Here is a 127,337-nt window from a genome sequence, read left to right on the forward strand (position 1 = left end):
GGCTGAATTTACGAAACACGATTGCCTGATAACCTGCTGATTGAGATGTGAAATCCTGACAAGTGATAACAGCGTTTGATACGTATTGCCAATATGTGTCGAAAAGCTGTATGACCACCGAAAGCTGCGCAATGTTTTATAACATAAAGCTTGAAAGTTACATTCTTAATCTCTTAGTAATGTTACAACTGAGAAACTTTGTGAAGAACACACACAGAGAAAACGCACACATGGTATTGGGTATACAGATATTTTGTACCTAGGTACTATGTTATTTTTATTGTGTGTGTTTGCATTGTTTTATCTATCTTTCTAGTCACGCCATAAGGGCTGAAATTTATTACCCACGACAGAACGGAGAAGGTATATGCGTTTAGGGTGAGAGGTTGTTTGTTTGTTTGTTTGTGCGCAAACGAATGTTCGCATTTATTAGAAGGAACTTGACGTATTATACATAGACAATTATTGAGGATACCTAATGCATTCCCGTTGGATCATTGAGTGATGATGCGAGCGGCGTGGGCTCTGGCGATATCAAGCATGAGCAAGAAATTTTCTTCAACAAATGCGGCAAATGGCAGCACTTCTTCCAGAACCTCTTTCACGTATTGGGCAGCATTCACACTGCCTCTTTCAAAAACGACGAGGGCGGCGCGAGCCTCATAAGAAATACCGCCCTAAATCATTATCAAACCATCTTGATAATCCACAATTTCGACTATGGTAGGCACAAGGAGCAAACTTATCATTTTAGCGTAGATAGACTCGGTGACCTCCATCTGGATCTCTCAAACCAATTCTGCTATACATCCGAGAGCAAAACATCCTTCCATTGGTCGTTAGTCCATGTAAGTGGTCGAAATTGTCATAGGTTTTCTTACGCCAATTTTCTTCTCACCGTTCTTATGGTTACACTAACGTTTCTCACTTCAAAGAGCCTTCAATAGCTATAGAGAAGCGATTTCTCTAAACATTTGTGACAATAAAACGATCTTCTCCAGCTGTAATATAGCGATGCCGGCCCTGACCTGGTCTCCGACTGTATGACCCAGTCTCCCTGAAGCGGTATTCCAAGCGTACGAGCAATAAGACGTTGGCTATACCCATCATCAGCAAAAGCCACGGCCCTAGCAGCTCCAACTGCATCCAGCGGCATTTTCTTTAAATTAATACGCTTTAAAATCAATAAATCCATGTTTAAAAACCTTATTACCCAATAAAAAAGCTTAAACACGCGAAAATCTCTATTTCAATATCAATTGCCACCAAAACTTTTTTGAAATAAACCGTAGAAAAGACCCTTTTTATTTAATCCAAAGAAGGATGATCGTGTTGGAATTATTGTCAAATTAGCTATAATTATAGTTAACAAAAGACATTAAATATTGCAAACATGTTTTCTTGTCGATAATAAACGAAATGAGACTTAAAGGGGTGGGCGGTTAATTGTGCCTCTTAAGTGTAGGTACTTATAAATAAAGAGCGCTGCCGTGGTGTACAAGAACGTTGAAGTACAGTCAAATGCAAAAATAAGTATCAATTCAAACCACTCAAAAATATGTTACTACGGCCTTATTGCGTCGGAATAAGAGGCTGTGGTACTTATTTTTGAAAGTTTGAATAAGTTCATATTTTTACACTTGACTGTACCTACCTCGGCTTTCAGGATGACGTGTTAACTTTGCCTTTAATCGATAGATGGCGTTGTTCGAACGAACATTATGCTTTAGAATTTTTACTGTACTATATGAGGTTTATTTACCTACTGAGTTGCCTGCGAGTTGTATTAATATTTCTGGCCACGGTTTAAAGCTACTATATCACACCAATCATGGGTTTACTTACTTTGATCAAGAATGGTAAGCAGTAAGGCAGGTTTATGATTTTCTTTACCATTAGATATAGCGTGTTTTAAATCATTTTTTCCGTCTATTCTATATTCTAAGTTTGTTCTGTGTTGACGACAGACACCTGGTTATTACCTTATCATTGGTATAATCTCCAAACAAAAATCTTTATTACCATAAACAAAACAATATCGTAAACAAACTTCTTTTATACAATTAAAACTGGCGCCAGAGCAACAAAAGTCCAGACAGGTTACGCTTAGTACAATTGTTCTTCATCATTTCATTCACAAGTTACCATTTCAGCCATTAGAGGTATTAGTACCAATAAACTTTCATTCATGGCTAGTCCTTTGCCGGCGACGTTGGTGGTAAAAAAGGATGGGACCTTTTGTAGAGCGCCGGCTTTCATAGTTCTGGAATGTGCTAGAATGTATATCATCAAAATAACTTCTTAAGTTGCTATTAAATAAGTGTTAGGTAGATTCTTATTTTAATTTTAATGATAGTTCGTTTCAAAGTTACCTTCGTAAATTTTCACGATATTTTGTCTATGAATAATAAATAAATTCATTTATTTCGTGCAACTTGGCTCATACAATAAATACCTTACAGACTAACATACATATTAATAAACAATAATATTATACTGAGCGGCAACAAAACTGGCCCTCAAAATGTATTCAGACATAGGTAATTTTGTATGTAGAGTGGACCAAATTTTGCGCTGCTGAGTATACTTAATTTGGTAAAATTAAAAGGGAGAGTCTGTACTCGCCATAATGTAGCATCTGATCTGACACAGCAAAACGTGCATAAATATTATATACACTAGCATAACAATTACATATTATTATGATTAACACTATGTCTAAGCTGTGGTGGCCTAGTGGTTTGACCTATCGCCTCTCAAACAGAGAGGGTCGTGGGTTCAAACCCCGGCTCGCACCTCTGAGTTTTTCGAAATTTATGTGCGGAATTACATTTGAAATTTACCACGGGCTTTGCGGTGAAGGAGAACAACGTGAGGAAGCCTGCACAAATCTGCGAAGCAAATCAATGGTGCGTGTGAAGTTCCCAATCCGCACTGGGCCCGCTTGGGAACTATGGCCCAAGCCCTCTTGTTCTGAGAGGAGGCCTTTGCCCAGCATTGGGACCTATATAGGCCGGGATGGGATGGAACTCTATTTCTAGGGCCAGTAGGACGTGACAGATATTTGTGCAAGTTCCGCTCGTGCAGATATTAATACAAGTGTCTGTACCTTCATTAAATATCAAATACCATATGTAAATAAGATGCGTGCAAAAGCTCTTTACTCAATTGTGCGACTCAAGGAGCGTAATGTGCTTATGCTTTTGGTGCCAAGATTTTAGATTCTAAATAATCGCGAAAAACTAGCTTCGTGAATGAACACTGAGTAATAAATACATCCTCATCATTTTGGATAGTTTATAATTAATTAACACCTTCTCCTTGCAGTTTTTTTATGTGGTTTAATTTAATGGTATCAACCCTACGTATGGTAGGTACTATTTATCTACCCTAGATAATTACACCGTCAAAGTTCATACTATGTCCAAAACCAACAAACATGTTTTTTTTAATGCGATTCATGCCGTAAGTGTGTAAATAATTTAATTTAATACCAGCGGAAACAGCATTCCATAAAATGTGTCAAGTCTCATTCTCCCGAGAAACATTAAAATAAATAACCTAGAAACCATAGAAATTCTGAATGGGGGCTCACGGGCCCTGCAGATGCATTATGAAACTCCACCCACAAATATATACCACCATGAAGCGTGAAATCGCGAAATCGCACTGAAAAACTGTCCAACAAATTCATTTATTTACATGTCAGGACAAGAATGCGCAAAACAAAAATAAATATGTAACCGACGCCCATTACGGGGCGATACGCCTTAGAACACCTTTTCGGATCTTCTGGGTGCCGGCGCTATCTCGCACAAAGGCAACAAAGGGGAAAAAATAACGAAAAAATGATGGGTGTGGCCGGCCCAAGTGATAAAATACAGCGATTAAGTCTAACATCTGGTAGCATGGTGGACGATTGTGTTGCTCTGAAGATGAGCTCAGGTTGTGGTGTGGTGTTGATGGTGATACATGGGTTTGTGTGATTTGTGTGTTCTTACGAGTATAGTGTGGAGGTGGAGGAACTGCATGAACACACATTTCTTATCAGAAGGTCGTGGGAGACCGTTGTAACTGTTTCAGTTCATTGATTTAATGGGTTTTCAACTTTTTGCAGTACGAATAAAGTCATCCGAGTAGCTTTCTACAGATTGCCTGCTACTAAACTAGTAACGAGTATGATGTGATGTTTTTTTCACTCAGACAACTGTACTCATAGAATAATGTAGGTACAATAATTATTATTATTTAAGAGCGTTTATACCTGCTGAGCTGGCAACGTTGCATTATTGTTTGTTTTTCTCGATTATTGCATAATAATTTAATGAAAATTAAAAATGTGGTCTGATAGACCTCTGCTTAATACATAAGTTAATGTGTCTACTCCAATAATTATTTGTGATAGACTTTTATATTCTTTAAAAACGAATTAATGTTTATTAAACCTTCTTAAGGCAACCTAAGTTGCGCCATTAATTTACCTTGATACTTATCACAAAATCATTTTATTGTATTTTAGTGGTTTGTTTTGCAGAATTCTTCATAAATATCATTCTGAAAACGGTAGAGGTCTTTGTCAGCAAAGTAAAATTTTTGAATTTAGTATTACCACTTTCAAGAATCCTTTACCCGACTCGATAGTTACCTACGAGGTCCGAATGACATTAGCAAACTAGGTTAAATGTAATTATAATTTTAGTGTTTCTAGATTCTAACTCGAATAAGTCAAATTCTAAGAATTTTACGATTTTGATATCACAAGAAAAGGCAAAAAAGGTAAATACTCTATACTAAGAGGGTAGAGTGGACTTATCCGAGTTTGAAGTAAAGCGACTCATTGTAAAAGTAGATAAGGAGAGACTCTTGTTGCTTAGACCACACCATTCCAGAGTGCAGTCGGGTCTTTTAAGAGCATGTCGGAGGCGCGGGTGCCGGTTTTTTACGCGTCGCGTGGGGGGCAGGCGTAATTGCCGAAATGCCTTATTTTTGACAATCAATGGACGGAATATTGCTATTATGAAAATGCCGCGTTTATGAAACGGTTTGATGAAGATGTTGCCTTTTTTGCTGCTTTAGGCTGGGAAACTTTTGAGAGTTTGGGATCGTGAGCATACAGGATGGGTCGAAAGACGTGAGCAGGGTCAACTCTACCGGATTCAGTTAGTTAAGTAAGGCTATTATATCGTACTAGTATTAGTGAGATTAACTTCTTTTTTTTTGACAAAATAAAATATATATTAAATAAACTAAGTGCATGATCACTCTGCAATTGAAGCTGTGTGTAGGGGTTTTACTTATACATGATTGGCAATGAGCCATTATCAATTACTGAGGGTGTAGAGTTGGTTCTGGTTGTATCTCCCAAATCACCCTGAATTTGCTTTGTGTAAAAAGATAAGCCTCGTTTACACGCGAGCGACCGGTGGATGCAAGTGGTGGTTTTTTGAATGTTAAAATACACTCTTTTTAGGGTTCCGTATAGTCAACTAGGAACCCTTATAGTTTTGCCATGTCTGTCCGTCTGTCTGTCTGTCCGCGGCTAAGCTCAGAGACCGTTAGTACTAGAAAGCTGTAATTTAACATGAAAATACATATCAGTCACGCTGGCAAAGTGATAGAATAATAAAAAGTAAAAACATTTTTTTTAGGGTACCTTCCAGGGACTTAATGTGGGGATGTTTTTTTTTTCTCCACTAATCCTATAGTGTGGGTATCGTTGGATAGGTATTTTAAAATCATTGGGGGGTTGCTAAGACGATTTTTCGATTCAGTGTTCTGTTTGCAAAATATTCAACTTCAAAGTACAATTTTTCATGAAAATCGAGCGTCGCCCCCCCGCCCCTCTAAAATCTAAACTGTTGATTGGAAAAATTTGAAAAAATTCAGAATGGTAGTAAATATATCAAATTTACAAGAAAAATTATAACGGCTAAGATTCCTTGAGAATTATTTAAGAGTAAATAGCAGCCTAAGGTATAAATTATACCTAAACTTAGAAGATTCCGTACACAATACGAAATCCTTAGAAAAATATTACTTGATTTTTTCGTAATAGCTACGTAACCCTATCATGGGCGTATCCGACACGCTCTTGCCCGTTTTATTTCACTTCAATTGCAAGTACCAATATTATAAATGCGAAAGTAACTCTGTCTATGTGTCTGTCTGTCTATCTGCTTGACTGTCTATAAGGTACAGTCGAATGCAAAAATATATATACAGCTATAGCGTCAAAATATGTATACATCGACCTTATGTTTAGTGGCATAAAGGTGTATAGATATTTTTGGCGTCTTGGTAACGTTTTTAAATTTATGCACTTGACTGTACTCGTGCAGTCGAACAAATAGAATTATGACCCAGGGTGGAACCTTTGCGCTACTAATGTCACATGCTCGTTTGCCATCCAGTCGAATAAAAAAAAATTGACAAGGAAACCATAGTGAAATTGATTATTAAAAGGTTCCATGATTCAGTTCGTTCGACTGTACAACGTCCACAGTTTAAGATACTTTAACGTAGGATTGCTCTGATTAAACCTCAAAGTTCTCACATACCTCATCTTTTTTACCGCCTTTCCCACACAATGCTTGTCCCTTTAACACCGCAATTAACTGAAATGTGGCGCATTTGTCGCCCAATTTGTAACCTTTTTCTATCCTCGCCAAAATGAGCAAGCGATTATGACACGGCTCCAAGATTAATTATTACTTATGAATCATTATTACCGAAGGCCGCGGGACGTCTCCATTATTAATAATTATATTGGTTTCTACCTGTGGGAGGTGTAATGTGAATGTTGTATTAGTTAACATATTTTTCATAAATTGGCCTGTTTGGTGGAGAGTAGGGTTGTAATGGAGGGTTTTTTGGCATAGGCAGAGGTGGACGCGGAGGTTAACAGCCTCGCCTCTGCAAAGATGGAGGATAACTGAGGCGGAGGCAGAGGAGAAAGCGGAAGTGAAACAAATAAAAAATCATGATAAATTAATGAATTTTATTATAGTAATAGAATGTCATAAATGCGTAATTGACGTGAATGACCGACACATAACAGGTACTCCTTTTTTACTCAATTAGTCACTACTATTCGAAATTAAAAAGGAGCAAATTATATTTCACAAACAACAGTTCTGCGGTTTAGTCACCCAGCGTCGCTCCTGGCGTGTTGTAAGTAGTAGCTTTACAACACAATTTCTCGCTGAAGTTCCGCAGTTTCGGAGGTGGAGAAAACTTCCGATACAACTCTAGTGAGAGATAATGATAGAAAATTTGGTGTTTAAGGAAGCTTTAGGTGGTTCTTTAGTTAAAAAAGCTTATTATTTAGTTAGCGAATACCTAAATGACAACTGTAATTTGTCGATAAGCATGTTAGTTGTAAGAAATATTTGTACACCCTGAGGCAGAATATTAGCTGAACTAATTTTATATATACACATCCACCATTCAGCATAATTATGTTATGTGTATAACTTTGGTTCACAAATAAATTGTTTGATTGATTTATTGTTTAGGTTTTGTTTGATTGGACATGTTTAGAAAGAAATGTTTGTAGCAAAATACCAATCTTAAATTGAAATTGGTTAGGACAAACAGGTAGACAAAATTTTGCATAGCCTCCAGAAATATTATTTATTTATTTTTTAATTTTTACGACCAAAAAATACATAGAAATTTCGGTAAACTCTAAAGTCAACTATAAGGTAAGTTAAGATAAGTTATACACACAGTAAAACGTATCTATAAAATAAGCTTTTTCACAGATGTTTTTGCGTATAGATGGCACTAGGCGACAAAAAATCGCAAAATAATCTTTTAAAATATTTTTTTAGACAACATAATGTATTATGGAATTTCGCCGTAGTATGCCTACTATCTCCTCGATTCAGGGTATTATGGTACACCACGGAATGATAAGGAACTCGGTAAGATTCCCAGCTTCAGTTTTACCTTTCTGATTGATTCTAGGTATTCTAGTTTTGGGGAGGCCTACGAGTATGTCCAGCCGTGGACGTCTTTCGGCTGTCATGATGATTCTAGTATTGATTTAATTTAGAAAAAAAAACTTTAGAAAATAAAGTTGTGTTAAATACTTGTGATGTAAAGATATCATTTAATAATATTGTAAATCTGTTTAAAAAAAATATACCTCGTTGAGTTTCTTGCTGGATTCTTCTCAACAGAGGTTTTTCCGAACCGGTGGTAGATTTTTTTTGACATTCATAAGTGCTTGTTATAGTCTAAATTGAATAAAAATATTTTGACTTTGACTTTGACTTTCTCATCAATAATATCAGAACAATCTTTCATTTAAAAGGCTGCAGTGCACAAAACTTTGCAGCTATCTGTTTTTTTATTATATAGGTTATATTTTAGGTTAGGTAACTAAAGTAGCCATATAGATTAATAAGTAAAAAACATTCGTTTAGTGTATATTCCTAAACTGAAAGTTGTAAATTCTCCTAAAGATTTCACTCTATACGTTTAATTTTAAAAAGCAAAGAACAAAGAATTAATCCTTTGTTTGCCCTACAAATACCATTATCTGTAACAAAACTAATTCCTTCTCCAAAATTAGAATTATCTGTTATAAGCAATTTCGGTCCCATTGTGTTATTATCCACAAAACAAGACAAGTGGTAACGCGTACTACCAAAACGATTGTTTGCCGCTTGTAAAATACCACCTGAATACCGGTAACACTAGGGTCATAAAGTTTTACAACCCTACCCTTACCACTTGGCACTAAGGGAACCAAAGCTTGGATTTGTTAAATGATAAAAACAACCTACGCAAAATGGAACTTTACTTTCGAACGGTATTGCTGAGAAGAGGCGAACAAAAGATTGCTCTGACTTTAATTTTAGGACCCAAAAGTGCCGTTATAGCTTAAAATCCTTTTAATTTTACTTATGCACGTGCTTTCACTGTGATGTTGTCAAGTTTTTACTACCTGGGTAAGTCTACAAAGCCAATTACGAAGCCTACTATGGAGACAGCCACCACATATCTCAGGGAAGTACCAAGGTATTTAATTAGTATTAATATGTGAACATAATTATTTATATTTGAAACGGGATGTTTTTTTTGGTTCAGTCGCTTTAAAAGCCGACGGTCCTTGCTTTTATTTACTTGATTTTGGTTTTAAAAAATTGCATGAGGTGCTTATATTATGGATTGGGAAAAGAGGGCTGAGAGAGCATACTTATTGAAAGTCCGAATGTAATGTTTGTCAGAATGATCGTTTGCCATAACTCTTTTTTCTCTGAATCCAATACTTGTTCAGAATTGTTATAAAACAAACCTAACCTAACCTATAGTTTTCTATAGGATGACCATTTAAAATTTCAGATAAATGTAAGGTATGTAGTGGGACAAAAAGTATGACTAAGGACGATTCGGACTAAAATTACGGTATGACTAGAGAAGAGTAGGTATGCGAACTATGGCGCTCCCCTGAGAGAGTGGTGGACTCTTACCGACTAAAAAGTAGCTACTCCCTCCTTGCAGGGTTACTACGAAATGCGAAAATCGAAGTTCGTGTCGTTCGGTCCCTCTCACACACTACTTAATACGGGAGCGACAGAAACGGTACGAATACGAACTTCGATTTTCGAACTTCGGAGTAGGCCCTATGAGCTTATTAAGGGGAGGAGAGGATTGGAGTGGCTTCTTGATACGGAATATAGACCGTGATTATCTTAAATAAGTTCCCCATATTTCGACCCAGTTGCATGCGTCATGATTGCGGGTAAACTAATGAATTTGAAGGTAGGTTAACCTATTAATTTGCTTGCAGTTGACGCACGCGAATTTATTTTTTATTTGGCGCGGGCAGACCAAAAGCGACTGACTGAGATCAGCCACAAATCTATCGATTATGTCGTGTTTATTTAGGGTAGGACAGATTTCGTACAATTGGAAGCTTAGAATGCAATACAAAATGTCATTCGTCACATACCCACCGACCGGGGTCGGCAAGAATGACCGTTCAGCAAGCAACCTACAATATTGCCGATCTGATCGGCCGGCTTGTGTGTGATGGTTTTTGTAAATTACTCCTGCTCCTGCTATTTATTAGGTTTTACCATTTCTAAACAAGTAAGACATAATAAAACTATTTTGTAAACACTGATAAGAGCGTCATTTGTTTTGCTTAAAACTAAAAGGATTTACTTAATTTCGTTTTGAAGGATTTGTTACACAAAAGTGCCGGTGTTACCATCGTAAAACTTATTAGATAACATACAAGTCATTTCTATTGTTTCTTTTGTCCGTTGCGGGAAATTGGAGGCGAAGGTAAAATGGTCTCAGGCTAGGACCACACCGGAGATAGTGTAGCACATTACTTGGTCTAACCTATTTTTTCTTCGTCTAACTAACCTATTTTCTACTGTTTGGCACTGGCTGCTGAAAAATTGGTCGGTCGCAGCGTCTGAAGAAGTAAGAATCAGCTTTTGTCTTTTTCTCTCGTTGTGTGCCATAAGGTAAAGTCAGATGAGCGCAATTTTTTGAATTGTACTTAAGTTGCGTATTTTCTTAAACTATTATATTATCAGGTCTGGAAGTTGAGTTGAAATCCCGAAATTATAATAAATTCATATGGTTATTCCCGAAAATTGCATCCTGGTCTTCATTTGATATGTATGAATAACACCGGTGCAAAATTTTATATGTTTAGTGTTTTGTCTCAGTCGTTTCGAGATTCTACGTACATAGGTACCTGTTATGTCGCCTAGATCCAGCATAAACACGAACTTTACGAGCATGAGAAGTGAAAAGGTAATTTTTAATTAGTGAAAATTATACAAACACCTAGCTCCAAATAAATTAAAGATTCGTAACAAGATTTATAACACGAAATACGACTTAGCTCTGCCAGGCAAACTTGGTAAAAAAAGTCTCTTCGAAACAACTATGAACCATTTACTTTTTTTTAGGTGCGATTTTGTTTTACCATAAACTAAAACGTTCTACTTAAGAATACCTGATTAAGTTCCCAGGAACTTAGAGCCATATAAACGGTGAACGTGTTAACAACTTGTCGGATATACTCGAAATTCGGGATTTTATTGCTTGCAACTGGCAACACTGTAGGTGAGGTACTAAACTATATCTGTGGCTCATAATTCGTTACCATCAAACGAAATACAACTTCATTAACCGACTAGTGCTTACCTGCGGTTTTACACGCGTAAGCCATTACATCCGGCAGTTGAATTGACGTACCAAATTCCCAAAAATTCAAAAAATTGTGATCTCCAATCCTAAGGTCGAAATTTTGAGATTTTATCCCAATTCCGTGGGAATGAATATCAGGATAAAAACCCTATGAGTCATTTCAGACGTCCAGCTATCTATTTACCAAATTTCATCCAAATCTGACCAGTTGTTAAAGCGTGAAACAAAAATTCCCGTGGGAATTCCTAAAAATAACATCGTGGTTTTCATTGATGTTCGTTCATTGAGATTTCGAGATTTTATCCCGAGCGCGTTAGAATAGGTATCGGGATAAAAAGTAGCCTATTTATTGATCCAGATCAATCAAAATCATCCAAATCCGTCCAGCCATTATAGCCTGAAAGAGTAACAAACATACACTTACACACACACTCACAAACTCACATTTATAATATTAAATAAGATTAAATAGGATGGCATAAGGTTTGAATTTGATCGCTAAACTTTGCTGAACTTTGTAAAGATTATGTGAATTTGTCTTGCATCCATCCCATAATACTCGTAACAAAGCAATAGTCATTCGAAATAAATGGTGGGATCATTACTTTCAATTTCTTATTACGACGGCTTAAGGTGTAAAATCAAATAAAAAATGAAATTACAAGTTTCAACCAGAAATGTTTGGACAAGCTCTGAAGTGAGATAATTATTAAACCGATATTGAAAAATAAGTAATTCAACGCAGACGTGTCAATTCTATTCCTTCATAATTTAAAAGTACAGTCGCGTTGAGAAATATTAGAAAGTAAAATATAATTTAGTGATTAACTTAAGTAGGTACTCTAGGTATTCTAAAAACCCGCTTAAAAACTTTTTAGACATGATTTTGATACTTTTTTTATTCAAACTTGCAAATAAATTTTGACCAACTTCCAGTCAGTCTGATTTAAAATTTGCTAGGTAGGTACGTGTACAGAGCAGAGAGAGAAAGACAGGGAGAGAGAAAGTGAAACATTTATTTATACATATCTCATACACAGAAAAATACATTAGAAAGGGAAAATAAAAATGAACATTGAATAGTATAAAGTGGGCCCTACTCAGCATAATGTTACAACAAGCCGCAACGCTCTTTTTCAGTGGCACCAATGATACCGCAATAATCACAGATTAAGAAAAAAACCTGTTAAATATTGTTTCACTTTTTACAACGTCGTTTTTAGGGTTCCGGAGCCAAAATGGCAAAAACGGAACCCTTATAGTTTCGCCATGTCTGTCTGTCTGTCCGTCCGTCCGCGGCTTTGCTCAGAGACTATCAATACTAGAAAGCTGTAATTTTGCACGGATATAAATGCAACTATGCCAACAAATTAGTACAATAAAAAGTTAAATAAAAATTTTTTTGGTGCTCCCATAGACGTAAAGTGGGGGTGATTTTTATTTCTCATCCAACCCTGTAGTGTGGGGTATCGTTGGATAGGTCTTTTAAAACCATTAAGGGGTTGCTAAGACGATTTTTCGATTTATTGTTTTTTTTTGCGAAATACTCAACTTTAAAGTGCAAATTTTCATTAAAATCGAGCGTCCCCCCCCCTCTAAAATCTAAACCGATGGGTGGAAAAATTGGAAATAATTCAGGATGGTAGTAAGTATACCAAACATTCAACGAAAACTATAACGGCTAAGTTTGCTTGAGAATTATTAGTTACTCTTAAATAGCAGCCTAAGGTATAAAATATACCTAAACTTGGAAGATTCCGTATAAAATACGAAATCCTTAGAAAATGTCAGGAGTGAAAACTACTCAAGTGATATGCTCTTATTGTTGCTTTGGTCAGTGTTCGTTTGTAAAAGCAAACATGGTGTAAAACCAGTAAATCATAACACGCTGTGACCGCGATAGTACACCATTACTTAAATACGGACTCATTATTATGACAAAGAGTGGCGCCCGCGCTCCCACACCGACAGTCCGACACATTTCGTCAATGGCCATCTTTAATTTTACTTTTTTCCGACAATATTCACACGGTCCAGAAGTGAGACGTTGTCGCTTTGTCAGGGATCTTTTAGTTAAATGTAGGTTGTAATCGTTTAGCCATTAGTTCCGATGGTCGGAGAATTCCTCGATTGATGGTTTCGATAACTTTATTCGGTTTGGGTTTATTGTCTATGGTATATTGGTTGGCGCCAAACGTATTGGTTTGTGGGCATAGACAAAATGTTTGTGGGCTAACTGGGCGTGTTGTTTTCGATAAGTACCTATTTGAAACTTTCCACAGAAAATCATGACCTCCGGCCTATTTTAAAAAACTAAATTAGAAGGCTTGGACTGTAATACCCACGCGGACCCAGTACGGATGGAAAACTTCACACTCTCCGTTGAAAATTGCTCCGCGGTTGGATCCACGTTTCATCGCAAAATTTAATTCATAATCATAATATCATTTGTAATTTTGCACTTGAATTCCAAAAAACTGAGACATGCGAGTCTTGCATCAACCCCTCGATCCTATGTTTACTTGGGAGGCCATGGATCAAAACACTAAGCTACCATGGCGTTTTTGCATAGCAAGTGACCCGTTGTAAAAATAGTTAAGCTTGCTATAGTAGTTAAAAAAATCTAGGTACTTCTGACTAAAGTAAATCAGACGATCGTGAAATTCGAACAAAGGCATGTTAAATATTGACATCACATTAACTATGTTGCAAAACATGACATTTTTAAACAGTCGTAAAATTATAATGACATAATTAAATGTCATTTAAGCTCACGAGTGAACAACCTATTTTTATAGAAAAACCGATAAAATCGAAATGTATGCTAATTTTTCAAGTTTTATGGGCCTCCGTTTAATGAATATTGGTAATCGGAAATACCTAAAATATCTGCCGTGCCGTTGGGTGGTATGTTTTAATCTTAAATTGTTGCTTCGTGAACTTTATGTGACATTTAGTCACTAATTGGTTGAAATCATGTTGAAATGGTGACGAATAAAATCCGCCAGTGCGTCACATATCGAATTTAAATAATAAATAATCCAAGAAAACTGAACCAATTTGTGTGAAAGTAAGTTCCCTGAACAACGTCTTATAAATAACGTCCACCAGGTTACATGTATTTTCAGTTTTTCACTTGTATCTCACAACTTGGTAATATGGCTATCGCTGTAGTTACTTTTACAAAAATTGTCTTTAGTAAATTTGGCATAAAATTTTTTGTTGTATGACATTTTTTTCTTTAGAAAGCAAATTTTAAACGCTGCAGAGGATCATCTTTATTATCATCATTATCAGTCGAAAAATGTTCACTGCTCCAAAGAACGCAATGTGCAATAGTCTTGCGCCGCCCGCATCCTTTGGATGCTTATGACCAGTTGTGAGAATCTAGCCACTCTGCTTGTTCCGGTACATGGCCACCAGTGTTACTCAAGAACACGTTGGTTGCAACTCAACATTCATCAGTTCTTCTAACGACGTGCCCCGTCCACTGCCACTCAAATTTGGCATTGTTTAGGCTATGTCACTTGCTTTAGTTTTTCTGCGGATCTCCTCAGTTTTGATTTGGTCTCACGGAACAAACCACCTCTTAATGGATTTTTTTAGCTCTTCTCGTATGTAAATACATATGTAGATAAGTGAGTAAGTGTATAAAAATAAGTAAGTCATGCTCTTCAAAATTTACAAACTATTTTCGACCACTTTTGATATTATTTTGAGCCAAAATTTGTTTTATTTATGTAGATGTAGAAAAAGAAAGAAAGAAAGAAATATATTTATTCACAATACAAGACACAACAATATTATTAAGTATCTACGATTGTAAAAATAAGATAGATAGATAGTTACGAGTATAATAATCTGGTACTTTAATTCTGGTAGTCCGGCCTGATCATCTTAGGACGGAGCTCTGCAACAATTAATGGCATGAACTTGAAACTTGGATACCTGTACTTGTAGTTTAGATGACAATTCAAGCAAGTCCAGTCAGCAAAATAAGCTTGAATATAAAAAAAAATAAAAAGTTTCTTCAAGACATTTTGCTTCCTTGCGATCACAGAGCAACAAGGAAGATCGTGGAACGTGTAAGGCTGTGTGGTCCGCCGCGGGCGCGCTTGACGGATCAATTACTTTATTGCTGCGTCCGCGCCGCCTGCGCTTGCACTGGTAAGGTTAGGTTAGATTAGACAGTTAGAGCAAGGAAAAGTTTAACCACTTATTTTGTGTTGTGAAGATGATGAATGATTGAAACCACTGATGTGACGACCACGACCACTCTGAAGAAGAGAATGAATGAAAGAATTAATGATTTATTTATTTTGATTACATTTATCAATACATTTAGCTTTGCTCTCGGCTCGTCGATAATTTTTTTCCCAGAGCTAAGACCAAGCTAGATCGATTTGTCATCCCCGATAACTTGGAGTTGAATCTATGGAGGAGTTAAGAAGCGAAAAGGGGCATTTAAAAGAATAATTCACGGTTTTCATAACCTCAAAACAATTGCCTTTAAATTTATTTATTTTTGCTTTCTGACACATCTTCACACGTGTTTTATTGATGTATAAGTATGACGGATCGATTATTTTTATAGTACTACGCATGCGGCGATCTGAAACTTCGCAATTAACGGTTTTATAGTTAAACCAGCTGGTCATATTACATCTGGCTATCTGTTGTATATCCCTTTCCAACATATGCAGAGGGAAAAAGAAAGTTGTCACACCCATCAATGATTAAGTGTTTGATTTATTTTAGTTTACGATTGTAGAAACTGAACGAGAGCTTTGCGAAAGTAAAGGCTGCTTATTGTTGTTGTATGAAATCACTTTCTATGATTAGTTGAGGACTTTATTTACTTTTGATACATTGTTTATACGGTATATCAATAGAAATTATAAAAAGTGTTAACAAACCGATTTCATAAAAAAGTCATGTATAAACCCACTGGTTCGAATCAATAACACATTTTTCTATAATTCGTGTCTTTTAACTACACGTCTAATCACTTTTTTCACCAAAATTCACTTGATTTCAATATTTAATATTCATTTGAAAAGTCTTCGTCAAAATCTGACGTTATTTCTTGAATGAAACATGTGTATAATCTGTAGTAGGATAGACTGGCGTAGAGATGATGGAAAAATTGACATTTAAAAAATCGATTAATGCTCGATTGGATAAGCGATTTTTATTTACTTACTTTAAAATTAAAAATAGTTACTGCTTTTGTAATTGAATAAAGAGTCTTTGAAATTAAATCAAGTATTGCAAATAATAACATAGACAAAAATACTTTGATCTATTCAATTAATAAATTAATCGATTTACTGAACATATTAATTATTTTGCAATACGTTCTAGGTTTTCACATCACTAAATATCTGTGGTCAGGTTAATGACGTCTTTGTTTACACTTTTCATAAATTGGATTGAAATACAATATATAAGTATAGGTATATTCTTTTATGTCAAAACATGTTACGGTTCTATTGGGTTTTTTTACTGACTTCAAAAAATGTTTTTTAAATGTATGAGATCACTTTGTTGAAGTAAGACCGTCATGTTTCGAACCAATCCGTGGTTCTTTTTCAAGGTGATCTCGGTGATCAGATCGCATTTATAATATTAGTAGGTAGGATTAAATGTAGATTTGTAATAACATTGACGCTGATGCCACGCCATCAATGCATACCAAAACTGACATGTGTTGATGAATGTTATAAAAATAATCATCTTATATCAAACCTCAAATTTGCAAACACTAAATTATAATGACGAATGATAGATTGGTCTGTCTGGCGTTGATAATTATAGGTTTACTTAAGACTGCTGAGGAATTCTAAATATGAAGTTTGATAACACTACTAATTCCTGCCTAAGGGTATACTCGTACAATATTATCTGGGTTACTAAAATGCCGTTGTACTCATCTCGGCCCATATACGTCCCCGCACTGACTCTTACGCCAAGTACCTACATTTTATTTCTGCCTTGTTGTTAACCCTTAAACTGACAAAACTGAAAAAGTTCATGATACAAACCTCGTCGTTAACTTACATACTCGTATAGTCCAAAAAAATGTTACATTAAAAAAATACAAAAAGTGTCTCTAATCATGTTCGTTGTGGTGCACACTTTCGATTTAATATTATAATAATAGTTCTGGCAAATCGATATTTTGGGATTTTCACTTTTTTCAAAAAAACTAACAGAAGAATTTGTTGAAATATTTCTGATCAGTTTTAAAACATAACGAAGATGAATAAGTAAAGTTAAAGACCGAATCCGCAAACGGCCAAGTCCATAATACGGTATCATAGTATTCGTAGTTATTTTATTTAATTTGTTTATTTGTATTGTTATTTTGTTTTGTGTTTGTGATTGATTGTGAATATGTGATTTTATTTACAGCGCATTGGTATGAACTGTAATGCTGTAAATTTCCATTGGTTTATAAACAAATAAATATATTTTTAAAGCCTGTTAAAAAAGGTACCACATTTTTATTGCATTTTGCGACATTTTAGTACACAAATAGTTTTCTTTAAGAAAAAAGGTCGACCTTGACCTTTTGATGGACTGGACGATGGACTAGTTTTTGCTGCGTGCAATGAAAACGAATTTGATTCCATTGCCTGCCTTTAGGCATGTTCGGACAGGTAAAATCATTAAACTTGTTTTGACTTAGGTTAAGGTAACAACCTAACCTAAAAAAAAATTCAACCAAGTTTTTTGCTGACTATAATATACTTTTCGTTGACTGTACTTGAGTTATACCTAAGTACAGTCACTATGTAAGTATACTTCGTTTTTTTAGCATTAGAAAGAAGGTAAGCGATCTTGACGTGTCTTTTTATTGAATAACACTTTTTAACCGACTTCAAAAAAAGTAGGTTTTTTTCTGTTTGTTACCTCAGAACTCCGTCATTTACGAACCGATTTGAAAAAATTTTTCAGTCGTCTAGGAATGCTTTCAATTAAGTCCCATAAGCACCAAATCAGAATTTGATGATTGAATCCTAAAGAAATCGAGGGAACTCTTCAAATATTGTGGGGACACCTATAGTAATTTTGATATATTTAGTAGTAACTCGTGCATTTGCTCTTGAAAGTCATCATTTGGTGAAGTGGAACTGATGATGAAGACCACATTTGGGCAACGGAGCGACTACTCAATATCATACTTCACGGGTTGAATTTCAATTACTTTAACACAGTTGCTAAGCAATTTAAGCTCATCGTAATGCATGGTGAAATGAAACGGGTGATGAAACACCAGGACTCCTTAACAATGAACGTCTCTGCATCGGAAAAAGAAATTTTTCGTAAAAGGAGACGAGCAGTTAACATTAAACTATTGTAGCTTAGATCTTTTACACCAAAAAGCGTGAAGAAAAATTTATAACAAAAAATAGAACCGACTACAAAAAAACCATGAAAATAATTTTCTACCAGTCTGAAGTCGGTGCCTCAGCACGAGCCAGCAGGAGTGGAACTATAATCGTCTACCTCACCTACAACTATACGAGTATATTGGGCTTCAATCACTCCTGCTGGCTCGTGCTGAGGCACCGACTTCAGACTGGTAGAAAATTATTTTCATATTTTTTTTGTAGTCGGTTCTATTTTTTGGGTAGGTATATATATATTTTTTTAAATAAGTTACAGCAAATATGTAACAATTAGCAAGGATATATTTTATAATTAATTAGCTGTTTTTTTTAAAATTAATAAAAAGACTCGTCAAGATTGTTTACCCTTTTTTTAATGCTAAAAAAACGAAAGTATACAACTGTTCCTCATACTGAGTTATTCGGGAGACGCGAGCACCCTCAATCATTTATAATGGATCGTCATAAAGAAATTTAAGTAAAACTCCCACACTTTTAATTTCAGACTGACCTGCGCTTAGTAAATAATTTAACACTTCTAGCTTCCAACAGTAAAAAAAAAACGTTAATCTCACTAATTCTAGTACGATATTAATAGCCTTACTTAGCTAACTGATTCCAGGTTAATAGGATTGGTCCTGCTCATGTCTCCCGATAACCCTAAGCTGTATCGTAACTGAAAACTACAATGAAAATTTTGGGAATTAAAAAAAAACCGGAATTCGAATTCAACAGCCAGCCTCTCCATGATACATTTGCTACGGTTCCTGTTATGGAGTCAATACTTGCACCTGTCCGTAGAAAATTTGCATGAAACAATAGACAGTAGGTAATTGAGCTGCAGAATCCTCCCTTTGTGCGACCTAACCAGGTATGGAAAACCTCGTTTGACGTTGATGTTGTTAGGGTACAAGGCTCCGTGTTAAGTGGGCTCCTGGTAAAATCAAAGGCTTAGAGGATGTCTTGATTCCGTCACGGTGGTGAGGTATGCAAGACCACCGATTGAGTGTTCATTTGTTTTTTATTTTTCACTAGCTTTTAAGCGTTTCGCTTCACGGTGGAAACTTTGGGCTTTGACTAAATAAGCATGTTTTTTTTTTAAATTGCGGGGTTTAATATTCGACATTCTATATGCGTATATAGCGCAGCGTGGCACGTCCACCAACGAGATGGATGGATGACCAAGTTAAGACTATAGGCTCTCGGTGGATTCAGGCCGCTTAAAACCGAGGCCTATGTCCAACAGTAGACGTCCTACAGCTGATATGATGATGATGATGATGATGAGGTAGCTACAACGCATAGAGTCGATAAAATCAGGGGTCTAAGAGCCAAAAAAACCATCCAAGAGCTACGATTGCAATGTATGCATGTAAAATACCGAAATCGCAGCCGCTAAATTTAGGGATATGAACATTCTTCTTAGCTTACTAGACCTGATGGTTTTCACAAAGCTAAAGGTAAAGTCTCAGTAATTAAATAATAGATCATTTATATCATAGTTACGTATTAATTTAATACTAATTTAAAAAAATCATCAACCATTACCATTAGAACCCACAAACCTTTTTTTGTCACGCAATCAAGGATTCGCAGGCGATCAGACTGCGACCGCACAAATTTAAAGTAGGTATTTTTTTATCGTACTTTTTGTCGACATCGATGACTAACCTGGCATATTAAAACGCTATTAGTCGACATGGGTAGCGATATATCACTTCAGGGCGGTGATTTTATCGCACCTAAATACGTACAATTTGGACGTCTCTATTTTTTAGGGGCCGCGATAATGTTGCTTCATTCATAGGCTTTGTGGTTTGAGAATAAATTCGAGTGTATAACGTTATGAATAACTGGCTAGCGCTTGTGGCTTCGTTCCCGTTGTCAACTGTCATATTTTGTGGGAAACTGTCATATTTTGGACCCAGACTTAATTTTGAACCCCATCGAAAGAAGAGGGGTGTTATAAGTATAAGGAAAATTTCATAGTTTTTGCGGGATAGCGATAAACGAATTCTTTGCAGACGGAGTTGCGTATAAACAGGGTTCTGTCTGTACAAAGGAGATTGACAAGTTTTCGACCAAAAGCTACCTAAAAATGAAAACGCCTCTAAAGAGTTCCTTTCGTTAAAGGTTTCTATTAGAAAAACATATTTTTTTATTATTATCGATGACATTGACGACGATTAGTACTCTACTGTTAGGTACTTTTAATAATAAATAAATGGTTTAATTCTCGTCAAACGCTTTTACAAGCTTTTTTAAGTTTCACCTGTCTGTCTGTGTACCTAATCAAATCTTGCAAAACTCGACCAACTTCCAGTAGTTGGATTGACTTGAAATTTGGTATACTTATGTGAATTGCGTGACAATACAAAAATCTGGTAGTGACAAGGATGTCACTCAGGATGTACTGGTAGTCCGGCCAGGATCGTCTCCACAGGACGGAACTCTTCAACGGTTAACATGGACTTGAAATTTGGTATGCAAATGTAGTTTGGATGACAATATAAGAACAGTCAACAAAAAGTATAGTCAGCAAAAAAAGCTTGTATGAAAAATGTTTTTTTTTTTACCAAAACTTATTTTTTGTCATGACTCCGGGGATAGATCTTTAAATACTTTAGTAGGTATACCTACAGTCTACTGTTAGCATGATGCACTGTGTGTTTAGTTAATTCGGTTATCGCGCGCTGTTCCCTCTGGAACTGTGCATATTTCCAGGGTAAAAAGTAGCCTATGTCACTCTCGAGCTCATAAACTATCTCTATGCCAAAAATCACGTCGATCAGTCGCTCCGTTTCGATGTGAAAGACGGACAAACATACAAACATGCAAAGATACAAACACACACACTTTCGTATTTATTTATTTAAAATGTTAACAGAGCCCTATATACTTCAAAGTGTAGTATGTAGTGTAGTTTGAGACGTTTAATTAACCGATTTCAAAAAAAGAGGAGGTAATCAATTCGGTTGTATTTTTTTTCAATTTCGTTTTTATTATTTTTTGTTGTAGCGGCGGTATGTATGTACAAATTTTAGTTGATAAATAACAACGTTTCCTGAAGTAAAGCTATCACACGACGGTTCAATTTGTTACTCTTTGAGTACGGAACCCTAAAAATGAAAGAGTAAACGGTTGCAGTTCTTTTAAATTGAAAAGTAGACTACATAAGCGCGGAACCCAGCTATTTTATTATTTTTCTGCGGTTGTTCTCAATCGAAAACAATGTTCGGCCTGTGCCTTACAACTCGGACATCTGTAGACTCGTCTCGATGCTTTATGTGCGAGCTTCGACTGTCTCACGGTGGAATCGACCTCCCCGAACGAATTTTTGCCGTTCGAAAATTTGGTAGGCTCGGAATGAAATATTATTTGTGGTTTGGGAAATAATTTGTTTTTTGGTCGATTTTGGCATCGGGTGCAAACACGGGTGGTAAAATGTTCTCACATTCTTAGGAGAGCTGCTGTCTGGCGTATTTTTTTACCTTTTTTTGTAATACAAGATATACCTACTTACTTAGCTATAATTCTGTACTTTGACTGACTGACTGATTGATTGACAAACAAATGCACTCACTGCACTAAAGTGATGATGGCTTGGGCCGGAGTTCCCACGCGGGCCCAGTGCGAATTAGGAACTTCACACACTCCATTGAATTTATTCTTATATTTTATGAGGCTAGTATTTAACTTGTTTGACACGTGAATACCTACTGCGAAGCAAGAGGAGCCCACTGAAATCAAAATTGAATAAAACTGTAATTAATAAAAAGCTTGTAAAATGTTTCGTTCAAAATTAACTCATAACATTCACTAAAAACCATAAAACATGATGGAAAAAATTCCAACCAGAATGCCTCTAATTTAAGGATAAAAATACCCTTAATAACTCCACATCACAATGTACCATGAAATAACTGAGCGGATTAAACGAAGATGACACCGTGTTTCCTTACAAAAAGCTATTACCATTCAAAATAGCATAGTCATAGATAAATAATATAAATCATCGGCTGCCGGTCAACAGAAGTGTTGAATTTGGCGTTCCCATCACAAATCTATGGAAAATGTTATGCTCGTTCAAAACGATGCATTATGTTTAAATTAAACTAACACATAAGCCTTTTTGACTCGCAGGGTGGAACTGTAATAAAGGAGGGGCGGATATTTCTTTTTTTAGCCCCGCTTTGGGAGGGCGACCACACTGGCTGGAAGGCCTGTCCGTAAACACAATAAAACTTAATATTTACGCTCTCCGAGTAATAAAGATACAATGAGCAAGTACTGTAAAAATTATATCGACTGCTCGTTTTCCTTTACCAGCTTTGTTTCACTTTTAAAGTATATATTTCTTCGACTTTATTTGACAGTGTAGGTGATTGTCGTTGTTAGTTTATAGAAATTAATTGTCAAGTTGTGCATTGTCTCATGCTTTCGCAAAGCCAGAAATTCCGAAAGTCTGCGTTTCCACCTGACATGTGTGTGCGAGCGAGCATGCGTTGCGGGGAATGTTTGTCATGAAATAGAAATGCTTCATTTAGGTATATCCATTACAAAGTCATTTCCACTAGAGCTGTGCTAATCAGGGATATTATGGAGCTCCGTAACCGTAACCGAAACTATCGGACATCCGAAATAAAAAACTATCCGTAACCGTAACCGAATCCGATATAAAAATTTCGGATAGTTTCGGATAGGGGCGGAGTCTAAATGCGACATGTTGTAAGTAACAGTTTTTGTTTTTGCCTGGCCGAGCCGACAGAACTGCTGCGCGCGTCTTCTGCATCTATTGTTTATTAGGTATTTCTATTGCTAAGTCGTAATTTACGACTCGTAACTATTACAATTAAAGTCAAGTCATTTATATTCCTATTTTTACTTAGGTCTGTTAGGTAGGTATTTACACTTCCTTAAAAATCCAATATCCGTAGCCGAAACTATCGGATACTCCGTAATAATTTAATATCCGTAACCGTAACCGAAACCGGTATTATGTTTGACATATATCCGTATCCATATCCAGATCCGAAATGTTATATCCATAACATCCCTGGTGCTGAGTGAGGACAGGTAAATGAAGCGTTTCTATTGATTCAGTCTTGACAAACAAATGAAGTTCGAAAATCGAAGTTCGTATCGTATCGTCCCTCTCGCTCTCGTATTAAATAGTATAAGTGTCAGAGGGACCGAACGACACGAACTTCGACTTTCGTAGTAGCCCTACAGATTCCTCGCAATACATCCTCACACAAATCGAATCGGTCGGTCGAAATGCAGCCTCATCCATGCTATCTGCGAGTAGCTTACACACTTTTGTCAATGTCTTGCATGAAGCTGGCACCTGTGCCAGCTACTTGCACAAAAGTAAGCAAGTACCTACTTTTAAATGATAACATAACGGATAACTCACATCTGAGACGTCAGTACGCGTGTTTCAGCAGCCGCCGAGTCGCGTTGCTCCCAGAAGAAGAGTTACGGATTAGCCCGAAACATGTCGAGCTAAGCTCGATTTCAGACGTGAGCTCTCCGTTATGTTATCATTTAAAATGAGTGAGTCTCTCGGTTGTTTCATGCAAGTACCTACTTGTCATAATGCGTTCGCGGCTGAAAAGAAAAGGATGGGATAGCGATGAGTCACTGGCGTTTAAATTACAACAACAACACAACACACACACACAACATTTTTTAGAGGTAATTTAGGTGCAGTTGTTTGTAAACCCTTACTTTGAATCATCGTTTATAGTTTCCTTGTTAGCTTTGTCCTTTGGGTAAGTAAGTACTTGAGTTTGGGTTTGCCCGTGACCAGAAGAAATTTAATTCAGTGACAATAATAATAACGGTTGAATAAACTTGCAAACTGAAAAGGGAGCAGGGCTACTACGAAATTCGAAAACCGAAGTTCTTGTCGTTCCGTCCCTCTGACCCTTATACTATTTACTACGAGAGCGAGAGGGACGGTACGATATGAACTTCGATTTTCGAATTTCGGAGTAGGCCCTCTGAATCGGTTTGGTAGTTGTAATTTTGTTCATCATCATCATCTCAGCCGTAGGACGTCCACTGTTGGACATAGGCCTCCCCCATAGACCTCCAGTCGCTTCGGTGGGCAGCGGCCAGCATCCACAGTGAACCAGCAGTCTTAACCAGGTCAGGTCATCCGTCCATCTCAAATCAAATTTCAAATTTCAGCTTTTGCCAGAGATGTGCCAGGATGCGTTGCGAGGAATGCCATCCCAGCCTATATACGTCCCACTGCTGGGCACAGGCCTCCTCTCAGAACAAGAGGGCTTGGGCCATAGTTCCCACGCGGGCCCAGTGCGGATTGGGAACTTCGCACACACCATTGAACCGCTTCGCAGGTTCGTGCAGTTTCCTCACGATGTTTTCCTTCACCGCAAAGCTCGTGGTAAATGTCAAATGTAATTCCGCACATGAATTTCGAAAAACTCAGAGGTGCGAGCCGGGGTTTGAACCCACGATCCTCTTGAGAGGCGATAGGTCATAACCACTAGGCCACCACGGCTTCCCTCTATCAACGTATAATGTGCTATATTTTGTTAGCTGCTTTTTTTTTATTCTTCACTTTGTATATTTTCTTCTGTTCACTTCAAATTGTGGAAGTCGATTTTGACCTAATTCCAGTGATCGAACCGTTTTCGAATCTGGTACACGTATAGATCTCCAATTCCAAGTAGTAGCAGTAGTACGAGGTAGCAGTAGTAGTGCGAGGATTTTTTTTGTCATAAAACAATAGAAACGCTTAATTTATCTATCCTCGCACCGCTGAGCTGTTTTTACTAGAGCTGCGCTGAGCTAGTATAGGTTTTCTATTGGTTCATGAGAAACACATTCCTCGCATCGCATACTCGCATGTCTCTGGTGGAAATGCAGCCTAAGTTTCAGAGTAAGTTAAAGTAATAGCGTCAGATGGAGTCAGCTATGTCAGATGTAAGTAATGTAATTTTTTTTAAACCTGATTTTCTTTTCATAAAATCAGAAATACACAGTATGAATATTCCATAAATAACATTTCACCCTAACTCGACTAAATGTCAACAACGTTGTTCAATTAAATGTGTCAATATTTGACATAATGCGCTTTTAACGCGTCAGGGGACCAGATGAATGACACATGTCATGTCAATTTTAGGGCACTTGAGTACAGGGACTTAAGTGTTGACGAATAAATCTTGCCATGCGCAGCTTTACGATCTCAAGCGATTTTCAAGTGGTTTCTGTTACAAAAAATGTAGGTCAATTGCTGTTACGTAGGTAGGTAGGTACTAATTTTGATATTGAGTGAATTTGCCACTTTTGTACATCGATATTAATACATTATTGTTTAAATATTCTATTTCTAAGTATTTAGTATAGCGAAGATACTTATGTACAAATGTGCCTATTAATAGAAAAATATTTTCATAACTGAAATAACAACGGCTTACTTATTAAATTAAAAAAAAACATATATTTTTTGTAATGTTACCATTGAAATAATTAAACATTATTCATTTCCCATGAAGAAAGACAAACAAAATCCAGCTTTTCAATTTGTTTTTGTGTGGTGTTTGTCAGAGCGTTGATGTCTTTTTCAAGGAGCGAGAGCATTGCTACGCGATCCGCGGTAGAATAGAAGTTTGGCTAATGAAAGCTGAACCCAGCTATTATTTGAGTAGCAATACTATTCAAATGTCATGGGCAAACAGACCAAAGAGTATAAGAAAACAGACATTTGAGCTTGTACATTATCTTTTCTGTGACTTGTTGAGTTTAGTACCTACGTGTTTAAAATAGAGTTTTATTGGAAATTTACTGCTGAAACATGGGTAAAACATTTAAAAGTGGTGTGCCGACAAATTATTTTTACCATGATAAGCAAATTCAAATAATTAAAACAAAAACAAGCATAGAGGGAAGCCTTGTTCAAACAGAAAAAAGAGTGTTTAGATGCGATGACCGAATTTGTAGGTTAGGTTAGGTTAGGCATGTAGGTAGTAGGCATGGCAAAATATTTTGATACTAATATCCCTTTCAGAACTGGTCAATACAATTGTGGTTCTTAAGATTCACTTTTTCTGAACAATATTCGTATTAACCTTTTTATGCTCAATATATACTTACCTAATACATTTGCAACAGGCATGCGATAGACAGAGAAGCATAAAGTAGGCACTATTCTTATGCCTAAACATCACTTTTGTACGGCAGAGAAGCTTCTGTACTTGTACTATTAAGATTAAGTAGGTTAAGTAGTAGTGTAGTTAGATCTTTCATTAGCCAGACATGAGCCAGACTCTATCCATAAGAATGCAATCTGCCAGTACCTATATCGTTAATAATGAAGAGGTTGCAATGTCATCTCTTTTGCGACTAAATTATCTGTCATTCACCTATTTATTGTGTAGCTCGATTGCGGGTATGGGTATACGTATCTTTTATTTTTCCGATTTCGAGTATGAAGTTCCAACTGTATTATTTTGATAAAATATATTTTATGTTGCAGCCTTATTATAAGCAATCACCTAATAAAGAACTGTTGGTGTCGCTTTTCTAGAAAGCAAGAAAAAAGACTGAAGTTTTATATCAGATTTATCCAAGTTTTTTTTGGCACTATTAAATATTATTTTGTTTTAAGAATATGTGAGTCCATTATATATAAGTATATAAAAAATGTTTTTTTTATGAAAAGTAAAAAAAACATCAGAAAGTACCTAACGAAAATAGGGAAGCTGACACTTGTTTACAGGAAATAACACTTGTCATGAGGGCTCTTATTAAAAAAAATACAGTGAACGTTTGGTGAAAGGACCGCTTTTCCATGCAAACACGACTACGCTCTTTTTTCAAAATAAGATATATATATATGTAGGTGCCATTTTTAGATTTAATTTAGTTTTAGGGACTAGTTTTTTTTAGTTATTTAATTTCTCCTTTTTTATTGAAAGCGATATTTTTATCAAAATTATTCATTGTGAATTCTTAGTTTGTGTTATGTGTGGTATAGATAGGTAGGTAGGTAGATGTTTTTTATACACATATATAAATGATCACGATTATGATCTTGTCATGTGTCTGTTTTTATCTCCTGTCTCCTTCTGTTTCGGCGTACATATTTCAACCACCCTTTCAACCTGTGGGTCGACCCCATGAGGTGTCGAAGATGCCCTTTAGGTGATCGTAGTAACTTCAAAATATTGTCATTTTTAGGTGTGTGATTATTAAATATTTGTATTAAATTATAAACGTAAGAACATACAAATTATTGAAGGTAGCGGAGAAAGTAAAAAGGATCGCAAAATATGTTTCAGATGGCATTAGGGTCGAATCATGAAAAAGATTGAAAATCACTAGGTATATTGCCATAACCCTTAAGCCGTCCACTATCCTCCAGCGCAGGCGCATTACTGAATGAGCACGTGTTGCCTCTCACGAACGCGAGCGTCGCTCGCTGATTGGTCGACGCCGCCCCTCCCACTGCGTGCTGACTCACGCGCAGGATCTAGGGCCGTTGAGAGCTTTTCAATATTAGTATTAGAGTATTTGGAAGGTTTTTTTTACAGAGATTCTATATGAAAAGGTAGATTATTAAGTAATTAGATATTTTTAGAGCTCATTTAACCATATTGTGCGGTACCTATCTATATGACCAAACTAACATGTTAAATATAGATGTTTATTAGATGTCCATTAAATGATTTTTCTATTGTGTAAGTTGTGTAATCAATTAAAGTTGGATAACCATGTAATGTTCTAAGATATGTTAGTGCTTAGTAGGTGCCTAATAGAAAGGGTTTATCTTGGTAATAACATATATGCAGTCATTTTTTTTATGTACCTACTCAACTCATATCTAAATCATAATGTTAATTGTGACTTCATAATCACATAATAATATTTGGCTTCTAACATTTTTTTTTTTGGCTTCTGAATGCCAAAGAATATTTGCATGTACTCAGTGTAGAAGTTTCACTCTATTATAAAAATGTACAGAACTTAGATACTTTTACAGTTTATTTATTACCTACCATCTAGGTATTAACGCTCCATCTGAACTGGCTGCCTACTTTAATAAAGTATATAGGTTCTACTTTTTATACCTAGCTTCTTACTTTGTACTCTTACTTGAACGCGTGCCATAAATTACGATGCGTCAATTACTTTTTCCAGCACCCATCGGTATTTATTGTACTCCACAGCAAAAACTAGTGGCGGCCATCTTCCCAAGAAATACCTAGGTTATAAGTAGCCTAGACTTCAGTTCATTTATGTGGATTGAGGAAACTTTAATTAGTTAAACCTTTTGAAAGGACAAGTTAACATAATCACATTATTAGTAGTTCCTTTTCGGTATTGACCATACGGTAGATAAGCTGTTTATTTATCTATAAGTTCACCATTGTTTCGGCGTAGCCGTGAACAGTATTAAGATCGCCCAATTCCATAATCCAATAACCAAAAAAATTGCATAACCAACCTAATGACCTAAACACGACAAAGATTACAATGTGTCGAAAAAAAACAGAAGCGCGATCCAATCGGACGGCGGGCAGGTGAGCCCTCCCTCCTAGTCGGTCCCGCCTCGTGTCTCGGCCCGGCGCTCGGCAGACGCGACCGTGCGACGACCGGCCGCGCTCATGCCTGCGGTCCCGCCCTTAAAATGAAGTGTTTGTGGTTATTTGTGCTCACTGTTCTGTGTATACGGTGCGACGCCGCTGGCAAGCCTCGGAGAGGACGCGGCAGCATGTGGTGGTGAGTACACTCTGTTTCATACGTTATCTTTGAAATTTTGGGTCTTTAGGTCACCTAGCCATTTGTTTTACTTCAGACTTTTAGGCTAGGTTATTATAACACTAATTAACACACAAATTGAGGTAGACAGAAACTTACTAATGCTTAAGTTAAGTCACTTTTGAATTGATCAATTTTCATTTATAAAATTGTCTAATGTCAATCTAGTCAAGTTATTTTTTTATCAATGAAACTACAACCTAATACGTACTTATGTCATATCATAACAATTACGGCATACCTTCAAACTTGTAGTCAAAGTGTAACTTGTAGTTTAAGTTAAGTGGAACAAAGTTAGGTCGTGAGGGTAATGTTATAGAACTCAGTTTGCGTTCAACGTTCAAACAACCAGATGTTTCCCACATATAAATCGAGTGAGATAATTAGCGAATCATTAACACGCGCGAGATCTGTTATTGCCCACTAAAACTTAATTATTGACTTTTAAGTCAACTTAAATCTTAGTTTTAAACAGTATTTTATTGATGGTTTGGTTTGTACGGTTTAATGATTGGGTAACTACCTACAAATTAGTAGCTTTTTGAGTATAGAATATTAGAGGTTATATTTACTTTACGAATATTTTATAGGTATTTATTAGATCGTATTAAATTGTATGAAAATTTTAACGATTGAATGATTGAAGTAGAAAAACTAGGCGCTTAAACTGGGGACTACTTGTCCATTGCAATTTCGTGCTGGAACACGACACAACCTTTAAGCTAGGTTATATAAAACGTATAACTAACCTAGCTATTGTTATATTACTTAAGAGTACATCAAAGTAGGTAGGTCCGTGAACAAGTAACGGATTTTATTTTCCACTCGAAGTTCTAAATCAAATAAAAACTGGCTAGGTGTGTTGCAGAGCACAGTTTTAATTTAATGTTTTTTTTTATTTAGTGTAAAATATTATTATACACATTTTATCATAAGAAATATTTCGCCAATTTGCAAAACCATTTGTTGGCGAACCAAACACTCATTTAAACAATATTGTGCACAATAGTTACATTATTTGTATTACATTAAGTATATAAAACTAATATTTACCTACTCTCTAAACTAACAATTTTAACATGTTTTTTTTACATTTTGATTTATCTATATGCATGTTAATAAATACATAGTTATGTTATTTTTGTTAGGTACAACTATTTTTTCCATAAAAGAAAAACTTTATATATTTCTTTCATATTATAGTAAGACCGATGAATGTGCCAAAAATAAACCATTTATTCTAATTAGCGGGGTACTAAAATAATAAAGTAATTTATAACATAGGTAATTCACAAAAAAAATATTTTTAATTAACTAAATTCTTAAATCGGCCTGAAACTTTTTTTAAAATATATATTAACCGACTCTAACTACGACTAACTGATTTAAACTTTAATTAAGTATTTCCGCGTCGGGAGTATGTAGGTATTTTCAAACGAAAAAGCACTTTGATCAGTAGAACTAAACAGGTATAACTGCTACACAAAACATACACAAGTTACAGACACAATCAGAACCTCGTACTTGTTTTTAATCGGTTAAATATTTTAAAACAAAGGTTACTTAGTGTTTCTCAGACATTCCCGTCTGGAGTTGACGACAGCTGATCCCTTTGACGGACAGGAGCATTTACATTGTATTTGCTTTACCTATCTCCCGGCTCCCGTCGCGCGTTGCCTAATCCCGCAGACCGAAAAACTTAAAAAATAAACGTTTGTAGAGAAGGATAAATATTTATTTTTGCATTTTTGGTTATAATTTTGAAATTAACTAAAATAAGTTTAGGTTAGATACTTATTCGAGTTTTTTTTTGGTTAAGTTTGCTAGTTTTTTTCCGTCGGAAAATTTCCGACGGTACGCTGCTATTAAAAAAAAGAGTTCTTACAAAATATAAGTTAATTCGCTTCTATGAATGTAAAGTAAATGTTATTAGAAAAATATGCAAATTGTACCTACAAAAAAATACTTGTCTTCATTTTATGAAGTTTCAACTGTTCTTCTTTGGTTTTAGCAATAATTAATTTTATGATTATACAGTGCTAATTTATTAATATTAATATAATAAAGCCGCTTCTATCACCACTGATAGCTACCACGTTCTTATCATTATCACAGCCGCATGCGCAACTGGTGTTTAATTGTTTACTCTTTTAATATTGTTGCTATAAATCAGTCAGCGGGTAAATATGAAGGTAAGTTAAAATCAATTCCATTAAAATGTGATTTTTCCTTAAAAATATATTTGTACGAGCTTTCAATTACAAATGATTGTCATTTACTTACCAAATTTTAAGTCAAACCGACTGTATGTATGCATTCATAAATTATATTATCCTTCATTCTTTATCATATCAAGCACCAGAGAAAAGTAGATAGGTAATTAATTAAAGTAGGTACAGAATCAACTGAACCAGTTAAGTATGTATTTAAAAATAAGTTACAAGGTAGTAGGTACGAAAACCTCAAATTGAATTGGTACTTAAGCTTTTACTGTTTGCTTTTATTGTAGACTGTACCACTACTATTGCCACTTATATACTGTACTGAACTGTACTATTAGCATTGTCACCCATTCCTAATACTGTATATTATATTCATAACTCTGCACAAGATGAATATTTGATAAAAAAGCTGCATTGTCCCATTCTTTAGTAGGTTATTATAGGTTATTATTCGAAGATTTCCAAGCCAACCTAAGAACCTATTATGTCGCCGACGGCAATGTCAAACCGAAGGCTAATTTTACATTTTACTAAGTAACACTGTACCCCATTTAAATAATTATAATAATATCCTATTCAGACGTGATAGGCAAGGTGATAGGCAAGTACCTATAATATTATTTATTTACGGATGATTTACATATATTTTCCGTCGGCTTCTGCATTTCACCCGGATGATTATGAGGATGATGATTAGTATGGGGCAACCCTATGTCCAACAGTGGAAGTCCTATATGATGATAGATTACGAGATGAAGCACCTATCACTACCTAAAAACTGACACAAAGTAATCTAATGGGTACAATGCCTGCGTGAAGAAATATTCCTCTGTTGTGGCATCCCACACGCCATACTAGGTTTGTCTTGAGTTATTCTAAACAAAACAATGAAGCATCACATTTGCTTTAAACTTTCGTGATTTTCACTCTTAACTACTTAACTGTGAGCGACTTAATCTTCATCATCATCATATCAGCCATAGGATGTCCTCTGTTGGACATAGGCCTCCCCCATAGACCTCCAGTTGCCTCGGTTGGAAACGGCTTGCATCCACCGTGAACCCGCGACTTTAACCAGGTCATCCGTCCATCTCGTTGACGGACGTCCTACGCTGCGCTTGACGATCCATCCACGGTCTCCACTAGAGAACTATACGGCCTCTTGAGATCTTATTTGTACTCAATAAAAAAATTGAATCTGAACTGGATGTTTATCTGTATGATAATACTGTACCCGGTTGAATGGATTTAGTGGATACGTCGATGTAATTATCTCGATCCACGGTCTCCACTCGAGAACCTTTCGGCCCCAACGATCATCTGTTCTCAGTGCTATATTATAATGGCCTTAGTGACTTAATGATGCAAATAAATAATGTTTAAATTGTTTCACTACAGCAGCTGTTTTCACAAGGATACTCGTAGTAGTCTATTAGTGGCCACAGTCGCTGTTGTCAATGCAATTCAAACAATATTTCGTCACTACTAAAAAAAAACTCGTTACTCAAAATAGATAATTTTTCGAAGTGAACTTTATGCACATTATTTCAAGGCTCAATTTTGTTGACATATTGATTTTAGATACGAGATTTTTTCAAAGTAGTGACGATTTACATTGCGTAAGTCTCCTGAATAGTAGTAAGAAATAAAAATTCTTTAATATATATTTTCTCAATATTCCTTCTGCCATTGAACTGGCTCTCTATAAAATAAGCGCATCTGCCGGAACTTCCACTTCAACATACTCTTAAACTTAATTAAACAACATATTAAGAACATGTTTAAACTATTAGCTTGAAGTTAAAAGACACCTGGTACACTGGTACAGTTTTAAAAGGAAGATACTCGTGTCGTACCTAACACTGTAATTTAAATAAAATAAAAATAAATATCACGGGACACATGACATTGACCTAGTCCCAAAGTAAGCAAAACTTGTGTTACGGGCTCTAGACAACAGATAAATAAACTTAAATAGATATTTAGATACCTACATAGATACATATTAAACATCCAATACTCGAGAATAGACATTCGTATTTTTCATACAAATATCTGCCCCGGCCGGGGATTGAACCCGGAATTTGTCGTACCTATTTCTGTCTGTAGGGTTTTGGCACTTTACTAATTTAAAATAGGCATATTTTATAGCAGAACTAGAACAATGAAAAGAATTATGCTCGGAGTTTCACTGCTAGATCGAATCAGAAACAAATGAGGACATAGGCAAGCTTACCTAAGTGGCGAGGATCATAGCTCGAAGAACTAATATCCATTCAGGCCACTTTGTTCTTGAGTGGTGACCACGTACCTACCGGAAGACGCAGCGCGGGTAGATCCACCATAAGATGGATTAATGACGGATGGATGGCCGTTTTATCTTACGTTTCTGATACTCGCAATCACAATCAAATGACAGTTTTTGTATCCGAAAACCGTCATTTGATTGCGATCGCGGGAGTCAGAAACGTTACGCATTAGACCAGCTGATAAAGGCCTCAGTGGTGTTCTTTGGTGGAGGCATATGGACAATAGCAGTGATCTTTCGACTTACAATGATGACTCGTGCGACATAGTCGTGCAACCGCAAGTTGGACAGCTGTTGAACGTGTGTTAAAAAAGTAATTTTAGGCGTGCACTACATGTGTTTAAGTTCTAAGGCCATGCCTACCTACAAGTGAAAGTTTTGATACTATTGTTTTATGTTAATGACTAAGTTTCCGTAAGTTTCCCAACACCGCTGTTTAAGTAACAAACATAGCGCAAAGCGCAACGAGCTAATCATAAAACGCAAGACTTTCTACTTCACTGTGTCGCCAATTTAACTTAGCAGTAGCTGTGCGACCGAGTTTCGCCCGGATAACTCAAAACATGCCTTTTCATAAATAGATATTTCCTACATTATACTATTTCATAAACATAAAAAAAATGCTTGTAGGTATTATTATACTATGTATATTATGTAACGTAAAACGGGGTTACTTTAAAATGCGTGGGCTACTTTGGAAAACAGTTTTTACGGCATTTCCTTATTTTTTTAGATTATCTTTGGCAGTGAAATACCTACCTACCTTTTTACTTCATTTGCTCAATCGAGCAATCGAGCTATTATATATATGCGTTTTTATAACTATTTTAAATCTATCAAAGTAGCCTTAAAATTTCCTAAAGTAACCCCTCCGGTTTACGGTAGTTATTAGATGAAAACTATGATATGTAACGTTACATTGTAGCGAAAGAGTTAATCGTTTTGTTGTAGCGGCAATAGAAATTACATTTCTTGAGATACGACCATCATAAAAAAGTAAAGGAAGTACCCAGTACAAAAATCACTAAATCCGAAATACAATACTACATAGACTTACCTATGTAATAAAATATAAATAGCTAGGATGTTAATATTATAAAGAACAATTACATTTTTGAGGTTTTTTTTTTCAAAAGCGAGTGAGTGAGTCAGACTCGCCCTTGCCCGGTTTTTTAAAGTATCAAACTCACACTCGACGATATAAGATAAAGCAAAATTGTTCGCCTAATTTGTATTCACAACATCTCTTCCATATAACAGTGTACGAATCGCGTGCGGTATCGAGATAACGCTGATAACACAGCCAGTTTATTAAGATTTAAACACCGCATACGTGATAAAAAATATCAATTGAGGTTGCTTAAAAATAAAGTTACGAAAGTTGTTAGGAACCAGCGGCGAAGAGTGATCATTTTCGATAGGCTATACCCAAGAGTGAGAGGATCCTCTATGTATGTTAGTTCGACTCTTAGTTAGAGTACAGACATACCTACACTATACTTTGCCATACTCCACTTCACACAACCTGGGCAACCTGGTGGGAATCGAGTTGTTACAACGCTATGGTGAGGACACACGGTACGAATTGTTCGTTCGCTCTGTATGAATAATACGAATGTTTGTTCTCGGGTCTTGGATGTTTAATATGTATTTAAGTATGTATTTATCTATATAAGTATGTTTAACATTTGCCTAGTATCCATAGTACAAGCTTTGCTTAGTTTGGGACTAGGTCAATTGGTGTCAGGTGTCTCATTATATAAAAAAAAATGTAGAACAGCGTTTATTATGCTGTATTATTTTTAACTATGAAAATCCTTCTATAGTCTCAAAATTAAAAGATAATACGGTAGTAAACACAAAGAACAGGAGCTAGGAGTGGATAAAATTGTAATTAAATTGTTTTTATTAAAATATGGACAGGCTACATACTAATAGAAAGAAAATATAAAACATTTATTTATGACGTTACGTGAATATAGAGAAAATACAAAAATACGTATCACGGACACGAAATGGTTCCCTGGAATTAGATTGCCAAATGGTCCCAAATCAGAGTCCCAAGCAGATGAATGCAGATTTAATTAAAAATTGCCTTCGTACACACTCGACCAGCCCACTACACCACAAAATTACAAGTGATTTAAACCAATTCTATAATTATAATTGTCACTATTATGTCTAAAAAACTTAACAATCATGTAGAATTGTAGCACTTGTTTGTGATATAGGGGGCAGGTGTTTTCCTATGCCCACAGGAAAGAGCGAAAGAGAATTACTCACTAAATTCACTTTATCGTGTAAAGGTCAGCTATATTTATAACATAGTTAGCAACAAATTGATATATTAATTTAGTCATGTTCACTCAATTATACGTAACATTATTCATTCATGTTACTCTCCCAATAGAATGCTTACATTACAATACACTTGAATGGCCTGCCTGACATTAATATTATTGGACCATTTCCAGTTTGAACTTGTCTGGTCCTATCATGGCAGGTTAACAAAATCATTTAGAGCTTAACTTAAAATGAATATTGTTCTCATTTTATACGAAGAAGCTTAAACTCGATAAAATTAATAGTGTCATAGGTAATTTTTGTTTCTTGTACAGTAAGCTAATACATTATATAGGTACTATATTAATAGGAGTTTTGCATCAACAATGATAAATCCAACGCAAATTCACTAACGAATGATGATGAATGACCAAGATGTGTGTAGCAATAAGGACTTTAAAACACTAAAATAAAAATACCCTAAGATTTTATGAAAAACGAAAACGGATACGCCGTACGAGATTCGAACTCGCATCTCCCGCCTATACGAGCCAAATATTCTACCACAACAACACGGGGCTCCCTAGTAACCCACCCGCTATACTAATTAAATTCTCCTTTTGTCATAAATTATTTCCGAACCGCGTTACATTTACCTCTAAAGTTTTAATCTACTCAACAATTCAACCAAGATTCACAGTTAAACTAAAGTACTTAGCATGTTTCATAAGCCGAAGGAAATGCTTAATTACCCGAATAAGAGCCTAGACCTTCCAAAGACAATATTTGTTATTTTGACACATTCACACAAGCCTTTATCTCTGTACAAACATTTCGTGTACCCGTGAAAGTCATTCACGATTTTTTCCCCACAAGACCTCGTGTTTTTTAGTTCCCTACTGATGTGACAAGTGCTAAGAACTATATATGGAGAGGCAAATATCCTTTGTTTTCTAAGCGGTTGTGGGTGTCGATTTTTTTTGTCTGTTGCACCCAATATCGGATTGTGACCGTTTTAAAACTGACGCTACCAGATTGGTAGGTCTGAATCATTATGATAAAGTTCACTAACTTTTTGATTATTTATCCTTATCTCGATGGTCGTTCTAAACTGCATAAATTATACGAAGTGGCAAATAAAACTGACCGTAATAAATGGTTATTTGGATCCAAATTACACCTCAATGCACTTGCAAATTAGTTTATTATGCGCGTATAAAAAAAGTTGCGAAACAACGAAAAGTTTTGGGTATAGGTAGTTCTAAATTAAACATAGAAGTTAAATAATTATGCAAATTCTTTAATTGTGCTTGATTATTTTAAATGCTACAAAAAACTGCATCAAATGTCTTGTTAATGAATTATTTAAACTTGGTGTAATAATGAGATAACGATCTTGAGATATCTGATTGCCACCGATGTCTGTCAGACTATTAGAATAATTTTATTAAACAAAGTGCTTGGGAAAAAGTAGACATAATTAAAAGCAAATAAAATGGCAATGCAAGAGATAAAAGTCTTAAACAGCTAAAGAAAATATTTTGGCTCGCTCAAGTGAGAAGAAACCCTAGAGTTAAAGTAAAGAGCGTCTTAAAATCTAAAAACAAAACCGTGTCACAGCGTCTCCGTAAATTCTAAGAGGAAATGAGAATTTCCGACGAACGCGTTCATATTTACGTAACACTCGACTACAAAGAAAGGCAAATAGAAAAGTAATACCATTTCCAACGTTTGGAGCGGCCGGGGCGAGTGCACCAGGTTTTTTTGTGGCCGAAGACGAAGTTTTCGAGCCGAGGACGAGTCAACAGGCCGTGATCTCGATCGCTCTCGTTGTTGACTCTGGCCCTCTAAGATTAATGCGCGACGCAAATATTTATCTAAACGTCTGCGGATTGACAGTTCGGTCGTCAGTTGTTTGTTGTCTTTACCTTTTCAAATGAGCAGTTCATTTCAAGTTGCACCCATTGCCTTAAGTGGCATTCGGATTATGTCTCCTTTTTTCTGTCTGGGATGCCATTGTCTTTTGCAAGGGTGACGAAAATCGATGTTAGTCAAATAGTCTGTTCTTTGTTTGTGGTATCAAAACGTTTACAGGTTGTTTTTTTTTTCAGGGGTATTGCCAAAGCGGGAGAACCAAATAATTTGTCACCTATATCGCCGGGGGTTTTATATATGGACCCTGCAGTGCATGCGACATTAAGAAGAAAGCAGAGGAGGCTAGCAAGAGAGAACCCTGGCGTGCTTGCCGCGGTGGCAAAGGGCGCCAGCATGGCGGTCGCAGAATGCCAGCACCAGTTCAAATACAGAAGATGGAACTGTTCCACAAGAAACTTTTTGCGAGGAAAAAATTTATTTGGCAAAATCGTTGACAGAGGTGAGTTGAAACACAGCTGTGACTTAATTGAATGAATTAAATATTGACATAAATCCCGACTCATATTCTATAACACCAATGCTTAATCTAAGCAAAAAATCGTCCTACATTTGTCTTAATTCGGTGCAATAAAAACTAACTTCAGAGTCAACTTTAGAAGATTAGGCACTTAAAAACTTGCAATTGAAATGTATCCTATTTTGGATGCAAAAAACTGAGTAGGTACAATGAGTTAGAACCCCAGTCCAAGTAACAAAGCGCTGGAACAAATTAAGTGATATCTACAACCCTTTTGAGTGATGTTATCATTGTGAATGGGGTAGCGTCGGGGCGGGTATAAAGGGTTCATCAAGATAAAACATCCTGGATCAATTACATGCGCCGGAGTGACGTTGCCGTTCACCGTTTTATTTTTATTTCTGTACAGTTATTAAAGGGAACCCGATTTTTATGGAACTGGTTTTTGGAATTAGTTTATTTGTACACGTAAATATGATGTTAATGTTGCGGTTTTTTGTTCAGTCACTTTTGTGAATGAACTTGGTAGCTAATGTTGAGATGCTTCTTATCTAACTACTTCAACAGTGACTAATGAAATTAGCGTTTTTCATAAAATAATCTGAGCGGCAGAAAAATTGGCCTTCAAATTTATGCAGCGCTAGATAGTTTTATATGTAGAGTGGGCCAAATTTTTTGCCGCTGAGTATATTAACCAATATAGATGAAATTCACAAGAGCCTATCACGGTAAAAATATATTTTTCCCAATCGGAGCACAGTCCTTTTCTCCTGAAAAATGGCATGTTTCCGCGGGATAATGACAGACAAATTCTCCCCAGACGAGGTCGCGGGCATCAGCTAGTGACAAGTAGGGTATCCTGCCTTTTCGCAGAATTATTGTTTGCCAATGTTTAATTTCCCAAGTATCAAATTTCTCCGAAACCAAAAATAAATCTCAGTGTGTTTTCTTATGCTTTTATAGAATACGTGGTTAGGTTAGGTTTGTTTTAAGATAGTTCCGAAAAAATATAGTTTCAGAGAAAATCCTAAGTTGGGAAATAAAACAGTTTGGCAAATGATACATTAGTGAATCGTGAGTTGGGAAAAGGCAGAGAACCGTTAAGTAGATTAGTAACTTACTTGTTTACACAAGTAGTAACAGTTACTACACTCGTATTTAAAAGTGCAAAATCAACTATTATTCTGTAACAGTTCCGCTCCAATACTTCACTAAACATACTAAAGCCCCCATTAAATCCCATAATCGCAGTGCAGGCTCCGTAGTCCATTTACTTGATTTGAATGGCCCGATATTATCAATAGATAGAGATCAGCGAATAGATACCCATTAGCTTCACAATACTGATAGGTACAGTTCAACTCATGGTTTCAACAGATAAACATAGTTTGTCTAATAGCTATCTACGGAATTAAAGAGTAATGCAGAAGAAAAATAGTGATGACATTCCAGTAGTCATAATCATAATTACTTATCATTTTATACGTGTAGGTACAAGGTCTTACCAATAAAATCATGTCCCAGTATAAACCCTGTTAGGGCACATTAATTTAAGTTAATATTGTAAATGCGAAAGTTTGTAAGTCTGTTTGTTTATTTGTTGCCTCTTCGAACCGATTTAGATGAAATTCGGTATACGGATAGTTTGAGTACCGGGGAAGGAGATAGGATAGTTTTTATTCGGGAAAATTCTATCCTACTTCCTACTTATATTATAAATACGAAAGTTTGTGTGTGTGTGTATGTTTGTTACTCCTTCACGCTAATACAGCTGGACGGATTTCGATGAAATTTGTTGCGTAGATAGCTGTACGTCTGGAATGACACATAGGCTACTTTTTATCCCGATATTCCCACGGGATAGGTTAAAATCTCGAAATAACAACCGCTGGGCTTAGAGTCATGAATTTTGGTATGTAGATAGCTGTACGACTGGAATGACACATAGGCTACTTTTTATCCCGATATTCCCACGGGATAGGGATAAAATCTCGAAATAACAACCGCTGGGCTTAGAGTCATGAAATTTGGTATGTCTGGATGTCTAGAATAACACATAAGATACTTTTTATTCCGATATTCCCACGGGATAGGTATAAAATCTTGAAATTTCATCCGCTGGGTTTGGAGTAATGTAATTTTGTACAGTTGTTCTTAACACAACCATAATGAAGATCACCATATAAATTTTAGGATTTCCCAGGGGAATTTTGTAAAATCCCGGAATTTAATATTTCTGTTTTTTATTAATCTACTAAAAATTGACTTAATACAATATCTTAATGATTTACCATAGTGAAAATACAAACTGAGACATGGATGCACGAAAAACCAGAAAAAGAGACCAGCGCTGGGAATCGAGCCCAGGTCCTCAGCAATCCGTGCTGCGTGCTATAATCCCTACACCAAAGCTGGACAGGAGTATAGACACAAATTTCTCCTATACACACATATCTCAGGTTGCTTTTCTCTACTACGCTACTTAAGCAGCTGTACTAGCGACATGTATGTTTAGCGCTCATCGAGAGACGTCACACTCTTTCGGAACTAACCGCTCACCCAGACAAGAGATGTCGCTACGAAGCAATCAAATTATGACTCAGGTTCATTGTGTTTCAGTTTGTATTTTCGATATGGTTTTCACGGGATACCAAATAAGTAACAAAATTGGAGTTGAAATAAAAAATACAAAAAGACTTCAAAAAACTAATCATCATTTACCAAACATTAGCGTTAGTATGAATTAATCCCATGCCGCGTGTGTAAACTGCAGTCAAAATATCAGGACGTCTCGCCAAACTTGAACTACTCTCGTCTTCACCGAATACTTTCACTCTCCCTAAATAGCAGAAGCTTTTTGTGCCGATATAGTTTAAGTACAAATTAGAATAACAGTGATTTGCGTGACAGCAAACTGTTATTTTGTTGCCCAAATCACGGTTGTTCCATCTCCGGTGTCCGATTTCGATGCTTTGTACGCGATATGCCTTATTATGAGCAGAACATCTGGTCTTAAAGCATTATTCGGTAAAAAACAGCAAAAAAGCGAGTTTGTAATTCAATTTCGTCGTTCACAGGCTTTTTGTGCTGTTTGCAAACTATAAAAAGGTCTTCGGTCGATCTAATTAATTTTACCTATTTGCAAGTAGGTAATATTCAAACAACACGCACTGTAGAGTACCTTCTTGATTTTTAACTTATATTTTGTCTATTTTTATAACTGGCACGCGCTTTGGTTATTATAATAATGGCAACCTCATTTTACTTTCAAACAGACACTTACGCAACTGTGTAAAAACAGTCTGGCATTGATTAAAACATAAATAAAAAGTAATATCGAAAAGCTTTCCTTGGATCGGAGGTCGGCGCGCCCGCATTAGGGGGTTATCTTGAAAATTAAGAGCGTTCGCTTCCATATCTCCAGCTAATTCGATCTTATTTCCAATTCGGTACGATATCTTGAGCCATCCGTTTGGGCCGCGGCGCCCCGGTTGTTGAACCCACGTTAATGAAATGTCCAAACGTTTGCGGTAAACGATGTTTCTATTAGCTTCGAATGCACTTGCGCTACTCCGAGTAAAACATGCTATTCTATCTTAATGTGCCCTCACGACTCTTAGAGAATGTTAACTAGGTATTGCTGTGAATGGAAAATATTTCGGTCATTGTAAGTCGACGATCTGTACGTACAGTTTTATTGGAGTTTTTTTCATTCAAAGTTCGACCTTAGAGTCTAATGGTACCAAAATGCCACAATATAAGATGAATTGCTCAGTAAAGCTCGATTAAAGTGGTTATAAACCACTCGATTGATAAAATATTCATTAAAGGTAAATTGTTAACAAATCGCAATTAAATTTATATGTTTACACAATATTAATGTTTATTAGAGAGAAAAAAACAAGTCGGGGTCGACACTACCCCGCGGCGGGACCGGTCAGCGTGAGTAGGTATTGGTAAATCAAAAGAATTATTATCGGTCCAGATCCGGATTATTTATTTAAATAAAACATGTAAATTGCAGAGACAGAACCAATTTAAAGTAATTGAACACGCACGCGATAATTATCACCGTTTTGAGAATAGTTTTATGACTTCGAATGTGAATAGTTCCGAGTAGAAATAACGAGAAACATACAATCAGTCACGTATTAATATGGCGCTTTGTGCTTTCACGTTTCCAATTTATGACAGGTGTGGAATTATTAGAGAAGCTTGAGCTTTATATGTTTGAGAAATTTAATAACTTTTACGCACGAGTCGGCGTATATTTTTACATCCTAACTTTTCATATTTCTTAACACTTACTCGTACATACCTAACTTTTATCTATTTAGACGTAAGTGAACTGAATACTTGTCTTTGATTAATATAAATTACCATGTAAATATTTATAGAAATCCCTGATAATAAATGGGAAATAAACTCTGCATTTTCTCCTAATTAACTTGTAATTGTAAAGCCAAACTGTTTTTTTAGTAAGAGCCTGCGTGGCAACGACGTCGAGGAGACCACCGTCGTAATTATTTCACTTAATAAAAAGACCACAGCGATTACAAAATTTATGTTTTATGCGTGTGTTTTTAGAGTGTATCACTTTATTAAGACCGAGTGCATCTCAGTACAGGCGGCCGCAGTTACTCGTACCTCCAAAAATATCAATAATTATCTTATCACAGCATTGATTCGATTTAAAAAAATGTGTAATAAACTTTGTTTTTACATTAAACTGACCCGTGCGTGTTTGAACCCTATCTCACCCGATGAAAAGAGCAGATGAGGCCAAAGGTATATCTCACTGGTTAAGTAACAGCCTATTCACTATAGCATTATGAAGAGCCATAGGTTGCCCTAGGAGCCTACGTTTTAAATGGTTTTAATGTTCTTAACAAATATCCCAAATATGATAGTTAAACAGGAAAAGCAACAATGGGTCGACATCGTCACATAATTACCATTCGCTGCCACAAAGACCGCCCGGAAGGGCGCGAATAATTACTAATTTACACGTCGACGCGCTATTGACACCGGGGAGACGTCTTCATCTCATTGTGGTGCAAACCTCAAGGATCGCATTAACACAAATGATGACAACGACACAATACCGACAGGGCTTTATGCGACGGTTCATTGTGGACCCGAGAATAGAAAAATATATGGGCCGGGTTCCCGCGGCGCGAAGCGAGCGAGGCGAGCGAGCCACCGGCCCTCCCGCCGCGTGGCTTAGCGACGCTCGCTCGCCACGGAAGCCCCGTTTACACCTAACATCGCCTAATGGCAGGTAACTCGGCCAATAAAACCCAAACTTTTTTCAAATATTTCCTGTTTTGAAGTGTTTCGAATATCGGCTCCCAAGATTCCATCGCCGTGGGTGGATAAAACGTATAAAACGACGCACTAAATAAAATGGATACAAAATGCTCTCGACGAAATATTTAATGCTCAATTAGATAAGCGTTTTGGGTTTTGTGACGTTTGAATTGTTTTAAGATACATCCGTTTTTGTATTAACTTTTTTTGAGTAGACGTATCCCTGAAACGGCAAAATGGTCGGATAACATTTCAGTTTTTGCTTCAGTGAAATTACGATCGATTGGAGATTGAACGACGCGCTGTCTGGTATTGTTTATTGACAGGTCACTTAAATAAAACAGAATTATTTTCGGTGTTTTTTTAGAGTTTGAAAACAAATGTCTTTGTCTGCCGTGTGAATGGGTCTGGAGTGGCGCGCGGGGGCAAGTGGTAGCAGCGCTTTGTGCCACTCACAATGAGTGATATACGACCGACGTAATTCTCAATTGTCGCACCGGAGACTCGGACCGCGGAATCAATGTGAAATTATCACCCATACACGGCATAACGAAAATGAATTATTGCTTTTTATTGCCTCTCCACGTACCTTTATAGCGAAATTACCTTCACTATTCTGCTCTTGCTTTGTTTTTCTACCATAATAGCTCAGAGCATTGCGCGTTTTTTCATTTTACTAAATAACGGCATTAAGTCAACGTAGTCTGGTAATTTTATGTGTTTCTCGACGAGACGAATCGGAATCATTTCTCTTAGTGCAGATTAAATGTCATTACGTGCTCGTAAAATGCCATATAAATACAAATCCGTAATGAGTTCATCATAGTTCGATAAAGCCGTCCTCGGGCCTAAACCGGTCAAACACCGCTGGCTCCTTTTATAAAAGAGTGATTTATAGCTGTTTTGAGTAATTACGTCCCATCAAATTTGAATAATGTGAGTCGTTGTAAATAATAAGGCACAAGTGGCGCGACGCGCGAACCGTCATAAGTCAATCCTTCTTATTAATCTTGTGGCCACACTTAGGCGTGATGACTTAATGCGGACAGAAACATATTTAATTAGTGCATTAATTTTGAATTATTGAATGAGTCGGTCCGAGCGGCCAGGTGTTCGTCAACCGTCAACAGTGATTAAGTTTTATTTCACGCGCCCGATCGGACGCGCTCGGATTTACGAGATTTTGACTTTTATAAATTCTCAACGCCTCGCCTTAACTGCCAATCCCCGGGATGGAATTATCGCTCGCTGCTCGCTGTAAACCGACTGCGAGACCATTCATTATCCGAGCAGATAATCCACCGACAGCACTTTATTATCAGTTATAATAATAATTTACTTTTATAGATTAACATTACTCATGTTTGTTCTTATTTGACTGCGATTTGATGGGATGAAATTGCCATAATAAAATAATAGGACTCGTTAAATATGATTATTGTGATGGCAAGCAAGCGCGGCGCGCGTCCGTGTCGCAGGTTACGTATGGTCGGTGTCGGATTATAGTTGTTTGGGCGGTTAATTGGGCCCGAGAAGGACATTTACATTTTATTTAATACCGTGACTAATGCGGCCTCTCGGATGAAGCCTCCTTACATCTGTCATAATTTTTCTACGTCACGATTTATTCGCAAAACGCCACAATCGGCTTTGTCGTCCGTGGAAACCGATGGCCGCCCGCAGGTCATGGACGTAAATCGCTCAATTATTCATAGTTGTGTAAATGCTGTCTCTCGCTAAAGCACGAAGAGTTTGCCTAATGTGGATTTCTGGGCTGTGAATGATCAGAAGCGACGAAGATTCTCACGGGGTGATTAGGACGTATTTTATTAATTGCCGTATTTTATTAATTGCCTGGTTCATATGAAATAGGAAGAGTTGTAAAAATCTCAGCAGGCTCTCATTCACAGATGTCTGTTGACAGATGTGTGGACAGATATCTGCGTTATAGAGTTGTTTATTGGGCGCAGCACGTGGTGGCTGCACCTGGCGACTCCCCGCCGGCAGACCACCGCTCGCCGCGTCTTCTGACTCAGGGCTCGTACTTAAAACTCTACCATTTTACAACCAGATTATAAATCGAAATGTTAAGATAAAAACTTATTACACGTTGTAAAATAGGAAAGCCGTTGTTTGCTTTGGCTTCATTAGTGGTTTGACGGACCGTCCGCGGATTAGCCGAAAGCTATTATTTTATGAGCGTTATTTACGTGTGCCATATTTAATTGGCCTACACCTATTCGTTATAGTTAATGTGAGAGAACGTTTCCAAGTCATTACAGAAGATAAATGCCCGCTGCGACCGCTCGTATCTGTACCGTGAATTAATTTCGTCCGAGCATTGAATGATGGCGAAATTGACATTAAAATTCCCAGTCGAACGTCTCAAGTAATTGCTGAATAAAATACTTTTGTATAACATCCCAAAGCGAAGCACAAAAAGCGAGTCCCGGCTGCGGCGGTGCGCGTCCCGTAATTTATATCGGTGCACGATGACATCTCAATAAAAAAATGATTTCATTTGCTTATTGAGTCCTTAATAACGCTGGCGCTCCGCCGGGCTCGTTCCACATAAGATTATTATAAATAACAACAAATACGAGTTCCTTATTATTTTTACATCCATAAAGGAGTCGTTCGTTTTTACAGTCGCGTCCGCATTGAGGTGGCCGGAAGCCCACCAAAGGCGTTGCGCGGGCGCAGTATACTGGCAAACTTACGACGGCCGGTTGACACGCGGCCGATATTAGGCCCGCGTTAATTGCTAATTTAACGTTAATCGAGGGACTTATCTTGTGGACGCGATCGGCTCCTCGCGGTTTATGGTCTCCGAGGAATTTCATCACAGCCTCGACGCGCCTCCCGACCTCTTAATGAGACTTACGCTAACAATAGCCGGTTATTAATACACATTATGCCGTAAAATTACAATGTCTACGCACGTGAATTAATAACGAGATAATGCTCGTTCGAGACAGCCGGGAAAGTTTTATGCACATTTTTTTGAAGGAATGTAAATTTAATTAGGTTCGACGGCTAGTCTGACATTCATTATTCATCCGGACTTGGGTTCGTTAATAATATCGTCTTGTTGCGTAGACAAAGAGTTGGATCGCATTAATCGAGTACTGGGGTTATTAAATCGATATTAAGAGAGAGGATTCGACGCGCGCCGTACCACTTGTAATGATCAAATTTATAATCTCTCGGGTAGGTAAGGCACTTCTTTATTTTCATTCGTGGAGATATAGATAACCTCTCTCTTTTAATTGTATTTTATGAGTATTTGATTCTAATGCCGAGCCATTAATTATTTATAGTATTCGATACGGGACGAGCGCAGGGATTTATGTATTCCTCCGGCGGGGATGAATGAGCACATCGCTTTGTGCCTAAACTCCAGCCAACCCGCTCCGAGCATGGGTCTGTTTGCTCGGAATGTCGTCCCCACTTTTAATTAACATACCCATAAATTCATAAACACGACAATGGGTACCTCAATATAATTAACCAAATACCAATCGTGCCTCACATCGGTGTCCACTTCAGCATAAACAATTTGTTTACGACTCGTTCGTATCGAAATATTTTTAATGCTCAACCTCTGGTCGTGCCCCTCGCAATAATATAATGTGATTAAAATATCTCTGTTGGACTGAATTAATTCGCTCGAAATGCCGAACATGTCAAATTGAAAAATGTATGTAGTTTCGTTGGTTATAGTTATTGGTAATGCCCGGCAGCTAAATTTTTTTTAATGAGAGCGTTTTGTTTGCATCAGGTTGTCGAGAGACGGCTTTTATCTACGCGATAACGAGCGCGGGAGTGGCGCACGCGGTGTCTCGCGCCTGCGCGGAGGGTGCGATCGAGTCTTGCACTTGCGATTACTCGCATGTGGAGCGCCAGCCTCACCGAAGCCGCGCGGCCGCCGCCGCCAATGTGCGTGTCTGGAAGTGGGGCGGCTGCAGCGACAACATCGGCTTCGGCTTTCGATTCAGCAGGGAATTCGTCGACACCGGCGAACGCGGCAAAACACTCAGAGAAAAAATGAACCTCCACAACAACGAGGCCGGCAGAGCGGTAAGTAACAACCCACTCCATCCATCAATATCCCTTATCCAATAGCCACTTAGCCGGTAGCACCTCATAAACATCCATTAAATAAAACAATCGCTATCGAGCCAACGACAGGCATTGTCGTGTGGCGTGTTTACATTACCATTACGGGTGACGATCGATCCTCGCCACTTGACGTGTCGCTCGTGTATTAATTATGCGCCGCGGGCCGCCCCGGCCCGGCGCCGGCTGCAACAACAGGCACCCATTCGTTGCGCTTGCGCACCTCCCCCCGCCGCACCCACCATTTGCATACCCACTGTCGGTGCCCCCTAAACTTCATCATCAAAAAGGGACGTCGGGCGCCTCGAGCCACCCAGCCGCATCATTAAGCCACGCGCTTAATTCCTGTCACGACACACGCACTGGGTGTCCACCTGATGAATATTCACAACATTCCATCGATTGTTTTACACATATTTGGACACTCGACCGTACAACATACGCGGCTATCTACATGTGAATGAATAAATACTCGGCCACGTTCTACGAAGCGCCTGCGCTTGGGGATAGTAAAATATTTACTGTCTTCGTCCTCACGTCATTTATCTACCTTCTAAGAATGATGAATGTCCCTAGATCATGATTTATGACCCGTCCACACGCGGTGACGACCAGCCCACCTCCTCACGATTTGTAACAATTTGCTTGATCGTGAGATGCGATCGATGGAGTGCGCTTAAAGAATCATCGATCACTACTATCGACGCTTATCGTAGGAATTTAAAGATATTCGTACATCATTATGTATCTAATGCTTCTATCTGGACCCCCTTCTAGGCAAAGCAGCGTGGTTTGATATTAATAGTGTTGTTTTGTTGGCAGCACGTGCAAACGGAGATGCGTCAGGAGTGCAAGTGTCACGGCATGTCGGGTTCGTGCACGGTGAAGACTTGCTGGATGCGGTTGCCTAGTTTCCGGTCGGTGGGGGACGCGCTGAAGGATCGCTTCGACGGCGCGTCGAGGGTCATGATGCATAACGCGGAGTTAGAGCCCGCGCCACGTAATGACGCCGCGCCACACCGCGCGCCGCGACGCAATCGCTACGGCTTCCAACTCAGGCCACACAACCCAGACCACAAGTCCCCAGGCACCAAAGATTTGGTGTATCTAGAAGCATCGCCTGGCTTCTGCGAGAAGAACCCTCGACTCGGCATCCCCGGCACACACGGGCGAGCCTGCAATGACACGAGCATCGGCGTCGACGGTTGCGACCTTATGTGTTGCGGCCGCGGCTACCGCACGGAGACAATGACCGTGCTCGAGCGTTGTAACTGCACCTTCCATTGGTGCTGCGAGGTGAAGTGCAAAAGTTGTCGCACCGAAAAAGTGGTGCATACGTGCTTATAGGTGGCAGACACTTGGATTGTGTATCCGTTACACTTGTGATCTTTTAAAAACTCCAGTGGTTGTGATGTGACTTGAACTCGAGAGTGGACCTGTTTAAAGTGCTCGGAGGCGATAACGGGCCGTGTATATAATAGCTTCACTTTTTCTTCTATCGAAGTCGTCGAAATCGTAATTCATGTTGACTTATGTAAATAGTTCCATATCACTGTTTATTTCTTCTTATTTTACGCGTAATTGATCCGGCGTGAAATTAAAATAAGCGATATACTGTGTATTAATCTCGGCCCACTCGCTCGGTTAATTTATTTGGCTATTAAGTGCGAACATGTGATCTAGTAACGTTATTTTTTGTGGACACTGTCATTCGGAAACTAATGAGACCAGTTTAATGTCGATTTGTTTCTGTCAGCCTGTCATCCCTCGTACAATCGAAATTGGTTTTATTGGTTTCCTTACGCAGTCAGGTGTATAATTTATTTATTTTAGATATGGTTACTGTACGTACGATTTCCGTTTGACTGCGCTCCAGCCGAAGGCACCTCCGCTGCGGCCGCGATGCTGACTTTAACTGGTATTTCTTAATATCATTTCAAAGTTCCTTTTAAACTAATTAAGTATTTTTTATTTCGCTGAAAGTTATAGTCAATATAACAAAGGCCATAATTATGTGAATTCTTACATTTGTGCGTCCGTTTAGGGCGGACGCTAACATAACTGTTTCGCGCGAGCGAATTATAATTTCAATTATATTTTTTACATTATAATTAGTAGTGTCATTGGAATTTGTATCGTATTGCTCAGGGTTTAGGTGTCTTCGGGGAAGGAGCAGGGTGTTATCAGCCCTAAAGTAGCGCCATCGTAAAAGTGGCCCACATTACGAGATAAACGCTCTCGAGAATTTTAATTAAATATTAAATGAATTAAATAATCAGTATTATACGTATAATATTGTATGCGTGCGGCGTCTGATAGTCTGAGATACTGCACACGCGAGCTTGACACTTGTACATTTTATACATTTGCTCCTCCGTTTAAACTGTCCTTAATGTACGTACCATTTGTATATTAAAAGCATGTTACTTTTAGTAACTTTATATTTTGCCGCTTTTAAACGGTTATTTTATGTAGATAAATCTACGGCCAATTTTTGATATGGTTTATACAGTTAACTATATTTGGTATTTTTAACGTTCGGTTTCAACTAATAAATCATGACAGGTTGAACCACTGGCTTTGTATCCAATGAGTTATTAGCGTGTACTTATTACTTGTTAACTTGTAAATTTATTTACGCTATTACGCTTACACCTCAGTGGATATCGAGCGCCATTTAATATTTTAATCCTACTAATACTGCCCATTTGATGAAGGTACAGATTAACGTTCTACAGCTCTAAGTGGGAACTGTTGTTGTATTTGATGGCCATTATAGATCTGTGGAATGGAATTGTAACTTCTTGAAATCGGCCCCTGACTGCCTGCATCCGATAGTTTCCCTGAGGGACAACTTATCACGAAAGTATCGTACGTGAATGATATTTCATATGTGATATAATATAGTTAGACATTAAGTACTGATAGATGAATTCTATTGAGCTTAAGTGTAAAGTATTAGGTACCTGTACGGCAATGAGCATACCTAGTAAAAAAACCGTATGTTTATTATTAATATTTATTGAAAACTGTTTTATTAATGCCTTAATTTACTTTAAATCAAACGGTTAAAGTAAATTAATGTACTTATTTAGCTTAAGAATTCCGATTCAAATAGAAATTGTTCGTTTCCGTTTTGCAAAATTGTATTTTGCGTTCATGTTTGAAACTATTGGTGATCATTTGTATTGATTTTTAAATAATCAATGGCAACGTAAGTTTGTAATTTTGTACGAGAGCCGAGGTGGTAACCACGAGGACTTAAAAGACTGAAGTATTTTATAATTTCGTAGTTATTAATATCCATGACGGATTTCTAGAGCCATTGTTTTGAATTTTAACATGAAATCAATTGTGATAAAAATATTTTAACCTTAATTTAAAGATGTACCAGTAACCACAAAATCAAATTTGATTGGTGCCATTTTAAAATATCTTTTATCTTTGACAGTTTTCCCAGTTTTAACGAGTTTCTGTCTGAATCAATTTAATTTGATAAATTAATTTTAAAACGCATGTAAATACACCCTTATTGATATTTTAAGTTATTTATGAGAATGTAGCAATTTTAATTGTAAATCTTATTTAAACAAAACAATTGAAATCAGCTGAACTTATCTGAATCTCACTTATTGTTGTATAGATGATGTACCTTTTTGAAATTATATTTCGTCCAATGACCGCTTTTGGGGTTGACACATTTTATTATAGTATTGGTTGTACATTAGCAGTATCTATTTATAATTAAAATATTGATTAGTTGTTACTAAAAATACAAAATCGATCAAAAAATCTTTGTGTCCTGTTTTATTCCCCAATCATCCTTGATAATTAAACTTAAAGCTTTTTTGATGAATAATTTAAGTTATAATTTTTTAACTAACTAAGTTTTTTTGCTAACCAATCTTCATAGTGGTGTAATTTGGATTTCGAGATTTGACCGTAACTAACATAAAACTGAATTGCCTTGCAAGTTCAAAATAAGCTTTTGTTTACACGAGTCATTCACTTCGAATATAGTACTAATACCAATTCTAAGACTTAAGCATTTGCGGAAAGGTGAGAAATTTTTGGGTCATGATTTAGTTCTCCACTGGGGTTGCATGATTTAATGTATGATTGTCCTACACCAATATCTGGGTCAAAATTCTTTTCGTTGCATTGTTTCTGACTACTCTGTCACAATATTATTTATGTCTTCTAACTAAGACATAAATAAAATGTGGAGCCAATGTTTGTTTTTTTCGGGTTAATTAATATTTAACTAGAGAAAAATTAAAAATTCCACTAGGTTCCATAAAAAAAAACTCCGTGCCATTTTTTCGGGGACAAAAGCAAGACAATGAAAAGAATTTTGACCCATCTAAGTCGATATCGGTATTCAAATTAACACACATGGAGACGAAGTTGTACAGTCCGCAGCAGAAGCCTAAGCAATACCTACGCATTTCTACTCTCAATGTAATAAGATAAGATTACCTATGCTAAATAAACGTATGCTGCTGACTGTACCCAGGTTGGAGTAAAATTTGCGATAGGATATGGAAATGTTTAAATTGAAAATACAAACTGAAAATAAAGATGCACAGAAAAACCAGAAAAATAAGACCAGCACTGGACCAGGACTGGTGGGTCGAAAGTTTCTCGATGAGGGCTACGGTATAGATGTCGCTAGCGTCACTGCTTAAGTGGCTAAATAAGAAACAAACAAGCTGATATGTGGTGCATAGGGGAAAATTCGTGTCTGTACCGTTGTCCAGCAGTGGTGTAGCGGTATAGCATGCGGCACGGAATGCCGAGGACCTGGGTTCGATTCCCAGTGCTGGTCTTATTTTTCTGGTTTTTTGTGCACCTAAATTTTCAGTTTGTATTTTCAATTTAAGTTTTACGGGATGACCGTAAAAGTAAAAATTTGGAATTGAAATAAAAAATACGAAAAAATTCCAAAAAAAAAACAATCTTAAGGAAATGTTTAATGTTAAAAAACGTTATTGTAACTACCTTATTTTTTTTATTAAATACATAATTATATCGTTTTATTATAACATGACATAAGTATTATTATTACTGCGAAGTTACAAGACGGTACAGCTCCATTAGACATTTATACGTTGACATCCACCGTGTCCGACTTACTTTGCAGCGCCTATTGGGTATCGAACGTCGACGGTCGTCGAGTAACCTTCTCTTTCCCACTCAAATATAACCCTATTAAAGCATTAATGACGCTTCATTCGACGTGGATACGACATCTAATGGAACGATCGGTAACAACGCCGAGGGATGTCCACCGTTCGATATACGACGGTGTTTTGTTTTAAAATTTATACTCGCGTCCACTGATGCAACAAACTGTCATATCTCCGCCATTTTGTTTTATTGTGAACGCAACCGTACGCTGGCTTGATAGCGCGAAGTTTACTGAAATGACTTCATTTTCTAACAAAGGGGTATAACCGTTGTAGGAGAGCTGGAAGAAACTGTAATTTGCTTCTATAGGGCTTATTCTTGAGTGGTTGGAGACGTCGAAAGTGAAAAGTCAGGCCGTGTAGGTGGTCGCGCAGCCGCAGGCGCGTTCCCACGAGTATCGAGCACGTTGGAAAATTTATGTTTATGAACTGAGAAATCTGTCATAAGGGATACGAATGGCGTGGCTGAATCTGAAATAGCGTGAATAATTTTTTACGCGAAAGAATTTTGCATTGCTTTTGTGCAATGAGATTTTTAGTTAGGACGCCTGATGGTTGCTTTTGCCATTGGAGTTTGGTGGATTTTTTATTATTTTCTGAAGAAGCGTTGATTTTCTACATTGCCAAATATTGGAATCATTGCCTGTCTGTGTGTCCTTTTGAAAAAATACATAGGAAATTACCTACTACCTGTGTTCTTCGGATGGCGTACGGTTACCAATTAAATTGCAGATAGTTTTTATGCACTAAACGTAGGTAATACAAAGTAGGTAAGCCATGGACCCCTTGTATTAAATAGAGACGTATGCAATTTCTATTTTTTATATGGAGCTGATAGATTTTAGACGAGCTTGAACTCCACGTCTAAACACTTTTATAGTTCAGTTTTAGAGTAATCACATCAAAATAACCCTAATTTTAACCATGTTACTGCAATGAGATGAATAGGCTTTCTAAAATGATCTCGATTTATCTGTTTCCTGAGGTGAATTAGTATTTATTTATGAGCTTTTCCTGATTGGCATGATGCTCCATGACAGGAAGCGAACTAAGCCTCGTAATGATTTTAAAAATAAGATTAAGAATGGTGTATTAACTGATAAAATAGATACAGATACAGAAGCACTGACTAAGGTGCTGTTTCACCATCCATTGATTAGCGTTAACCGACGGTTAAATGTGATGCCGTCTCCGTCTATTCGAACAATACAAATAGAGACGGCATCACACATAACTGCCAGTTAACGCTAATCAATGGATGGCGAAATAGCCCCTTAATATACAGAATATGCATGCCTATTCATACCAGCCCAAATGGCCGCCACTCAGCTATTTTCCTTATCAACCCTAGAAATGTCACCATACTCGTAGTATTTTTACACTGTGAAAAGGTTTTACACTGCGCATGATTCAGTTAGACAAGCTCCAAACAATTTACACAAGACTCCACTGAGTACACCTTAAGTAGACCTTACGCATGGTATGACTAGAGGAATTTCCTCCCTCGAACACTAGCGGTGAAAGATTTTTTCGAGATGCAACAGTATGGGGTTATGCGGGAGTGGAGTTTTTATTTTTCAGTTAACCGCATTTGTGAGTCCCCTGGTGTTGTAAACTCACCTACGGTCGCCGCTTCATTAGGCGGGCGAAAAAAGTAGATAATTTTTAGTTCTATAACCAAATAGATAAATCTGGTGCTTACTGTATATTACAAGTGTACTATGTACTGCAAATAAACTGTTCTAAGCAACATTGTAGTGAGGTTTATAACGAGAACCGGCTTAATCCACCTGCATCAGACGGGTTTGTGAAACAGACTATCTAGATCCACTTTTTATCGCCCTTCAAGGGTGTTCGATTTCATCCGTACCGTCAACTAGGTTTGAGTAAAGAAAAGTACTGTAAGAATTAGTAGTTTAGATTTTAAAATAGCTATTTTTAATTAGGTAATTGCTTTGCCGAGACCTATGTCGCTGAACTGAAACTAATTATCAGTAGGTACTCGGACTACTCGGTGACGGTGATGATATGTGTAAGACTGTAGTTACAGACTAGTACGGTTATAAATTGGATACGGTTTTTTTATAGCTTAAATTTAGGCTCAGAGTACTTTTGCTGTATAACAAATAGGTAGCCAATAGGCATGTTTTGTATAGTATATCTTTTTTTTATGCAATATAAGCTTGCGTTTGCATGGCCACAATCACGCCTGATGGTAAGCGAGGTGAGGCCTACGATGGAGCACGCTTGCCTAGTAAATGATCATTCACCCTATACTTGAAAGCGGCCAAATTGTAGTGTTCAGGAAACACAGTCGCAGGCAGGGAATTCGACTCACCTAGAGATGATGCAGCTTTCTCTTCTTCTGCGTCTTTGCCTATTCCCCCCACAACACAGGGTCAGTTTTTCTTATCTTATGTCGTCATTTACTTTTAGTTAAATGAATCAGTAAGTGGTGGCAGCTTTATTGGTTTATATAAATTGTAATTCGTTTATTTTTAAGAACCATGTACCGTTTGTGCCCAAATAAACATTAAAACATTTGTTTCTATTATGAGTATTTCGTGCAGAGCCAAATTTTTCCTGGACCTTGGTTTCTTTTTCTGACGCCGATTGCGATAAATCTCGCAGAAAAACCAATATGAGTCTGTGAAGTGGGTAATTATACCTACTTACTTATTAATAAGTGTGAAGTTTCTGATCTGAAAAAACTTGACAACAAACAATTTGACCGACTACAAAAAACCATGAAAATAATATTCTACCAGTTTGAAGTCGGTGCCTCAGCACGAGCCAGCATTAGTGGACCTATAGTCGTCTAGCTCACCTTCGTACATGTACACATTGGGCTACATATCATTCCTGCTGGCTCGTGCTGAGGCACAGACTTCGAACTGGTAGAAAATTATTTTAATGGTTTTTTGTAGTCGGTTAATATTTTTTTCCACTCTTTTGAGTGGTAGTAATCTAAGATACAATAGGTTAATGTCAACGCTCGTCACTTTTTACAAAAGATTGCTTTTTCCGATGCAAAAACGTTAATTTTTAAGGAGTCTTCACCACTCCGTTAAACGAGCATAAATTGTTTAGCAACTGTGTTAAAGTAATTAAATCTCAACCCGTTAAATACTTGTTATTGAGTAGCTGCGGTGGTCAAATGTAGTCTTCATCGTCAGTTCCACATCCAAGTTTCAGATTAATTAAGGTAAAAATTACTGTCATCCAGTAGGCCTCATTCGTAATAGACCAAATAAATACAACATTTTAATCGGTAAGAGTCACTAAATTATGCAATGCACATGGTAGCAAGATGTAATGGTGTGCATTCATATAAGTACATAGTACAATATAAATAGTACGTACATATTCTAGGCAGCTGTATTTATTGATTTTTCACTATAAATCGACTTCTTATCGAAATTAACGATGTTGTAAGCATTTCCAATACGCTAGCAATAAACGCATTGCAATACTTTGACTGGAAATGTTGCTTCACGAGTTTCTGAAATGTTATATTTTGTATCTTCTTTTTGACCTTTGTGCGACAGGTAAGCGATAATTTTAATAAGCCTAAAGTGTTGATGACATTAAGCCATTCAAAATAAGTAACTCAAAAGCATTAAGAGGGTCAACTTCTAGTTCCGACTGGATCATATCCAGGATTTCATGTGTTCAAATTTGACAACTTTTGCTCACTTAACGACTTAGTTTTAAGAGAAGCGTGTGTAAGTTAATGATTTGCCTTTTGATATGCCCATTATTAAGTATCAATCTTCTCTCCAAGTAAAACATGGACGAATTTCGAACGTTGATAAGCGAGTACGTAGTTTTCGGCGTAGTTTAAAATCATCTGGGTCATCATCTGATGATGAGACTCTGATGAAAATAAAAGCGGATTATGATAATTTGGAATCAGACAAGCCAGGTGTAAATACAAAGACATTAAAAAATGAAAATGATGGAAGCGGAAAACAACAGTCAGGTCTAGAAGCAGATGAACCTTCAAAAGAAAAACAAAGTCGAGGAAGTGAAGAAACGACGGATATTAAAGAAGCTACTGCCGCTACTTTCCCTTACATAATAAGCCCAAAATCTAATGTAACGGATTCTTCTGCCGACAAAATTTTGGAAATGAATAAGCTATCCGCTATGACTGGGTTTGACTATTCCCCAGCAGAAGTGGAAAAGTTCAAGATCTGGCCACAAGGAATCATACCATTTTATATCGACGAATTTTCTTATGGTGAGTAATTCAGATTTGCAAAATAGTTTTGATTAAAAATTTCCCAATTATACTCAGTGACGGCATGAATATAGCGACATGTATGTGCGACCAGCAACACATTTGTCCTATGTCAATGTACATCAAGTAGGTATATTTTGACTTACAAGATTGACCTACAGCCGAACTATTTGATTCATGACGCCCACCTTATGTAGGAATCATTAACAGTAAATGTCGATATTGTCACTACGTTGAAATCATCGTTGATCGGCAGAATTGGCGAGAGATTAATGCTTCTTCCTTAGGATATTCGTGGGAATTTCTGTAAGCCAACCTTTGCACCATTGGGCGCGAATGAGGGTTCTCTAGCCCACTCCACGAAAGAAAAAGCTGACTTACTTACAGTCAGCTACGTACAGTCAGCAGCAGAAGTGGATGATCAGTTGTGGTGATCAAATTTATCTTATTATTTTGGCACTAAAATCGTGTTTAGACTATTTTGAGCACCGTCACTGCTCATCCACTTCCTGACTGTAGTAAATTAATTTCATATCTCAGTCACCCTTTAATTCTTTGCTAGACAAAATCGTTCGCGATAAGTTACGTGAGTACTTGGACGAGGCAAGTAGCATAACTGGTCTCCGGTTCTTGGAACTGCCCCGACCACCAGCCGACGAAAACACCAGATGGGTCTTCATCATCAACAGAAGAGGACAATTGGAGTGCTCTGATTATACTCCAATGTCTTTTGCTAACACAGGAGTGCAGGTATCATTATTTATATTAATGAACTAGGTCCACTTACACCTGGCCACTATAGTTATCTGGATAGATATCGGGCTACTACGCGTCATTAGTGCATTTTTTTTGTACTTTGCCTAAGATACAAATGAATAATATTTATACTTGTGAAACAGCAGAATTTATCTGGTCTACTAATGTTTCGGCGAATAAAGTTTAGCAACCTGTTTCATTTCGCAACTTTTCATTTCTCAACTGATTCATATTTCTGAAACTGTAAATATTTCAGGAATTTTATAAAACTAACCTAACCTAAAGGGTTCTACACGATGGCCCTGAAATAAATCTTGAAATATTTACAGTTTAAGAGTTTGCGAAATGAAAAGTTGGAAAATGAAACGTTACGGTACGAAAAGGCAGTACCCGGAACTAATCTAGTTTGGTAATATCGAAATTTGTGTAGTTTTATGTTGTTTTATGTAGTTGTGATTTAGTGCGTAGATCCTGCACAAAAATACACATGTGTCACATAGGTTTGGCCATATTGGACGTCGTATGTTTGGCCATATCAGACGTGGTGGAAAGAAAAAGTAACACCCTATTCACCTAACCATATAAATCGTTTTGTTCTTCCGAAAATGTATCGTCTTTATTGGTCATGTTCTGAAATCGCAATGATTGATATGTTCCAAGTTAGGTACTTACGCATAATTTTGCTAAGAATTATCGGGAATATGATTAATTTTTAACAGCCCAATATTAAAGCGACAAAAGAGACGAATCCAGAATTAATAACAATAAATTTAATAGTTGTTATATAGTGGTAGTGGGCTTTTTTACGATAAAATTTGCAGATACTCGTAGGTACTTCTTTAAAACAAGTTGGCATGAAAATGAAACAATTACTTAAATTCGATGATATTCCATAATTAGAAAAAACATTAATTGCACTTGGTTCTGAAGTAATATTTAGCTAAATCGGCCCTCATCATTCTTCTTGCCTGGTACCTTAATTCTTCTTTGTTCTGCAGAAACTTGTCATAGGCTACGACTGTATCAGCCCCCCGTACATAGCACCAATAGTTCTTGCATTGGCTGGAGTACCACCGCAACACAACTCACCAGATCGAGATAATTACATCGACGTATCCACTAAATCCATTCAACCGGGTACAGTATTCTCATACAGATAAACATCCAGTTCAGATTCAATTTTTTTATTGAGTACTCTAGTGGAGACCGTGGATGGATCGGCAAGCGCAGCGTAGGACGTTCGCCAACGAGATGAACGGATGATCTGGTTAAAGCCGCGAGTTCACGGTGGATGCAAGCCGCTTACAACCGAAGCAACTGGAGTTCCATGGGGGAGGCTTATATTCAACAGTGGACGGTGGTCGGTGATACTTGATAATTCGGTGATACTGCATTATAATCTTACGTTGAGCTCACAACAGTGAAATGCAAGCAATTAAATCGTTGCCAACTCGATTGCCAGCATCAAAACTGACAGTTGCCATCATTTTATTAGCTAGCATTTCTTCATAGTAGATATGTAGGATAATAAATAAGCTTTACGTATGTAGGTTTTTTTCTGATAACAAAAAATTGCAGAATAAACTTCACTTTATTTCAGACAAAATAGAGCTGTTTACAGCTGTAAAACCTGAAGACTGGTTGTTTCATGACATTAAATACGATTTCCTTAGTGCTGGTCATTACCCTTCCCACAAATATACCGTTGATGGAACGGCGACTATAGTACCAAAGGTAATTATCGTAAATGACAACAGAAAAATTAAATTTTTTTTGGTGAGCTGTTAACAGGATTTCGGTTTATTACTTTTGATAGGTAGATAGATGATTTTAGTAATTACGCTGTTTAAATGGATTTGCTAACTTTGACTTAACTTTGCATTTCAGAACAAGATCGATACCTTCATCGGGGAAACAGACGGACTTAGCTACACGGATGTGGCAAAAATAAGAATGCTTTATAACTTCGTCATTGAGAAAGATGACAAAAATGCAAAGCTACCAGACTGTAAAGCACTTTATCGTCCAGGACCAAATTTTAAGATGACTGAGGTACAAGATCAACATACATTACCGTCAAGGAAAAAACCCAAAGAATATGTTGAAGCAGCTAAACAAGCTGGTATAGAAATTGTAGAGGGTTCCGAAAATATGCCCAGTGTGGTAGACAATGATAATACGGATAAAAAGAAGAATGACGATAGCAAAAAATGGCCAAAGGATGGCACTGACAGTCAAGAAAATTTCAAGAAGAATGAATTTGATAATAAACCAAATGACGATAATAACGCTGATGAAGATAAGGGAAATCTAAAAGAAAACAATAATAGCAGTGATAATGAACACGCTGAAGGGACATCAAAAGAAGAGCTGAAAGAACGTAGGTCAACTACCAGTACCACCGATCCAATGACTATACCTGATTTAGTCACATCAGACGAATAACATTAACAGTTTACTTTGATTAGATTATTTATTATAAAAACATTCAATATAATATGTATAGTCTATCACATTAATGGCATGTTTGTATGTCCCGATTAACATAACATGTTTCACAAATAACTTCGCAGCACCATTTGAACTGGCAGTTGCAGTTTTCGGTTTCTCTGATAGTCCTCTGTTCGTACCCTCGCCTGCAGCAGAGCTGATCACAGCTATCAGTGCCAGCAGAACTGACATTACACTGACGGCCTTCTGTACCCAAGGAGCCAGTCTTCATGTTAGGGGAACAGAAGTCTGGAGATTCTTCGGAGTATATGATGTCTTTCTTACCAGGCCTTTTAATACTTGGGCTCTCTGGCATGAAACTGTCACCGTCATTGCTTGCTATTACCTGGTGAAAAATTGTTTTTATTACATTTTTCATTAGTACAATGCCTTATAGTTTTTTCAGTACGCCAAAATAGCCAATTGAAGTCGTTAGGTATCACAATTACATTATGGAAATTGGATTGTTTTTTTTGCAAATTGTCAAAGACTACGCTATTTATTAGACAAATCAATAATGTCCATAATATCACAAGACTCAAGTAGGTATCCAGTGATTAGTTTCAATTATTTTGATAGAGGACAAACAAGAAGGTAAGTAAAAAGGCAGAATTAATGATACAAAGTAAGAGGAGTTTAATGTAGAAGTGATAGCGTGTGAATTTATTTTTTAGCTTTGTGAGCTGTATGTAACTATGTATGTATCGAGAGGAGGCCTTTGTTCAGCAGTGAGACAGAAGGCTAATAATAATTATAATAATGTAAGTACACTTATGATACCGCTGCGGCACGTCCATATATCTATTCGAACACTTTCGTCTCTACATTAAAGTTTGCCTTACCTGTGGTCACCAAAAAATTGAAATTACCTTAGCAGCTCCTTCGAATTTGTCCCTTAACTTATCACCAATCTCCCTAAAGGTTGGCATTCTCCACCAACAAGTCCTCAACGTGCAAGACCCGGACAGTCCGTGGCATTTGCACTCTACTTTCAAATTGTTCTTTATCACCTGAAACAAGTAATATAGCTGTATGAAATTGAACTGTTTCCTTTTACATAGTGATGTATATAATTATCGTTTTACTGACACAAATCACTCCATGTATAAATAAAAAACTGATGATTACATGATGTTATTTGCTGGAGTTGTTGGCTGATGCAGCCTTAGATATATTTGTTACATCGTGCATGCATAATGATTATGGGTAGGCAGAATCGTCATCTTAATGCGCCAAGCTGAGTCAAAATATGCAAGCTCTTACAATTTACTTCCCCGGCCCCCACTGATCCGTAACGTCTCATTTGTGTACAACTTATCAAAAAGTGCTTTAAGTCAACCTATTTCTCTGCGTAACATGACATAGGTTTATCTTGAAATACTATTCGTTTGCACCATGGAATAGAAAGAAAATGCTAAAAAGATCCTCATATCCGAAGTTTGCTAAAACCTTTTTTATCGCTCGTAGAAACTGTATTTATTTATTATGGTATTTACAGCCATGTACTCTACAGCATCCAGTTGTAAAGCGTGTGTCACGCTCACTAGGTCTTTCCAATCTCTTCCTTCTATTTCGTAATGGGGTTCGATCTACGAATAAATAATATCAGGAAAGAACAAATTCCACACAAAAAGTAGCCATACCGTAAACCAAAACGACTTATATGATTCAATACGAATCATTTTCGAGGTTGCAGAAAGAAAGCAGGGATTGGTTTGCTCGCGTGATGCGATGTCAGATGTCAGTCAAATGTCTCGCAAAACATGCTTTTAAGCCCCGCCTACTAGGACACGGAAGGCCATTTTTATAACGCAGTTAAATTCCTGACATTATTTATTCATTGGGTTCGACATTTAAAAGCCGCTGATAAAGTTCTTACTAACCAACCTCCCAGCGTTGTGGTTATGCAATTTGATAAGCGTCTTTATGTCGCTCTTCTTCCTGTACCGACTGTCCATGAATTCCCTGGACTTCTTCAGGCCAAAACGCACGTTGTCACTGCAGCCGCCCCATTGCCACCGGTCCGTCGGGATGGGGGAAGGGGGGAGAGTGATCGAGGGCTGCCCACGACGGGGTTTCGGTACTTTCGGTGCACCCTGTAAAAATAATCCGTGGTAACTTATCGAGAACACATTTTCTTTACTGTCCTTGCAGATTAAGGACCATGTCCTAATTCCAAAACCTTCACATGATGATATGGACCTTCACAAATTAATACCCGAATATATCAATATATCTTCAAAGTTCTCAACTGAAATATGTCGCCAAACATTTGTTTACTACCAATTCCGATTTAAGCACACGTAAAAAAAGATACTCCCATAAAATAAACGATCTCTTTTCTTTATATAAAACTGTCTATAAAACGGACAGAATTTTGTAATTGCAGAGCATCATTTACCTATCAAAGATAGTGGAATGAAATTTTAAATTAGGCTCTAATTTTACTTTACTTTACTTAGTTTTTCGCCTAATGATTAGGGGAAGTAATTTAATCTGATACTGGCGTAGTAAAATATATTTGGAAGCCGTTGAGCCGCTATGTGACAAAGCCTTCGACAGACTGTTACTAAACCGGTGAGATACACCGATGGCCTCATCTGCACTTAACATCAGGTGCGGAGTCAATCACGGTCAGATAAATGTAAAAAAAAACACCTTTTCGCAAGAGCATTCCAGAAGCGAGCCAGCGGTACAAGCCCTGGTGATGGCGTACGTGACTCCAGCCGCCGTGATCGCGTTCACGAAGCCCGTCTCTCGTATATCTATTAACAATACAGAAACATGACATGAATAAGTCTCTTGAGGACATCTATGAATATAGAAAACCTATACAAATGTTGTAGGTGTTTAATTTTGCTTATTACAGCTACCCTTTGCATGGTTGAGCTACATGCGAGATGTAGGCAGAGTACTTTTTTTATATACTGAGACTCACCAGCACCAATATCTGACACAACAAGCGTTCATAAATATCTGATACGACCCTATTTTTAGGGCCGGAAGGACGTGTCAGATATTTTTGCACGCTCCACTGTGGCAGATATTAATGCTGGTGACTGTACTGTGCCTAGCCAACATTTATGTAATATTTTCAGAGGGAACGTTTGATAACTCCAATGTTATTAAGTTATAGTCCAAAAAATAAAAGTTTTTTTTTATTTTGTTTAAAACAAACGTTCCAAAGGTTGTATACATATTTTATTGACGTTTCAAATCGTGTGATATGATTGTGGACGCTGTTATCAAGGTAACTGTTGTGTAGCAAAATATCAAACAAATGAATTGTTGGGGATGACCAGCCAAATTGTAAAATATACTACTTCGAACTCATTGTTACGAAGCTAAGTTTGAGTAAATACCTAGATTAAAATTATGTGCCTCTTTTACTTCTTTAATGATCCCTCTATACCTCTTTGGTTTCTTTACGATTAATTTAATCGCAATGCTTCCATATATCTTCTTGGGAAACTTATTTTGATCTAATATAGTTTTTGACTGAATAACTCAATGCTTATTGGGATCAAACACTTTCAAGATAATATGAGTGAGTAGGATATAAGCTTCATCACAAAAAGCCGAATCTTGATTATTTATCTCGAAGTTCTTTCAAAATGTCGTAACGAACCTAGTCTTGTAACAAAGCCATAAAACACAATAAGCAATTGAGCATTCAACAACAAAGATTCATGAACATTAACAAGTATTTGCGAGAACATTCAGGCATGTATGCAAACGCATGTTAATCACACTTGGTACCGTGACTACTCATGCACTGTGGCACATTCGTCGCGGCCATCGGTCCTTAGGGCATAGAAATAAAACGTACATAAAACCTCACGAATGATACAAAGTGAAGCTGTTGACCCAAAAATCAATATTCACATGAACGCTGTAATAAACATCGATGAGCTTTACGAATCGAGAGTCCCATCCATAAAACATTTAAGCGGTGAACACTGTTTGTTGGGGCTTCCAGCCTCGAGCCAAACTCAAGTACCTGCTTATATCGCTATATAAATAGAAATAAATAGTAGATCTAGATCTGGACGCATGGATTGATTAGCATCTTTCACTAATCAGCCACTTGGCTACTCCAGATTGCAGAAACCGGGTACTTACCTTAAAATTCTTGAAGATAATGTGTTTGCCTGGAAAACTACCGTTAAGTAATGGATGTTATAAACACGCAGTAGGCATTGTTTTTGAGGTTCACTGAAAGTCTGGGTGCTAGGTGTCAAGCAAGTCAAGAGTGTATGTGAGCTGTGCTACGTATTTATACGTAAGCAACGCCTTGAAAATAACCTTCTTCCAAGATAACTCTTAGGTGTTCCCAAATATTTCAACCCGGATCCCATTCTTATCCATAGTGTAAATTGTGCATAAAAAAACCGTGTGGTTTCGAATACTTGTAGAAATGTCATTTTATTGAATGCAGTAGCTTAAGGTTAGGTTAGTTTAAACACAATCTTGAAAGAAAAAACACTGTTTCAGACACAAAATATTTCATAACAACACATTCGAAACGTAGGCACTCATCCTAACTATTTCGAACATTTTGACAATTGGACACTTGTCGAAAAACGTGATTGAAAGCAAGCTTTGCTAGCAATCCTGATCGCCAGTATGCCACGCAGGTTAACACTGTTAACAGGCTGGCTATAACAATTAATGGCGGGTCAACCGAAGTTGGTTGAATATTCAGATGGCATGAATAATGTGAAAATTGCTGCGCCAGACCTCCACTGAATATGCGACGGCATCAACTGCACTGTTTTTGTTTGGGTCGATGACTTATTGATGGGCAAGATAAGACTTTGCGGCTGATGTGCTGCTTTTTATCCTGATTTGCCGCGAATTTGGAAAAGTCGGAGTCAACGGATTATACCGCGTTATTTAGGTATAATATGTAGACTTAAATGTTTGGAACTACCATTTCTATTTTATGCTACTTTTACCACATATTCTAAGTATAATGTTTACCTGTGAAATATAATAATAATATTATATTTATCTACAGCACGCAATGTAATGTAAGGTCTTAGGTATTTCGTAACCGGCATTAATTTCGATCAGCCAGGCCAATTTGTTTACCTTCTGGGAGACCAACATTCCCCTTTTTCATTACATTGCGTAGTCTTCTCTCGAATTCTATAACTTTAGAACTAAGTAAAAGCAATACCATTTAACACATTTACTCAATACCAAATAGTATTTTCTCGATTTTAAAGCATTTTATGGCCGGCATTACAGCCGTAATTCCACTGACGTTCACAGTCGCCATAGGCCTCGATATAAATGCTTCATCAGATGATCTACATGCTCATTTCCTTTTGTCATATTTAAAAACACGTACATATGTGTTTGTGGCACCAAAAGAAGCTGGAAACGAGACGAAATTCTCAGCTACTTCGTGTCTACGAAAGCAATGAAATTGTTTCCAAGTCACCCACCGTGACTGATTCTACGTGTATTATTAAACACTTTTAAACAGGCGGTTAGTCTGCCCTCTTAATTGCCGTAATAATGGGCCGGTGGAACAAACAGCCATGCCTAATGTTATGAGCTTGTCATCTGATTTCAATTGTTGCATTCGCGACTCCTTCCGACATGGTTGAGAGAGCAGGGTAATTACTTTGGCATTCAGAGAGGACTACTGAGAATGTTAAGGTTTTAATGTATAAGCTATAGTAAAGAGAAATTGGTATAATCTATTGATACTTAACTAAGAGCTGCATTTTTATTTATTTTAACGGTTATGCAGGCACCGCAAGGATATTTAATATTATTTACTTGTAAGAGCTAGCTTCGCTTATCAACTAAATCGGAACTCCGGGAATTTGCAAAATTTTCGTGGGAATCCCCAAAACTTATATCGTAAATTTCATTAAAGTTGCAAAAATCCCCGCTAGTTTTTATGTTTTGTTTTTGCGGTGGTAATTTAATGTTCTATGACTATATTAGAAAAGGATATCTGAGAGTAAGCTGTCTTGAAATTTCAAAATTTCTGCACAACTTCTGTTAGTAGGGAAATCTCTGGAACTACAGAACCAAATTTAAAAATTAACCACACAATTTCAGGTCAATACCAGCTGCTTATTATTTCGAAATAATACTAAGGCCCAGTGGGATGCGAACAAAAATGGTGGCAACAGCTTGTAGAGAATATTTAAATGATATTACGACACTGGGTATCTCGTAATTTAAGGACAAAAATTGTGTGTTCTCATGTCCACTCTCTGCAGACCGTTTGCCAATAAAACGTGGGCATTACCGCACAAAGCGAGGTTTTATAAAGCCGCCATTGTCACCACCATCAATGGGGGGTCATTAGGATGCCCCTGCGCATGTCTACAAATGTGGATCTCATATATAATTGTACAGTCACCTGCATTAATATCTGCCGCAGCGGAGCGTGCAAAAATATCTGGCACGCCCTACCAAACCTAGAAATAGAGTCGTATCAGATATTAATGCACACTTTGTTATGTCAGAAGGTGCTGGTAACTGTATCTATGGGTCGTGCCAAATGTTAATCGGTTTTATAAAAAAATATCAACGTTTGAACGTTTCTGAACGAAAACAGAACTAAACAAATTTTAAAATAATACACAAAACTAGCATTTACTTGCTGCTTCGCTCGCTCAACACATTTGATCTAGCAATTCGAATTGAAATTCCGGGAATTTATTAAAACACATACAGGTCTTCATGCAAATTCAAATACCAGTACAAAAATTGCATGTTTAAGTTGGACGAATTTTTTAGAAAAAAAGTTAAATCATATAAAAATGATGTCCGGAGCTAGATTTAAAACAACATTATTTAAGGAAACTAGTATGGGTTGTAACAACTTCACCAACGTGTATACCATAAGCATACAATAAAGATATTATTACTATTATTATTGTTACATATTTGTATCCATCTACATAGAGTAGTAGCACAGAAAAAGTAATATAATACCTATAAGTAGTAGAAGGTGAAATTGAGCTTGCAAAGAATCGACATTAGGTACAATCAAACATTGCAACTTGCAAGTAAGATAAAAGATTATAAAATAGCATAGCTGTACCTCATCACGTGAAAACTTAAGAAGTCTTTGATAATGGCTCCAACAATGCCATCGGTTAAAACTTGACGCAAAACCGACGCAGACTACCTCCAGGATATTCCGAAAACGTAATGTAAGTGTAATTTTATAAATAAGCTACCTTACAGACCCGGCCAATACAATTGTGCGGGTCATAAGGTTGAACTTTTTTCGACTTCTAAGCGCTAGGAGCGAACGGGCTCAACGTCGCATGATTGTGCGAGTTTCGGATCACACCCCCCAACCAAAATTTCGTGCCTTTGGGAGTCGGCGTACAAGTGCGAACTTGCCGAGTTCAGTGTACGGTCATGCTCCTGACTTTTACGAAGGTAAGTAAATTAAATCTGTTTTTTTCTTCCAGAGCGTACATTATTTGTTATTGGGTAAGAAAACTAGTGTTTTTTGTACGTGTTTGTGCTCATTTGGATACCATTGGCTTATTTATTGCCGCTGACATGATGCAATTAACTTTTATGACACAATTGTGAGGGTAAGGGCCAAACTGTATTATGAATCACCAGACTGTTTTTTGGATTTTCAGTGTTTAATCACAATAAACAGGGCTTTGAATGATGCTGATATCACGGGCCTCCTCAATGGTTCTAGTGATGATAGCAGTGAGGACGAGCAAGACGTTTTATTACCCCCAAACAAAGAAATGTCCTCCTCATCATCGTCAGATGCAGCGGAAGCAGGCAGTAGTAGCGAAGAGGATAATGCACCCCTGAGTTCTTTAAGATGGAACAAGAGAAGATTCAACAGTAACTCCGTTCCAGAAGATACTCATCGTTTAATTGCACCCGTGAAATCGCCAGCAGAGTACTTTGAAGGCATACTTTACCCCTGAACTTTTGAAAGAATTTGTGATGGCTACAATAAAAAAGTTGATTATTGCAATAAATAACTTTAGTTTGATAATGTTTTCTTTCGTTTTATTCCTTTTTAATTCGCTAATTTACGCAAAGGATGGCTCCAGTCGAAACAATTGTGACACTCACAATTGTAACATAGGGGCCAAGTTAACACAATTGTGAGAGAGTCACAATTGTGCGGTTTGGCTGATGGGCCCCATAGCACACGATACAAAAGTGTCAGTAAGAATAGAGGCCCGTTATGATACAATTGTTGGCGAAATAATTTTCCATGATGGAGCCGGAAAATCCGGAAAATGACCCCGGATTCATCATCTACGCCCCAATTTTACTCAAAGTCATTCTTTTTTTGTATGCAAATTGTACTAGTTTATGTGCCGGTCTGAAAGGGATATGATGATGATGATGTTACCGTGTTCCCAATCCGCACTGGGCCCGCGTGGGAACTATAGCCCAAGCCCTCTTGTTCTGAGAGGAGGCCTGTGCCCAGCAGTGGGACGTATATAAGCTGGGATGAAGGACCATTTGATGAGCGAACGCCTAGAAAATGCGATGGTAACCGATAGTAGGGGCTGTTTCACCATCCATTGATTAGTGTTAACTGACGGTTAAGTGTGATGCCGTCTCTATTTGTTTTGTTCGAATAGACGGAGACGGCATCAGATTTAGCCGTCAGTTAACACTAATCAATGGATGGTGAAACAGCCCCTTAGTAAAGTAAAGTAAAGCGAAAGCGAAGTTTGATTGCGAAAGTTTAACCTATAGTACGAAGTGCCTAACTAACTACATAGTGACATGGGAGCGTATCTCATCGAGAGCTATCAGAATGAACCCTGTCCCATCAACGAGATGCGGCCTCGATACAGTCTGTTGCCATTCTAACAATAGACGTCTGTATGCGTACTCATTTAATATGTAGCTGATGAACGCGATAATACAGCCTTAGTTTACATTAAACATTAAGTCATCTTGAATGTAATACTGGCCCTTATATGGCTTGATCTCCTTTTACCAGCGTGCGTAGATTTCATGCCGTTTTAACCGCTTAGAGTTATTGAACATGATTTTATGACTAGGATTTACTTAAGCTTGATAGCAGAGCATTAATTAAGTACAGATTAGATAGCTCGCGGCATCCAGAGAGTTGACGCGATGGGGATCGGACGCGACTATCGATTGCCATGCTAATTGGGCCTGGCCGAGACGACGCCGTATCGTCGCCGTCGCCGCATTCCGCGGTCCGCGACCGCCATCCCGCCACCCGTCCGAAGATACAGCAAAATTTATTGCACCAACAATTTATATAATTGACGTGCGACAAAAAAGCGAGAGTACACACCCATCCGACGCAGAATCCAGCCGGTAATTACACGCCATCACCGGCCCTTGTCTCCCCGATTGTCATAGGCATTTTTATCGGGCAGCAATTAAATTTCGCCGGTCGACGTCAAGGATGCGTCCTCCAGAGGAATTATGAGAGGAATGTCAATTTCGAGATTTTTCGCTAGTCGCTTAGTCGACGGGGTAAAAAAGTGGCGTAGCGGGCGAGGCGCGCGGGGATGCGGCGAGTCGTTCCCATGGACGGATGCCGAGGACGCCGCGCTTTTTCTGGGCAGGAGCTTCGCTGTCGATAGGCCGCGCGGCCGCGACACTCGCCAGTCATTATAAATCCGCGGCGGTGCGCTCTGAGCCGAGCATTCCGCGCGCTCCGCCCGCGTTATGCGCTGTAATTATCACAAAACGCAGCCCCGACTCGCAAATATGTCGTTGGGAACGAGGGACATGACATTCTCATCACCGAGCGCTGTCTTTTTGCGAGGTTGCCCTCAGTCCCACGGCGACCTGCACGTTATTCGGGGGTGCGCGACGTCCTGCTTTTTGCGCGGCTGCCACGAGGGCCCGCGGAATGCCGATATTCGTGTCCACTGAATTATTCAGCGAAATTGTCGATCCATCAATAAAACCGATGGAATTAAATTGATTCACACTTGAAAGTTGTATGGCTTCTATAACGCGTCGATCGCGTTCGTTTTTGCAGCGTCAAAATACTTGGAAGTCGTTCCGCCATTCAGAGCCAGTCAATCATGTAGCACGTGCGCCCGCGCCGACAGCTCATGAAAATGCTACTTGCTCTTATCTCGGATTGGATAATTGGCGAGTTACTTTGTTCAAGTTCTAGCTGAACCGTTCCATAACTCGTTCTTGAAATAAAGTGGTTATGACTCCACGCGGGACGTGCTCCATACTTCTTGCGTGTACTTGGTAACTTTTTGTAATATTGCCTATAGATCATTAGACGCTGTCATTTATGTCACTACGATATGACACTGACACGTCTTTTTCTTGTTTAAAAGCGGTTGCACTTAACTGGGTCAACTTAGTTATTGACTAGCAGTTTACAGTCAATCAAATAATTCAGTTTTGTAACTAATTTGTTGAAGAAGATGAAGAACATTTTATTTAATCTTTATTTAAAGACTTAGGTGTGTATTCAACCTTAGGACTTATACTATTTTAAAGTGACAGAAGTCTTTAAACTATGGTCTGTCATATCTTGGCGTCACTTATAAGTCAAATTTCGTAAACAATACCTAGTCATGGAACTGTGTTTCGCTTCAGAATAAAAAATATATTAACAAAAATACCAAAAACAAATGATAAAATAAAAGTAAGTCCACAACAAGAGCTGCTGCGGCCATTAATTTATGCTAGCACCCTTAATAACTTCACTACAGAAGATATTATACTGTGCAGCATAAAATCTGGCCCTCAAATATATGCAATAACATGCAATTTTGTATGTAGAGTGGGTCAAATTTTGTGCCGTTGAATATACCTGTGAATATGTGTGTGTCGTAGTAAGACGTAATTAAATAGGTATCTTACATACAGGCTGTCCCAAAGTATTAAATCGTATCTCGGTTGGTTTGTAGGTACATAGGTTAGAAATCTACTCTAATCCTAATCGATACGTTCCTCTGTCCAAAGAGTAGAGACACGTTTTACAATAAAGGTACCATTCCAAGACGGGCTCCAGAGCCTGCAGACCGCAGCCGCAAGCGGCACTGCGGCTAGCAGCTGTGGCTACTGCAATGCAGTCTGTCGCTTCTATTCCAATAACGGCGACATTTCGCGGCTGCACAACGTGCCATCTCAGTCACTCCCGTACCTTCACGCGAGACAGAACGTGTAACGCTGTGCGGTTCGCGGCACCACTGGCTGCAGGCCGGTGTTGCCGCGCTCGGAATGACTTTCATAGCGACATACAAACCAGTGGTGTCGCTAGCAGTCTGCGGTTTGCGGCTGCGGTCTGCAGCCCGTCTTGGAATTGTACTCTAAATGTGTTCTTTGTTTTAGACATAAACGAGATGTTGGACGCAATATTAATTTGCCACTCTTTCACGTGCGCTGCAGTCATATACATGGTGCTTTTGGGCCGAAGAGATAATCCTGAAGGAGCCCAGAAGCCTTCAAAAAGAATCAATGTTCGAGAATTGAAACAACTTAAAGAAACTGCGAGTAGATAAACTGTGATTTGTGACATTGGGTAAGGCCCGTTCCTCTTGAGCTCTAAATTTTATAACCCTCGACCCAAAAAAGAGAGGTATTATAAGTTTGACCGCCCTATGTGTGTGTCTGTCCGTGGCACCGTAGCTCTAAAACGGCGAAACCGATTTGGATGCGGTTTTTTTGTTTGTAAACAGGTTTTCTAGCGACGGTTCTTAGATATGTTTCATTAAAATCGGTTGAGCCGTTTTTGAGATATTGTTATTTTTCAGGTTTTCATACTCAGAAATAAACTCTAATGTGGAAATAATACTCGTACATAGAGCAAGGAAACCCGGAAAATCAAGTAAATGTTTGTGACACTGAAATGTAGTAAATATTTTGTGATTTTGTTTACCGAAGAAAATATAACGTTCCACACTGAAAAGTAGGTATTCTTATATTAATAATTACTATTAATAATTAATTTAAATATTAAACCAGCCTAGTTCTGAATAAAAGGATGACAAGGTAAAATGGTCATCAAAGAAAAAAAGATATAGGTACATAAACTACTATAAATAATTATTTCTTTTTTAGTTTCATTTTGGATTAATTCGGGTAAATATAGTGTTGTAGAGAAGTAGCTGGGTATACCACACCCATGGCAGCGGAGAAGCGAATCAAAGATATTGTAATTCAAATAAAAAAACATGCCAAACGACATTTTCTCGCGCAAAATCCAGCAAACTTAAAAATTCCTTCACCACGTAATACCAAAAGTTTCACGAGTCTGCTCACTTATTACCTACCATAATGCCGTTAGCAGCTATTCAGAGTAATTTAACATTATATTCCCGCGTTTACATTTATCACGGTATTAACAACATAAATTATACAGATATAAACATTGAGGGCCGGCACGTCAAATGGCCGCGATAACGCTACCAGTTGAGATCATCTACTCGGAGGCTCGAAGCCCATATGTGAAATTGCGAAGGATTTTGCAATTTTAATTTTATTTATAACGATGTGGCGTAAGGCATGGGAGGAGCGATTACAGTTTTTTAACACGTCTGCTGGCACGTACCTATCGTACGTTCTCCGGTCATTTGCACCGCTGTCGCAGTTTTGCAAAACAATCAATGACTCTTTATTGAACACCACAAAATTGTAAACTGTACAAAACACAAGATGCGAGTAAGCGTAGAAGGAATTTTATATCTATGTGATGCAGCGAAATGGCCAAAACAGAAAATTATCTCAGGGATATAATAAGAGACCAAATCACGTAGGATGTTAAAATGGCTAATCTATTTTGTCTTTTTCCTAGAAAATATCAGATGTTTAGTGAAAAGACGAAATCAGCCAAACAAGGGAACTCGTTTTTTTTATTTCACCAGCTTTATTTAGTGATTTGATAATATCCCTGAAACATGTCAGTGAGTTGAAGAAACGAACTAGCAAAGTCAACTCGTTTTATCATTTCACACGTTCAGTGAATGATAAAATTGATAAAGCTCTCTGCTGACACGTGTCGCGGGACATTTGTTTACTGCCTTTGCTAAAACACGATTTTAAATGAATCGCAGTTCTCTCAACACTTGCCCAGCATCGCATATCGACCGGACGTTCCCGCTAGAAACTGATAAACTGAAACTCGCTCCGCGATACAGATCGGAGTCGCATTCGCTCGTCCGAGTCTTTAAATTAACCGTTCACGCGCTCCCGTTCAGGAATTTTAGATTTGAGATGGATGTAAGCGGCGGCGTTGTCACCCGCACAGGGTTGCGTTTATGTTGGTAGCTTTGCTATTTATTTCAGCATCAGATATTAGGGCATTTTTTTTTTAAAGTGGTCCTACCTTTTTGACACTTTCACTCTCTAGTCTGTGATATTGACAGCTGTCACCCGCACCATGAATGAAAGCACTGCAGCAATATACTCTTTATGTAGCAGTATTTTTCCTTACGTTGGCTATGCATGTTTTTGAGCGCAATTTTGTGTTTCGGATTAATTAAGTGAGCGGCCAGCGCCGATGAAGTAGACCGAGAAGGAGATGGCGGGACGGGACTGGCCTTGCCTGATATAACGTCACAACGGGAATTGTGGAGATCAAGAGGGGAAGCTTTTGCTCGGCAGTGGGACACTATATAGGCAATTCAATTAAAAATTTAGAAATAGAACGTAAGAACAAAGACGATTAAAAACAAATGAAACACTTATGACTGTCGTTACTTATGCAATGTGTATCGTGAGATTGTAATATTTGTAATCCATGCATGGTTGTTACCGCGTCAAGTGCTTATCAAGGAATAAGCTTTACCCCGCGGCTCCGTTACTATGAAAGAATAAAAAAATGTCTAGCTTACTCCTCCGTGGATATTTCGGAAAACTCTTTCTTAGAGCACCTCTGTGCTTTTCAAGAAATATGTCTGCGTTATTGTCCTGATGATCGTTCAGTCTGCCTTTTATATCAGTATTAGTTGATAGTGTGAGTTGCGGTCACTCTTTCTAGCGATTGAAAGGTACACAGCAATCAAAAATCGGTATTGAAGGCGTTATAACATTCAAACAAATAAAGTCGCTACAAAAAGGATAAACAAATGCCCATAAAGATTAATGAACTCAATTTACCAACACATTTCTCACAATACAAATTTTCGCACGGACCGAAAAAGGCACGACCATAAAATGATTGCGTAATGTGCACTTTCATTACGTAATTTAATTTCGACATAAACACGGCTTACCATAACCCCAAGGCCCCCTACAACATACTTATTATGATTTAATCTCAATCTTGAAAACGCAATTTAACAGCAGGCCTCGCAATACTGAATTCCTACACGTAACGTATTCATCCCCATTTCTTATGAGCTTGAGTGAAACATGCGATGCTAGCGGGCCCGGTGTCGTGTATCGTGCGAACCCGGTGTCATAAACATGTATGTCATATTCGCTCGGTTACCTACGTGCGCGGCCTGCGACCCGCTCGTAAAGCGATCGCTACCCTCCACGGAAACCTAAGATTACTCTCAAGCGTTCTATTAGAAACCTACCACACGATAGATTTCCATCAGCATAAGCGCATCTAAATTACCCCACTTCGTATTAGCGACGCGGACAGCGCAATAAAACAAAAGATGGCATGTTTAAGCGCAGATCAGCTTATCCGAGGACAATACATCGAGTTGTCAACGCGACCGCTGCGGAATGCTTGAACAAACGCGGGCATTTTATCTCATCTGATTAATTCAATTATTTAGCGCAATAAATAGGGTCCCGGGGCGAGGGGGGGGGGGGGATGACGGCGCGGCTGTCGGGGTGACGGCGGACGGTGCATGCGTGCAATTGCGTCAGTGTCAGCGTGTCAGCGCGCGGCCATTGTGGCCTCTAGCCGATATATGAGCGTCGCGCGGTCGCTGCGCCCGCGCACCTGATTTATCGACGGCCCGCGCGGGCGCTCGGGACGCGCTGTCGCCGCCGAATAAAGCGCATTCTCACGCTACCGAACGCACGCGAACGCTCCTCTCGTACCCGTATTTAAATGGAACGCTCGTTTCTCATTCCTTTCCCCCAGATATTTTACGTCGGGTAATACGATACGACACTGTCCGGCTCTTTCTGCTGTTTTCGCGTTCGTTTTTTCCCTCGGTCCGCTATTGTTCACTTGTCAATTTCTTTAGCTAATGCGAGTAAACGTCTCATTATGCGGTGCGGTGCGGTGCGGTGCGGCCGCGACGCGCATTGCGTGTTGTGACAGCAACCACCCACCGGAAGGGGCCAAGCGTCATTCAGCCAAGCACAAAACGCGAATGCTTTATTCAATGAACGTCTGATGGCTAATTTGAATGGATCGTACACATTTAATGGGAATAATTAGCTGTCTCGGCGAGTGAACGGAACAACGGAATATCTCTGTCGGAGAGAGCATTACATCGACTTTTGATCTTCTAGTTAACACCTAATTAACGCGTGAACATTCGGCGGCATAGACGGCCGCGGTTGCGTCACTCGCGCGGCATTACGCCCCGAATATGCCGCGACACGCTGCGCCAGACCGTCAGACTGCTCGTATAATAAGGACGGCGGATATTTCGCAATCAGTCAGCATTTTAGCCGTCGTACCGTACCGTAAACGAATTTCTCACGGTGACGAGCGGACATCGACGCACCTAAATACCACGCCGATGAACGACTTCCCTTATTTTCCCTCGTTAAATTGAACGAAAGAACATTTTTCAAGTTATTTCGTACGCATTATAATTCCTTAAAAGTCGCTCTGAAAAAAGTAAGTTACGGCAGCGTTCTCGCCACCTATTTCAGCGGAGTGGTACATTTTCTTTAATTTGGCAACGAGTGGCGAGTGCGGATTGCTGAGGTCTCGCGCGCCTGTCACCCTGACGGACGGACGGTCTGTCCACTAAAAGACAAAAACACACTAAAAAACTGACCAAGTGCGTGCCGGTCCACGCGCAGTGGAGAGTTACGTGCAAAATGCGGCAAATATTTAAGTTTTTCGACCAATATTTATAAAGGCAATACATAGCTGTAAAACAAATATTTAGCTGCGAGGGGGAGAGAGAGAGGACATTTCAAAATTCTGTTTACTACAGCTTTTTGCTAATTATGAGCACAATATTTTGCAAAAGAATCCCTGAATGGAACGATGGTATTCGCGTTGGAAGACACCTCACACTATAAAGTACTGTTCAAAGAATATGCGCATACATGGCGAAACTATAAGACTTCTGTTTTTGCCATTTTGACTACGGAACCCGAAAAAGTCACTCAATTCTGAGTGAAACGTGCTCACTCATCTCTTTGGTCTAGAGATAGAGCCAGAGACCGTAATTTTCTAACTTATTTTCGTCAAACGGTATAGGATGATGATGGAAAAAGGTGGTGAATGGGTCCATGAGCGCCCGTGCGTTAGACAAGCAGCCTCAGGATATGAATGGACAGCTACCTACTTAATATTTCTACTGATAGCAGTCGCGAGGGCAACTTAAATCAACAATTTCGTGCTTGAGATGTCGATTACTGCTCGCGATCCTGATGTTTGACTTTCAAATAACTCAGAAGACTATTGTTTATTCCACCATGATTCGACGAGCCGACATTCGCTATATCGAGCACTTATAAATATGTAGACGCTCTTTATTTGGTGACTCGCGATCGTTTGTCAGAGTTTGAAGGCTCCAAACGTAGCCTGAGTCCGGGATCGCAGCCACTCTGATTCTTTACGATAATTACGATAAAGCGGTGTACTTACCCGCCGTAATATAATCGATATCGAGAAAAATGACTATCATTATACGGATGGAGTGGACCAATATGGGACATCGACCATAAGGGTGAGGAGATTAGATATAAGAAATGCGGCCGGATATTACACTATAATTAAGAACATTTACGTGTCGGGGGCGCCAAATTTATCGCTGAGTTTTTTGTTGATATGAAGCCATCAGGTATTTATGTGGGGGTCGAAGATACACGTGTGAGGTCCGACGGGTCCAGTAGTCAGCAGGTTATCGCGTGGTAATCTTTATGGCGGGGCTCCTCGCTGCGACCTGTCCACACTTAATGGCTCGCGAGCCGGAGCCCTGCCAGCGTTTGGGAGCCCGTGTTTGTGGCTTTGTTTATAGCTTAATTAGGCTGTTTTGTATAAATGGAAATTGGACCCAGCGTCGGCTCTAGGAGATAAGGTGTCGAGGTATTTACGATTTGATACCGCTTCGATTCTTAACTTTTTTACAATTCTCGTTTTGTTTTGATTGAGTTTTATTGAATTTAATGTTAAGACGCGCTTTATAACTGGAGTCACGATAATTTGGAGATATTTTATTGCTTATTTTTGTGCGTTCGTTTCCAATTAAGCTTTGGAAATCATACTGTTTTTATTAGCGCGTAGGTAGGTATTTAATCGTACGTGATCACTCCTTTTGAGGTATCTTCGTGCCTTTAAATGAGGTAGTAAAGATTAAATTGTTTCGCTGTATTGTAACGGAGAAATTTATAAGATAACGTTATTTAAATAAGACTGAAATCCTTTTTCATTGATAAAAATTTGACACCGAAAAAACGACGACCGCCGGAATGCTCGGACTTACTAATGAAAGGGACCAATTAAAGGTGATTATTTTTTCTCGCGTCTACAGGACGATGCGGACTGCTTATGATTTTATGTACAAAATAAAAAGGCAAAATTTTACGATCGCGACGAGTTATGTTGACACTTACTTGACAACTCTTTAAACTCTTTGGTATGTCCAGTTTGGATGTTTTTATAGCAATAAAATACGACAGAACTTTATTTTATTTATTCCTCTTTTGTTGATTTTTGATATAAATTATGAATGAATATCAAAGGCTGTGTAAAGAGGGATTTAAATTAAAATAGTATTTTCCCTGAATGAACGAAACTACAGGTATTTCCGCAATAATTGAAATAACAAGGTCACATTTTTTTTGTAAGAACAAAACATTAAACCTTAAATGGTCGGAGACAGGTTCGAAAACGTTTAATCGTAGTTAACCATATAAAACGACTGGTTCGAAATATTTCATACTAGTATCACTGCTAAAAATTTCATACCTTTTTAAAGTAACCTACTAGCGTTAAAGTGTAAATATAATAAACAAGTTTAAAGCCATTCAATAAATATACATTGGGCATGTATTGTTTTTCTAACTAGCCACACTCAATTTCTTTACCAAAAAATTTAGATTTTCCACAAGAAAAAAAAACTAAATAACAACATCCTGTAGAATTTTTTACTTGTCACCATTTGATAAAAAACCAGGGACTAATTCGGATCTGTAGGTTGGTGCCACCCAACGCTGTCGCATCAATTTATGGCCTTTTAATCTAATTTGTTGATGGTACCCCTCCCGCTACCAGCCCACGCGTAAGGGTTCGCTTTTATTAAAGCGGAACGGAGTGGAGCAGAGCAGAGCTGACCAATCAACCAATCAAATCAGTTAAAATCCAAAAATTCATAACAATCACTCTATATCTAGCCTAAACAATTTATATATCTACTAGCTTTGGTCCGCGGATTCGCGCGCGTGGAATTTGGTTATCGCGCGCTCCTCCCTCGAGAACTGTGCATTTTATCGGGATATGTCACTCTCTGGCCCATAAACTATATCTATGCCAAAAATCACGTCGATCTGTCGCTCCGTTGACGTGAAAGACGGACAAACATACATACAAACACACAAACACACACTTTCACATTTATAACATTAAGTAACTATATCTTTATGTATCTAATACCTTTAAACGAGCAATTCTTGTATATATATATATATACTAGCTTCACCCACCCAGTTACTATTCATAAAGAGGTAACTTTGTATATAGATAATATACTGTGCTCTGTCGAAGATATTATCTAATACTAATATGGAACCGATTCAAAAAAATTCAATTTAATTTTCAATGGAAAGCTAATTTCTGATTAAGTAGGATACTTTGAACCTGAAATAGTCCAAAATTACTATGCACCGCAGACAAAGCAGCGGGCAATATCTATTTACACATTTATAATTATATATTATAAATTAGTAACTCAGTCTCCCAGTGAGCCTGTCTCTTCAGAGTATTTTCACGTACAACGTTTACTTTAACATGTAAAAAGAAGCAAACGCTTTAAAAACTATTATTAAACATTAAAAACATTGTATCAATATTAATATTTCATTCGTAATCTTATCTACCGTCATTCGATAAATCTGATCGAAATTGATAACAGTTACACGCTGAGGCAAATTAAGAGAAACAAAAGCCAAATTAAGCTATCAGAGTTCGCGATAAAATATCTAATTAATGTATTTTACATTAGCAGAATGGCTGTCGATCCCAACAAAGTCATAAAAACATGCTGACATTTAATATAATCTGCGCGTGAGTCGTTTACGCTTAGGGTCACTTAGGCTTACGTCGATGCTCGAGTTTCTTTAAAATGCCTCAGTTTCACTAGTCCATGAGACGTTTAAAGATTATATTTATGGCTTTCCTGTTGCCCGCAACACTGTCCGCGTAAAATTCGGTTATCGGTATCACCGGGAGCTATGAAATTTTCCGACATAAAAACTAGCCTATGTCCTTTCTCGGAACTCAAACTATCTGTATACCGAATTTCATCTAAATCGGTTCAGCGGTTTAGACATGATGATGGCGAAAGTTTATAAGTGGGACAGTGGGATACATACGGGTTTTTATTAAGATTTTGAGAAGTCAGCCTTTCATTACATACACAGAAATCTATATTATTAATAGGTATAATAATAAGGTATGTCACACAGACACATTATGTGGCATCTTTGATAGACTCTGGCCACCACATCCACGAAAACCGCGGCCAATTAAAAAAAATAGGCTGACAACACTTGCTGTACATTGATTAAACGATGTTGATACTTAGAAATTATTTAAATTTTCCAGATATTAAATTATGCTGGAGACTCTTTAAGCTGCATCAAAATTCATGTAGTAATGTGTGAAAGTTGATGATACACTTTAGGAGTCCCTTGGTAAATTAATATGACCTTTGTCAGTGCCCATTTCCGTACAGTCCAGACGCATCAATTTTTGGACCATTTTGACCAGATTGGCATTGAATATATCTTCTAAAGTAATCTTATAGCAGAAGTATCAAAGTTATCTAAGCCGGGCTAAAATGACAATTTTGACAGTCTCAAAAATGATACCAGGGCCCAATTGCATAATAAAGTACAAGCTAATAGTGTTAGTGAATTTCAATACAAAATCGCTAATAATATTAGCTTGTACTTTGTTATGCAATCGGGCCCAGATTAAAGTTTCGTAAAAATGCGTGGACAGCTTTCGCTGGCCAGAGTCTAGTTGAGCCTGTGTGACATATCCGTTGTTTTATCTTTTTTCTGCATGAACACAAAATTCATATTATGTATATAGATATACCTATACATGTGTCACACAAACTAAGCTGCCAAGTGAGTGGACTTGCAAGGTATAAGGTTGAAGTTCATCGATATGGACCTCCGCAAGGCAACGCCAGAAGCAATAAATATGTACATATGTCTTCTCTAGGATAATATACAGAAATCCACAAAACGATGGACGGGCAGAATTTAACAGATACGATAAGTATCATTAAAAATGAGCTGTGAAATTTCTTTGAATGAATTGCAGTAATCTAGGGACGATATTAATGAAAATTAATATTAAATAGTGCTTGATAAAGCATCATAATTAAATCAAATCACTCGATCAAAATCCTGGGGTATCTAATATTTTAAATTATCTACTCTGAATAGCTAACCAAGCGGAACTGTCTAAAAAGTATATCTGTTTATTTTGTATAACAAATAGGTCTTCATGTCAGCTGGTATAATTTGAAACCCATTTTCAGTATTTTTGAAGTTCACAATCAAATAAACACAGTGTCAATAAAAAATGCTCCACAAAAGGTGTGGATGCGGTCCCACATAAGTTTATTGCGGGTTCTAAAAGCTCGGTGGTGGGGTTTATAAATATTTTGTGTGCGAGGAAATTTTGACAAATACCACTTAATTTACGCTAATGAATCCAAATGAATGCACATTCGACGACTAATGGTCGGGGCGCTAGTGAGGGGACAGTGTTTTAGGTATCGATAAAAATGTTGCTTTATTGCGGTGTAGGCTTTTGTCCACAAACGTACAGTACCACTACCATAAATTTACAGTGACCGTACTCGATAGCGACGGCGTAAATTATTTGTATGGAGAAATGTACATAAATAAAAATAAATTGAATTGGTTGCCCATGTGTAAATACACTGATGAGAAAAAGACGTTCTCAATTTACACATACGTCTCCCCTGAGTTCAAAAACAAAAAATACGGGCAATATTCGTTACAAACAAATAATCTTTGCAGGTGGTAGGACCTTGTGCAAGGTCCGTCCGGATTGCTACCACCATCTTGCTCGCTAGTCCTGCCGTGAAGCGGTAGTGCTTGCACTGTTGTGTTTCGACGTGGAGAGTGAGACAGCCGGTGAAATTGCTGGCACGTGAGGTATCCCATCTTGGACCTCTAGGTTGGCAGCGCGTCAGCAATGCCCCTGGTGTTGCGGATGTTTGTGGGCGGTGGTGGTCTCTTACCATCAGGAGACCCACTTGCTCGTTTGCCATCCAGTCGAATAAAAAAAAAAAAAACTGACATAAACATATTTTACCAATTAATATGATGTTTGTATTAGTTAATGTTTTCTCTGTCACTAAAACATATTGAAAGTGTGTTCCGAAAAGTTTATGAACTTTAATACCAACCCTGTCTCAATAAAAATATAACAATTTATCGATACTCAGTCGATAAACTAATCCACATCATTCACCGGGTGCACTTAGATAAACGAGCAGTCACATAAAAACCAACTCTTTTAGGCTAATCGAATTAGGCTTCGATATCCATCGCTGCGTTTAACACGATTTGCATTATTTGCCCCTCACTAACAGAACAAAAAGTGTTGTCCGTCCGTCTACGTTTATGTTGATTTCTATTCAATTTAATAATATACTCGTATTATCATTAGCAATATTTTTATGTTTAAACTTATATTAAAATACGTTTTGTAAATATAATATCATGTCTTTTTTAACACAATTATGTCACATAAAATAAATATTTTAGTGCTTAATTTTCGAATGTAATTTTTCAAATTAAAAGGTATGAATATTTATAGGACCTACAGTGGTAGGTACTTTAACACATAAAAAACGTGTAAATATTCATGTAGGTGTAGACATGTAATGTATTTACATAATGGTGACGTATTTTAACTTTATAATGCTTGTTAAGTTGTTAAGTTTCGTTTGTCTTTACTGTTACTCCGACGCTGGCCTTTGTCAGACACAAATAAGTTATCATTTTATCCCAAATAAGAAATTATTTAATTATTATTAAAGGTTAACGGACTTGACTCTCTGTAACTTTTTGTAAATAGTCTAACACTAAAAGCATTTTAACATGCATATCATTAATTAGGTACACTCCAAATCCAATCACAACTAAAATCGATTCTCAAAAATATTTTGTCAAAATCAGTTCAGAATTTAAAAAAGAACAAATTTATACAAAACGGTTGGCCGCAGGCGTCGTCGCCGCGCACTCGCAGCTCGATTAATAAACAGCAGGTAGCAAACCTTTGGACGCGTTTACAATATCTTAAATGTTGATGAACTCATCGCAGTCATTCCTTTAAATCTATTGATTGTTAAGCTTTTGTGTTGATTGGTCGTAAATAGAATTTTCGATTCAATAAAATGTCGTCTGAATCACCGGATTAATATACTGCGTCATAAATTCGAATTTGCATCGCAGTGGTAATCTTGTGCGGAATGATGTGTATCTGTGCTTTGTGGTCAGTGGTTTATTGATTTGTTAATAAAGATTATTGGTCTTACCTTGCGTTTGAGCGCTAATCGTCTAAACGCAAAGTGTATTGAGGTGGATTTTTATTGACTAGGCTTTGGTTGGGTTCAAAGCCTTTTGCTAAACCTAAGCTTTAGTATTAACCATTTCAACAGTTTATTATTATAAAAATAACACAAGATGATTGCCATCATAAAAATCATGACGTCAACTATGAATGATGGTAGTGGCAGTGAACTTACCTCGCACATAATAAGTATCTTCTTAATGCTTAGTCTTCAAGTGATGTAGGACTTTCTTTTTCTGAAGCAATCCAGAACTAAAGCTCGGTCTTTCGGTCGGTTGGTGAAGGTCGGTAATTACCGACCTTCTGGTCCGAAAGACCGAGCTTCTGGTAATTACCAGATAGCCCAGGGGAACCTGACTGCGAAGTTTCAGATCCGGGGCTTTATCCCCGATCGGGGTAGATATTAGTCTTATATTTATTCAAGTACTTATCTATCTATCTATTATTAATACAAGGTGTGTTTACTTCGGGACTAGGTCAAATGTCCCGTGATATTTATTTATTAGACAGGACTGGTGTAGTTACTTCGCATCAGTATCTTCCGCATACTCCTTCTCTGCGTAGTGCAGTTCCACCGGCGGTGCCGGAACTGGTGCGGGCACTCCGTGGCGCCGAGCGTGACGCCGCGCATGGTCTTCAACAGCAAAGCAACTACGAAACTCGAAAGTCGAAGTTCGTGTCGTGCGGTCCCTCTGACACTTATACTATTTAATACGAGAGCGAGAGGGACGGTACGATACGAACTTCGAGTTACGAGTTTCGTAGTAGCCCTGCTGCCCCATCTCGTACGACTGACAATTTCTTCCACGTGCTTTGTTTCTGCGTGGTGCAGTTCCACTCGTGCTGGAATTATGTTTATGTAACAGAGTGCAATACCTTGCACATAATGAGTATCTTCTCCATGCTTAGTCTGGTCTATCCTACGATCTCACTTGAAGTTAGCCGAAAGATGTAGGCCGTGGCGGACTAAGCTAGTTCGGTGCCTGAGGCGGCAAAGCTGAATGAAGCACCCCAGTCTTAAAAGTTGATTTAAGTATTAAGCATATTTTAGTCTTGTCCAGGAATTGGTCAAGAGAAATTATGGATAGTTCGAGGTCCCCCTGGACTGGAGACTTGAGATGGCCCACACTTTCTGCCCCAATGTTAGTCCGCCACTGAATGTAGGACTTTTTGTAAACTAGCCGGTACTGAAACTCGGCCATTCGTCAGGACAAGTGTAGTTACCTCGCATCAGTATCTTCCGCATACTCCGCCGCTGCGTGGTGCAGTTCCACCGGCGGTGCCGGAACTGGTGCGCGCACTCCGTGGCGCCGAGCGTGACGCCGCGCATGATCTCCTTCAACAGCCCCGTCTCGTTGCGGCAGATGTGCGCGAGGCGGCCGCGCGCGCGCCGGTTCCGCTTGCAGACCATGCGCGGGTCCAGGATTACGGCGCTGCCAGACGCCCTGGACAAAAATAAACATATATCAGAGACCATATTCTCCGAAGGTAGAAAGACACGGCGAAAGCGATCGCGAACTTTAGCACGTTAGATATAGAAATATTACGAGTTTTAACCTAATGATTAATCAATCAAAATAAAAGGTCTTATTTTTATAATAAATTGTTTTTTAAAGATAAATAAACAATAGAACTAAGAAAAGTGTTTTCATTAGTCTTAGTTGAACTACAGGCAATATTACTTGTCCGTAATCCTATTTATAGAACCATCTCCAAAAATATGACAGCGGTTAGTACCGCTGGCAATTGCATGAGGACTAGTGTAGGACCACGGGAAAAGAATGGAAACGAGAGACATAATATTCCAGTTTCGAGTGCAGTGCCCGTGATATTCTTTTCCCTCGTATATTAACGTATAATGAATGTGCTATTTTTTGTTAGCTGCTTTTTTTATTGTTCACTTTGTATGTTTTCTTTTGTTCACTTCAAATTGTAGAAGTAGATTTTGACCTCATTCCAGTGATCGGACCGTTTTCAAATCTGGTACACTGGTATTTCAAGTAAGCATTAACAATAAGCTGGTATCTAAAATGTTTTTTCAAAAATCTTACGTAACATAGCAAATATAAATAGTTGTATAGTTTTGCAGCTCAAATTTCTGCCTCTACCATACCACCTAAGCGAGATCAAAAGCCGCTAAGAACCCGTCTCATATTACGATGTTCTAAAACTGATTTTTAATTACAAAACTTGCACAAATGCCTCGTAAACCCGGAATCACCTACAACTATGCACTAGGCAAAGCTAACCATGCAACTGATTTCAAGCATGCGCAACATTGCGGCGTGCGGTCAGTTACTTGTAACTAGTTAGTTTGATAGACCAGCGATGTAATGCTAGTTGCACGAAATTACTTGCATGATGTAAACTGGGCCTAAGGGTTGCCAGGCGTTATTATTAGTCGTTATTACTATAAGTTCATAAAAATAAAAATGATAACAACCGTAGACATTACATACAAATTTTTGACATATATAGGTAGGTATACTAAGACACAAAATCCCTACTTAATGTTATAAATGCAAAAGTAACTCAGTCTGTCGGTCTGCCTGCCTGTTATACTTCTTCACGCTTAAACAACTGAATCGATTAAGATGAAATTAGGTATAGAGTTTATAACTATAGGAAGTACATAGGCTACCATAATGGTGGCCTATGAACTGGGTATCAGAGCCAACAGGTCGAATGTGCATTTTTGATACTTTACAAGTCATTCGTCGTTATTTTTCTTCTAAGGTATTATGGACTATCGAACTTTTTTAGTAAATTTAACTAGGTTAATAAACTAAAGAAAGCGATATAACAGTAAGATGGTCTGAAAGAGGACAAAAATTTTAGTATGATTCTAAAAAAGTGAGTTTGGTAAAAATTGGACATCAGGTCGTTTGTCCAGCATTTATAACGAAAAAAAAAATTATTTTGACGCGTTCGCAGCTTCGGGCTAGTCCTTAATGATGGGGCGTCCGGCCAAACTGGCTGGTCTGTCCGGCTATTACGTTTGAGGACCTGGCAACCCTAGGCCTAAGTGTCGATTTACGCCATCGCCGCGGACTGACGCGCGCCAGACCCGCCGACTGATCCGCTGTTTACTCGATCGAGTTCATTGTCAGAGCTCGCTACTTCGAATAAATTTAGGCATGTCAGTTATTTTACTGAAAAGTTGATCTATAGTGATTGATTGGTTTAGGATACGTATCAAAATGCATAAAATTATAAAGTAATAATGAACGAAACACATCATTGTTACAGAATTGTTATAAAGTAAACCTAACCTAACCTAAACCAATCTGTAGATAGATAGCACGTTCATAATTATTTTTATAATTATTAGTTTCATCGAAAATTCCGAAAATTATGTATTTCGTCCATCTTTCTTAATAGACACATTTTCATTGCTTTGCTCCATACATAAAATTACTGAAAGAAAGAAAGAAAGAAAAATGATTTATTAACGGTCCCAACAGTACCACCACCAAACACAAAAACAATAATATATTACTATACAAGCAAAACTGCAGTTTCTATCATTCTATTTTCACTTTTGTAAAACTATCTAAATATGTATTTTATCCTGTATAATTGTTGTTGCTTTAAGTTCAGTCAGCTGAATTAAGGCTTTATCACATTACAGCACGGAGCGGTGTTTGTTAGCGTAGCGAGAGTTAAGGCGTGTTCGCAAAAAAAGTGCAAACCACACTATCCTACCCGCAACTGTTACAAACCTTTTTGGTTTATCAAGACATCACGAGCCGTGTTTAGCTTTATCATTTGTAAACTCCCACAGAAAACTAAAAAGTGCAAAAAGATTGATTTATGAATGCGCTTTTGCGAATTTATTATTACGAGTACGTTTACGTTTTTTTCACGTGATTTTGTAATGCGGATGTTTTATATTGAAAATTTTAGTTTAGAAACGCAATTTATCTACGTTAACGTATCGTTTGTGAGAGTGTATTAACCTCTTCATGATTTCGCTTGTTACGACACGGCTTAGGTACTGAGGATTACACTACTGTGTAGACGTTGCGCCTAATTGTCCTACTGATATTATTTCATTTTGGTGTGATAATGTCATATTGATTTCTATTGTGAATGGGGCATAGAGTTTTACAAATAGCCAATATAAACACGTGCAGTGCAGTGATAACGTAAATAAGATAAACAATGACAGCGAGAGTGCACGCATCATACGCAATATTAAGGATAGATGGAGCTCTATACGCGGTAACATTCATCCGCAGTTTCTTCAGACTAATCGTCATCTTGATGTTATGGTCTGTCCCCAGAATTCGAGATACTAAAATGACAGTCTGAAATGTCAAACGTAAAAATAATGTGGCCAGCATAAAAGGAACAGTGCTGCTCCGTGATTTCGGTTTCGTAAATAACCGATAAAATGTTTATTTTACGATAGCAAAAATAACATTAATGCATTCAATATTCTACTTTCCATTTTACTTTATCATACGATAAAGTGATGAAATCTAAGCACAGGTAAAAATACAGTGTTCATCACTTAGTGCCAACGTAAAAAATAATACAGAGGGGCTACTACAAAACTAGAAAAACGAAGTTCGTATGGCACCGTCCCTTTCACTCGCGTATTGAATGAGATAAGCGTCAGCGGGACGGCAATATACGAAGTTCGAGTTCTGCATTTCGTAGTTAGGGCCAGCAGGGCTACTACGAAATTCGAAAATCGAAGTTCGTGTCGTTCCGTCCTTCTGACACTACTATTTAATTTAATACGTAAGTGAGAGGGACGTTACGGTACGAACTTTGATTTTCGAATTCCGGAGTAGGCCCTCAGATATCACACAACGTCATTGTTCATGTTTTTCGTATTCAAGTGGTATTCAACCGATTTTCGTTACTTTACTCGTATTGTCATCGGATGTGATCAGTGCGTTTTCTCTTGTTTTTATTTAGATATTCATATCATAGAATAATAAATCAAATATTCATTATTCTCATATTATTTAGTTAATGTAAAACTTACTTAGAATGAAATTGAAACTTAAACATCATTATCTATAAAAAGTCGAAATATCTCGAAAACGGTCGCATTTTTATTAGACCTATTTTACCTTTTCTAGAATGTCCTAAGTGCCCTACATTTTAGTACATCACGAATCCGTTCATATCTTAATATTTTACGACATACATACATAGGTACCTACAAAAATCTTTCGGTAATAACCGGTTGCGGCACATCACTATTTATGAGACGCAAAAAACAGGTAACACATGAAACGTCATTTTAGTATCTCGAATTCTGGGACAGACCATAGATGTGTCGAAATATCGGAGCTCATTAAAGGTAATTACCATCTATATTAGAATTTCTCAAAGTAGTCCAGGTGGCCTCAGGGGTCTACGGGAGACCAGACGGTGGTCCATGTCGACGTGAAAAAATAATGGGAGGTTTAAGAATTCTGGGAACATAGTACAAATGTAGCAGCAAGCGGTCTACCGTAAACAGTAAACATTTGAAAGTGGTCTACGAGAAAAATAACATTGGCAACCTCTCATCTATACCTATCCTATTAAAAAATGTCTAATGTAATTAGGTAACCGTTAATTACCTTAAACTGTTTTTATGCAGACAAAACCGTAGATAGAAACTAGATTTTGAACAAATGCGTTACTCGTAAGTACATCTGGTACACTTGCACCACTAAAATTATAGTTAGTTATAACTAAATAGTTAAAAGAAGCGCTGATTCACCTCTTCCATGAAGAGTTAATTAACACAAACAACTAGTGATTGACCTTCGTTTTACTACTACAGTAAAAAGCGAGTACAACAGTAAAAGTCAGGGTTCTTGTAAAATACGGCCAAACATACCGGTAAAATACAAGTTTACTTACCTAACACACTCGATAATAATGTTTACACCATTCGTAACATGTGTAGCGGTTGGCACGTCGGGAACGCGAGGTATTACCAAAAAAGGATTCGGAAATTCCAAAGTGTTAGATAAAGATAAAGGAAAAGGCTGAGAATATGTAAAACGTAAGGAATTAACCATTAGAGTAGTCTCATGCAATTTAGTCCTCAAGGCAGTATTTATAAACCTTAGGTTTTTTTTAGGGTTGAGTCTTCTTAACGGCCAAAGACACTAGGTCTTTGCTTTTGTTTACTTCCTGGTTTAAATACCTAATTATAAATTAAGATGTTCTTCAGAACCACAGAGGACTAGGCCAAAAGAAGACGGCGAGCGATTTGTGACGTTTTAACCTAAGCTGTCAAAATTTTGCAAAAGATAAATATGAGCTCTTTGTCCAGCAGTGGGAACTTGATAGGTTACTATTTATACAATAAAGATTTTTTTGTAGTAAATAGGTAGCGTCAAGAATGTAAACATGTATAATCGCTAACAGCACGCTTAAACTCTCCTTTCGAAAAATCAAAAAGCAACAATTTGAACCGAAACCCGGGTTGACTCTAAATTAAAAGTCCACGGAACAAATAAACGCGCATCATCATTACCGACGCTTACATTAGCTGAATCAATCTGAGCGCGAGTGGCGGCTGAATGCGCGCGCGCTGACACCTAGCGACGTGTGCGCAGCGCGGGATTAATGCGGCTATGCGATGCGACGTTCGGTATTGGGAGGAAAGGGAAAGAAAGTGTCACAACTTTGAACATGACACTACCGTGAGACATGCGTAAACTCACTCATATTTAATGAAATAAATCCGGACGCCTTAAATCGAGTTTAGCTCGACATGTTTCGGTGTAGAGCCGTTGCAACAGCCGCCGAGTCGCGTTGCTCTGAGAAGAAGGGCTACGAATCAGCCCGAAACATTTAAACCGAGTTAAACTCGATTTAAGACTTGTGTTATCCAGATTTATTTTATTAAATAAAAGTGTCAGCTTTTTGAATTCATCAGATTTAATTGTGTTATTTTTAGTAATCATGCGAGTTCGAATAGGTACCTACTTGATATAAAAAAATGAAAGATAGTTATCTACATAGATATTGGCGATTCCTTACTATAAATAACGTACATGTTAAAAATTAAATGTAGTATTTAAAATAACACATGTTTGTATGTCTCATCATCATAATCAGCCATAGGACGGCCACTGTTGGACATAGTCCTCCCCCCATAGACCTCCAGTTGCCTCGGTTGGAAGCGGCTTGCATTCACCGTGAACCCGTGACTTTAACCAAATCATCCGTCAATCTCGTCTCCCTAAGCACAACCCTAAGTGTCCAAAATACCTACAATGTCAGCACTACCAATATTATTCTGTAACGTGCAATGTAAACAAATATTTGTCACAATGTGTGATAATTTTTCTATGGAAGAAAGATTGAAAACATAAATTTGGATCATGTAAGTGAAAAGATGAGGACTATCACATGTTTCATAAGCAAGTATTTATAAATATATCATTAACCTTGACTGTACAGACTTGAACCATCTACGTCATAGTTTTTAAAGCCAAATGAAGGCCATTGCCCATTTTTTTAATACACACGAAGCAATTGAAAAAGGGTAAAAAGTCTTTTGTTTTACTATGCATTGTAAAAAATACTTAGACAACCCCAATTGTCATCTATTACTTCAAGTAGGTGTTACCAAGGTGCGAGTTAAGTAACGAGTAGGTACTCTAAAAGTAGTGTGAACATTTTTCTCTAAACATTTACACATTATCACATTGTGACGTCGATAACAAAATACGTACGGCATTGCCAATATTTACCATACAAATCACTCCTCACACTATGGATTACTGTTACGAAACGTCATTGAATTTTCGGTATATTCTGGCTTCAATATTCACTTCGGTTTCACTTTGTCACCACGTTTCTGGAAACTAAACAAACACAAGACTAACTCTTGCTAAAATCAACTTAATACACCAAATTTACGTCAGCGTTTCCTCTGTGTTGATATATGATGGAATTTTGCCAAAATGGCGGCACACCTCTGCCTATCCAGACGAATAAATTAGCTGTGATAAGTTGTATGTCAATTAATTATTCTTCAAAGCACCATGTGGCCCGAGTTCGACCAAGCGCGGAGAGGAAACGTGCTAATGAAGAAGGGGAGAGTTAACGAGTTACTGCAATATTTGGGTTAACACTTGATCAGCGTATTATTGTGATAAATAGCTTATAAGATGATTGAATGCATGACAACATTGACGTTAGAAATTGTCAGCTATACAGGTTGCCTCTGAAAATGGGGTTTTAAATGCAAAGTTCAACTTTATTCGCATAACTGTGCTACCTTTATTTTATCACATTTTCAAATAACTTTTTTAGACATTTTATTCATCTTCAAAGTTTAATCATTCAATCAGTGTTCTATTAGAAATGGTGGTGTTATCGCTGTCTCATGGTGCAAGGGCCAAACTTATATCTTCAGCCTTATGTGCACTTACTACCAGATAGGATAGGTTTAACGCTGGCCAGTTTTGAATAAAGAAAAAAAAATCAAACACGGAAATATGATACAAAAACTAAAACAAATGCGCATCACTAGCCGCGTCTATAAATCGCTTACGGTGACAACAATGAGATTGCTTGGCACGCGCGTCTCTCTTTTAATGGGTTGCAATGTAATAAACCGAGCTGTCGGCGGGTTAGGAATGAATTATCTCTCGCTAACAGAAGAAAGTTACGACATCCCGATCGTCATCGCTTTAGCTAACAGCTAATTGTGTTAGATACATTTTACGTTGGCGCGGAACTTGGTATGGCATCATTTTCCCTACGTAATGATTTGACGATGTGTCAAACATCGCGCGGCTTTTATAGAACACGGCATTTGATTATTTTTTAATTATTTTATAAATCAAAGCTTGATAATGCGTGATATATCTAAGGAAAAAACATTTTTATTTTTTAAGCTATCTTAATATGGGCTTCTATATTGTTTTTTTATTCTAATAAATATTCGGAAAATGCATTTAAATTCAAGATTAGTCAGAGAAATAAATAAGTACTAACATGTGATGTCACGCTATACCTACGGAGAGAAAACCGCCATAGAAACAGACTAATATATCGATAAAAAAAAACAATACAGTTTCAACTTTCGACCGACTTTTTTTTCTTTGCTAAACTGACTTCATCTATACCTATAATAATATGTAGGATATGGAAAATAGGTACAGGAGTTGTCTTACCACGTTCAAACACTGCTGCTTGGCGACAGGATAGGCGAGTTAATGGCCGTAGAAATCTGGACAGACCTTCCACATCGACCCGCAATAAACATCACAAAATGTAGAGTCATCGACTCTAAAAACTTAAAATTCTGCCAATTTAAATCATTGCTATAATAGTTAGCTGCCATTATTTTCAATTTAAAAGTTCCAAAAAAGAAAAGACATCGTCACTGACACTTAGCTCTGAATCATCGAAATAGCTCGAACTCTACCTTCCCTGTACCAAACAAACTCCCGGTGTTAAAATCCTAAAAACATTCTAAAACCTTCAGGACTGTCCCTCATTCAGCTAGAGTGACAATGAATGAGTACTATTTGCGGACACCGGGCGAGGCGCTAACTCGCGACTTGGACGCGATTAGCGACTGCATGACGACTTAACTGTAAACATCATTACCATTACATATCCACAACAATCCCAACTAAAACAGGACACAGAAACGTCAACTTTACTCGAACGCGTTAAGACATGTCGTGTTGGTATGGTGATGGCGGTTTTTGTATCTGTCAGCTATCGTCAGACTAGATCGCTCTGTCACTGCATGAGGGTAAACACTTTTAAAAAGTTTATGTGGCGCTATTGTTGATGTAAGGCGTTAGCGGTGCATCATGAGCTCTCATGGCAGTCGTGGCATGTCCCCGTATTTGTCGTGTCGTTTAAACTGGGTCCGGCGTTTTTACGCTTTCGAAACTTGTTGTTATTTTATGAAATAGGGCGTGCAGTCTGTTTTGGGCACAGAATAGATAATCGTTCAAGTATAGGTGCTGTTAGGTCTAATGTCTGCAACACATTAAGGGTATGTAATTTAAGTACATTTTTAAAATTCAAGTAACTAAGTCAGTGTTAGTCCATTGAACAGAATTCAATAAGTATAATGTGAAGTCATTTCCTGATAGTAAAAGTCGATTTTAAATAAAAATGTCTATAACATTACAGAAGAATCTATGTAGTTTTACGTAGTTTATTACGAAAATCATCAAATTTTATCGGTAACTTTTTAGAAAAACTCGCTTAATGTTTACTTTGCTTAAGTTTTAAAGGTTAACAAAATTAAAAGCAATGCTTTTAGAAAACAGTGCATTTAAATAAGCCTTAACGCCACAAAACAACCCACATTTAATGGGTGTGGAGCGTTAATTGGTGAGATTGTGAGATTTTACACAGTGACGCGCTGTGCAATGCACGGACGTTCGGACAAAGAATATTGTTGAATAGAGTGGTTTGAGTGCTATTCAGAAACGGTTTGTAGATACGAGTAGGTTATCTTAAGTCTCGTTTTCCGTTTTTAGCTTTTTGGCGCTTTGTTAGTGGTAGTTTCGACAGTAACTCCGCTTACTCAAGGAAACAGCCGGCTTATCCAGTGTTTATTACTTTATTCATCACGTCAAATACTCATGCAAGTAATTTAGGCATAATAATTATTAACATTTTTTTATATAAATAATAAATATCATGGGACACTTGACACCAATTGACCTAGTCCCAAACTAAGCAAAGCTTGTACTATGGATACTAGGCAACGGATAAACATAATTATATTGATAAATACATACTACCTACCTCATTACCTATTACTGTACCTAATTAATTACCTATTAGTAATAGGCTTTTACACATTTGAAAATGAAAAAATGAAAATGAAAAGATTTATTCGGGACACACACATATAAATAATAGATACAGAACAAAAACATAATAATAATAAAGTGAAATGAGATTACAAAATACATAATTAAAAAAGCGCCCGAAATGGTCCCGCTCAGCATAAAATGCGGACTCCTTTGGTGGAGCCAGCGCTGCTTCCGCGAGACCACTTCTTGCGTTAGCGGGACGGCCGGCCCCCAGTCGCGCGCTGCGCACACGCGGCGCGCGGCGCCGCGGGCGGTCGCGCGACAGGCCATCGCTCCAGTGCTAAATGAACTAGTTCCCTGCCGATTTGTTACGCTTTATACGGCTCAAGTGCTCGGATGTCATTAAAGCGCTGGCCCTATACTACGCAGTGCAGAATTCGAACTTCGTATCTTGCCGTCCCGCTGACGCTTACGTTATTTAATACGAGAGTGAGGGAGACGGTACGATACCAACTTCGAATTTCGTAGTAGGTAGCTCCGCTGCTTTGCCACCCTAAGGCACGTAACGGTTGCTTGCTTTCAATTTTGTTCAGAGAATATAAGTCATGTCTAGTTGTTCTTGCACATACACGAATTAATCGATAGCGTGATCTCTTTTTTTACTTATATCCTAGTAACATTTATTCTAGGTAATTACTAATTAAAGTACCTGGGCTATCGAGCTCCACGCGGGCTAAAATTCGTAAGCACGCATCCTAGCAATATAAGATCAAGCTAGATCACGTATCAGTATCAGTAGCCCCCAAATTGCCCCGACAACACCACATAATCGTAGGATAGATGTGGATGATTCTTTTTTTCTATTTTTTATCTTTTGACACTTCACTTCTTGTTTTGTCACTTGTTGTTGTTTTAGTCTTATTACTGTAACATGGTGGTGCTCATGGAACAAAATTAAACTCTCTTCTTTCTTTCTTTCAAATTTGTTGTATTGTTGGATCCTGAAAGTAACAAATAGTAAGTAATCCACTAATCTCCATGTAACGTACAACTATGACATCAGGCTTTCAAAAAAATATATATAATAGTTTAGATATAGTTAGTGTTTAGTATTGTAACTAAGGGACCCCATACGTCCCTGTATTTTTATTATTTAGTAGTAGTAGTAGTAGTTTAAAAAATGACGTGTAAAAGTGCCCATTGCGGCCTATTTACTGAATAAATCATTTGAATTTGAATTTGAATTTTATCGGCCATCAGTCCTGCGACCAATATGCCCCATATTAAATATACCAGTCGCGAAATCTTAAATTTGCTACTTTTGTAGGTTACGCGCGGCATTAGCTATTCTTGGTTACGCTTAACCTTTAGCATTGCAGTATCATCGCCGTAATGTTATTTGGATTCTGCGTAGGTGCCAAATCGGTACGTGTAAAAACGCATATAAAGGGAACCTCTAGCCCGATAAGAGCGCTTTTAAGCTGCTGAGTTAGAGACACTTTATAACTCTTTTTGATAAACACATCGAACTGGTTAAATGGTATAATAAAACGTTCTCGAGACAGATTGACTTGAAGCTCGTGGCCGGACGTCGTAAAGATAACCTTATTCTTAATGAATGTTAACGTTAATGACACGAGTTTGCATTGCGTCACCTGTACACCCCTTATTTTGATTAACGGTGTGATTGGTGTTGAACTCGATTTTGATTTCTTCGGCCTTCGTTTCTGATGTTCCTTTCATTCACTCAAAGGTCCCTTAAGAGGATAAGTTAAGGATTGAAGGTGTGCAAGATCTAATAGCATAACTTGTTAGATCCTTTTAGCTGTCAAAGTATTTTTCGCTGTCTGCATTTTATTTTCACAACTGAAAATCAGTCTTATAATTAAATCCTAAATAATAATCTGGTTCGAAGGACCAATGTTCAAAATTTAAAAGCTCTACATCTATTCTTTACAGTAATTTAATTAGGTAAGATGAGTATTATTATTTTTTGTTATAGATTAAGGAGGGATTTTTTGGTTATTTTTTTCTTGTTTTGCTTAATTTTAAATAATTATTTACTGTCGCTACGTATAGGACATGGTCATGCCCAAAATTGCTAATGTTAAGTACACGGCGTACATGGCTATAGTTTCCTAGTTTTTTTGACCCAGACGGTCATAAAACTCATAAAAGTTAACTGTAACACTCTCGATCGGGTAAATGTCGGGTTAATGTAATTCAATTCGGGTCCAAATGTTGTGACTGCTCGCGACTACTTAGCGGATGTCGGTATTTACTATCCAATGTTAAGAGGCAGCGCGTATACGCAGTGCCATATCTGGGTTCTTTTCCAGAGAGCCTGGTCTCTGAGACGCTATGACCGAAGGGGAAAAGTATAGCCCCCTCAAATCCTGAGGGAGAGCACTAGATCATTCTACGTGCTTTCTGATGAAAAAAAAACTATATTACATTTAGATACTTACCTAATTTATGGACTGAGTTCAAAATTAAAATTATAATGCAATTTGACGACCGGATGGCCAAGTGGTTAGAGAACCTGACTACAAAGCTTGAGGCCCCGGGTTCGATTCCCAGCCGGGACAGATATTTGTATGAATAATACGAATATTTTTTCACGGGTCTTAGATGTTTAATATATATTTAAGTAATTGTTCCAGCACTTCAGAATATTAGGTTAGATCATTTTAAATATGTACAAATAGTAATTATTAGTAGTAATTATTTATTTATACAAGTATGTTAATTCGTTGACTTGTGTCCATAGTACAAGCTTTGCTTAGTTTGGGACTAGGTCAATTGGTGTCAGGTCTCCCATGATAATGATGTAAAATTTTAAAACATTTTTCCACGTTTATTAAAACTAGTAAGAGAATTTATATAAAATCTGAAGATCATAGCCTATATTATGGATGTCCATGGGCGACGCTGATTGCTTTCCGTCAGGTGACCCTCCTGCTCGTTCGCCCCCTATCATATAAAAATAATCTTTGTAGGAACATGATATTATGTAATTTTCTATAAAAAACATGCAGAAGAAAACGAGAGAAGATAATTCACAAAAAAGTGCAGATTGAGTCAAAAAAAAATTGAGCTCAGAAGCGTGTTTTGTTTTCCATAATGTAATCTATTCAAGACGTAAACGATATATCTTTTCATTACGCTGGATGTTACTTCTCCTTAAGAAAATGTATTACTTGTAGCTGTTTAATGTGAGATCAAGCTAAATTAATTGCTCTATAAATCTTCTTTTACAGTATTTAATTCACTTATCCATTATAGATCACTTAAAACATGACATGATACGGTTTATTTTTAATTGCTTAAGTTTTCGGAGGCAAATTAATATGCTTTTTTCCGTTGATTCACATTGTACGTGACCATTTTTAAGGTTTTTATGTATTTCTCCATCTTATACTATTTTATATGTTGAAATTACATGAAACATGGGCCCTTCCAACATTATGAAGATTCTAAGTTTACGTTTTTAAAAAATGCAATGTTTTTTCATATAAAACCGTGGGCACCAAAATCTTCTTCTCTTCTCGTTAATACATAATTATATGCACCCACTGTGTAGCAACACAAATGCTTCCACAAATCTGCTTCTCTCTCGTGTCAACTTATTGTATGTACGCAATACAATAAGGTACAATAACTCTTTATTAAACACCAAAATGGTAAGCTATACAGAAAACAGACACAGAGAGAGAAAAACAAAACATCGCTGCTCGAAAGAAAATCAAAATTAATAGTAAACTGGTAAGAAAGAAACAAAGAAAAAATATATATAGGTACCAAACTTAACCAACCTAGCCAAGCCTACTTAGCTAAGTGAAATATCGAATTAAAAAAACGAACTGTAACTTTTATGAATTATCTCTAGCCCAGCCACATTTTTTTTTATCAACCACAAATAATTTTTAGCAATGGTGTAGCGGGTCACGCGATATTGAGTGTCAACAGCATTAAAAATCAAGATGATTGAAAATCAATACCTACAATTATTAAGCCAGGCGGGGCCAATCATTAGGTACAGCTTAGCGGGCCACAGATTGAGTACAGCTCTAGCCTATTTCTAACACTGTCAATGTTACTGACCGATTACGTAAAAAATATAATTAATTAACAAATCGATATTATTCGGAGCCGTAGGCGACTCATTTCGACCATACTCTGCGCCCACGCACTAACGTTTATGGCCAATAACTTGATTGGTACAGTGGGAAATTCTACAAAAAAAAAATCAAACTTCCTCACAAAACTCCGCACTAGGCAGAGTTAACGAAACCGGGGTAGGTTCTTAACGCAAAGGAAAAAAGTACAAATTAAATTACCCTTGGCCTTTGGTTTCATAGCGTCTTATCAAGCGTAGTTTGTGTTGGGTTGTGAGGTGCGTAATTTTAATGTTGTACAAAAGCCTTATTTGTGTACAACTCATTTTAAGTCATGGTGTGGCAAAAACTTTACTTTTGTATAAAACTGAATGAATAAGTGACTCTTATTTTCGGTCGCGTAATTTCTGATGCATCAAAAAATTACGCTTGTCTAAGGGGCTACTACGAAACCCGCAAATCGAAGTTCGTATCGCACCGTCCCTTTCACTCGGGTATTAAATGACATAAGCGTCAGCGGGACGACAACATACGAAGTTCGAGTTTTGCACTTCGTGGTATAGGGCCTGGCTTCACCGTTGGTCTGAAAACAAAATAAAACGAAAGCTTGTGTGGTTATAATGACGCCTTTATACGTTCCGGTCGCTAAGTGTAGTTACCCAAACGCATACAACAAGTGGTACCAGATAATTAATTACCCTATTACCAGTTTTCCAAATAAGTATCCCTTGATATAGTGGCAGACAGAAGATTGCTATCGGGGATGGGCACCCGCCGAGGGTACAATCACCAGCACCAATATGTGACACAACAGAGCGTGCATAAAATATCTGATACCACGTTATTTCTATTCGTGTTTTGATACTTCCTTGAGCAAATACACACTAATAAAAATATTGATCAAGGAAGTATCAAAACATTCAATTCAAATATAATTTGGCCTAGCTTGAACCAACAAACCAGCCTACCCCTAATCTGTTACTACCTTTTTTTATTGAAAATTCTAATATAATTAAATCGTATGTATATATTATACCTGTGTTTTTTGTACTGCTTACTATGTGTTGGTATTCAATAAAGAGTTATTGTATTGTATTGTGTAATTTTCATCTTGAAAAAATTACTTTCTGCCAACTTTCTTGCAGCGCATTCTTCTTGGCAATGATAGTATTTGGGTAATTATTTGAGGTGTAAGATAAATGTTACAGAAATAAAAACACACATTTTGATGTGGTCTGTTTTATTTTGAACATAAGGATATGTACCGATAAGATGCTTTATATTATAAGAGATCGATAAAGTTTATTTTGGTTAAAAAAAGCAAAAATCCAATTTTAACGGTAACGAAAATGAGCATCGAGACCACGAAAAAGAAACATTTTGTTTATTTTAAAATCTTATAATTGTACTATTTGAATGAAAATCCGATCATAATGAGAAAACGAATAAGCATTATTTAATTAATCAGGTATCAACAGAAATAGACAATCGATATCTATATAAAAAAAAATTAAAACTTGACCACGAAAATGACGACTTCAAATTGTCATTTTTGTAACCTTTTAAATACTATGTAGAAATTACTTAATTAAAGTAAGATTAATAACTTCAACTCACAAACCAAAACAGTTTTCAATACCTTCCCCAACGTGCAGGTCTACGGTAAACCAGAACGAAATTATGTTACAACAAAATGCTCCTGTAAATGACGAAGTTTTCTTTTAATATTTAGATATATATACATTCACACGTACATTCAGGGCAAAATAATTCTTGACCTCTCGCAGTTAACAAAATTGGCGACGCACTGGTCATAATTCCTATAACCACACCTGGAGCAAATGTTGTTGACGGTCAACCATTCTTCGTTTAAATCAATTAAATCAATAACGGCATAAACGATTACACTGTAAAAAGCAGAAAATTATATAAAAAGTGTTCTGTATTTTTCTATTTGTAGGGAAATCATCTTTTTCGTGGTCGTGGTGGAGTTTCGTGGCCCATAGGACCACGAAAATGATGACCACGAAATTGAAAAGCTCTTACTTTCGCGGCTCTGCAGTAAATATCCTATAGATTTGAAGCAAATGAAATCAATATTGAATAACTTAACTGCAAATGACACAGCATCAGTAAAACATTATATTTATTTACCCAATACTTACCAAGTCGCAACCGTAACGAAAATGACGCTCGATCTTTGACGCAAATCTAACTGAACCTTTATTACATTAATTATAGATAAATAATTATGACTTGCGATAAACATTATATGTTATATTGACGCAGTCTTATTTTCAAAGTTGCTTATAGTTAAAAAAGGATTTACAGGAGGTTGACCTCTTTTTTTTGTTTAAAATATACTTAATAAGTGTGACCACGAAAATGATGGTGTATTTTGGAACAACGGGAAATGTAGAAAAAATAGTCTTATCAATGTCCTAATTTTTTTATGTTTGCATGCTTGGTATATCATATTATGAACATTCAATCCATGTTTTAAACAGCAAGTTTTTCTATACCTTGTATTTTTTACAATACTACAAAGTAATCAGGGATAATCCGAACCTGACCACGTAACTGACTTTTGTGCAGAAAATTTAAGTATTGTGGAAAAAAGATAAAATAGAATAAAATGTATTTACCGCAAGTTTCAGTATAATATCCTAAGCAACTTAAAAACAATAAACGATATATTTCTAATTTTATACTGAAAATTTGAGTCTGAACACTATTGAACTCTCGAAATAATAACCCATTTCCAAAAGCGCTTGTAGTATTAAAAAGTGACATGTAAAAGAGCTCTTTGCGGCCTACTTACATAATAAACTATATAGGACTAAATTGTAAAAGTTTTTTTTTATTTTATTGCGTAGAGATATTCCACTCAAAATATTGATAGAAATACCCATCGATAGAATTTCATTTGATTCGGTTCGATTTTGTTCCGACGCTATACCTATTTGTTCTAATTGTCAATCAGTTGACAAAAACTTGAATCGTAATGAGATGATGTCATTTGACACGGTCGACTTGATGCTTGATCGTGCGTACATTCTATTTATGTATTATAAAATATATATTTAGGCACTTACATAAAAGCTAAGCGAACGAAAATATGCGGGTGGTAATTTGCGTTGGAAAAAACTTGAGAGAACTTGGAGATATTGCGAGAATGAAAAAGTGTAGACGCCTAAATATTAGCAAATTGTATGCAGTTTGCGCGACTTAAAAGATGACGTAAAATAGCAACTCCATAACTTTATTCGTCTTCTCCTTTTTTCAAATATTATTTGAAACAGAAAAAATGTCTCAAAAGCATATATACTATATATACTTTTGCAAAAACTACCTTAGGGTACATTTTTGCAAAGTATTTTTTCCACATCGCAGTATTTGTTGTGTTTTCAGATATTTAAATAGGTACTTACATTATTATAATAAAATAGCAATTAGCGCGTTCTCGCCAACAAAGTCTGTCATATCAGTTTAGCAAGTGGATTTAGATATTATAGTAAGCAATTGTATGTAAAACCTGCAAGGCTAGTAGAGTCCTCATCTTCACTTTTCATCAAATGAGATAGGGGTTAGTCAAGAGTCAATTCTATGTCAAAAAATTACAAACAAAAAATTACACTTCCACATTCTTCTGAAGATCAATTATTTTAATATTCGGGTTGTCTTACGAAAATCTTCACTCCACTCCACTGATTTAATGCTTCTTGCAGCTGATTTTAAAGGTTAGTTCATTACCGAAGCTGCATAAACAGCATGACCAGAGCGAATCGCGACCTTACCATAAAGAATCGACCACACTGTGCTCAAAACACCGACGTAACGTAATTCATGCGACACGACTTTATCGCGCACTGTCTACACCACTGCTCAAAAACACTAAAAGCTCATTCCCACTTGTCGGGTGTCAGGTACGTTTCGTGTCGGATGTTCGGTTATTTCTATACAAAATTCAGTCAACTCGTCCAAAATGAGGTGCGTCAGAAGATATTGCGCATCGGTGTGGTCGATCCTTAATACTTTTTTCTGGTCGTGCTCGAAGCTCCTAATTCAGCCGAAGTTGATTAATTGCATATTAAACTCCCCACCGAGGAGGTTCTTCGCTCGATATGACTTTATTGAATTTCATCCCTCTGATTTATAACTTGTATTGCGAATTTATTATCCGATGCAGCCACGGCGATTAAGTGTACAGGGTGCAGGTGAATACTTGTACGCATTTTTAATGCGCTGATTTTTTTAAAGAAATATATGGCACGTAAACTATTTATGACGTCTGTAAACCAAAAAAGGTTAAATATCTTCGGGGATACTGCAATACCGCGTAACTAGCATTTTCCATAAGGTATAATTTTCACTGCACTAACAGTACTGACATTGTACTGTTTAGTGAAAATTATACCTACCTTATGGAAAATGCTAGTTACGCGGTATTGCAGAATCCCCGACGACATGTCTAAATTTGTACGCGTAAGATTTTTTAGTAAAGTAAGTTTATTTTTTCTCGCTCTGTTTACATAAATTAATGTGTTAAATATAATTTATTGTATTAATATTTAACTTATAACTTGTTACGGTAGTACCTAAATTGAGAGTAAAGCTTTATTGTCCCCTGTTTAAGATTTTCAAAGATAAAAAATGACGGCAAGCATTTAAACACTTTCGCGGATGTTTTAAATATCATTGCCTGATTTTGTTTTAACTCAAACGTAAAACAAAAGTACCTAATTAAATAACATATTATGGTTGTATTGTAGTGCAACCTGTATAAGCCATTCTTGGTGCCTTCTTACGTGGAAGTAATTGCAAAATTAAGGGATTTTCCTTGTTTTGAAAGTTTTTGGTAAAATAACTTGATAATATAGTCCTGACAAATGAAGATTAATTTATGCATACGTTTTTACTTTATACTAGCTTTTACTTTACCCCCTATGCTTATGCCCCTTTGCCTATGTTATACAAATTCATTAATTCATTAATTCATTCATTCATTACTTTATGAAACTATGTTGTCACCACTGCGACCTTTAACGTTCGTCACCTTTCTCCTTTTGAAGCCAATGCGTCTGTTGAAAATAGCTTTATTGCGCTTCCCAGTTATAAATCTCAAATTATTATTTTAGGTTAGAGCTATCCAGCTATATCGTACGACAATCACGAAAGCTAATACGGAAATTCACGCTCATAAATATTCGAATCCAACGTAGACACTGTACGTATATGTTTGCTCCACAGGTGTAACACGTGGAAGATCACAAAGAACATCCCACATCAACTTCAGGTCCTCGAGAAAGGGTGCCTTTGCAATTAGGACATATCTCAGGATTTGTCCTGAGATCTCAGGATTTTAAGACTCGTCTCAAGATTCCGGTCGGGTTTTGGACATCTCGGAAAATCTCAGGAGTTTTAGAATTCCCAATTAAATAGATGATTTTTTACATCTTTTTTAAAAAGTTTATGGGCGTTTATTGGGGTGTATGTTTATGGGCGGTGGTGATCTCTTACCATCAGGAGACCCACTTGCTCGTTTGCCATCCAGTCTAATAAAAAAAAAAGTTAAAAATTAACGGAAAATAATCTTCGTTGTACATAATAGGGATTAACTAAAAATTAAACTCTGGTCATGTTAATTGCACAAATAAAATCAACCGAGATCACATTAACACGTTACAAATACTTAAAATCTCAGGATTTTTTTGACTGGAATCAGGCTTTTTCTCCGGACTTTTGAATTTTTCAGCTGGAAACCCTATTGCTAAAAGTGGCTCCGAAGCCGTAACGTTTCGTGTGCTCTGCCTACCCCATTTGGGAATACAGGCGTGATGTTTGTGTGTGTGCGTGTAACCCTATTTGCAATATACTATATTCTGACCCGAGAGAATAAATAAATAAATATCATGGGACACTTGACACCAAATATTCTTGCTTTACTCACAACGAAGTAACAGAAGTAGTGTGAGTCGCTTCGAGAAAAGAATGGTAGGTGCAGCCATACTCGACTTTGCTAGTTATTTTAGCTATGTTCTTAAAGGCTTTTTTGAGAGGAATTTTCAACCCCTTCACCTCTCTCAAGACTCTCAAGGAATTGTAGTACTGGCATTTTAAAGGGTGTTAATTGCTTGTCAGGATTAACTAAAGGGTCCACGATAAGAACATGTCTAGTCTCCTTTTTAACCCCCGACGCAAAAAGAGGGGTGTTATAAGCTTGACCGCTATATGTGTGTCTGTCCGTCTGTCTGTCTGTCGTCTGTGGCACCGTAGCTCTTAAACGGGTGGACCAATTTGAATGAGGTTTTTTATTTGAAAGCAGGATTTCTAGCGATGGTTATTGAATTGAAGTGACAATGTCGGGGGTTTTCCAACTTTTTGTTTGTTAAGTTATTAAAATTGAGATATTAACCTCATAATTGTAGACCAGTGAATTAAATAATCTGAAAACATTATAAAATATATATATTTTTAACTTTTAAAGAAATGGTAACCGTAGCGGTAACGTTTCGTGTGCTCTGCCTACCCTATTTGGGAATACAGGCGTGATGTTTGTGTGTGTGGTAACCATAGTATATACCTAAGTATTCGTGATGACTAACATTCAGCTATAACTTAAAAAGTTGCTTAGGTGACTAGACATTATGTTCTCAAAGGGCCCTTTGGTTTCCGTGGACCCTTCAACTGGTCTTATTATTGATCGCTAATCTATTATTGGGGCTTCCTTGTGTTAAGTATCTTTTATTGCAAAAAGTAGGTACGCGGAAGAACCAAGCCATGGAAGTTTCCAAGTTATTAAAATGATGGAAAATTTAATAGTGTCTAATAATATTATACTGAAGGTGCTTGAAGTATCTAAACTTAATTGAAAGTTGACTAGTTTGGTTGCAGTTAAAAGCAGTACAGTTAGACATGAAATGTATCTACACCATTTTCAAGCCTAATTGTTTATTCCTGTAATTGAATTCAGACCAAATGAAAAGTAAATACTGAATTCTACGAAAAACTACGCCTCGTTTTGTGAACGTGTGCGTAGCTGAACTAGTACGTTTGCGCTTTTTAGAAGCTTTTATTTGTACTTTATATAGTACATTCGGCAGGTATTGCCTATTGATTTGTACTTTATGAAGGACGCCCACGTCCAGGAAACTAAAACTTGGGTTAATACGGAATCACATACAACTATGTGATAGCTGCTATGCACCTAGCAATGGTTACTTTTTTAACCTCCGACGCAAAAAGAGGGGTGTAATAAGTTTGACCGCTATGTGTGTGTCTGTCTGTGGCACCGTAGCTCTTAAAGAGGTGGTCCGATTTTAATGCGGTTTTTTTATTTGAAAGCAGGTTTTCTAGCAATTGTTATCAGACATGTTTTATCAAAATCGGTTCAGCTGTTTTTGAGATATTGAACTTTGAAGTGACAATGTCGGGGGTTTTTCTTCACACAAGTAGTAACAATTAGGGTTTCTCGACAGGCAAAAGCATCGCTAGATGGCGTTAATATCGAGAGGTTCGTTTAGAGTTACAGTCTTGCTTGCGATTGGCTCGTTTAGTTACTTAACCAGCCAATCACAAACGTGACACAAATATCTAAGTTATCAAACGGATCTCCCTTTTTTTTAAATGGCTTCTGTCCGTTTGGACAATTCTGCCAGCGTCAAGGTTGAGGGATCTCACGTTACTAGGGCCTATTAATTTGTCACTGAAAACCTCATATTTTGCCAAAAATGGAGGGTATGAAATATTTTGCCGAAAAATTTACTATAGCTTACCTGACCTGGACCTTACGCTTATAAATTACTTGACGCCGACTGTACATTAAGCTTTATGATTATGACACGCAAGTAAATTTAATATACCTATTGTTTAAGCGATTATGTTAACTAAGTACAACAAATATTGCAAGATTTAATGATTACTTCCTAAACAACAAACGTAAATTATGTTTAAGCAGAAATTCCCAGTGACTCATTAAAATAGTATAAAATCATACAATACATGCTTAAAAGTACAGTCAAGCGCTGTTGTACTTGATAAAGGTTGGGTAGGTGTAGGAGCTGTGCACCTAATTCAGTGTGCAGACTAGAAAACTACAATCACGTACCACGCACGATGCAACCTTTGTGCTACTAATGTCATGTTGCCATCCTAGACATCTGTCAGAAATGATAGAGATTTGAATATGAAAAGGTTCCACCCTGGTACGTTATAGTTTCCTCAACTATGCTATAGCAGTTTACAGGCAAGAAAACTGAATCACGTAAACTTTTAAGAAGGGTTCCACCTTGGTACGTTAATCAGCTTTTTTGACTATGAAATTTTTCATTCAACCACCGTAAAACGTTCTTACACTAGGTAAATAGAATTATTGCTTATTAAACAACGTGACGTTTTTCGAATTTTTTTTATTAAGTTTCCGCACTGGGTCGTATATATTTTCTCAGAATTCACAGAATTCGGCATATTAAAGAGTAGAAATTATCTGGTCGCTACAAAAGTACTTACTACTTGACTTACTAACTTGTACAGTCAAGTGTAAAAATATGAACTTATTCAAAGTTTCAAAAATAACTACCACAGACTCTTATTCCGACGCAATAAGGCCGTAGTACTTAACATATTTTTGAGTGGTTCGAATAGATACTTATCTTTGCACTTGACTGGACGTACTTGTACTTTTGTAGCGACCTCATAATTTCTACTGTATCGAAAAAAATCGTAACTCACTTTTTTGACATAAAATGCTGGGATATGTCAATAATTTCATATCTAAAACATTAGTTCCTCTTTCTTTCTTTTTATAATAAGGTACAACACAATATAAATATGTTTTATTGAATACCATAAAACAGTACTATGTGTTTACAAAAAATACACAAGTATGCCGTTTTCGTATCATCTCTAATTTCAATCATAAATCAGTATTTAAACATAAACCCAATTCAAACATACAAACTTTTGACGCAGCTTGTATGGAATGATTTTCTATTTCTGCTCAAAATAAATCAATTCTACACATTTCCCAATGCTAGACAGAGACAATAAAAGTATTTCACGATAGAAAAGGCCTGAGGTATTTTCATACAAAAAAAAGTATTTTATATTTTTTTTTTATCTCGAACGCAAAGTTCATGTTTACCGATAGAGCATCAACATTATAATGAATTAATCGCCTAATAAGTAACGTAACTCTATCTTCCAAAATATTATCTTTTAACCGGTGCAATATCAAAGTAAACATGGACATTTTAGTAGTCAGTACTTTTTATCGTCATGCAACGAGAAAGAAAAACGTCACTGTAAAATCGTATTATATTAAAATTAATTTTCAATTGTCACTAAACAATCAAGTGACATAACAAAATTTAAATATAATGTAAAACTGACCGAACCTAACGAACTTTGCAATGAATTAGTAACGTGCGGATAACAAAATAAATAAAAGTATTAGCATGAAAAAGATTTGCATTGATTTGTCATTTATATCGAAAGACTGCCAGCGAAAGCTCGCTTTTTTTTAATTAGCCTCATGAACTTACCACCAAGAGTCAGTGATGGGCGCAAGCACCAGTAGGCAAGCGGCGATGACCACAGGCCGCATCTCTGGACGGACATCACTACTGCAACATAACCCCACCTACATTGGCCTTTTTTTTTTAGTAAATACCGAAAATTCGCAGCGTGTCCGTACGTTCCCTTTCGGGCGGAGATCGCGACGCCGACTGACGCTCACCTGTGCGCTCACCCCAACTCACGCGCAGCCAAACGATTTTCGCGCTATTTTAGTTGAGATTTGGCGGATTAGCCTTCTTGATTAGACAACAGTAACACTTTCATTTGTTTTTACTTTTCACTCTATACCGTTGTGGGGAAGGCAGTATTATGTGTGTTGGTTCGTCCGATATAGATAAGTGGTCGATGTGGGCGTGAGACATTTTTGATTACTCTGAGTACCGTTATATATGTCTCTATTAGCTTTTGCTGCGGCGTCGCTTGCGTACTTAGAGTAAGCGAGTTAAGCGTAAAAATAGACCAACTTAGCGTGTGATAATATTTTAAGATTTATCGACTTACTGTTAAGTGCAGAATTTTAGCACAGACCTTTTAAAACTATTCAAACATGATTTTCTTTACACAAATTGTTCTTTATGTGGGTGTCAAAATGTTATCATGCCGTATTTAAAAAGGTGACGGTTTCAAAGCTGTTTGTTATAGTCAAATATAAAAAAAAACTTTTTTTTATCAACAAGTACAAGTTTTTTATAAATAAGAAAAGTACCAAGCTGTATGAAGGTTTCATCAAGATCGTATTGAGATCTTTATTTATTAACATGTCAGCCTTTATATTGTCGCTTGCTGCAACACTATACGATATCATTCTGCACTTTGGCCTTTTCCTTACCAGTAATGAGACCACATTGTAGTGTAGAGCTGCCACTAGAGTTACAGTTCAACAACATGCGATTAAAACTAACAAGTCGATTGACCAGCAAATGTGTTTTCATTGAGGAAACATGCGTCTTTTTTTCCCCAAGCTCGATAAGCTCAAAGTAAAGAAATCTTTACTTATGAGTTTCGTTGGTTTCATAATCCGCGTAATCCAAACAGGCACACTTTATATTATACTATAATAGACTTTTTATAATCGACAGATGTTATATAAAATATCGCTCCTTTTGCCTCAGTCATAGTTGTATAGAAATGAACTCTATATGAATAAATACGTACTTCTTTATTGATACGGAACTTGGTATCAAACAATGTTTTTTTAATAAATGGCTTACAATTGAAAGATTTGGTTGGGACATGTCTATATATATATATATATATATATATATATATATATATAGAGTCTTATGTTAGGCCTGTGACATGAAATAATATGGACAAAAACAATACAAAAAAATCGCAAAGTAATCCTCATAGACGTAGTTCCGAAATTCCGAAAATACTGGCAGCATTTCTTCTTTGAATAGTTAAGCTAATTCTTTGTCTAAGGAAACTGTTAGCTCTTCGGTCCCCTGTAACGCCGAAAAGCCTCATTGCAATTTCCTTATGAAGCCTCTAAGCAGTAGGACTCTACGGACTAAAGGTCTCGACACCCAATGGAGCAAAGTCGTATTCGGAGTCTGGACCCCTACTTTGTGTACTTTTGATTATTTGGCTACTTTAGATGCTGCACCGACTCAACTTCCATTGAGATGGTACCTAAGGAGTCAAGCATATCATTTGTATCATAATAAAAGCTGTGCTCAGTTTATGACCAGGCCCGTATACTACAAAAGTTAGAATTGCTACTTAACTGTATCTTTTTTGTATGAGGAATCTTTTTATTTATTTATTTTTGTTTATTTATTTATTACATACACACAACGGTCATTACAGGTTTTTGTATTCAAATTCAACAGTGCGGATTTTTATGTAGGATTTTAGCACTTCTAACTTTTGTGGTTTTGGTTGGGGGCAGATCAATTTTATTATTGTAAACTATCCCATGACGATATTGTTTATCAACAAATTAATTGTTTAATCTTCAAACACCACTCTTTTTAAATATTCCGCTTAAAACTTTAACAGGATACGGAGTCATAAGACAAACATCTTCCAGTATTCTAGATTTGCAACTTGAAAGACAAGGTACTAAACAAAACCGTCAATATGACGAAAGAATAATCAACACATTACTCTGATATTAGCCAGCATTCAATTACATGATAAACAGCTGTTTCGTTCAAGGGCGATTCTACTTCGATACCAATAAACTATAAGTCATAAGCTATCGTCACAATAATGACCTAATGATATTTTTTGTCATAACTTTAATTTTACTATAAAATTATTATTTTGTTGTCCAATATAACTTCTACGTAACATTTTATTTTTATTTTATTTTGGTCTACTTTTGAAACTGAATCTATAATTTTACTTTGATTGACATCTTAATATAGTTTTTAGTTTGCCCTGTTTTTTTTTTTAACAATACTATTTTAGTAGCCAGTTGTTTGGTCAAAAAATCCTATAATTAGGTTGCTATCACAAAAAAATTATTTTGACATAAATCCGGGAACTATCAGCAGACGATTTTTTACTCTACTTATATAATAGTTTTTTATTCCATTTTCCAATTTTAAATGTAGTCAGGCCTTTGATCCCGTACACTTGTATGTTGTATCTTTGGTGAATCAAATTGAGCTGCACCCATTTCTGTCTAGATTTTTTTAAACAATAATAAAAAAATACTATTTAATGAAAAAGTTTTTATAAAAAATACAAGCTTTTTGCTGACTGTACATTTTGTTGACTGTAGTACCTACTTGCATTGTCATTCAAACTACGCATACATGCCAATTTTCAAGTTATACTTTTTTTTTTAATTTTCATGCACGTTATATTAGGGCAAAATAATTCGCAATCGAAAGAAACTGGCCAAACCAGCGCACTGAGTGTTATTTAGAAGTACCCTCGTACGAAGAGCAGACATTGTCTGATTCGTACCGAGTGATAGACAGTGAGCGAGCTATTATTGGAGCGCCCGCGCAGATTCTGTTAAACAAACAGGCGGCTTGGATATACACCTGGTACCGGGAAATAGATGACAACAAACATACTACTTTTAGATCAATTTTTAGAGGTGTGTTCACAATTGGCCCATATAGGTATTTTTGGTATGACAGGTAGAGATGTTAGTATTAATGTTACTCGCGACTCGCGACTTCGTTTGTTAAGCCCTGATGCAAAAAGAGGGGTGTTATAAGTTTGACCGCTATGTGTGTCTGTCTGTGGTACCGTAGCTCTTAAACGGGTGAACCGATTTGAATGTTTTTTCAATTTGAAAGCAAGTTTTTGTAGTAGCCCTGCTGGACTCTCGTGCGGCGTTCGTGAGCAGTTGGCGTCGTCGAGTAGCTCCAACACCCGCATATTTTATTTGCTAATATTTTAACGCTGCGTCGTTCCTTCACGTCAATTAGAATAGGTACCTAGGTGCTCACTTTTTTACTGCTACTAAACTACCAATTTGTGAAATAAACACAGTCTTCCAAAATATACACTAAAATATTCCCCGAATAAAGTTTCAGTTTCGGCCAAAACTGAAACACATACCGAAACTCGGTTTCGTTTTCGGTTTCCGTTGCAAATACGAATTATTTCCAGTCGTTCCTTTAGTTCCTTCTCTTTCACACTAATAATTTTTCTTTCTTTTACGGGCAAAGGAACTACTACGAATAATCCGCAATTACTAGTCTTAGTGGGGCACTAGCTACTTATTTCTGGGTGACCAATCTTTTGAGACTTCGTATCTAATTTGAAATTTATTGTTATTGAAATTATTTAAAAAATTATTAATGCGGAATTTAAAAATGCGGTCTTACTATATATATAAAAATCTAATATATGGTTTTGGGCAGCCATTTATTTGCCATTGATTTTATGACACCAAAGTTACCAAAAGTTAACCGATAACGTTCTTTGAGGTCTGACGCGACCCCAATCACTCTGGAAGTGTTTAAAAGCACAAATTACAGTCGAGCCAGTTCCCGCCTTTTATTACGCTATTAGAGTCAATAAAATGCTCTCAATTATAAACAAATGTATTTTATTACATTACTCGCAGAGATTTAGAGTTTGATGCGTTGGTATGAGATAAGTTCATTTAACACTTTTTAGAGCACAATGATATCGTATATTATAATATATATTTTAAGTGATTTGGATCGTTTCCAGCCAGACTGGCTAGATTTTCCCGAAAAAAAAGAAGAGTGTGGAAGAGAGAGAGTGGAAGAAAAAAGGAAGGAGAGGAAAAAGGGGGCGAAGCCGCGGGCTTAAGCTAGTAAAACCACATGCTTTTCTTAACGGAAGCAAAAAGAACATTATGCGTCTGTATGTATGAGTGTGTGTGCTGACGCTGCGCTAAATAGATTTGCTATTTGAAGACTATTACTTATTCTGTGTTTGAAATCAGGGATTGCCAAATTATTTCCAAACATCCCTGTCCGTGACATAATCATTAATTATATAATACGCCTCCGCTTCGAAATTAATGTCTCCTTAACAATATATTTGAGTTTTGTTTCGATTTGATCATTATATTTTAGAATATTTGAAATTCCGAGATTTTCGGTACCTAACCTACATCCAAATCCCTAGAAGTTTTTTAATAAAAAGTAGAATAATATGTATTATTTCAGGAGCTTCAAGTTTCTGCATATCTACCAAATTTCATCCACACACGCACGAACGCTCGCACCCACACACACAGACATTTTCGCATTTAAAATGTTAATAGATTTACCTAGTTTTCAATTATTCGTAGGTACCTACTTCTTGTTTGATATCTCCTGAACAACCGGTCGACGTTACAAAATTCCAGTGTTTACACTTCAAATCAGTACAATCTTTTTAAAGAATTCGAATGAACGCAAGCAAGGTACATTTCGGTACATCAAAAGGCCACTGAATTGTTTGACAAGATTTCTACAAATATTATTTTCACATTGTTTGGGTGGCGGCTTTTTTCTTGCCGACTGTAGGCCTTTGATTCTCTGTTCATTTGTTATTTCTTGTGGCATTCTAGCTCGCGGCTGAAAAGTTGTTTTGGCTAATTTTTTTCACGATTTGAACGAAAAACGCGCAGTGCTGAAGTGGGATTAAAACACACTGTTTCGTTTTCATCAGTCGTTAGCTGTTGCCACCGACTCTGTCTGCGTAGAATTCGTTATTTCTATCTCTATCTATCTACCGAAAACTATTATTTGTCCTTCCCAGGGTGTCGCACTATCTCCATTCCAAATTTCATCTAAATCGGTCCTATTTGTTGACTTCGAATCTTAATTTATGAATAAAATGACTGACTGACTCATCAAAACGCAGCATCAACTTTTGAACCCTACTTTTATACACTTTTATTATTAAACCAGGAATAAGGTCAATTATCTGATATTCCTTCCTATGAAATAGAATAAATTGTTTATTTATGGCTTTAGAAATGGCGTCTGTACGTTTAGTATTAGTTCTAAGAATAAATTATATCAATAGAAAATTAACTATACCTACTTAGTTTAGACATCATCATCATCATCATCATCATCATCATCCCAGCCTATATACGTCCCACTGCTGGGCACAGGCCTCCTCTCAGAATATTTTATACAACTTATTTTAAGATATACCTAATATGTTTAATTAAAAGTTGGACGGACGGACGGACTTGGATGAAATTTAGTGTGTAGATAGCTGGACATCTGGAATAAAACATAGGCTACTTTTTATCTCGATATTCCCACGGAATAGGGATAAAATTGCGAAACAACGACCGCTTGGCTTAGAGTCATGAAATTTGACATGATTGTTTTTAATGTAAAGTCAATGAAAACCACGATTTATAGTAATTTTCGGGAATTCCCACGGGAATTTTTTAAAATCCCGAAATTTCAATTCGGCTGCTGGATCTAATGATTTACGTGTGCGAAGCCGCGGGTAAACAGTAGTATTTAATAGCCTATTCAAAAGAATAGATATTCCTAAGCATAAGCAAAGCAAACCGGAAATCCACGTCCACTTGGCTTCAAAAAGCAAAGAATAACACTCCTGCGCACACAAAACAAGCGAAGGACGTCCTCGAGCTAAAACGATTCCTGTGTCGGCAGCGTATCCAGCAGGGCTACTATAAAATTCGAAACTCGAAGTTCGTGTCGTTCGGTCCCTCTAACACTTGTACTATTTAATACGAGAGCGAGAGGGACGGTACGATACGGACTTCGATATTCTCAGGCCTCTATTCCTAAACGTGACAAGTGACAGGTAGTACTGATAATTCGAAATATATTAAGGTAAAGTCAGCTTCATATTGGCTAGTGTTCGCCGACAGTTGATTAAAAATATAAGAATCAGGGGCTGTCAACTCATTAATACTATTTTTTCTCTTTAAATCAGTCAATCTAATATTATGTTTTTTTTTCTAAGTGATTTTTGTAAATCTTTGGAGAAATAAATACCTATCTTAAGCCATAAGCGCAAGAGCTATTGCGTATAAACACGCACGTACACTCATCCTTCCCAATTTAACATTCGAATTTATTACTTTCCAATTTTCCATTTTTATTCCATTTTGTATTTATGACTTTCCAATCTAACAAATAACATTTTATTGATATAATCCTAAACAATTAGCGAAATAGTTTAACTTTGTGTTATGCCAATTTTATTGAAAAAAAATTGTACAACAATTTAGGTGGTCCTGCCGGCGGCCACAAAACGGTATTACATTTAAAGTTTCGATTAAAGATGGCTCACTCAACGAGAAATATCTAACAAATCAATTAAAGCAATGCAAAGAATTCATTCACCTTTCAGTGAAGAGAGCGCAGTATCCGTTAATAAAGTATCGAGTCCGACAATCATGACTGACGTTTTTTATAAAAAATTTTAGTTTTTCCCTTTTTATAAAAACCATAAATGTCACGAATAATGTTTTTCTTTCTATCTTTCAAAATTACCCTTAAAATATAAAATCATCTAGTCGATGTAAAATAACCCAATGTTGAAGAAATTTTATGGTGTGTCAATTTCTTAATTTGCAGAGGGCCTGTGTCAGACGTGATAACTATATACCAAGCCCTCTCAATCTGAGAGTAGGCCTGTGCCCAGTAGTGGGACTTATGTAGCCAGAGATAATGATGTATAATGCTACAATTTATACAATTCAATGACTTTATCTCTTGAAAACTGTTAAAAAAAGATTATCTATTGCTGACAGTTAAGTACCATTTACATTATATTCGTATAATATATATTCGTATAATACATTAATCGACGTTATTATTGTTTCTTAATCGTATCGATACTCGCTAAGAATAAAACCCTCATCACTAATGTTATCGCGTCATCGATTAAAACATTTTGATTAGCTTTCGACTTACGGGCAATGTCATAATCTCGCAACAAGAACTAAACGACACAACCGCCATCACGATCTCTCCACAACTGGTCTTTACGCTCTTTGCTGCTTTTAGAAATTACATTCCATACATTAGACGCTTAATATACACGATAGCTATAACAGAAATAGATGTGATGCCACCCCTGTCAGGTGACTGTGCAGGAAACGTCGATAGTGATCTTAGATTCGAGTGTCGATATGTTCCGATTGCAATTGACTCGACAACCCTATTGAATTCGTGTGCTGGGTATGTTTCTAATTGTGACTGAAATTGACGTGTGGAGAAAAGATGACTGAGTTGTCAATCAATGAAAATAGTTTAGAAGGCGCTCTTTTATTTTATTATGAATCGTGTGGCGACTTTAGACGGCGTGGTTAGTTTTTTATTGTGACAGTTTTTTGTCAGTTTTTAACTTGTGATCAATGAGCCTGGAAACTTCGTTTTGTATGTCAAATTTGAATGGATATAAATCTGTTTCTGATAAAAATTTAAGTATAAAAGAGTAATTCGTTGTTGAGATGCCTCTTTCACCAGTACTGCTGCGTTTGATTTTATCTGTTCATTTCATTAGGTAATGATTTAATTATAATAGCAGAAGTAATTCTTACACCATTTTGTTCTAATCCTGAACTAATATTAAGTTGATTTACAAAAATAATAAATAAAAAAGTCTCGATTGACTGACTCTTCACCACCAGGTCCAAGCCTTCGAAGCTATAAAATGATGATGCTATGTAAGTATGTATGTACATATATAAGTTTTTGGTAAAAATTTAATTTTTAATACAAGCTTATTTTGCTGACTGTACTTATATTGTCACCCAAACTAAATGTAAATGTGCATACCAAATTTCAAGTCGATGCCATTAACCGTTGAAGAGTTCCGTCCTGTGGAGACAATCCTGGCTGGACTACCAGGATGTCACTACCAGATTATTGTATTGTCACGCAATTTACATAAGTATGCCAAATTTCAAGTCAATCCAACTACCTACTGGTAGTTGGTCGAATTTAACTTGCAAGATTTGATTACAGACAGACAGACAACGGGACAGGTGACACTAAATAAAAGCTTGTAAAAATGACGACTACGATGACGTCACCATCATAGCTTATAGCAGTCTACTGTTGGACATGAGCTTCTCTCAATGAGCGCCATTGTACCCTGTCCTTGGCTCGACGCATCCAACTTCACCACCACAATAAAGTGTTTAGTAATTCCCGTGGAAATTTAGTAAGTCCTTGAATTTTAATTCGACTGCTAACCTAATCGTTTACGCGAGCAAAGCAACGGGCAAAGGGTAGTACGTCATAAAACCAACAATAATCATAATTGTAAAGTTTTAAAGTGAAAACCGGCAAATCAATTGTTTTGCGGCGGTGGAAATAATTAGTGCCCCTTGAAAAATGACCATTTACAACGCGTGATAAATATTTACGAGTTATTGTTCGAGGGTGAATGCTGTGGAGCGGTCGTGGACAACAGGTGTGGGGGAATTTATTTAATAAACACATTTACTTAAGAAAAAGGGGCTAACTGCGAACAAAACAAATAAAAGTTGTCTGAAGGGGGGTTGTATCACATTCTTAGATAGGGTGAAGATCAAAATCAAGGTCAAGCTTAGTGTGGGAATTTCTTATTCTTATTGTTGTGCTGATATGAAGCTTGGCAATTACGCGTAATTCTGATGACAATACAATCTTATGGTATCATCTAGCTTATCTGATGAGGGAGTCGGAAGCTAGGCACTGGAACTACAAGACAGAACAATATAACTTAGCCGTGTTTAGGCTTGTTAGAATAGTCTTAAGTTCAGTTTGACTTCGCATACTACTGTATGATCCATCACATAGGTAACAAACATATACCTCTACACACGCATATAACTCACAATCTTTCACATTCATAATAAGTAATTTGGTATGATTTATTACAATTTTCGAAACATGTCCACACAAATCTGTCCCCGCAAATAACACTTAACCCGTAACGCCGGTAACAAACGTTATAACCACAATTTCTCAATAACATAACCCCGTTGTTCGTACACACTGCTTACTTAATTAGTTGTATTTAAACAATGGCCGACAGCGCGATTATTTACAGAACAGGGCGTAAAAATGTGAGACGAGGTTTAAAATTAAAATTTTTGTTAGCAAATGTCGTTCCGGTTTGTATAATGCGAGACGGAAATGTTGCATGGGACTAGTGCCTTTGATTTTTTGAAACGAAACAAACGCAACACTTGTCTCTGTTTCAATTAAACGCTTTCGTATGTCTCTCCGGCTATCAATTCTGGTCTCTTCTTGAGGTCACGTTCTTGTTCACATTGTTGTGAGCAGGTTCGACAATTTATATGGAACTAACTGCGAAAAATTCATATACTATCAGCCAAATATGTGGTCTACCTCCCTTAAGTTGATAATGCCAATAGACGTGTCTGTCAACTTGAAAGTTCGACTTTAGCGACATATTTATTTGAAAAGAAGTTGTTTAAAAATTGATAGACCGCCCACTTATTTGGCTGATGGTACCTATCGCGCCCCCGCGGGAACTATACAATTTTCTCACATGCTTGAAAGCGTACCTAAAATATATATGTACATTTGCAGTTATAAGTTAGGATATTTTCGTTGATTTGGTTTTGGAAAATTTTCAGAATGCTGGGAAATATTTCAGTCATTTAGGAGAGTTTGCATAGTCTACAACTCAGAGGTAAATACGGGTAAAGAATGCTTAGAATTCAGGCTAGGTATGCGAGAAATATCACGCTGGTCGCGGTAAGTACCTACAGTAACCAGCACCATCTGCAGCAATATCTGACACAATAAAGCGTGCATAACTATCAGATATGACTCTATTTCTAGGGCCGGCAGGACGTGTCAGATATTTTAGCACGATCCGCTGTGTCCTTATAAATCCATAGCCACGCGGCCCCACATTGGAACAGAACTCATAGTTTTCGATACAAGATTGATCTTACAAAATAGATGCGATATCTCGATATACCGGGATTACAATTCTCTAAATACTAATACATACAGACTTGTACTTTTAGTTTTAACACCGCGTTGTAATTGAAACTGTGTTATTTTACACTGGAAAGCAAGATGACTAAGCTCTACAGAATTTCTTGAAAACCAACCCGGATTTCTCCCGCATTGACTATTCAGACTGATTCATCTTCAGCATAATAAATTCAATAATTAGCTTCTGAATCACTATAATTTTTTCACCCCATTGTGTTCCATTCAATGACGTACGATCATTTTCTAAGAATATTTCAAAAATGATTATAAGAAATCAATGATTTCAAAAATTTCCTACACCGTGAAACCGCAAGTAAAATTTGCTATAATTCAGACAAATTAATAATTATCTTTTTGCGTGAAGTCATGGTAATCGAAATCATACGTTGACTAATATGTTCCCACAAATCCGAAATGTTTATCCGTTTCAGCTACTTCATCAGCTGTAAAAATTCTAATTAACTACCCAAATCCAATTACTTAGGTACCGAAAAAATAAATTTATGCGGTAAAATAACATTGTGCTTTTAGGTAGGTATGTATAGTCTTGGATAAGTGTTGAATTTGGATGAAAAAGTACTTAGGTAAATGTCAAATGGAGTTAAAAAAGTTTTCAGCTTATTAGAATTTTGCTTATTTTAAATCTTAAATTATACTTCTTTCTAGTTTTATTGGGGGAAGGGGGAGGTCTAGCGATTTTTGACACTGGAATAAAATAATTGCGATTTTCATAGCAAGAAGTGGGACAAGGAGGGGGAAGGGGTCTAAAGATAATCTAAATTGGTGTGACTTAATTTGTTAATTGCATGCATGTGTCTCATTAATTATCAATTCATCATCTAAAGTCTTGAAGGCAAGGTACTACCATCAGCCAGATATGTGTTCTACCACTACCACCCTAAAGTTGATAATCGTTTGCATGGCATAAAACAATAATGCCAATAGACGTGGCTGTCAACTTGAAAGTTCGACTTTAGCGACATATTTAAAAACTTGTTTAAAAATTGAAAGACTAGTTATTTGGCTGATGCTACATTAGTTGTAAGCTACACAGGACTAAATTTTAGCAACATTCGTAAGCTTTCGTCAGTAAATAAACTTTATTAGCACGCATCATGATGCATGACTCATCGTTGCGAAATGTTTCACGAATGTAATCGCGAATTCACATAATTTGTTTCATTCCCATGGCATTTACAGGAATTTCTTCGCATGGGAATTTTAGCGCTTCCCATCCACCTACCGCATTCACACGACCCATTGGAATGACAGATTTTTTTCTCTGATACTAAAATTCGCATGTCAGACATATTCTTAAAAATGCCTGGTATTCATGTGATAAAAAGTGGATAAAAAAAGCAAAAAGACTGCACTGCCCGGGGAATCGAACCCGGGTCGCAAGAATGGGAATCTTGCATGATACCACTACACCAGCAGTGCTCGCGTCATGTTAGCAAAATTGCTTATCAGTTTATTCATGAGCAGCGCAGTGCATTGACCTGCGCGCGCATGTCACGATCATTGAGGCGTTGACGGCACGTACTATAGGCATCGGTAGCTCATATTACATGGTAAATATTGTAAGTTTCTTACAAGTACTACCACTACCAATATGGACAGACACGAAAATTAAATAAAGTAGAATGTAACAGCGAGTAGGTGGGTACATACAAGACACTAGGTAGTTAGGAATTAGAAACTTTATACCTACCTGCACTGTAAGTTATAAAAACGTAAAACAAAGAGCAGTAGTAAATAACCCCTCGTAGGCACGATAAATTACAGCATAGGGGTGGTTTAATTTTTTTAACCGACTTCAAAAAAGGAGGAGGTTATCAATTCGGTTCGTTGTATTTTTTTATCAATGACGGTTATAATAAACTAGCTGGTGCCAGCGGCTTCGCCCCCGGTGTAGTTTTTTTTTTAAAATTTTCTAAATCTTCTTTTATAAGAACCTTTTCCTGACAATAGCAAACATAAAAAAAAATTAGCGAAATCGGTCCAGCCGTTCACGCGTGATGCCATGACCAATTAAAATAGGGATTCATTTTTATATATATTAAAAAAAACCGGCCAAGAGCGTGTCCGACACGCCCAAATAGGGTTCCGTAGCCATTACGAAAAAAATAAGTAATATTTTTCTAAGGATTTCGTATTTTGTACGGAATATTCCAAGTTTAGGTATATTTTATACCAGGCTGCTATTTACTCTTAAACTAATAATAATTCTCAAGAAAACTTAACCGTTATAGTTTTCCTTCTAAGTTTGATATACTTACTACCATCCTGAATTTTATCAAATTTTTAATGAAAATTTGCACTTTAAAGTTGAATATTTTGCAAAATAATCACTAAATCGAAAAAACGTTTTAGCAACCCCCTAATAGTTTTAAAATACCTATCCAACGATACCCCACACTACATGATTGGATGAGAAAATAAAAATCACCCCCACTTTACGTCTATATTTTAATTTTGATTTTCTATGGGAAGTACTCTAAAAAAATTCATTTTTTTATTTTTATGGTACCATTTTGTCGGCATAGTTTACATATATGTATTCCTGCAAAATTACAGCTTTCTAGCATTGATAGTCCCTGAGCAAAGCCGCGGACGGACAGACAGACAGACACGGCGAAACTATAAGGGTTCCGTTTTTGCCATTTTGGCTACGGAACCCTAAAAAGATTACTAATTAAGCTACTTTAAATCTCGACTGTATATACCTATGTACGATTTTTTAGACCAAACATTATAATAACTAGTGGCGTAGCTAAGTACCTAGGACCCCGGTGCATAAAAGTATCTATTAAATGCAAAAATGATGGACCCAAAATTTTGCTTATAACTTCTCTTTCTTGGCGTTGTTTGCGCTTAAAGGCACCACAAGGTTACTTTTTGTTGCTAATTTGCAATTTAGGGTCCGAGGGCCGCCTGAGGCCTGAGGGGCTACTACGAAACTCGCAAATCGAAGTTCGTATAGCACCGTCCCATTCACTCGCGTATTAAATGACATAAGCGTCAGCGGGACGGCAACATACGGAGTTCGAGTTTTGCACTTCGTGGTCCTACATAGCCGAGAGAGGAGGACCTCGGTTTATGGCACCGCCAAGACCTTTGATAGCCACGCTACTACATTATTTCACGCGGTGTTTAGTAAAAATAAGGCTGGGTTCACACGGCGCAGTCCTGCACGTTTTTTTATCGTACACGTTTTATCGAATAAGTAGCATACGTATAAACGACGTGTGAACGGTTCTACACAAAGCCGTGTGAACCCAGCCTAATATTATGACAACTGTTTGTGAAGGGTGTCATTTACCAATATATTTTTTTCAACAAATTCGACAATATTGAATATTCGAATTTAGTATTTTTATTTAGCGTAATTTTGTTCCATGTACCAATCATTTCATTTTTTTTCTTATTTATAAGAAAAATAGTTCAACAAAAATTACGTCATCGATAATTCATTTGACGAGTATTTCAAGTGACAAAACTACTAAGCTTGACCTTAGCTCAAACAGTCTCAAGAAAATATTTATAATTAGTGAATATACTATTATTTTCAAGGGATTGAAACAAAGAAAGGTTTATAATAATTTCAGCAGTATTTTTATTTTATAGAAAAAAGTGATAATTTTATTAATAATTTCGAAGTGTTATGTACCTATAAAATGTAAAAATAAATTCAAAATTTACCCTGTAAAGGCACAGCTGAGCTACTTTTGTTTTGTAACTTTTTATATATTTTTTTGTAATTTTCTCTTTATGAGTATGCATGTGTAAAAAGTTATACGATATACGTGCGATATACCAAACTAAGTAGGTATACATTGTTTTTTAACACGTTTCGTTTCAGATCCAGAATTTAATTTAAATTATTAACTTTCATTAAAAATTATACTATGTAAGGCAAGCGTGGCTTTAGAAACTTATAAATATAACCTCGAATCTAGGAAAACTGTTTTTTCATGTCCTCCGAAACACTCCACCTACAAACCGGACGCTAACATGTAAACACTAGCATCAGCGCGCGCGCAATAAAAACGCTGTAAAATTTTGATGTTTCTATTCGACATCACCCCACCCTCTCACACTCACAGCCTAACTCAGCCTCTCTCGCTCGCTCGCGTCAGAATGCTCCGGATTATTATCAATGCACTTTACACAAAGCAGAAGTTCCGAAGAGAGTCTGACATTTATGTGATTTTGAAAGTAAATTGTGTAGGTTGGTGGCCGATAAGTGGCACGTGAATGAGGTGTCAAGTGATATTAATAAATAACGCTAGATGTCGTCACAAGCGGTGTCGAGAACATTATATTGTTGGCCATCTTAATCCATGCTAATATCTATTATAAATTATCTATTACATTTGAAATTTACCACGAGCTTTGCGGTGAAGGAAAACATCGTGAGGAAACCTGCACAAACCTGCGAAGCAATTCAATGGTGCGTGTGAAGTTCCCAATCCGCACTGGGCCCGCGTGGGAACTATGGCCCAAGCCCTCTTGTTCTGAGAGGAGGCCTGTGCCCAGCAGTGGGACGTATATAGGCTGGGATGATGATCTATTATAAATGCGAAGGTGTGTGTTTATATGTTTGTCCGTCTTTCACGTCGTTTGGCATAGAGATAGTTTATGGGCCAGAGGCATAGGCTACTTTTTATCCCGGAAAAATGCACAGTTCCCGAGGGAACAGCGCGCCATAACCGAATTCCACGCGAACGAAGTGCGGGCAAAAGCTAGTTCTACTTACTATAAATACGCAATTTGTATGTTCGTGCGTGCGTGTGATTGATTGTTACTCCTTCACGTTAAAACAGCTTGAAGGATTTGAATGAAATTCGGTATGTAGATAGCTGCACCTACCTAGATACTTCTGGAATAACTCATAGGCTACTTTTTGTCTCAAGACATTCTACAAGATCGGGTTACAATTCCAAAATTTCAACTACTGCGATTAGAGACATGAGACGCGGGTGCTTTTTTATGTAATTAATAAAATCCACGATGTAATTTATAGGGATTTTCGAGGATTTTCCTTCGAAATCCAGAAGCTTCGATTCAAGTGTTAGATCTAATAGTTTACACGTGTGAAGCCACAGGTAAAGGCTAGTCTCAAACATGGACCTTGGCTCGATCACAATAAAACTTAAGAGGATCAGATAACAGAATAATAAAACAAAGATACTGCTGAAACTTGTGTTTGGAATTCTAATTTTGATTACCTAAGTAACAAGGTCTGATGGTTAACGTTTTCACGATTATTTTTAGGGTTCCGGAGCCAAAATGGCAAAATCGGAACCCTTATAGTTTCGCCATGTCTGTCTGTCTGTCTGTCTGTCTGTCTATCTGTTTGTCTGTCTGTGCGTCCGTCCGCGGCTTGCTCAGGAACTATCGATGCTAGAAAGCTGTAATTTTGCACGAATATATATGTAAACTATGCCGACAAAATGGTATAATAAAAAATTCTAAAAAAAATTTTTTTAAGGTACCTCCCATAGACGTAAAGTGGGGGTGATTTTTTTTCTCATCCAAACCTATAGTGTGTGGTATCGTTGGATAGGTCTTTTAAAACCATTAGGGGTTTGCCAACACGATTTTTCGATTCAACATTAAAGTGCAAATTTTCATGAAAATCGAGCGCCCCCCCCCCCCTTAAAATCTAATTCGGCGGGTGGAAATTTTTTGAGGATGGTAAAGTATATGAAATTTACAAGAAATATTATAACGACTAAGATTGTTTGAGAATTATTAGTAGTTTAATAGTAAATAGCAGCCTATAATTATTACTAATCAATATACCATACAACTTATAACTGGTAATGATTATTGAATGAATAAATAAACTAAACTAAACTATGGTATAAAAATATACCTAAACGAAATCCTCAGAAAATTATTACTTTAATTTTTCGTCATGGCTACGGAACCCTATTTTGGGCGTGTCCGACACGCTCTTGGCCGGTTTTTTAGTTACCCGTCACATTGTTTGTGAAGCAATTTTTTTTTTTATTTGTTAACTAATTTTTACGTGCTCCATCTCAGCCCACATCTTCGAACTAGCATAGTGTAGTTTTGACACAACTGCCAAGCAAGCTCGAACTAGCTAGTGTAGTTTTGACACAACTGCCAAGCAAGCTCGAACTAGCTAGTGTAGTTTTGACACAACTGCCAAGCGAGCTCGAACTAGCTAGTGTAGTTTGAGACATTTTTGTTCTTTGATTCGTTATTATTATTGTCTTGAATACTATCATCATCCATCATCATCCCAGCCTATATACGTCCCACTGCTGGGCACAGGCCTCCTCTCAGAACAAGAGGGCTTGGGCCATAGTTCCCACGCGGGCCCAGTGCGGATTGGGAACTTCACACGCACCATTGAATTGCTTCGCAGGTTTGTGCAGGTTTCCTCACGATGTTTTCCTTCACCGCAAAGCTCGTGGTAAATTTCAAATGTAATTCCGCACATGAATTTCGAAAAACTCAGAGGTGCGAGCCGGGGTTTGAACCCACGACCCTCTGCTTGAGAGGCGATAGGTCAAACCACTAGGCCACCACGGCTTAAATTGAATACTATAATTTAGAAAAATAAAATGACCTCTGTTACTTATTATATCAGTACCTAGTATGTGTTGAGCTCCAAACCAAGCTGAGTTGGAGCTATATCTTGGTGATCACTGAGTTGGTTTACAAATACAGCTTGTTAATAGTTTCTTTGTGCAAAATATACTAATGACTAACAGGTTTTATAAGACTTAGAACACCGTTTTGATAAAAAAAAAGAATTAAACATAAACACATGATATAACTAGGGCAAGTAGAATTTGGACATACCTATTTATACAACGGTATATATAGTTAAAAATATATGAAAAATGCGCTTTGTGTACATGGCTAATTTCAGAACCTATCATAACAGTTTTTTTTCCAGCCATTTTTTATGCTTAACACTTTTAACATTATCCAAATTTTTAACTCCACCCATTAGGCAATTTAGCGAAAGTCAAAATCAAACTCAGCCTTACCTTATTCAGCTTATCAAAAAATCGAATCCATATTTTGAAGCAAAAGTCTTATGCGACCTTTATGCCCAAAGGCAATATGGGAACGAAGACATCCAGGGCGAGTCTGTGGTTAAATAAATTAAATTTGGGTGCAAAATGCCTGGGCCAGGCCTGTAATCGGCGCGCCGCGCTGCGATCGGCCCGCCTCCGCCGCTGCTGATGCCCGAAGAGTCGTGAAGAGTTGATGCGGTATTATAGATGCGATATCATATTTTAGTTGTATACGTATAGTCATAGACATCATGAGAATATAAATAAATAAATAGCATGGGTCACTTGACACCAATAGAGATGATGACTGGGTTAAAAATATATCATTCTATTTAGTCCGACAGTTAGATTATGGAAAAATATGGGACATGTATTTTTTGGTTCATCAAATTAATATTAAAAATCGACAAAGGTATAGATCATCAAACTTCCGGAGTGGAGGCTTGTTACGTCACTATTAGGTTATTCTAAGCAACTTCTAACCACTGTATCCTCTTAATTTTTTATTTGTCAAACGTGCACAATGTTTTTTAATTATCTAACTGACGGACTAAACAGTTTTTTTAGTCGTCTAGCCTATTGACCTAGTCCCAAACTAAGCAAAGCTAGCTTGTACTATGGGTACTAGGCAACAGATAAACATATATATACTTATATAGATAAATAAATTCAAATTCAAATCATTTATTCAGTAAATACGAGTAGGCCGCAATGGGCACTTTTACACGTCATTTTTTTAAACTAACAGCGCTTTCGTAAAGACCATCATTGCCAAGAAGAATACGCCGCAAGAAACTTGGCAGAAAGTCATTTTTCATAATGGCCCAAGCCGTCGCATTCTGAAAGAAAGCCTGTGCCCAGTAGTGGAACGTACCTATAGGTACAGGCTGGGATGATTCCCATCTTCATTTCCCATAAATCTTGGTCCCAACGTGGTCTAAATCTCTTTATTGTACATAAAACATGAAATTAATTGTGATGTAGTGTGTTTTTGTTGTCAATAAGTGCTGTGAGTTTGAGTTTGAGTTTTAACAGTTAACAAGAGAAGGAGATAATAATATATGTATGGTTGTTTGTTATATTTGGGGAGTCTGCGGGAGGCTGCGTGTCGCATAGTTCTGTATCGGATGCCAACTTGGATCCACGTAATATCAGCGTCGAGCCACCACCTTTAGAACCCGAAAACTGCTGAGTGGACTCCTTTTTCACATTTGTATTTTCCACGCTTAAACACATCTGTACCTACATTATACCTCCTCCTACCGCGCAGATTCCCGCTCTTCGTCCAGTAATGACGCGAGATCCTTATCTTATTATCAATTTCATCGGAACGCAGCGCGGACTCGATACCATTCCATAATGGACCAGCATTAGCCAACATTGGGAACTAAAATATAGCTAGTTCAATACAAGAAAGAAACATTTTATTTTTAATACAAGCTTTTTTGCTGGCTGTACTTTTTGCAGTCAATTTGTGGTAGCCTAGGTTTTGGCTTACGGTCTCAAGCAGAGAGCTGTGGATTCGGGCCCAGGATCGCAAATCTGAGTTTTCGGGATCTAGAGGGGTTTGATTCCTAGAGCATGCTCCCCCCAGCCAGCCATGGCTTTATCTTTTCAACCGTTTATCATTTATGTAAAATTATTTTTCAGCGTTAAGAATAGATAAATCGTTTGAATCCTGTCCTACGAGTATTATATCTAAAGCATTTTCACGGTTTTATATATGAATTCGCCTGTCAAGATGCGATGTATACTTTTTCATTGAATCTTCCCATAGTGGCTTATGGTTCAGTACCTTTGTTTAAAAGAAAAGTTATTTG

The 127,337-nt window shown here is 37.2% G+C and overlaps 4 protein-coding genes, 1 long non-coding RNA gene and 1 other non-coding gene across 7 annotated transcripts; 4 read left to right on the forward strand and 2 right to left on the reverse strand.

Annotated features, from left to right (window-relative positions):
- The first annotated feature begins 29,188 nt into the window (after positions 1-29,188).
- Positions 29,189-51,767, forward strand: wg (Wnt family member 1 wingless). Its single transcript, XM_074085315.1, has 4 exons — positions 29,189-29,330; positions 38,294-38,556; positions 47,666-47,964; positions 48,826-51,767. The coding sequence occupies exons 1-4, from the start codon at positions 29,239-29,241 to the stop codon at positions 49,348-49,350; spliced, it is 1,179 nt and encodes a 392-aa protein (XP_073941416.1). The 5' UTR covers positions 29,189-29,238; the 3' UTR covers positions 49,351-51,767.
- Positions 51,768-56,561: 4,794 nt separating this feature from the next.
- On the forward strand, positions 56,562-60,710 carry LOC141426426 (uncharacterized). Of its 2 annotated transcripts, none has more exons than XM_074085317.1 (6): positions 56,562-56,740; positions 57,109-57,435; positions 57,998-58,185; positions 59,190-59,328; positions 59,792-59,925; positions 60,079-60,710. In XM_074085317.1, the coding sequence occupies exons 1-6, from the start codon at positions 56,677-56,679 to the stop codon at positions 60,634-60,636; spliced, it is 1,410 nt and encodes a 469-aa protein (XP_073941418.1). In that variant the 5' UTR covers positions 56,562-56,676; the 3' UTR covers positions 60,637-60,710. The 2 variants fall into 2 exon arrangements, with proteins under 2 accessions (XP_073941418.1, XP_073941417.1); XM_074085316.1 differs by having other exon boundaries at positions 56,565-56,740; positions 56,977-57,435.
- On the reverse strand, positions 60,707-108,199 carry Wnt6 (Wnt oncogene analog 6). The gene is made up of 6 exons (XM_074085318.1): positions 108,029-108,199; positions 84,830-85,050; positions 63,340-63,446; positions 62,565-62,777; positions 61,551-61,691; positions 60,707-61,027 (listed from the first exon to the last, which is right to left on the reverse strand). Exons 1-6 carry the CDS (start codon positions 108,088-108,090, stop codon positions 60,707-60,709), a joined length of 1,065 nt encoding a protein of 354 aa, XP_073941419.1. The 5' UTR covers positions 108,091-108,199.
- On the forward strand, positions 67,907-68,842 carry LOC141426196 (uncharacterized). The gene is made up of 2 exons (XM_074085051.1): positions 67,907-68,103; positions 68,316-68,842. Exons 1-2 carry the CDS (start codon positions 68,083-68,085, stop codon positions 68,619-68,621), a joined length of 327 nt encoding a protein of 108 aa, XP_073941152.1. The 5' UTR covers positions 67,907-68,082; the 3' UTR covers positions 68,622-68,842.
- On the forward strand, positions 71,225-72,574 carry LOC141426428 (uncharacterized). The gene is made up of 3 exons (XR_012451234.1): positions 71,225-71,314; positions 72,004-72,193; positions 72,426-72,574. It is a non-coding gene; the product is annotated as an uncharacterized lncRNA (long non-coding RNA).
- An 11,625-nt stretch (positions 108,200-119,824) lies between the features above and the next one.
- On the reverse strand, positions 119,825-119,896 carry TRNAG-CCC (transfer RNA glycine (anticodon CCC)). Its single transcript has one exon. It is a non-coding gene; the product is annotated as a tRNA-Gly (tRNA).
- Between the last annotated feature and the right edge of the window lie 7,441 nt (positions 119,897-127,337).

This window comes from Choristoneura fumiferana, chromosome 3 (genome assembly GCF_025370935.1).
Source record: "Choristoneura fumiferana chromosome 3, NRCan_CFum_1, whole genome shotgun sequence".
Classification (NCBI taxonomy): Eukaryota; Metazoa; Arthropoda; class Insecta; order Lepidoptera; family Tortricidae; genus Choristoneura; species Choristoneura fumiferana.

Coding starts and splice junctions, on each gene's coding strand:
- LOC141426196 (XM_074085051.1), top strand. CDS start 68,083: ATGCTCCTGACTTTTACGAAG. Junction 68,104..68,315: donor TGCTCCTGACTTTTACGAAG/GTAAGTAAATTA, acceptor TTGGATTTTCAG/TGTTTAATCACAATAAACAG.
- LOC141426426 (XM_074085316.1), top strand. CDS start 56,677: ATGTTGCTTCACGAGTTTCTGAAATGTTATATTTTGTATCTTCTTTTT. Junction 57,436..57,997: donor TATCGACGAATTTTCTTATG/GTGAGTAATTCA, acceptor ATTCTTTGCTAG/ACAAAATCGTTCGCGATAAG. Junction 59,329..59,791: donor CACTAAATCCATTCAACCGG/GTACAGTATTCT, acceptor ACTTTATTTCAG/ACAAAATAGAGCTGTTTACA.
- Wnt6 (XM_074085318.1), bottom strand. CDS start 108,090: ATGCGGCCTGTGGTCATCGCCGCTTGCCTACTGGTGCTTGCGCCCATC. Junction 85,051..108,028: donor CCCATCACTGACTCTTGGTG/GTAAGTTCATGA, acceptor ATTTTTGTCCAG/GGCGTCTGGCAGCGCCGTAA. Junction 61,028..61,550: donor AATTCGAAGGAGCTGCTAAG/GTAATTTCAATT, acceptor ATTTTTCACCAG/GTAATAGCAAGCAATGACGG.
- wg (XM_074085315.1), top strand. CDS start 29,239: ATGAAGTGTTTGTGGTTATTTGTGCTCACTGTTCTGTGTATACGGTGC. Junction 29,331..38,293: donor GGACGCGGCAGCATGTGGTG/GTGAGTACACTC, acceptor TTTTTTTTTCAG/GGGTATTGCCAAAGCGGGAG. Junction 47,965..48,825: donor ACAACGAGGCCGGCAGAGCG/GTAAGTAACAAC, acceptor TTTTGTTGGCAG/CACGTGCAAACGGAGATGCG.